Source organism: Urocampus carinirostris, chromosome 8 (genome assembly GCF_059441175.1).
Source record: "Urocampus carinirostris isolate Australia breed hairy pipefish chromosome 8, RoL_Ucar_1.0, whole genome shotgun sequence".
Classification (NCBI taxonomy): domain Eukaryota; kingdom Metazoa; phylum Chordata; class Actinopteri; order Syngnathiformes; family Syngnathidae; genus Urocampus; species Urocampus carinirostris.
Window position 1 is genome coordinate 21,082,529 of NC_142356.1, and position 121,896 is coordinate 21,204,424.

Genomic DNA, 121,896 nt, shown 5'->3' on the forward strand with positions numbered 1-121,896 from the left:
TTCCTTGCCTGATGTGTGACAATACTGATACCAGATCCTCAATTACCAGGGAAGAGCTATTTTGAGTCTACAAAACGCAATTTAAAAACAAAAACAAAACCACAAAATAACTGTATTTTTTTCAATTGTTTTGACAATAAATTCATATTATAATATATATATATATATATATATATATATATATATATATATATATATATATATACCTCCCCTAGTGGGAGGTGGCTAGAGTCAAGAACACATTCCTGATTTTATCTGGGAGATTGATACAAAAGGAGGGGGTTCCCAGCCCCCTCGCTCAACCCTACTGCTGTTTTGGGAGTCATTAGGTGACCAAACCCCCCAATTCCAACCCTTAATGTCGAGCGCCAAGCAGGGAGGTAATGAGTACCAATGTTGTAAGTCTTAGGTATGACTCGGCCGAGGCTTGAACCAGCAACCTCCCAGTCCCTGAGCGGGCGCCCTACCCCCAAGGCCACTGAGCTGCAATAAATAAATTCATAATCGAACAGTGGCCGAGGAGGGCACACCAGAAGGAGCAGCACAAAAACTGTGCAGCATCACAATCTCTTTAAAGCTTCACAATTTCTCACCTCTTCTCCAGTAACCGACAGCACGCTGCGGCTCTTCTTCATTCTGATTGGCTCGTTCTGGGCCCCAGGGCGGAGCGTTCCGGAACCCAGGCAGCAGAGCAGGTGGAGAGCCAGGACCGGAGAGGTAACGGGGGTCACTCCAAGGTTAAACCCGGGTAGACGACAGCTTTAGGGAGTTACGGGGGTGCTCCTACGTGAGCTTCAAACCGGGTCGCCTTCTACGTCCATTGAAGCTGCTCAAACTGGACCCCTCCGCACCTGTTAGGACCCTTCGTTTTTCTTTTTCTTTTGGATTGCTTTTTTTGATGGACACACAGTCCGCAGAGTTCACTCCATGTTAGAGCGAGAAAAAGAGTTTCTGGTGTGAAGATCCACGGATATGCCGTCCTGTTTTGGTCTGGTGAAGCAGCAACACCCTCCACTTAGGGTCCATGATGCCGCGGCTGGGACACTCTTGGAAAAAACATAGCCCCAAATCCGCTAATCCAACACGTAATCTTCCTTGCATAGTTCCAATTTCCCCAAAATCCGTCCTCGGTCGGCAACACAGCCCAGAAGTGTCGGGTTCTTTGTTGACCTTCCGGGTTGTTGAGCATCACCGCTTGGAAGTCATCTCGGAAGCTCAGCAGTTTCTTAAGAGTCTCTTCATTTCTTTCTGTGGGGGGAGTCGCAAACAGTGTTCAAGGTTAGCGCTTCATTTATCATCAATTTTTCAAGCTTTTGTAGCACTCACAGACACCTATGGGTATTGTAAGAGACTTGTCGAGTGTCAATGGAGATAGCTTTCAGAAGAAAGGGTAATGTTTTAGTACAGCCCTTCTCAGAGAGGGCCTCGAGTAATGTATACAAAAGGACTTATCATTATTGCAAAAAATAGAGCTTGCCAATTCTGAGTATTTAAAGGATATTTTCTAATGATTGTTGTTTATATTTTCTTTATTACAGATGAATGAATTCGTAAATTAATTGATGGTCAACAATTGTCAATAATTGTCATTATACAGAAGTACAAGGTTGGAGGGCTTCTCTCAGTGCGAAGTAAGACGAAGATAAAAAGATAAAATCTTGTAAAAAGATAAACATGTGAAAAACATCAATGAGATGTTATGTGTGAGTTCCTGAGAAGTTGTGCAAGTAGGAGAATTTATTATTATTTTCCATCTGTGAATATATGTTTTATCCATCCATCCATTATCTGCACCGCTGATCCTCAGTAGGGTCGCGGTGGTGCTGGAGCCCATCCCAGCTATCTTTGGGCAGTGGGCAGGGGACACCCTGAACTGGTTGCCAGCCATTCGCAGGGCACACAGGGACAGACAATTCGCTCGCTCATTCACACGTAGGGACAATTTGGACTGGCCAATTAACCTGACATGCATGTTTTTAGGAATGTGAGAGGAAACCGTAGTGTCCGGAGGAAACCCACGCAAGCATGGGGAGAACATGCAAACTCCACACAGGAGGTTCGATCTCATGACCTTAGTTAGAGCTGTGCCGCACAAGCGCTAACCACTGCGCCGCCGTGCTGCCCATATGTTTTTTACTGCACATATTTTAGTTTAAAATCATTTTGTTCATTATTCATTTTATTTCACATAAACCTATCTGGTATTCGAAATGTAGTGCAGTGGTTAGCACATTTGCCTGACAAGAGAAAGGTCCCCAGTTTGAGATGGATGGGTGCCACCAGGCTGTACTAGCCCAAGACGCGCCACAGAAAATGGTGTCCCTAAAACCCTAGTGGTTAAGGGATCCAACCAAACAAGAAAAATATATAATGATAACTATTGACATTATTATTATCATTACTGTTGTTGTTATTGTTACATTTATTAATTATTATTATTATTTTCATTATTGTTAATGTCTGAAAATAAATAAATAAATTGAAAATGGTGTGCTGGTTAGGAGTTACCATACTTAGATAGAAAAACAAAAAAAATACATTTTAAAGTGTGTACATAACTTAAAGGGACAGTGTGTGATATATAGCTCCTCCTAGTGGCAAAAAACATAATTCGTTAGAGAAAAATTATATTCATGAATTGTCATATCATCGGGCATTTTTTGATTCCTCGAAAGTTGAAAAATTTGACATAACATGATCCTCACTTAAAGAGAGCTGACACGATTGTCTGCTTTTTTGCTGCTACGGGTAACCGCAATAAACAAAAACCTTGTGAAAGGCTAGGCAAAAAAACGAGAAGAGATATGGTGCATTTTTGGTCGTTTTGAGTCTCTTTAGTGTGTATTCTTTCTTGTTCTTCTTGTTGCACTACAAAATAAACCGAAATCTAGTTCCAATATTACACGCTGTCTCGTTAAGAAAAATGTTCAAAACCAAATTATCACTTTTAGTAGAAGAAATCAGAATGTACTTATCTTATAACGTATTGCAATCTCAAACTTTCATGCATGGAACTGATTCAAACAATCCAGGACTGCAACAAAGAACCGTGTCTCGAGTTCTCCTCAGGCAAGGTCATGTTTACACACGAGCAAACACGCTTATCATCTGCATCATGTAGCCGGCGAAGACCTGACATCTTGCTTTGCCACAGCAAAATGATAATAAATGATCGGAGGAAGAGATAGAGAAACACGCTTGACCTTATTATCCTCAGACTGAGACAAAAGATTACATAAGCTTATGATTAGCATTTCATAAGTCCATAGGCATGTTTTTCCCTTACAGAAGGAAACTGCTTTTCTGCAAGGTTTCTTGAGGTCAAATAAAAGGTACTTATACTGTATATAATTTTTCTTTTTGTATCACACGACAAAAATATTACTAGTATTTTAAACTGCAGCAATAATGACATGACAGCTCGAGGATAGCTCAAACCACAGCCGCACTTGCCAGACATAAACCCATCTGGAGAGACAACAACATAGCAGTGATATCAAAGATCAGACTCATAGCAGGTTACTTCCATATTCCTCAATGCTTGCGAGACATGGACTCTGAATGCAAAACTTGAAAAGAAAATCCAGGCCATGGAGATGCGATGCAACAGGAAATCCCTGTCATCAGCCATGTGACAAAAAAAAAAAACGGTTCGGAACACCATCAGATTGCACATTGGACCCTACGAAAAACAGTTGTCAACTGTGCGTAGACGAAAACTTCAGTGGTATGGTCACTTCACAAGATCATCAGGACTGGCCAAAATAGTTGGTCCAAAGGGGCAGGAGAGGAAGACCGAAAAAATAACTGGGAATGGACCGGTGCCCACTTTGCTACGGCCTAACAACAGGTCAGGAACCGTCAACAGTGGAGAAAGCTGTCCAGAGTTGCGTTCTCATTGGTGCTCCGACGACCCTGGCGGTTAGGGAATCCGTGAACCATGATAATAAAGTGAATATTTGTAATCATACGCTGAAAATGGAAAGTACATTGAAAAAAAGAAGACTTTTGTGTTAAGAACGCCTAGTATTTTATAACTTCAACTTTGAGAAGAATATGATATCATTTTATTGTAATGTTCTGTTAGAATTACACATTTTCCTCAGCTTTTGTTCTGTAATATTTTTTTGATTGCATATAATACAAACCGCTTTTTGAATTGTTTTTGAGAGTTTCTTTTGATAAATAAAATCATTACTTAATTATTTCTAGTACAATAACAATGATCACCTGACGAAGTATCATCATATTGTCTCTTTAGTCTCTTAAAATTAATTGTCTTTGATGTCTTTGTTTGGGATATAACCGTTTTCATGATAAAAATGTAAATACATCTGCACAATGTCAAAACTTTGAAAAATACACTGATATCTAGTTGTATTAAGGAATAAGTGTTGTATAGGAAAATGGGTACTCATAAATTATTTATCGACTTATTTGGGAATCTTGTTGCTGCTAAGTGATATTGCAATACTTTTCATCGCACTATTATTATGATGCACTATTTTTCACTGCAATACTCCAGCCAGTCTCCAAGAACTACCTTACCTACTTATCCTGACATTCTCATTTTTCTCTCATAAGTCTTGTTTACCCTAGAGTGCCGTGCCTAATCCCATTGCAAACAATGTTCACTACATTGTGACCAATGACACGAAGACATGAAGATTCCTATCCTTAACACAATGAGAAATGGTCTGGTGCTTTCCTATGATGTCTTCAGGAAGCTATTTTTATGAGAAACGCTTCACATTCTGAGCACTTTAAAAGCACTTCATCCAAAATTCAAAGACTTGCAGGGCAGTCGCTGCACTACAAGCCATTTTTGCCTGTCACTTTCCTCCGCGGTGCCATCTGTGCTTTTTCAAGCCCACGCCAGAAATCGGATGAAAATCGCAAGAGATCTTTGGAGCAACGCGACGCTGGCGTGACATAAACACGATGTCATTGTGGTGGCCTTGCGGGAGCTCAGGCTAATTCCGAGAGCGCACTGCAACCCCGAATCTCCTCTCCCTGTTATATAATTACTCACAGCCGTCCGACGATGACCCAATTCAGTTTTTTGTTTCTTTTAGTGATCAGGAGACGCACGGCATTACGCTTTCTTATCAACACACAGAGGGTCATCTCGTCTGCATGGGAGAAGGAGGAAGATGAGGAGGAGGATGGTGACACAGTGACATACATGCAGGAGGAAGATTCAAAGATGCAGCGCGAGGGATGCCCTTTTAGTAGGCACGCGTCGGGCTGCAGAATTTCTTGAAACGACAACACACTCACCTTGATGGCGTCCAGATGAAGACGGCCCCGTCCTCCTCCTCTTGCTCTTCCCTCCTCCTCCACCACTACCACCTTCTCCTCCTCCTCCACCTCCTCCTCCTCCTGGTCGCTGTCCGTGCTGGCTGTCTGCAGACGAGCCACGCATGTGTCGCAAACGCTCTGCGTCTTCATGAATAGATGCTTCCCACCCTCCTCGGGTCTCCTCTCGCTTCCTCCTCCTCCTCTATATCCAACCAACCAGACAGACAACACACACACATGCACAGTAATCGTTCAACCCACTACCAGCAACATGGAGAAACGCCCCCATGCTTTGATTCATGTATACTTTTCAACCTCAACTGATTAAAATGTACAAAAGAGCTAAAAGCAAGTCAATTCAAGTCAAGTCATGTTTATTTGTACAGCCCTTAATCACAAAGTGTCTCAAAGGGCTGCACAGATGCACAGACCACAGATTATTACAAACCACAGACTATTATTACACCATCCCCTGATCTAAAACCTGCATGGGGGCAAGGAAAAACTGTAATGCACTACTCTCCGGTCTCCCAAAGTCCAAAATCAAGAGGCTTCAGCTGGTACAAAATGCTAAGACAAGAAAGTTTGATCCCTTTATGCGGGTTTTAGCTAACCTGCATTTAGCTTAAGATGTGATTTTAAGGTTCTGTTGGTCGAATACAAAGTCATGCATGGACTTGCTCCCTCATATCTTTCAGATTTGATTAGCTCTATGTTCCGGTCCGGAGCCTTTGCTCTGAAAACACTGGTCTACCAGAGATCCCAAGAGCCAAGAAGAGATCCGCAGGTTCGAGAGCGTTCTCCATTCGGGCCCTGGTGCTGTGGAATGCTCTTCCCCCTGAGATTCGATCTGGAACCTCAGTGGAAATGTTTAAATCTAGGCTTAAAACACACTTCTATTCTATAGCATATGAATAATCTATAAAGTCTGGTCTACTAGAGATCCCAAGAGCCAAGAAGAGATCCGCAGGTTCAAGAGCGTTGTCCATTCGGGCCAGAGTGCTGTGGAATGCTCTTCCCCCTGAGATTCAATCTGCAACCTCAGTGGAAATGTTTAAATCCAGGCTTAAAACACACTTCTATTCTATAGAATATGAATAACCTATATTTTATACTGACAATATCTGTGTATTATTTGTTATTGCAACATCCATTGCAGCCTGGTCATCCTGGAAGGGGGATGACCTCATGTGCGGTCCCTTCTCAAAGTTTCTTCATTTTCCTTATGGTGAGGTATCATGGAAATATAAAATGAAGACTATATCTATCCAGTGCTATAGATATTTTTCATTTGGCTTAACAATCTCCCTAGATTTTGACATTAACTTAATACAACTAGTATGTTATAAAGGAGGCAGCACGGCGGCACAGTGGTTAGTGCTTGTGCGGCACAGTTCATGTCATGGGAACCTGTCGTGGGTTCAAATCCAGCTCCAGACTTCCTGTGCGGAGTTTGTATGTTCTCCCCGTGCTTGCGTGGGTTTCCTCCGGGCACTTCGGTTTCCTCCCACGTTCCAAAAACATGCATTTCAGGTGAATTGGCCGGTCCAAATTGTCCATAGGTGTGAATGAGCGAATGAGTTGTCTGTCCCTGTGTGCCCTGCGATTGGCTGGCAACCAGTTCAGGGTGTCCCCTGCCCACTGCCCGGAGATGGCTGGGATGGGCTCCAGCCCCCCCGTGACCCTAATGAGGATAAGCGGTACGGCTAATGAGATGAGAGATGTTATAAAGGCAAAAGGACATTCCGATGTCTAGCAACATGTTCTTTTCCGGGACCAGACCAGAAATCTGAGAGAGTTTGTAGAGAAGCAATGAGGACATTTATCACAAAGTTTTAAAATAAAGACAAAATCAGAGTGCACTCTGGTCCAGTCGATAGGAGGCGCATCTCCCACCAAGAAATGCATCGAAATTTGTTTCGGCCCCTCTTTTATAGGAGAATGGCGTGGATTATGCAAAACGTAAAAATGAAACTCTAACAAGCTCTCCCGGGAACTCACATTACAAAATAAAAGAAAGGATCTCAATGAACAAGAGATTTTGTCATAACTGCACACAGCTGGATTTTGAAGGTTGTTTGATAAGATAAGGGTGGAGGACCATTGCTGGGAAAGTACTGGTAAGAAAGGATACAGCAAGTAAATACTTCATTAAAATATATGGTTGAACACAAGTGCATTTATTACAACTTAATGACTAATGTTATTATTGAACTAATCCTGTGATTATTAAATAATAAACTTAATATAGCTGGAAAACTCATGTTATGGTGATAACATACTCACTGACCTATTTTAATAATCCAACAGGAAATTAATACTGAGGCATGCAATTCTCTCGCCTCATGGCCGAGGGCGATAGCGAGACAAATTTGGTGCACACCTCATCCCCAAACAATAAAAATAGTGGTAGCATTAGTAAGCTAACAGTAGTTTAAGCCATCCAGGACAGTATTTTTTTTGTTCTCATTGCATGGACTTTTTGTCATAATGGAGGATTACCTAACTATTGATGCTTTTATTCAAAATGATCATCCTATAGACTTCATTTATAAGTTAAGGTAAGAGGATAAAACATATTTCTTATTGTGCTTAAGTTTATATATTGCTTTCTTGCTCTGCCAATCAAATGATGAATAAGATGTAGGCTCATTTGTTTGAAAATCCTATCAGACATGGTTCTCGCCTCACGTCACTGATAACTTAAATAAGTGTGTAAATAAAAGTCCATCCATCCATCCATTGTCTTCCGCTTATCCGAGGTCGGGTCGCGGGGGCAGCAGTGTTAAAAGGGAAGCCCAGACGTCCCTATCCCCAGCCACTTCCTCCAGCTCATCCGACGGGACCCCGAGGCGTTCCCAAGCCAGCCGAGAGACATAGTCTCTCCAACGTGTCCTGGGCCGTCCCCGGGGCCTCCTGCCGGTGGGACATGCCCGGAACACCTCCCGAGGGAGGCGTCCAGGAGGCATCCTTATTAGATGCCCGAGCCACCTCAACTGGCTCCTCTCAACGCGGAGGAGCAGTGGCTCTACTCCGAGTCCCTCCCGGATGACTGAGCTTCTCACCCTATCTCTAAGGGAGAACCCAGCCACCCTGCGGAGGAAACTCATTTCGGCCGCTTGTATCCGGGATCGAGTTCTTTCGGTCATGACCCAAAGTTCATGACCATAGGTGAGGGTAGGAACGTAGATCGACCGGTAGATCGAGAGCTTTGCCTTTCGGCTCAGCTCCCTCTTCACCACGACAGACCGGTACAGGGTCCGAATGACGGCAGACGCTGCACCGACCCGTCTGTCGATCTCCCGTTCCATCCTACCCTCACTCGTGAACAAGACCCCAAGATACTTGAACTCATCCACTTGGGGCAAGACCTCCTCCCCGACACGGAGGGAGCATACCACCCTTTTCCGACTGAGAACCATGGCCTCGGACTTGGAGGTGCTGATCCCCATCCCGGCCGCTTCACACTCGGTTGCGAATCGCTCCAGCGAGAGCTGAAGATCACGGGCTGAGGAAGCCAACAACACCACATCATCTGCAAAAAGCAGTGACGCAATGCTGAGGCCCCCAAACCGGACTCCACCCCCGCCAAGGCTGCGCCTAGAAATTCTGTCCATAAAAGTTATGAACAGAATCGGTGACAAAGGGCAGCCCTGGCGGAGCCCAACCCTCACCGGGAACGAATCCGACTTACTGCCGGCAATGCGGACCAGACTCTGGCACCGGGCATACAGGGACCGCACAGCACGGATAAGACTGTGCGGTACCCCATACTCCCGAAGCACCCCCCACAGGGCCTCCCGAGGAACACGGTCGAATGCCTTCTCCAAGTCCACAAAACACATGTAGACCGGACAGGCAAACTCCCATGCACCCTCAAAGACCCTGAAGAGTGTATAGAGCTGGTCCAGTGTTCCACGGCCAGGACGAAAACCACACTGTTCCTCCTGAATCCGAGATTCGACTTCCTGGCGGACCCTCCTCTCCAGTACCCCTGAATAGACCTTACCAGGGAGGCTGAGAAGTGTGATTCCCCTGTAGTTGGAACACACTCTCCGGTCCCCCTTCTTAAAGACGGGAACCACCACCCCAGTCTGCCAGTCCAGAGGCACTGTCCCCGATGTCCACGCGATGTTGCAGAGGCGCGTCAACCATGACACGCCCACAACATCCAGAGCCTTAATGAAGTCTGGGCGGATCTCATCGACCCCCGGGGCCCTGCCATCGAGGAGTTTTTTGACAACCTCGGTGACTTCAACCCCAGTGATACGAGAGCCCAACCCAGAGTCCTCAGGCTCTGCTTCCCCAGAGGAAGACGTGCCGGTGGAATTGAGGAGGTCTTCGAAGTACTCCGCCCACCGATTTACAACGTCCCGGGTCGAGGTCAGCAGCGCCCCATCGGCACTATACACAGTGTCGATGGCACACCGCTTCCTCCCCCTAAGACGTCGGATGGTGGACCAGAATTTCCTCGAAGCCGTTCGGAAGTCGGCTTCCATGGCCTTTCCAAACTCCTCCCACGCCCGAGTTTTTGCCTCGGCAACCGCCAAAGCCGCATTCCGCTTGGCCAGCCGATACCTGCCAGCTGCTTCCAGAGTCCCACAGGCTAGGAAGGCCCGATAAGACTCCTTCTTCAGCTTGACGGCATCCCTCACCGCCGGTGACCACCAACGGGTCTGAGGGTTGCCGCCGCGGCAGGCACCGACTACCTTGCGGCCACAGCTCCGATCAGCCGCCTCGACAATGGAGGCGCGGAACATAGTCCACTCAGACTCAATGTCCCCCGCCTCCCTCGGGACATGGGCGAAGTTCTGCCGGAGGTGTGAATTGAAACTTCTTCTAACAGGAGATTCTGCCAGCTTTTCCCAACAGACCCTCACAACACGCTTGGGTCTGCCGGGTCGGGCCGGCATCTTCCCCCACCATCGAAGCCAACTCACCACCAGGTGGTGATCAGTTGACAGCTCCGCCCCTCTCTTCACCCGAGTGTCCAGAACATGCGGCCGCAGGTCTGATGAAACGATGACAAAGTCGATCATCGAACTACGGCCTAGGGTGTCCTGGTGCCAAGTGCACATATGGACACCCTTATGTCTGAACATGGTGTTCATTATGGACAGACCGTGACGAGCACAGAAGTCCAATAACGAAACACCACTCGGGTTAAGGTCAGGGGGGCCGTTCTTCCCAATCACGCCCCTCCAGGTCTCACTGTCATTGCCCACGTGAGCGTTGAAGTCTCCCAGCAGTACGAGGGAGTCCCCAGGGGGCGCGCTCTCAAGTACACCCTCTAAGGACCCCAAGAAGGGTGGGTACTCCGAACTGCTATTTGGTGCATAAGCACAAACAACAGTCAGGACCCGTCCCCCCACCCGAAGGCGGAGGGAGGCTACCCTCTCGTCTACCGGGGTGAACCCCAACGTACAGGCGCCGAGCCGTGGAGCAATTAATATGCCCACACCGGCTCTGCGCCTCTCACCACGGGCAACTCCAGAGTGGAAGAGAGTCCAACCCCTCTCGAGAGGACTGGTACCAGAGCCCAAGCCGTGCGTAGAGGTGAGTCCGACTATATCTAGTCGGAATTTCTCAACCTCACGCACCAACTCAGGCTCCTTCCCTGCCAGAGAGGTGACGTTCCATGTCCCAAAAGCCAGTTTCTGTAGCATGGGATCGTCGCGCCAGGGACCCCTCCCTTGGCTGCTACCCAGCTCTCTGCGCACCCGACCCCTTTGGCCCCTCCTACAGGTGGTGAGCCCATGGGAAGAGGGTCCCACGTCGTCCCTTCGGGCTGTGCCCGGCCGGCCCCCGTGGGTAAGGGTCCGGCCACCAGGCGTTCGCCAGCGGACCCCACCTCCAGGCCTGGCTCCAGAAGGGGGCCCCGGTAACCCGCGTCCGGGCGAGGGAAATCGAGGACCAAAGTTTTCTCTCATCATTAGGGGTCTTCTGATCTGCGTTTTGTCTGGCCACTCACCTAGGACCTGTTTGCCATGGGTGACCCTACCAGGGGCTTAAAGCCCCCGACAACATAGCTCCTAGGATCATTGGGACACACAAACTCCTCCACCACGATAAGGTAGCAGATCAAGGAAATTCACATTTTTTAGTGGAAGTACAATGTTGGCAACCAGATTGACTCGGTATAATTGGAAATTATTTGAATGCAACACAAGCGTTTTCTTCTTTTTCCCTGTTTTTATCTTTTTTTTTAATTCCTTTAAAAAAAATCATTGTGTTCATTTTTCCTAGCTGTTAGTTTTTTCTTTTTGTTCTCTATTGACTTTTTTTCCTTTGTTTGTTACTTTTATTGTTTTCAGTTTTTTTCAGAATTTTTCCTTCTTTTTTCTCTTCCTTTTGTTTCCTTTTTTCTCAGCTTTTCACTACTTTTTCATTTTGGTATTTTTTTCTTTTTTGTTCTATTCCCCCCTTCCTTTAAGTCATTTTGTGCACAATTTTACATAATATTTGGTCGTGTAGGGATTAAAGAAGCAAAAACAACCTGAAGAGCCGTTTGGGACCCGAAAGCGCCGATTCTTTTTCGTGAGCCGAGCCGAAGAAGCCGGTTCTCGAAAAACTCTACTGACTTTACTCAACTTCGTTCTACTTCGACATTGACATCAAAACACCGCATTTAGAACACAGCGTCAGGGAAACCCGTGTATTTTTACCTTCATGCACAGTAACTTTGACATAATTCGCTTCTTAATTAGCAATTGCGAGCCCTGGTATTTGTGAGCTGGCTAGATTTTCTTGTGCGCGGAAAAGCTGTGGGTAGTGCGCAATTGCCCACACACGCAGCTTAGAGGGAACACTGGTGGTCATTTATATTTGCTATTTTTTACGATGCAGAATTTTTAGCTAACGTTTGTGAGTCTGTGGTTTTCTTTAGAAACGAAAATTCTATTAAATAATTACAATGAGATTCACTAAATGATGGGTTTAAACAAGAATAGAAGATACTCTCAGGCAACTGAAGAAAGTTATTGGCAGATAGATTGTATACAGTCACGTTTTAATCAAATACTAGCCCCAAACATATCTGCGACACCGCCATTGCTCGCCACAGAAGTCCCACTTCCGCGTTCAGAGCGACCTGCTCCCCGCGTCCAGCAATCCCCGGATCGTAGGCGCAACCCCCTCCCTTTATTCCCAATAAAACTTGTGAGAAACGTTACGTGAGTGGGTCCTGTTCCCTTTCTGTTCTTGACATTGAGAAAATGGTTGGATCGCTTTTTTCAGCCACTTTCTACCACAGAGGAGGAAGTCTTGAAGCTCATCTTCCAAAAGTAAGTTAAACTTAACTTTATCTTTATAAAGCACATTATTTTATTAAATGTTTATTTTCTAGTACAAAAAATACAGGTTACTTATATTCCATACAAAATTTAGCACTGAGGCAACTTACTAACAAATACAACTTACGCCCTTGGTGTTGGTGACGTTTGCATGTCTTAATAAACTCTCTAATAGACTATGATTGCTTTTGGTTTTGAACCCATCAAATTAATATTACTTTATAAACTGGATACACAGACTACGATCCAGACACACTTTCTGTCTGAAACCTTTATGGGGCCTTAAGCAAAATTAGATTTGGGGCCCCCAATTACTTGTTAATTTGCATACCTAATAGAACTCATTCCATGTTCTACTCCAGGGGTGGGCAACTATCTGGAGTCAGGGGCCGCATGTGACATGTTATACTTCTTTTTTAATAGATTAGTTTCATCAAATTGGTTTTGAAACAACGGTCGTGTCAGGACCAGAATGGAAACAGGACCCACTTTCGTTACGTTTCTCACAAGTTTTATTGGAGGAAAGAAAGGGCTGCGCCCACGATCCCGTGTTCGCTGGACGCAGGAAGTAAATCGCTCTTGTACTCAGATTGTGCTCCAAACGCGGAAGTGGATCTTCTGGGGCGAGCGATGGCGGTGTCAGGGACAGAAAAAGCGGGTTGGTAGCCGGGACAGGAGAGCAAAAACGTTGTCGGGGTCGGAAGCGAGTCGTAAGCCGGAACTGGAGAGTAAAATAGTCGCCTACAAAAGAGGTTGTAAGCCGGGACGGGAGAGCAGACGTGGTCAGGATCAAAACGGGAAAGGTGGGAGTCAGGGTCGAAAAAGGCTTGCCTAGTGTTCACTGAGGTTCACAGACGGACTGACAAAGGGGGACAGACAGGACTGGGTTCAAATACTGACCGGGAGCCAATCAGGACCCGCGGCAGTTGGTGCCACAGCTGAGTCACATCAGTAATTATGACAGGTCGTTGAAAAGGGGCCCCACTCCAGCCCTGGTCATGTCACTACAGATGTTACAATGACTTTCTGTGTGACGTACTTATTATTTAATTAAAGTATGACCAACATATTTGTTTCGATAACATTTCAAGATTAAATTACATCAAGTTGTTTTTAAAATATTTGGAAGTTTGAATAGTTCGTGATAATCAAGTGCAAGTCGAAGTGAGTCACGGTAAATTATAAAAGTGAATTTTACATTATGATTTCAGTATTCTCTGTATTATGTGTTAAATTTTTATTTCCGTCTTTTTTTCCCAATCGTGAAACAAACAAAAGATACAGAATTAATTGTTTTACGCAGTGATTTCTAGTTGAAATGAATATGTGTTTACGTCAATGATTTTAAAGTTAACCGAAATGTTGAATTATTTTTTTATAGACACTAAACACAGTGACGTAAATATAACTCCAATCATAAGTGTCATATTTTCTTACACTGCTGTGCGCGCCATCGCCACGTAGAGGCAGTATTGTACGATGTATAGACTGGATTACAGCACGAAAGAGCAGTAATAAATGTCCTCACAAAATGTATGCATACTTTTAACTAATCAGGTATCCCATATTTCATTTCAATTGTGTTTTTTTGTTTGTTGTTGTTGTTTTTTTTTAATTTTTTTTAATTTTTTTAGATATTTGCAGTTTTAAGCACTTTAATTGCAACTTAGATATCAGTAACAGGTAGACCTTACCAGGGCCTGTTCACATTATTTTAGCATCGACTACATTTGGCTGTTATATATATACAAATTCATAAATGCTTTCTTTATTTTCATTTACTTAACACAAAATGTGTTCCAACATTGCCTTGTGAAAATAAACAATTGTTGTGCCAATCAAATTTAAAATTAAACTTGCAAAATGTCATGTCTATCATTATCCTGACATGACAATGAAGCAATAACATTAGCATCTGAAACACACGCATATTTTATGAATATTATCTAGATCAGGGGGTCTCCAACGTGGTACCAGCGCAGCTCCTTTTGTTGCGCGTGCAAGCATGTGAAATTTTTAGACGCGGTCGAATAAACGTTTCTTTTTTTATCTTTTTGGGGTATTGTATTTGAAAAAGTCCTTTTCTTACTTTCACCATTTCAAACCTGGAATAAAAGAAAACCACAACCACGCGCATGATATCACTTTCACTCTATCATGGAGAGTATTTCATCAAATGGATACCAAAAAAAAACCCTCACTAAGTATCCATAAGATATTGTGCTGCGACAACTACTTATGAGTTCGTCTCACACTAGTTGAAGGGAAACTGTTTTTTCATCATCCGCAGGTTTAGTTTATATGAGTCGTGAGACAGCCGTAATAAAAGCTGAGATGAGTGGTTTCTCTGAAGTTTTATTACAGAATGTTCTGAGCACAAATGAGCTACAAGACCATGGCTGTATGATTCACGAGTGCACGGTCAAAACGGTAGAAAATTACTTTCATCCTGGGAGGGTGGACCTTGAGACTGATTCCTAAATAAACAAACAAAGAGAGTGAGCTGAAGTGGAAACTACCTAAAACTGTCTTTGTGGCTACAAAATAAAAGATAATGGAGGAACTGAAAAATTAGAACTAAATAAATGAATAAAACTTGAAGTTCATTAATTATGACTAATTGAATGAGTGAAATAATGAAGAAATCATACGATCGTGACTATATACATTCAGTGGCACATTTCAAAATGACAAAAATAGTCAACAATATAAAAGAAATAGATCTTTATTTCCTTTAAAAAAACGTTTTGGAAATTCATGATAAAATGGATAAAATTTCAAGGCATTGTTGTAGTATACTAAGGATGTTATAAGCCAGAGGTCTCCAACGCGGTGCCCGCGGGCACCAGCACGTCCCCTCGGAACAGCTGAGATGCCTGCGGAACTATTCTGAAATTGCTCACTAGTGCTGGATCATCGTGATTTTCTAGTAAGGTTATTTCTATAGTGGTTGACTGGGTCTATTTAACCCTGCTTTGAGTAATAAAGTAACAACATAGGTGTTTCTGTAGTGCAGTGGTTGGCACATATGCCTAACTTGCAAAAGGTCCCTGGTTCAAGACTGGATGGAAACATTTGTTGTCCTTGAGAGAGATGGACGCCACTAGGCTGTACTTGCCCAAGCCAAACCACAGGAAACGGTGCCCCTATGACCCTCGTGGTTAAGGGATTCACCCACCAATAACACGATGTAATGTTATTTTCGAAACACGTATCAAACTGGGTTATTTTTGTGCTATTTAGTAACAAAAAGTAGCTCTGAGTTTGAAAAAAGTTGGGGACCCCAGTTATAAGCTATGTGTAAAATAGAAAAGGGTGAGGTTGAGAAAGAAGATTGACAATATACGGTAAACTTTTGATACTTTTGACTGCAGATCCGAACCGATTCACATCACAGCCTCTTGTTTAATCATCTTCTTCATCCCCTTCCTCTCCTGACTCAGGCTCAGGCACCCACAGTCCAGAGTCAATACATCTCGCCAGGTGATACCTGCCCTCCTGGGGATACCAACACATCCTCATCATTATCAACATAATCATCAACAAAGATCATCCACTCACATCAGGATGCAGCTTGCCCATGACTTCTTGCAGAAGGTCAATGTCCTTCTCGTCAAAACTCCTCTGCATATCCTGACAGAGAAACAACAGCGGAACAACGTTTGAGCGCTAGAGTCTGTTTACAAAAATCGGAGTTGTGCCACAGGATCAATAAGTCGTTTCTATGTGTGCAAACGGAGTGAAACAAGAAACTCTCGGAAGAGTGTCCCTTGCAGGGTAAACAAACACTGCAGTCACACAAGCGCAACAAAAATGATTTATGGCAGGGCATGCATGTACATACGCGGCTCCATTTGAATGAAACTGAAAATTAGCAAATTGACGCTAGTATGAAAAATGTTTGAAATCATATGTTAGAGAGAAAATGTGTATTATTTGAGCGCTAGATGTCAATGGATTGTGTCGTGTATGTCATAATCTTTATTTTCTTTCTTATTGTATGTGTGTGTCTTGCTATCGGTCACCCCTCTTGAGGGATATGACCAAGATAGATAGATAGATAGGTAGATAGATAGATAGATAGATAGATAGATAGATAGATAGATAGATAGATAGATAGATAGATAGATAGATAGATAGATAGATAGATAGATAGATAGATAGATAGATAGATAGATAGATAGATAGATAGATAGATAGATAGATAGATAGATAGATAGATAGATAGATAGATAGATAGATAGATAGATAGATAGATAGATAGATAGATAGATAGATAGATAGATAGATAGATAGATAGATAGACTACTGATGTGACTCAGCTGTGCCTGCTCATTTGGCGCCAACCGCCGCGGGTTCTGATTGGCTCCCTGTCACTATTTGAACCCAGTCCTGTCTGCCCCCTGTTGTCAGTCTGTCTGCGAACTTCAGTGTATACTAGGCAAGCCTTTTCGACCCTGACTCCCACCTGTCCCGTTTTTGCTCCCGTCTCCAACTACGACCTGTTTTGCTCCTGACCACGTCTGTTCTCCGTCCCGGCTTACGGCCTCTTTTTGCCTGATCTAAAACATTCATGAGGGCCAGGAAAAACTCAATAAAAAGTCGCGGTGTTCTGTCGTGCCACCGAAAACAAGTGCTAAAGCCACAACAGAAGAAGACATAACGCAGAGACTCGAACTGACCAAAACGCACATTGTTACTTAAAAAAACAAAAAAAAGATAAATGAGAAAAGAAAAAAAGAAGAAAAAGAAATCAAAATCAAAATAATTTATGTACAAAAAACACAAAACATAATAAAAAGGAAAATAAAAATAAAAAATAAACAGAAAAAGAAAAAAAAGAAAAGAAAAAGAGAAAATGGCATTTTTTGTTTTTGTCTTTTAACTTTTTAATTCCTTTCCCTTTTAAATTATTTTTCTCCATTTCATTTTTTTGATTTCTCTTCCCCTACTTTTCTTTTTATCCCCGTATTCCTTTCTTGCCTCTATTTCTTATTTGTAAAAAAAAATGGACATTTATAGGAGAATTCATGTAGTTTTACTTTTTTTATGAATTACGTTTATTTTCCCATTAAGAGACACCAAATATCACACACTGTCCCTTCAACACGCAGAGTACATTTCTTTCGAAAAGTTAGAATACATATATCATTTCACAAGTTTTTTTTTTACCTATAGCAGCAAGATGGCAGGCAATTCTGTCACGTGAGCTTCATGTCATTTAAAACAAACACAAATTCCAAAATATTTTTTTAACTGTCCTTGAATAAATATCAAATACAACTCCACTACATTAGGGGGCAGTGACACTGTCATGAGCAGATGTGTGTGCTCTTTTATTTTCTTGCAGGTTAGAATACAATATCATGGAGAGGTGTTATTTTGGTTCTTCTTCCTCTGTGGTATGATAATAATTGAGGAGTACTCCCTGATGAACTTTATTTCATGGAAAATAAATACACGCTTCTTGACGTATAAGTATTTCAAAAATGCAAAATAGTTCAGGCAAAATGGTTCATAGGCTTTTGCTTATTGTACAAATCAACATTCTTTTTAATTTATTTTTTGATGAGTGAACCTTTTTAACTACTAGTACGCCCTAAATATGCACAATGTCCCTTTAAATTTGAACTTGATTAGCTGTACCAGATTAATATTTCGGAATTTACGGATCAATGTTTATGCATGCGTATCTGTATGCCGTCTTTACCTTAGGCAAAGACTTGTAGACCTCAATGGGATCTAGACCGCCGGGTCCTAATCTTTTCTGTTTTTCCTCCTCCTCCAGTTCTTCCCTGGCTTCCTCCATACGCATCCGAGCACAGCTACGAACGCGTTCCTTCAACGAGTCCAACTCTCGGTCCATAGCCTCCCGGTTAGACTGGTCCAGCCCCTGTGAGACAACGGGTAAAAACGTAAACCTAGCGCAGGGAAATCTGAGTTTGACCTTGAATAATAACCTTCAAACTTGAGAAGAACTGCCGGAAGCAGCCTCGCGGGTCCGTCTTTATCGCTCGGCCCAAATCCAAGATGGACTTCATGATGATGGCCTGGTGGGCTACCTGCTCCATCAGGGCGTGCTTCTGAATATTGAGTCAATGGTAATAGTTAATGGTCTGGATTTATATAGCGTGTTTCAAGTTACTGAAGACCTCCCAAAGCACTCTGCAATGTGCCTCACACTTAGCTTATTCACACACACTCCTTTCTTTTGATTAATCTGTCGTTCAGGTTATTCATGCTTCTCAGTTCCATCAAGAAGTTAAATTCTATCGGCATCGACGCTAATGCTGCACGTCGAGCCTGTCTCGTCATATTTCTGGTATAAGTTTTCATTTGAATTAGGGCTAAATACTTGTGTTACCGCCCCGTAATCAATCATAGTTTGTGGAACCACTGACATTTCCTTACGCCTTTTGAAGGCCCTGCTTGGCCATCTCGAAATCTGATTGGCTAAACCAACTGATGTTATGCCTCAGGGCCTGCAGAATCGATTGTGAAGGCTTCCAGGAAGATTTTTGGCTCTGACAACAAGTAATAGCTAAAATGTGATTGGTTAAATGCTTATGGTGTATTAGTTTTTATGTATTCGTTTTATGTAACTGTTGTAGTTGTCAACCACAGTGCCGCAAAAGATTATTTATCTTTTCCTAATTAGCTTGAAATTTGCCACCAAAGAATAAATCTTTTTTGACTTATCCATGCCAGCAACGTACTGAATCTGTAATGGCAGATTTTCAAGCAGTTGCAAAATATATAATATTATAAAATTATTATTTGTTGCAGAATAGCTCAGCCATGTGTTCAACGTGCACTCCTTATTTTCAATTAAAATCGGTATAAAATTTTGTTTCACTTTTTCTTGGCTCAAACTAATCTTAAGTGACAAATGTTAAGGCACAGCGGTCTGGTATTACAGGAAATATGAACCCCCTTTGTGTAATAGTATGCCCCAGCAGCAGTGTTGTGGTGTATGACGTCCTGTTACACACATAAAAGTGCAATACAATTTTGCCTGCGGATGCCAGTTTATATTTATTTTAATTTTTTCCCGCAAATGATTTGGTTATTGAGAAGAAAAAAAATCTAGGTGTCAATAACTTCCAATTGTGGTCAGCAATATCTTCGAATGATAAATCATTGTGCTAACACCGTCATATACTATCGTACTACATCCAAGCGTGTCACCCCCTCGTTTATGACATGCACACAAACTTTGAGTTCTTTTTTTAGATAAAAGCATTTGCGCATTACATGGTGGCAAATCACCCAAAAGAAAAAAGCTTTATAGAAGACTCGTTGCCTAAATAACTTTGGACGCTTCTTCTAACAATGATTTCAACTCATTATCAGGTCTTATATCTTCATAACAGTCATTGGTTAGTCCATAAAGAATATGTCACATAGTTTGAATTATAATACACATAGTATAGTATAGTATAGTATAGTATAGTATAGTATAGTATAGTATAGTATAGTATAGTATAGTATAGTATAGTAAAGCAGTGATTTTCAACCACTGTGCCACGGCACACTAGTGTGCCAATGTCACTTTTTAAAATTAAAAATTTCCTAAAACATTTGTGAATCATTTTCTGCAAATATTATGTCATTGTCAAGTGTCTATTCTGTAAAAACTGGGGGCAATATAAATTATATATTGTAATTAAACATACTGTTCAGTGTCATTTTACAACATTTTTGGTTAGTGGTGTGCCGCAAATTTTTTCCAATGTAAAAAATGTGCCAAGGCTCAGAAAAGGTTGAAAAACACTGTAGTATAGTATAGTATAGTATAGTATAGTATAGTATAGTATAGCATAGCATAGCATAGCATAGCATAGCATAGCATAGCATAGCATAGCATAGCATGGCATGGCATGGCATGGCATAGTATAGTATAGTATAGTATAGTATAGTATAGTATAGTATAGTATAGTATAGTATAGTATAGTATAGTATAGTATAGTATAGTATAATAAAGCAGTGATTTTCAACCACTGTGCCACGGCACACTAGTGTGCCAATGTCACTTTTTAAAATTAAAAATTTCCTAAAACATTTGTGAATCATTTTCTGCAAATATTATGTCATTGTCAAGTGTCTATTCTGTAAAAACTGGGGGCAATATAAATTATATATTGTAATTAAACATACTGTTCAGTGTCATTTTACAACATTTTTGGTTAGTGGTGTGCCGCAAATTTTTTCCAATGTAAAAAATGTGCCAAGGCTCAGAAAAGGTTGAAAAACACTGTAGTATAGTATAGTATAGTATAGTATAGTATAGTATAGTATAGCATAGCATAGCATAGCATAGCATAGCATAGCATGGCATGGCATGGCATAGTATAGTATAGTATAGTATAGTATAGTATAGTATAGTATAGTATAGTATAATAAAGCAGTGATTTTTAACCACTGTGCCACGGCACACTAGTGTGCCAATGTCACTTTTTAAAATTAAAAATTTCCTAAAACATTTGTGAATCATTTTCTGCAAATATTATGTCATTGTCAAGTGTCTATTCTGTAAAAACTGGGGGCAATATAAATTATATATTGTAATTAAACATACTGTTCAGTGTCATTTTACAACATTTTTGGTTAGTGGTGTGCCGCAAATTTTTTCTAATGTAAAAAATGTGCCAAGGCTCAGAAAAGGTTGAAAAACACTGTAGTATAGTATAGTATAGTATAGTATAGTATAGTATAGTATAGTATAGTATAGTATAGTATAGCATAGCATAGCATAGCATAGCATAGCATAGCATAGCATAGCATGGCATGGCATGGCATGGCATAGTATAGTATAGTATAGTATAGTATAGTATAGTATAGTATAGTATAGTATAGTATAGTATAGTATAGTATAGTATAGTATAGTATAGTATAGTATAATAAAGCAGTGATTTTCAACCACTGTGCCACGGCACACTAGTGTGCCAATGTCACTTTTTAAAATTAAAAATTTCCTAAAACATTTGTGAATCATTTTCTGCAAATATTATGTCATTGTCAAGTGTCTATTCTGTAAAAACTGGGGGCAATATAAATTATATATTGTAATTAAACATACTGTTCAGTGTCATTTTACAACATTTTTGGTTAGTGGTGTGCCGCAAATTTTTTCCAATGTAAAAAATGTGCCAAGGCTCAGAAAAGGTTGAAAAACACTGTAGTATAGTATAGTATAGTATAGTATAGTATAGTATAGCATAGCATAGCATAGCATAGCATAGCATAGCATAGCATGGCATGGCATGGCATGGCATAGTATAGTATAGTATAGTATAGTATAGTATAGTATAGTATAGTATAGTATAGTATAGTATAGTATAGTATAGTATAGTATAATAAAGCAGTGATTTTCAACCACTGTGCCACGGCACACTAGTGTGCCAATGTCACTTTTTAAAATTAAAAATTTCCTAAAACATTTGTGAATCATTTTCTGCAAATATTATGTCATTGTCAAGTGTCTATTCTGTAAAAACTGGGGGCAATATAAATTATATATTGTAATTAAACATACTGTTCAGTGTCATTTTACAACATTTTTGGTTAGTGGTGTGCCGCAAATTTTTTCCAATGTAAAAAATGTGCCAAGGCTCAGAAAAGGTTGAAAAACACTGTAGTATAGTATAGTATAGTATAGTATAGTATAGTATAGTATAGTATAGTATAGTATAGTATAGTATAGCATAGCATAGCATAGCATAGCATAGCATAGCATAGCATGGCATGGCATGGCATAGTATAGTATAGTATAGTATAGTATAGTATAGTATAGTATAATAAAGCAGTGATTTTCAACCACTGTGCCACGGCACACTAGTGTGCCAATGTCACTTTTTAAAATTAAAACAACATTTTTGGTTAGTGGTGTGCCGCAAATTTTTTCCAATGTAAAAAAAACGTGCCCTGGCTCAGAAAAGGTTGAAAAACACTGTAGTATAGTATAGTATAGTATAGTATAGTATAGTATAGTATAGTATAGTATAGTATAGTATAGTATAGTATAGTATAGTATAGTATAGTATAGTATAGTATTCATTCCTCTTCTTCCATTACTTTACTCCTTACACTCTAACAACAATACAGTTTGTAAAAAAAAAATTGAAAAAAATTAAGCTCAAAATGTATGGTATATAGTTTATATAAATGTATATTGTATTTGTTTATTTAAACTTTGAGTAACTGGCTATTAATCATTCTTCTCTTCTTCAGATTGATGGCAAAATGCCCGAATTTATAGCTTACAAAGAGTCAAACGTGCAATATGGCAACACCTGAGAAGAGCTGCTAACAGACTCCATATTTTCTAGGCCAGGCCCCTAAAAGGTACACATTAAATCTAACACAGGAATGAATCGACCTCATCTATCTCATAGTCGATGCAGAAGACCACGAGGCAGTTTGCCGTCTCCTCACACACAAGATGTGGATTCTCCGACAGGTACTTCTGGCTGTCGTCATAGCGCCGCAACATCCCTAGTGTAACACACCGGACAGTAGATACACAAATAAATAAATACATTTTTGGGAAGCCAGACTTCATCAGCTGATATATTTAACTCGCCGCGAGTTGTCACCTGCTTCTACTGTAATTGAGGAAGTAATACTGTTAGATATAATTCAATACAGTAGACGTGACAATACTATATTATTGCACTTTCCTGTGTCCATGTAGAGCAGGGGTCTTAAAATCGCGGCACGTGGGCCATTTGACAATAGTTTAAGAATGAGAAATGAGAGGGTTGAACAGAGAGAGAGTGGGGGAGGGTGGTAGAGAGAGAGACAGAGAGAAAAAATGAGAGGGAGGAAGAGAGAGAGAGAGAGTGGGGAAGGGTGGTAGAAAGAGAGAGACAGAGAAAAAGAATGAGAGGGTGGAAAAGAGAGTGAGAGAGAGAATGAGGGAGGTTGAGAGAAAAAATTAGGAAGAGAGAGAGAGAGAGATAATGAGAGAATGGGAGAAAGAGAATGAGAGGTGGAAAGAGAGAGAGGGAGAATGAAAGGAAGAAAGAGAGAAAGAGAGAGAGAGAATTAGGGAGGGGGGAGAGAGAGATAATGAGAGGGAAAGAGAGAATGAGAGGTAGGGAGAGGCAGAATGAGAGGGTGGGAGAGAGACAGAGAGAAAGAATGAGAGGGTGGAAAAGAGAGAGAGTGAGAGAGCGAATGAGGGAGGTAGAGAGAATTATTAGGGAGGGAGAGAGAGATAATGAGAGGGAGAGAGAGAGTGAATGAGAGGATGGGAGAGAGAGAGAAAGTGAGAGAGAGTGAATGAAAGCAAGAAAGACAGAGTGAGAGAGGTTGAGAGAGAGAGAGAGAGAATTAGGGAGGGAGGGAGAGAGAGATAATGAGAGGGAAAGAGACAGAGAGAAAGAATGAGAGGGTGGAAAAGAGAGAGCATGGGAGAGAGAATGAGGGAGGTAGAGAGAAAAATTAGGGAGGTGGGGAGAGAGAGGTAATGAGAGAGAGGGAGGGAGAGAATAGGAAGGTGGGAAAGAGAGAGAAAGAGAGAGAGAAAATGAAAGGGGAAAGGGCGAGAGAGAAAATGAAAGAAAGAAAGAGAGTGAGAGGGTGAGAGAGAGAGAGAGACAATTAGGGAGGGAGGGAGAGATAATGAGAGAGAAAGAGAGAATAAGAGGGAGGGAGGGAGAGAGAGATTGAGAGGGTCAGATAGAGACAGAGAGAAAGAATGAGAGGGTGGAAAAGAGAGAGAGTGAGAGAGAGAATGAGGGAAGTAGAGAGAAAAAAATAGGGTGGGAGGGATAGAAAGATAATGAGAGGGAGGCAGAGAGCAAATGAGAGGGTGGGAAAGAGAGGGACAGAGAGAGAAAGAGAATGAAAGGGGGAAAGAGAGAGAGAGAATGAAAGGAAGAAAGAGAGAGCGAGAGAAAGGGTGAGAGAGAGGCAGAATTAGGGAGGGAGGGAGAGAGAGATAACGAGAGAGAGAGAATGAGAGGGTGGGAGGGAGACAGAGAGAAAGAATGAGAGAATGGAAAAGAGAGAGCATGAGAGAGGGAATAAGAGAGGTAGAGAGAAAAAAAATAGGGAGGGAGGGAGAGAGAGGTAATGAGAGGGAGGGAGAGAGAGAATAGGAGGGTTGGAGAGAGGGATAAAGAGAGAGAGAGAATGAAAGGGGGAAAGAGAGAGAGGTAATATAAGGAAGAGAGAGAGAGGGTGAGAGAGTGAATTAGGGAGGGAGGGAGAGAGAGATAATGAGAGGGAAAGAGAGAATAAGAGGAAGGGAGAAGAGAGAGAATGAGTGGGTGTGAGAGAGAGAGAGAGAGAGAGAGAGAATGAAAGGGAGAAAGACATAGAGAGAGAAAGAAAGAGAGAGAAAGAGAGAGAGAGAGAGAGAGAGAGAGAGAGAGGGGGAGAGAGAGAGAGAAAAAAAGAGAGAGAGAGGGGAAATAAGAGAATGTGAGAGAGAGAGACAGATACAGAGAGAGAGAGAGAGAATGAGAGGTAGGGTGGGAGAGGGAGTGTATGAGAGGGACAGAGAGAGAGATGGAGTGAGAGAGCAGGGAGGGAAGGAAGAAAAGATAGAAATAGAGGGAGTGCAGATTGGAAGGGGTGAAGATCACATCTCCTTTCTGTTTTCTTAACCTGTCTATACAAATAAATGTCCCCCTAAAAACTAGAAATGGCGTCTATCATATTGTAAAGTATCATCTTGGAATCCTAGCAAATGCTGGGCAAATGCTGCACAAAGACAATTATATACTTTTCAATGACCTTCTATAACTACGACCTTGCCCTCCAACCCAAATGAGTTTGACACCCCTGTGTGCTCCTGTGTTATTTCAAGCTGTCTTTGAGGAAGTGAAAATGACAATTTGTAGTGAAGGTCAGCAGATATCGGTTTTACCAAAGTGTTTGATTTCCTTGTCGTACTTCTCCACAAAGCTCTTGTGCTTCTCCACTTGCTCCTCTTGTGTTTCTTCCTTCGGTTTCATGTTGACGACGCTCTTCAAGACAAACATAATGCAGGCGTATGAGTTTGACGGACGTTTCGAGATGTTTTCGTCTCACCTTGCTGAAACCCTCTTTGCTGATGGTGTCCACGTTCCAGGGAAGCTTTTTCTCGTCACGCCTGTGTTCTTCTAACATCTTTTCGAACAATCTCTTGTCCTTGCTCAGCCTGCTGACCTGCGCTCGGACCTCTATCCGTTCAGCCTCGTCTGTACTCTCCTCCATGGCTTGTAGTCTTCCTTGCTCCTCCTTCAGCAGCCTGTTGCACTCTTCGAGGTTGATCTCCAAGTCTTCTCCCCTTTGTTGAAACGCCGCCATCTTCTCCAGTCGGACCTTTTGAGCCCAGAAAAATAACAAGTCATGTTCAATGTTGCGTGTGCCGCATAAGGGAAAAGCACGACTGCCGTAGTAGATCAGGGAAATGAAAAGTCAAATGGACAAAGGGCCAAATGAAAAAATTGCCTTCGTATCGAGTGCCGGACTGATGGAATGTGTTTTTGGCGAGCGGCATTTTGGTTTTGGCGTCAGGCATGAGGGGGGCACTTTAGGGAGGAAGACAGTGTGGTGGCAATGGAGTTAAGTACCGTATTTTCCGCACTATAAGACGCACCGGGTTATAGGGCGCACCCCGAAAAAATAGTTTTTGGTCCTATTTTTGACATACATAAGACGCACCGGATTATAAGGCGCTACAATGGGAACGTCGACAAAACAGTCGGATAGTTCAGTCAAACTTATTACCCCCTTAACATTCCGAAAGCTGGCAAAGAAGCAAATACGTGTCGAGAACACGTGCGGATGCGGTGTCCGTACGATGTCACTCAAATGCATCCTTCCATCATTCGGAAGGTTAAAGTCTTGGGATTCAAGAAATGCCAAACATTCCTTAGTTTCTATTTTCTTTTTCGCTCGCAACTTTACTGTGCATATGACAATAAACACTTGGAATTGAGTTGAATTTAAAAATAGACACTCCATTCCATCCATTATCTGCACCGCTTATCACAGAATTATCGAGTTCAGTCTGAAAAAAGATACAGGGATAATATATAGCCGGAGTAGCTCACCGAAGTCGTTGTGTTCATAATAATGTGCAGCCAATGTCCTCTTATATCCCTGAGTGTAGTAAATCCAGGAGAATAAAATATTTACAAATACAGAATAGTAAAAAATGCTTTCTGTATGCCGTCAACCACGTGCTATACGCATTCATCTTTTTCGGCCAATTGCAGGCTTTGTTTTGCCGTTTAAGCCTATGCCAGCCTGTAAATGATAAAAAGGATCCGCCCCTTGACCTCCGAATAACTTTAGCCAATAGTGATCGATTCAAATGATGATTGACACATTGGTTAGCCAATGAAACGCCGGTAAATAAATCCCAGCATACACCGCGGACTACTTGGCGTTCAGGGGAAAATCTAGTCGGCGGCTGCAAGTTAGTTGGAGGACTTTGCGATTTAATATTGATCCATAAATAAGGCGCACTGTATTATAAGGCGCATGGTCAGCTTTTGAAAAAAATAAAGGCTTTTAGGTGCGCCTTATAGTGCGGAAAATACGGTAATTATCATGTTTGATCATTTGAGAACTTAGTTGCCAAAATCCTTAAGTGTGTGTGGCACATTGGAAAATGGCGAGTTTCCGTTTTCCGCAGCGCCTGCGCACTTAGTACAAAACACCAGCGTGACGGCTGGAAACGTTTGTGCTGCCCTTTCAGAGTGAAATTAATCTATACATACATTATTTATATCATAGGGAAGCACGGCGGCGCAGTGGTTAGCGCATGTGCGGCACAGTTCATGTCATGGGAACCTCCTGCGTGGGTTCAAATCCAGCTCCAGAGTTCCTGTGCGGAGTTTGTATGTTCTCCCCGTGCTTGCGTGGGTTTCTTCCGGGCACTCCGGTTTCCTCCCACATTCCAAAAAACATGCATTTCAGGTGAATTGGCCAGTCCAAATTGTCCCTAGGTGTGAATGAGCGAGTGGGTTGTCTGTCCCCGTGTGCCCTGCGATTGGCTTGCAACCTGTTCAGGGTGTCCCCTGCCCACTGCCCGATGATTGCTGGGATGGGCTCCAGCACCCCCGCGACCCTACTGAGTATAAGCGGTGCAGCTAATGAGATGAGATTTATATCATACATGACAAGAGCAAAACTAGATTTCGATGGTACTTTTTTCAATATTTATTCCACACTAAGTATATTTTTACTTTGTAAACTATAAAACAAGCATAAGTCCTCAATTTATACAACCGAATCAAACAGCAAGGGAAACACACTACAGTTCCCTCTCTGTATCATTAAAGTCATTGCCAATTTCCTTTAATTCTTAAGGAACGATGACAAACGAATGTAATTCAGTCCATTACTGTGGCAACCAACAATGACAACAACACAAAAAGACAACTTCTTACATCTGTGTTGCAGTCAGGCACTATTCTCCACAGTATGGTTGCCCTGCCACTGTCGACTAGAAATATAGGGCACCCATTTTACGCGACAGCAAAGTATTAACTATGTGATTCTTTTCGTAATCACTATCACGAGATCAAAAACATAAGGTAAAAAACTAAAGCTGAAAACGGCTTCAGGTGTGCAGGGGTACAGCGTGTCATGATTACTGATGTGAATCACCTGTGCCCGCTCCTTTTTGCGCCAACTGCCTCGGACTTTGATTGGCTTCCGATCAGTGCTTGAACCCACACCTGTCTGTCCCCTTTTGTCAGTCCATCTGGGAACCTCAGTTAACACTAGGCAAGCCTTTTTCGACCCTGACTCCCACATGTCCCGTTTTTTACTCCTGTTTGTCCTCTGGCTTTGACACATTTTTTGATCCTGACCATGTCTATTCTCCCGTCCCGGCTTTTGACCTCTTTTTGTCAACGATCACGTCTAGTCTCCTTTCCTGGCTACGACTCGTTTCCGACCCCAACCACATTTTTGCACTCCTGTCCCGGCTATTGACCCGTTTCCCGTTCCCGACACCGCCATCGCTCGCCACGGAAGAGCCACTTCCCCCTTCAGAGCGACCTGCTTCCCACATCCAGCAATCACTGGATCATGGGCGCAACCTTTTCCCTTTTTTCCAAAAAAAGTTGTGAGAAACGCAAAGCAAGTGGGTCCTGTGTCCGTTCTGGTCTTGACACAGCGGAGTTGGTGTTCTGCAGCGAAAGGCGTTGCTACAAAATCCCCAAAGCTAATGGCGTTGAGTGTGTGCAGGACTTAATTGAAAAACTAACAAATATATTCTAATATGATCAGATAAATCTAAATTTTCTTATGGCCCCATCTGTAATGTCATAAATCTCCCATAGCATGAACACTACATGCTGTCACGGTTGCCATGGCGCCCGGTTGGTCCCAGCCGGTTGGCGCCCGATTCTGTCGTGGTTGCCACGGCGCCCAATTGGCCCCACCCATGGACACCGGCTGAGACGCATTGACTGATTGCTCCTTGGCAGTACTTAAACGCCCTCCTTTGAGCCGTTAGTTGTCTGAGCGTCTGTGGTACTTCTGTGATACTTCTGTGAAACTTCTGCAAGACTCCTGTTAAATTCTGTGAAATGCCTAGTCTTTGAATTTGCCTGCGTTTGATCCTGTTTTGTTTTTTGGCTTGGTTTGGTTGATTTTTACCACGTTTTTGTCTGGATTTCAATCCACTTCTGCGACCATCGAGCCCCGGATCGAGCGTGCGCGCATTCCTCCTCTCCCCAATAAATTGTGAGTACGTTACGCGAGTGGGTTCTAAATTCTGTTTCCTGCCGCAGTCCTTGACACATGCAAAAGGTGGGTATTACTCAGTCACCATCAGTTACCTATTTTTTCTATTTTAGCAAAAGTGGGCTAATTGACATCAAAGAAAGACAGAATATTAGCAAATTTCTATTATTCACTCTACTGAAATATTCATAGAAATAAAAATCGGATAGAAATACAATAAGGCACAGTGCAAAATTCAGTAAAATAACGCTTTCTTCAAGAAACACGCTTCCTAGTTTACCATACAATATGGAGATCATCTCAAGGGCCGAAGAAACCCGAAGTGGCCCGCGAGCCTTGACTTTGACACATATGTCGTAGATAATGGAGAGAAATCTGGCGATTCCAATTGGGGTTTGGGGAAACTAACGACAATGTGTGACAGAATCTAAGCAAAACATCTACCGTATTTTCCGCACTATAAGGCGCACCTAAAAGCCTTTATTTTTTTCAAAAGCTGACCATGCGCCTTATAATACAGTGCACCTTATTTATGGATCAACATTAAGTTTTCCAACTAACTTGCAGCCGCCGACTAGATTTTCCCCCGAACGCCGAGTAGTACGCGGTGGATGCTGGGATTTATTTACCGGCGTTTCATTGGCTAACCAATGTGTCAATCATCATTTGAATTGATCTTTATTGGCTAAAGTTATTCGGAGGTCAAGAGGCGGATCCTTTTTATCATTTACAGACTGCCATTGGCTCAAACGGCAAACAAAGCCTGCAATTGGCCGAAAAAGACGTGTCAATCATCATTTGAATCGATCACTATTGGCTAAAGTTATTCGGAGGTCAAGAGGCGGATCCTTTTTATCATTTACAGACTGCCATTGGCTCAAACGGCAAACAAAGCCTGCAATTGGCAGAAAAAGACGTGTCAATCATCAGTTGAAACGATCACTATTGGCTAAAGTTATTCGGAGGTCAAGAGGCGGATCCTTTTTATCATTTACAGACTGCCATTGGCTCAAACGGCAATCAAAGCCTGCAATTGGCCGAAAAAGACGTGTCAATCATCAGTTGAAACGATCACTATTGGCTAAAGTTATTCGGAGGTCAAGAGGCGGATCCTTTTTATCATTTACAGACTGCCATTGGCTCAAACGGCAATCAAAGCCTGCAATTGGCCGAAAAAGACGTGTCAATCATCAGTTGAAACGATCACTATTGGCTAAAGTTATTCGGAGGTCAAGAGGCGGATCCTTTTTATCATTTACAGACTGCCATTGGCTCAAACGGCAATCAAAGCCTGCAATTGGCCGAAAAAGACGTGTCAATCATCAGTTGAAACGATCACTATTGGCTAAAGTTATTCGGAGGTCAAGAGGCGGATCCTTTTTATAATTTACAGGCTGCCATTGGCTTAAACAGCGAAACAAAGCCTGCAATTGGCCGAAAATACGTATGCGTATAGCATGTGGCTGACGGCATAGAGAAAGCATTTTTTTCTATTCTGTATTTGTAAATATTGTATTCTCCTGGATTTACTACCCTCACGGATATAAGAGGACATTGCCTGCACATTATTATGAACACAACGACTTCGGTGAGCTACTCCGGCTTTCTATATTATCCCTGTATCTTGTTTCAGACTGAACTCGATGTTTCTGTGATAAGCGGTGCAGATAATGGAGTGTCTATTTTTAAATTCAACTCAATTCCAAGTGTTTATTGTCATATGCACAGTAAAGTTGCGAGCGAAAAAGAAAATAGATACGAAGGAATTGTTATCATTTATTGAATCCCAAGACTTTAACCTTCCGAATGATGGAACGATGCATTTGAGTGACATCTTACGGACACCGCATCCGCACGTGTTTTCGACACGTATTTGCGTCTTTGCAAGCTTTGGGAATGTTAAGGGGGTAATAAGTTGGACTGAACTATCTGACTGTTTTGTCCACGTTCCCATTGTAGCGCCTTATAATAGAATAGAATAGAATAGAATAGAATATACCTTTATTGTCATTGTTACAAATGGGCTAACATATTGTGACAACGAAATTGGGCATGACACTCCAGTTTTACACATAGTGAGGGTATGAGCAAGAAGATAAAGGAACAGAGAAGATAATGTTATAAAAAAAGGGGAATAAGGCTATAGTTATAATCCGGTGCGTCTTATGTATGTCAAAAATAGGACCAAAAACTATTTTTTCGGGGTGCGCCCTATAACCCGGTGCGCCTTATAGTGCGGAAAATACGGTACTACGAGGTTAATCCTGACCCGGTGTCTCATCCGAAACAGGCTTGGCGTGTCCACGTATGGGTTGGTGACATCTTCATCATCTGAAACGTCGATGTGATCCCAGGCGCTGTAGTCGATTCCCGCTCCGGTCCTGCTCATTCTCCGGTCCAAACGTGTTCAGCGGCAACTAGCTAACCAACTCGGTGCGTTCCAACTGCTAGAGACAGGATAAATGACCTTCTGATCCTCTTAGCACACCACAAGCTGTTTACACAAATCCTATTCGTGGCTTTTAGTTAGCTGCCGTTGGGTTTTCCTGATGCATGATTGGTGGAGACCTGGGTTACGTAGAGGAGATGTAATTCAAGTTTTTCTTTATCTATATTGAAGGCTTTTGTATTTTATTTAATTGACTATAAGAGATTTAATATAATACAAATTCCATTTGTTGAATGCAGTGGGGATTTTTCACAGGGAAGGCTTGGGGTCAGTGTGACCTAGACAAGAATTATTTTTACAGAGAAACAACAAGAACGGGGACAGGCTGACGCGGGAAAAGGAGACAAGGGTTCTGATAAGCCTTCTTGTTGTGAGTCCTTTAGACATGGCGGCGTCTTTTGGCGAGGAGGTGGCGACTAGGTGGAGGCCACGTGAGAGTCTGCCAGAGGAGGAGGTGAAGTTGGCACCTGACCCAGCCTTTGTGATGCACCGGTCAGACGAGGTGGGGAGTTCCTGGCCCGCCCATGGGGGAGGAGCCGGTGCCCCGACGTGTCAAAAGACGGTAGACGGAAAAAGAGGGACAGGACGAGAGACAAGAGATGGGGGGCTCGACGAAGACTAATTAGACTAGTTCGGCAATAATTCCGCAAAATTCGACGGAATTCACTTAGCTAAATACTTTAAGAAAAAAAATCTGCCCCGTTTGAAAATGCCTGTCTCTTGTCAATATTTTTTTCCCTAAAATTAAAAAAAGAGCATGCATTGTTAGGAAAAGAAAGTTTGTGTTTGGTTAATGGAGTCAGATAACTAATTTGAACAATTTGGTAAACGCTACAGTTGTAATATAGTTTAATTCCTAACAATTTTCATGTGTATCTTTAAAAAGGGGCTAATTCATTCTAATTTACCTGAGGTTAGTCATTTTGGTGTTCATGAAACTGCTAGACTGAAAGGTTGTGGTCACAACCGACTTTAATCATGTTCACTTAAACTGGATTTATTTATTAACTTACTTAGCGCCTCCAAGTGGTACGAAAAACTTCCTCCATCCTTTAACACTTGAAGTTGAAGGAATTTTGTCATCCCCATAATGGCCAGCGGATAGGCAAAAGGCTGTGTTATTTAAAAGCTGGTGGGTAGCTGGGACAGGAGAGCAAAAATGTGGTCGGGTCAGAAGCGAGTCGTAAGACAGAAAAGGAGAAAAGACGTGGTCAGGGACAAAGAGAGGTCGGAAGCCGGGACGGGAGAGCAGACGTGGTCAGGATCAGAAACAGGTCGAAGCCGGTGATATACGGGAGCAAAAACAGGACAGGGGGAGTCAGGGTCGAAAAAGTCTTGCGTAGTGTTCACTGAGGTTCGCAACCGGACTGACAAAAGGGGACAGACAGGACTGGGTTCAAATACTGATCGGGAGCCAATCAGAATCCGCGGCAGTTGGCGCCAAAAGAAAGGGCACAGCTGAGTCACATCGGTAATCATGACAGAAGGATAACAAAAATACACAAATATTCAATGAAAAAGCTAAAATTTGTAGACTTTCTGATCCAAATTGTATACAAATGATTATTTAAAAAAATGGTGTGCGATAAATTGACAGATTAGTTGGCGACGAATCAATTATTTGTAAAAATACAAAGACGCTACCACATATTATATATTGGACTGTGTCATTATTTAATGTAATTACAGCAGTTATTTAATAAACTTGAGGTATATACACTAAAACAACAATAGTTTGTATTTTTACAAATGATACATATATGTTTGTACAGTGCATACAATTAAATCACAGTATTCTTCAATGATGACACAACAAGTGTGCAAGTGTTTGTTTCCAGGAAACAAAAAAAAAGACAGGGCAGTAATTCAAGGATAGGAAATACTCTTGTTTCCAGTCATGTCGTTACCATGAGAACATGTCCGCAAATAAAACAAATGAAAGATGCCGAGAGGACAGCAGCAAGTGGAGTGAAACCCTAACAATGGTCATTAATTCAGGACAATCAGTGACTTTACAACATAAGATTGTTATCTGTGATTTATTATGGAAGGTGAGCTTTGGTAGTAATGCAGATATCCTTTATTCGCGGGAGTGAGGGCCAAACAAGTTCCCTGGAAGGTGGGACTTTTGCGATAACAGGAAAGCAAAAGTACTTCCTGCAGATAGTTCCCTCTGGGATTTACTGAGCTTCCTTGTTGCTGCTACACCGCCAATATGTGTTTGAATACAATCGGAAGGGGGATTTTTGACGGTTAGGTTAGTGGATAGTTTTCAAACATCCGGCCTGTGCGCTAGTTCAGGCCCGCTGATAGATTGAATCTGGCCTGCGAGACAGGACTGAGAGAAGCTCAAGAGAAAAAAGTTGGAATATGACTGCAGCAACTGCAGTTGTGTTCTTTTCTTCTCTCCTTTTCTTTCAGTCTTTCTTTCTCACTCTCTGTTTATTCGTCAATGTTTTTTCCCCTTTCCCTCTTTGTCTATTTAACTGTGTCACTCTCTTTTTCCCTCTCTTTTTTGTTTATTCTCTCTCTCTCTCTATCTCGCTCTCTTTCTCACTCTTTCATCTCTTATTTCCCCATTTCTCTTTTTTCTTTCTCTTTCTATGTCTGTCATTCTATCTCACTGTCCCTTTATTTCCCTAATCTCTGTCTGTCTCTCTTTTTGTCTTTCCCCCTGTTCCTTCCTTTCTCTTTGTCCCTCTCTTTTTCTTTTCTCCTCTCTTTGTCTTTCTTTCTTTCCCACGCCCTCTCTCTCTCTTTCTCACTTTGCTTCTTTCTCTCTTTCTCTTTATTGTACTCATCCAGCCCCCGTGAGAGATTTTTCTACTCTGTGACCCCGGGCTAAAATGAGTTTGACACCCCTGGATTAGTGTAACATAATGATAATAAATATGGTTATCTTTAATATTACTACTACAGGATTTGTTTTTTACTTTTCGTAAATATAGCCTTATTAGTTCAGATGCGTTCGTTTTTTCCTAATTCCATGGTGAACAAAAAGTATCTTCGGAACTGTAAGGGAGGACCAGAACAGAGCAGGAGACCCCAGAGCGTTCGTACAGTTCAGGACTGAAGAGAAGATCGTAGCGTGGGACGAAAGCAGGTCGAATCGGAGGCAGGTCGGATCGGAGGCAGGCAGGCAGAATCAGGTAAACAAGAAGGCACATGTAATCGGGAGAGTCTTACGGGGTACAGAAGTAATCCTCAGACAAAGAGTTCTCCGCGTAACGCGTTTAAAAAGGGAGCATTAACCAATCAGGAAGCACATTCCAGCGCGCCACATGATTACCCCAGGTGGCTCCACTTGGGTAATCATGACAGGAACGTATTTAGCCTATTCAAACACATTTTGATGATTTCTCATCACATCAAAATCGTTTCTGATCACAAATATGCCATTTGCAGTTAAAAAAATGGTTTCAGCAGTGAATAACAGATAAATGCAAGTCTGCAAAAGCAAAATCTGTATACAAAAGTGCTTTACAAAATTACCTTAATATTTTTTGGGGGTATTTATTCAAGTCAAGTCATTTTTATTTGTATAGCCCTTAATCACAAAGAGGACTTCACAGGTTATTACACAGACTATTTTTTCAGACTATTATTACACCATCCCCTGATCTGGAACCAACATGAGGGCAAGGAAAAACTCAAAAACCTCAACATGAGGAAAATGAAGAAACCTTGAGAAGGGACCGCACATGTGGTATCCCCCTTCCAGGATTACCAGACAGCAAAGGATGTTGCAATCAAAACCAGAAAAAAAGCAAAACTCCATTAATCTACATTATGTGTATATTATAAAATTGTTAAACTTGTTTTTTTTTAGTAATGTGGTGTGATTTTCAGTACATGGCTTGGAGAGGATAAAGAATCTATGCCTCTGTGTATTCTCTCATTGCCTGTCAATGGGCAGGCATGCTCAAATATAAAGGATGTGTTGAAATGTAGATTACTTCACTGCTACTCACTGACCTATCTTTGGAATTTTACCTTTTTTGTCAACGACCAAGCACTGACCTCTTAAAATGCTTTATTTACATGCTAGGTCAGGTTTCTTTTATCTCCAGGGACAAGTGTGTGTATAATACTGTCAAAGGTTAAAGCTTAAAATACGTTTAACTAGGAGTTAAACTCGAGAGTTAAAGTTTTACTGTGACTTGAAATTTAAAGCTTCATCTCCATTATAACTTTCACGATATACATACGTACAAAACACAAAAATGCAACACTCATGCAGATACCATTCGACTCCAATCTGGACGTACATTATAAATGGCAGTCTGACTTCGGACCAAAAACACGTGAACTGTTTGTACGGACGTGAAAACCTTCATATGCATTCCATATGTTGCCCTTCACAACTCCTCTGCAGGTAGGGCGACGTGCGGCGTACGGAAACGCAACACGTCCTTCAGGTGGTACTTTCCAGTCCGGTTAAGTTTGTAGTAATGGACATAGACGACAATGATGGAAAAGAGCACCAGAGCCACCACCGCTGCTACCACGGCTAGGATTATATACGTGTAGTTGACTGCAGAACCAGAAAACACAAGAGTGACAGAGTTAGCATTGGTTTAGAAGACACCAGGCACCGAAAGAGCATCCGCCATTAAAAGATTTGTCAGCTCACCGTTTACATCCACGTTAAATTCAACGGTGACCTTTCCCATGGTGTTGTTAATAAAACACAGGTATTGTCCTTTATGCGCCGTCGTGACAGAGTCTACTGAGACCACGTCGCCTTGGAAAGACGCCACCGATGGAAGCTTCCATGTCACTGTAGGTATTGGGTTGCCCTCGGCGGAGCAGTTGAGGTGCAGGGGGTCCCCCACCGTCAAGTTAATCTGTCTGTGAGCAGGCCCAATGAATTGAGGCTTATCTGTGTGGTGATGGAGACACAAGTACGTCAGGAAGCAGGTTTGTGACCAGTGTTAGAGAGGAACTTGTTACTGGAACGCAATTTCATTTCTCTATAACGAATAGTTTAATGCATTATAAATACAATTGTTACTCCATAATCGCAGTAATGCATACCTGTCAACCTGTACGTTTTTGACCTACAAAGTACGTTTATTATGCATTTTAAGACGTGTACGACGTACAAGAAAATCTGTATGGAAAAACGCAAATTTGTCAATTATGGGTACCATCCGGTATACACCGAGGATCACGAAACGGCAAATCAATCGAGTCAAAGGAGTTTGCCGCGGTAGCCTCTATCTTGGTATCGTTTTTTTTCGTTACAAACGAAGCGAGTGGTTTGATGTAGTGAAAGGAAGTCCGTCTCCGGCTTTTTCGGCTCAACTCATTAAAGAGAGCCAGCTCTTGCTTTGCATCATATTACGAATTATTATGTTGTATCAAGAAGTTAAGAAAAAAAGGACGTATAAAAGGAGAAAATGAAAAAAGACAGGTTTGTGGTTATCCCTTTAATCAGTATATTACCAACAATAATTTAATGCAGAAAATGAATTCATAATTTGAATAAGAAAATGTATTTTTCTACTTAATTATATTTGCATGTATTTTTTCCTTCTACAGTGAACGTCCAAGCTGCTTAATTTTTGAACATTATTATAATAAACCTCATTCATGTCGAGCAACTCAGTATCTCACACCAAAATGTTAGTGAACAATATATATGATATAACGAAACACATGTACAATATAACATGTTAAACTACATAAATAAACACGTTTGAAAAAAGAATATGGTGTAAGATTATTTTGTATTTTGTAAGGGAAAATACGACATTTCGTAAGGGCACGGAGCCCTGGAGGTTGACAGGTATGGTAAAGGGGCGGCACGGCCGCTGCGTGGTAAGCACGTCTGCGGAGCAGTTCTGAGTTCATGGGCTCAAATGCAGTTTCCAGCCTTCCTGTGCATGTTCTCCCCATGCCTGCGTGGGTTCTTTCTGGGCATTTTCTCCCACATTCCAAAAACATGCATGGCAAGTTAATTGGTGACTATGTTTTCTTTTATTGATGTTCACTATGTGTTATTACCCATTACAAGATCTATCACCCTGGTCGTCCTGGAACTACTTGTGAGGCCCCTTCTTAAGGTTTCTTGTTTTCCTCGTGCTGAGGTTTTGAGTTTTTCCCTTCCCTGCATGTTGGTTTAGGATCAGGGGATGGTGTCAATGTAACCTGTGCAGTCCGTTGAGATATGATTGATGTCATGATTACTGATTTGGGTCACCTGCGGTTGCCCCGTTGGCGCCAACAGGCATGGGACCAGATTGGCTGTTGGACTCTTTTTAAACTCCTGTCTTCTGAAAGGAAGCCGTCAGACCGTCTGCGAACCTATGCTCTCAGCTAGGCAAGCTTTTGTACTCTCTGACATTATCCTGGCCTGTTTCCTTCCTGATACCTGTTGCCGACCTCTTCGACCTGTTTCCGTTTTGCTCCTCTGCCCCAGCCTTCGACCTGTTTTTCCCGCTGCCAACGACTACCCTCGCTCGACACGGAAGTGCCACTTCCGCATTCCTGCTATCTGCTACCAGTGACCGATGATCATCGGATCATGGATGCAAGCACTGTTCTCTTTCTTAATAAAAACTGAGTAAAATGAACGCTATTGGGTCCCGTCTCCGTTCCTGGTCTGTGGCTTGACTTGACTTGACTCTAAATTCATTTGTCGACTCGAGCTGGTTCGGGCTTTAAAACCTGCGGGCTGAGACAGGTCGGGCTGGATTTATTAGGCCTGATATTACCTCTTTTTGGTTGTGTGTCACACGTAGCGAATGGTAGGCAGCGTATGGGGAGGTAGTGTGGCTTATACAGGAACAAGAAACCAATGGGAAATCAGTGAAGCAAACGTGAGCACAGAATTTATGGGAAAATTGTGCTAGGTTTTTGGTCTTTTTGTTTAAAAAAAACATTTTCGCAGTACTGGGGAAAAAGGATAAACCGTCTTGGACTACCCAGAAATGGAGAAGGAGATCTTCGGGTGGTTTGAAGCCCAGAGACAAAATGGATATGGAGTGTCTCTGCTATGTGTTGGATTGCAAGCTTTTAAGATTGCACAAGGCAAGAAATATGAAGGGTAATTGCTTTGGCAAATAGATGTAATGTACACATTTTCTTCCCTTCCTTTATTATGTGGCGATTTTAAAGCAATTTTATGGGGTCGGCTTCTGAGAGTAAATATTGTAATTTGCCACTCGATAGTTATTTTTAGAGTATCGTGCTACTTTTTGGTGTTACTAATCTGAGGGTAACTGAATTACTTTTCAAATAAAGTAACCAGTAACAGTGCCTAATTACAGTTATCTAGTGACGTGCCAAGCACTCTTTGTTAAGCACTGCTGCAAAGTTGTTCTCCAGAGGTCAACCATTTATCGGGCGGGCTGATTATTGGCACCGATATCTAAGAAATTGACGGATATCGGAATCTGATTTTTTTTTTTAATTCGACGGGCCGACCACAGTAATCCCTCGGTTATTGTGGTTAATGGGACCAAAACGACCCGCAAAAAGTGAAAATCCGCGAAGTAGTGACGCCCCTTCAAGAATGCTTAAAAAAAAAAAAATTATCATTTTATTTTATTATTATTATTTTTTAGACCCGCGAAGCTCTGAACCCACGAACGTGGAACCTCGGAGTAGCGAGGTCCCACTGTATTATGTTTGTTGCAGCTGAGACACTCTGTTCCTTGCTCGTTCTCCTCCCCTCCCCTCCTCCTCCGTCCTTGCTACCCATTTAGCGCGTTCTGATTGGATAAGCGCCTGGGGGGCAGAGCCACCAAAGCAGGAACAATAAGAGAAAGCGGCAGCTTAGCTAACTCGTCCCGACATGCCTGTATCCGTTGTAGAAAAGCAGGTTGGGGATTGAGAGATTGCATGAAAAATTCAGGTGGAGACTGACATATTAGCTCTTATCATAACAGTAGTTCGTCATTTAAGCGGGTTTGCTTGTGATTGAGAGCATAAAACGCACACTAAACTGGACGTGATGAGCTCTTATCATAACATTAGTCCACTTTTATTTATTTATTGTAAAAAAACAGGGAACTATTTGTTAGTTGTGTTAAAATTGTAATGTATTTACTGTAAAAAGTTTCAAGGAGTTTTCAAAGTTTTATTTGAATTGATAACAACGGCTCTTTGTTTCTCTGTGCACTATTAAATAATGTCTTATACCAAAACAGCAATGAATTTGAGCTCCGAATATCGGTTATTGACCTCCTCCTAATACTAATAATCGGATCGGCCCTGAAAAATCCATATCGGTCGATCCCTATTATTCTCCAATGTTGATAAAAAACTGAAAGCAGTAAGATTGTTGATACACTCACAATAAACAGTAGTCTTGATAGTTTCAGACACGGAAATATATTCGCGGCTTTCAGGTCTCATGTCCAGCCGTCCGTAACACTTATATTGGGCCCCGTCGATTTCTTTGCTAGCATTGATGCTTTGCCAGAAGGTCAAATCCATTGGTTTCCTCTCTGTTTCGTCTTTAAGCCAGTGCTGGTCCAGTATCTTTTCCCCTTGTGTGATTGTCACTATGAGATTTTTGGCCGGAGCAACATTTTCCACTCGGCAGTTCAATTCGTACTGATGACCTTCTAGCAGAGGCCCGTCGTGATTTAGAATCTCCAACTTGACCGCTTCAGGAGGCTCTGCCAACACAAGGTAAGGAGTCAGTAAGATAGGCCGGGGTTCTTTAGGGGAGGGACAAGAAATTGATTCATGTATTATATAGTGATTTTATTTTTAGCAATTGTTTAAAATCAACGTTTCTCCCCTTAATCGTTTTTTTTTTGTGGTATGCAAGAGTTTCCATTGTAGAATTGTTTTTGGATTTCTTTTGTATTTTTTAAAAGTATTTTGTTAGTGTTTTGGGAATATTACTGCAGCTGTATTTAGAAGTATTTCCTTTGTATTATTTCTATGGTATTATTTTTGTATTATAGTATGATGGTGGTGGTATTTCTGTAGAAGTATTTTCATAGAGATATAATTGTAGTATTTCAGTAGTATCTTTGTATTATTTTCATCAGGAGTGGGACAAAACTTATTCATGTTTACAGTATATCTCATTTTTATTTCTGGCGATTTTTAAAATCAACATTTTTCCACTAAGCGTTTTTGTGACGTCATATCCGGTATGTAAGTATTTCCGCCAGTATTGTTTTTGTACTTCTGTTTAGTATTTGTATAGTACTTCCATAGTAGTATTTTTGTTGTATATTTTTTGTATGTTAGAAATATCATTGTAGCTGTATTTAAAAGTATTTCTTTTGTAATATTCCTGTAGTAGTAATTATGTATTAGAGTATTATAGTAGTGGTATTTTTGGTTGTATTTCTGTAGAAGTATTTTTATAGTTGTACAATTTTAGTATTCCAGTAGGATTTTGGAAGTATTATGGTACTATTAAGGGTGGGGCAATAAAAATCCATTCATGTTTATCTTTTGATTCTAGTTTTGGCGATTTTAAAAATCCACGTTTCTCCCCTTAATCGTTTTTAGTGACGTCATATCCGGTATGTAAGTATTTCCATTGTAGAAATATTTTTGTATCTCTGTTCTATTTTTTATAGTATTTATGCATATGTAGTATTGTATTTTTGTGGTATTTCTTTAGAATTTTTGGAATATTACCGTAGTATTCTGTTGTATTTTCCTCCAGTTTTGACTTTTTTTGTGAATTTGACGACATCACAACCATTTTTGATGTTCATTCTAGTTATTTGGCTATTGGGCGATTACATTAACAGATGCATTTGAAATTCTATCATGAACTTATGCAAGATCCAAAAAGAAGAAACAAGAAAAATAGTAATTTCAATCAAATCTTACTGTAAACGGTGATGGGCAGGGTGCTGCAACAGTGGGAGCCATTGCTTTTTTTGTAGTAGCACAAAGCAGACGAAGGATAGGTGTTCATTTTCTCCACTGTCCAATAAATGTTAGTCCCGTTCCGTGTCTCTTCGCCGACGGATTTCTCCAAACCGAATAATTTGTTGTGACAAGCGTATTGGCATGCAAAGCAGTTGGCGGAGGTCGACATGCCAAACTTTACCACCATTCTGGATGGACTGAATATGGGCTTGTCTGTGCAGTTGTAATCTGGGAAGCAAGACAGATTTGTGTTTCTTTATTTGGGGAATCTTGAAAAATGTTGTAAAAACAAGAATCTTTTTGAGAGGGATGGGTGTCACCGGGCTATACTTGCCCAAGACACACCACAGAAAATCATAGGCGATCATAGTGGTCAAGGGATCTTACCAACCAAACCAACCAATTATAGTCAAACACACGTTGTCATGAAGTGAAAAATCTAACCCGGGTAGAGGCCAATTTTTTGTTGTTGGAGAGTAGCCTGATTAGATTTTTTTATATCGGCTTGTACAGAGTCATGATCGGATACCTCGGCAATATATGAGGAAAAAAGATAATGTAGTAGTGTCGAAAAACGGGCCAGATCTAATAAGCTAAAAAAGTGTGGGGGCCGACCATTCAGCCTGGCATTCTTTGCACCGTCTTTCATAAATTCACCCTCCGTAAAATGTTTTCAGTGCTTGGGGACCAGCGTCGCGACCTCCTAGCTCGCCTTTGAAGCAATTTCATTTGAACTCACCGGGTCTCGTGAAAAAGCGCTGCTGTGCCGTTAAAACAGCTACGAGTTGCTTCACCTTTTCATAGCATTAATTTTAGTTAGCTTTTTGGAGTCAGCATGTTTCGTCTGGCATTGCCTCTTGATAACATATTTTTTGAAAACAGCCATAGTCTGCTACTAAATTAGGCAGACACAGTTGTTTCGAATTCCGGTGAAAATATACTCAAATTTCCAACGGTTCTGGAAGTGGCGTTCATCACAGTCAACTTTCTTTTTTTTATTTACAGTTGCCATGTTGTAAATGGGGTGGACTAAAATTCTCACAGAAAGCCATGGTCTAGGTGGCTAAAGGGCCACTGCCATCATCTGGTGAAATGGATATTTAGTTATTTTTTGTACAAATGTATTTTATACTGCGGTCATCATTACGGGTGGGCCACATATTATTAATTTCATGACAAAGGCCGCGGGCTAGTAAAAAGATTGATCACGGGCCGTAACTGGCCCCCGGGCCGGACTTTGGACATGCCTGATGTAGACATATGCATTTTTTCTCCTATTACTACTATTTCAAAAATATGCTTCTAATTGTATAGCTCTATTAAGAATGGCAGCAATAATATGCAATTATTTTTTGATATATTATTTATATATTCTCAAGTATTTTATCTGCATACTTGTCCGTCTTTTTGAAGTTTTCTGTCATGCCACTACTGAAAATGAGAGGAAGATGAAAGAAGAAAAATGTGAGGAGAAAGTGATGAACAGAAAAGTAACTTTTTTGTGTCATAGGTAAGTCTTGTTTTTGTCATACTACATTCTGTTTAAAAATGCTGAGACCTCGTTTTCATTCTTAAGATAATTCCTTGTTTTTTGACACACGGCATACTGTCAAAGGTACTCAGATTATTCTTTGCGTTTCCTTTTAAGTACCGGTAGTGCCAGCGAGTAACTTTTTTTTTCCAAGTGTGTCTGAGTCATGCAGTTTACTATTTGTATCTTGGTCCACTTCCCCTCTCTAGCCCACACTTTGGGTGGTCAAAGTTCATGATGAGTAAACATTTGGTCTTAACATTTTTTCGAACTTCCCCAAATTTTTTTTAAAGCATTGCCTGCAAAAAAAAGAAGCAAATGATGTCACTGTTTTCAATGTTTTTTCTGCAAATAGTCACAAACGCACGTAATATTTTCGTGTACTGTTATCAGATGCTCATTTTATTTGTTATTTTACCATCCATCCATTATCTGCACCGCTTATCCTCAGTAGGGTCGCGGGGGTGCTGGAGCCCATCCCAGTTATCTTCAGGAAGTGGGCAGGGGACACCCTGAACTGGTTGCCAGCCAGTCGCAGGGCACACAGGGACAGACAACTCACTCGCTCATTCACACCTAGGGACAATTTGGACCGGCCAATTAACCTGACATGCATGTTTTTGGAATGTGGGAGGAAACCGGAGTGCCCGGAGGAAACCCACGCAAGCACGGGGAGAACATGCAAACTCCACACAGGAGGTTCGATCTCATGACCTCAGAACTGTGCCGCACACGCGCTAACAACTGCGCTGCCGTGCTGCCCTATTTTACTTTCCTTTTACCTATATTTTTTTCAGTACACTATTTTCTTATCTTTTAACTGACACACATATAAAGCTCTCACTTGGTCTCGTCGGGCTCTTGTAACTCACTCTTAGTGCACGTCCGATCCCACTTTAAATTTTCACAACAAAATGCGTCAGGTATGTAATATAATGTCTCAGGTATACAATATATTGTGTAATTTATATTGATATATGGTAGCAAGGAGAAGTATGTGAAAACAAAACATTCTCAGAAACTGTAAAATTCTGAATGTATCGTGATTCAAAAATGTGATCATTGATTAACTGTTGTTATTCTTAGCTGTTTTTCATTGTTTTACTGCTGCAGCAAAATAAATTTCCCTAATGTGGGACGAATAAAGGATTATCTTATCAATGGTTGTGGGATATGAATGAATGGTCTGCATTTATTTATGAATAGGCTTTTCAAGTCAATGAAGACTTCTTAAAGCACTTTACAATGTACTTCACACTTATGCATTCACACACACTCACGTACCAATAGCAGTTATCTGCTTATCGGGGGAATTAGGGCAATTCAACATATAACACAGAGGAGACGTGAATCAAACCTGCGACATCTTGAACACAAGACGAGCGCTTTACCCCCTGAGCTACGATGCTGCATTTATATTGATTAAAGAAGTGCCCAGATTTATTTTGGGGAACGGTGTCTTATAAGGCTTCGGCTTCGATCTTGCAAACTAGTCATCCTTTTTATTTTTTATATTATACTTGAACTTTTTTACATTTTATTTTTTTTGTTTATTTATCCAACATCCATTGCAGCCTGCTCATCCTGGAAGGGGGATTACCTCATGTCTGTTCCCCTCTTAAGGTTTCTTTATTTTCTTCACGTTGACGTTTTTGAGTTTTTCCTGGCCCTCACGTAGGTTTTAGATCAGGGGATGGTGTAATAATAGTCTGTACTCTGTAATAGTCTGTGGTCTGACTTGACTTAACCTGTCACCCCTTTTTTCTTTTCAGGTGATTTGTTCAATCTGTTTTGCGATGTTTGTTGCAACATGACTGAAAAGAAAATATAAATAAAAATACAAAGCAGAATTTTGAAAAATACTATAAAAAAAATAAGAAAAAGGTAAGAAATACAAATAAAAATATATTTTTTTAATATGTTTGGTTATTTTCTTCAACAGGTTTTTTTCTTGTTCATCCGTTAGAGCAGGAGTCTCAAACATGAATTCTCGTTGCAAACAAATGTCACTACGTTGTTATCAATGACCATAAAGACGATTTTAATTTTAAATTTCTAACACAGCAAAAAAAATCCTACAAAGCAAAAAAAAAAAACATTTAAATGGGTGAAATTGTATCCCATTTTACTTGTCCTACTTGGGGTTATTTTTTCAACTGGACTTGTTAAATTGTTTGTTTAACGGACAAACATACTAATTATGCAAAATCCAGGCGTTTATACAAACATTTCTGCATTTTAGCCATGTTATGTAATTGATACACTCAAAAACTCATCTTAGCCTTCAGGGAGGCTTGCATGCTCTTAACTTACCACATTCAGCAAACACAACGAAGTCGCTCAGAAATCCAGACATCCCCAAACAAGCCCAGAATACGTAACCGCAAAACATTTTGTCCATTTGTTTCTCCGGCTTGGCTTCTAAGAAAATATGCAGTGGATTATCTTGGTGGAGTTATAAGGGACATGAAAAGTGAAAGTAAGCATCCGCTTCTCCACACCCCTTCCGAGTGAGCCAATGCTTAAACAATACCTCAGAGGGTTACTCAAGACAAAATGCACGGCAGTCCCAGAAAAGTCTGTCTTTTTGGGAAATTCTGATCCTTCCTACTGCGGGATGACTCACAGCAGAACAGGGGTCTTAGCTGAGGAATACCCTCCTCCCTTGCTTCCCAAACATACACACGATGTGCAAAGTGTCAGTCCTATTTTTACTTGGGAATTTTAAGTGACTTCACACCGGCTGGCTTGATTTCCTACAGCTTCCTTTATCGCATTCCTCCCGAAAAGCTCCCCCACAGGCTTTTACGGGAAAACAGGCACTTTCATTTAACCTCTACACATTCCCCATGATGTGGATAACCAGACATACTTTAGAAGGTGGTACTGCAAGGCACAGATTTGTAATGTTTGCCGAAGGAGTAAAACACAAATTGAGGTGAACCAAAATCTGTTTTTTCTCATTATCTAAAAAAATCTTAGATGAAATCCATTTTAAAGACATATCTTCAAATTAATACTCGTTTTAATATTTTACAAGTAGATGTGCGTCACTGAGAAAAAGATGGATGTCACTTAACTTCTTGCGCCTTAACCCTGAAAAGACCGTAATGTTAGTTATTGGTCCATCTAAATGCAGTGAATTGTTCTCAAAAACTGCTCTGAACATTGTAATATCATCCAGAGTGACTCAGTCAAAAATCTAGGTGTCACATTAGACCCCAATCTGTCCTTCCAACTAAACGTTAAGAATATTACTACAACTGCTTTTTTCCATCTTCACAACATTGCAAAAAGTCGCTCTATGCTGTCCCAGTCTAATGCGGCCTCCCGACTCGATTACTGTAATGTACTACTCTCTGGTCTCCCAAAATCCACAAACCAAAAGCCTGCAGCTGGGACCAAAATGCTGCAGCGAGGCTTTAAACTAAGACAAGAAAGTTTGATCACATTACCCCGATTTTAGCTTACCTGCATTGGCTCCCTCATACCCTTCAAAATCCATGCAAAATCATGCATGGATTTGCTCCCTCATACCTTAGAGATTTAGATTACCCCTATGTCCGGAGCCTTCGCTCTGAAAATGCTGGCCTACCAGTCATCCCAAGAGCCAAGAAGAGATCTGTAGGTTCGAGAGTATTCTCCATTCGGGCCACGGTGCTGCGGAATGCTCTGCCCTCTGAGATTCGATCTGCAAACTCAGTGGAACTGATTGAATCTAGGCTTAAAACACACTTACATTCTATAGCTTATGAATGTTTACAATGTCTGTGAATTATTTAAGGCTACATCCATTGCAACCTTTTTATTTTATTTTTTTATTATATATTTTTTGTTATTTCATATTTAATTTTAATTTTTAATGTTGGTTGATGCAACATCCATCGCAGCCTGGTCCTCCTGGAAGTGTCATTACCTCATGTGCGGTCCCTTCTCAAGGTTTCTTCATTTTCCTCATGCTGAGGTTTTTGAGTTTTTCTTCGCCTGCATGTAGGTTTTAGATCAGGGGTTGGTGTAATAATAGTCTGTGGTTTGCAATAATCTGTGGTCTCTGCAGCCCCTTGAGACTTCTTGTGATTAAGGGCTATACAAATAAACATGACTTGACGAGTGCAACCGAAAACAATTGCTACAAAACAGAAGGTTGAACACAAACTGGGTAGACTCAAGGTGACCAAAACATACTATTTTACCTTTCATGTTTATGCTTTTTGAGGTATTTGGATACCCGTGGCAGAAAGACGGCGGACAATCGTATCAGCTCCCTCTAGTCGATCCCATTTTGTTATTCAAAATAAATACAAATGTATCGATTTACGATGAGAAACAACTTTTGTTTTCATTCTTCAGAAAAACAGAAATGGTATTCATTTTCAAAAACAACAAAGAAACCAAAAAAAACGAAATCCCTGGATGACAAACACACCCTCATACACAAAAAATAAAAACTAACTATTCTTTTATAAAGTTATATATTTTATTTGTACCTTTATACAAAACAGGGTTTCCTCCAGAGCTTCATTGGCCTGGCGGGAAATCATGCTTTTCATGACGCCTTATCAAACTAAGCATTAAGCCCTTTAAAAACGTTGTTCAAAACTTATAACAAAAGCATTGAGAACAAGTCCTGGTATCAGTTTCAAAAGGCGCTACGGAGTATCCCTAATCCACACCATTAGTATTACTGGTGTTGGTAAATACAAATACTCAGTTCAGAGATAGATACTTGCACTCGTATTATTCTGAAAACTGCGGAGAAGTGGCTGTATTTTTGAGTTTTTGTTGTGGTATTGGTTTGAAAAATTGCCATAGATCATCCCTAATTCAAACTACTGGTGTTATCACTGAAATCGCAACAGTTGAGAGCTCGTATTGATAGCTGTCTGTAAAATTACTGCCATGGAATATCCATCATCCATACTAATAGTAGTATCATTGTTTGTACTGTATCACTAAATTTTTTTCATCTAAGTCTAGAGTTTCGTAACTGCTCATGATTGTTCTGGGGAAAAGTGCCTAGTGGACTACCGGTACTTGTACTAGTGGTATCGCTTAAAACTGTAGAGTTGAGAACTTGTAATGATATTAACCTGGACAAATAATGCCATTGAATATCCCTAATCCACACCATTAGTGAAATTGGTATCAGAAAATACTGAGTCTGGCGTTTCCTACTTGTAGATGAGCGTTCTGGGAAAAGTGCCTTAAAACAGACTGCTTGGTCTGTATGTAGGTCTCTATGTGTTGTGATTAAATAAAAGCGCAGAGTACTCGTCATGGTATCGGTTTAAAAAAAGTGCAATAGAACATCCCTAATCCATGGTAAATGACTATTGGGATCGCTGAAAACTCAAGAGTTAAGAACTTGCATTAATTTGTACAAAAAGTGCCAAGGAATAGCCCTACTATTGTTATCGGCAGGGTTGGGAAGGGTTACTTTAACTGGATTACTTTCAATTACTTTTGGAATACTCCAATACCATATATGCTAATAAAAGAAAAAAGAAACTAAATATGAATAAAATTACTAAATTTTGTGCAGGTTTGGGGAGTAACGGAATACATGGAACGGCAAAAATGATGTTGGCAAGCTGTTTGGATTGATTTTCATTTTGTTTCTGTCGCATTTTATGTTAGTTTTGCCGGATATCAAAGAGATCAAAGCCAGGAGAGAAAGCTTACCACGTGTTGTGAGTCATAATTTTATTCATATTTAGTTTCTTTTGTCTTTTATGAGCATATTTGGTATCGGAGTAATCCAAAAGTAATTGAAAGTAATCCAGTTAAAGTAACCCTACCCAACCCTTGTTATCGGTCTAGGTATGGGTGAAAACTGAAGTATTTAAGACTCGGGTGCTATCTTATTGAGAAAAAGTGGTATTGAAAACCCCAAGTAAAGAAAGCTCCTTCCAGCTATAGTTCAGTTCTTGTCAAACCGGAGTTGTCCTCCTATTAGCCGTACAGTTCCCAGGTAGCACGTCGTCATCTTCCTGAGGGACGTCATTGAGACCGTCCAACATCAAGTCAGCGTCTTTCAGGGCGTACAGTACGTACTCGGAAGGGAACGCAGGGGGCAAGCCCGGCACGGGGGGCGCCAGTTTGGCCCCGGACGATAGCGACGGCTCCCGCACCAGGGACGCCCTCAGGGAGTTGGGGGCCGAGTCGCCGGCCCCGCTGTGGTTGCTTCTGCTACTGTGCCTGCGGGGACGGTTGTTGTAGTAGCGGTTGCGGTAGTTGGAGGAACTCCGCGAGACGGGCGGCTTGACCAAGGACGGCCGGCCGTTGGTGCGCAGTTGCCGGTGCTTCTCGATAAAGACGTGCACGGCCAGCACGCCTACCATCTCGGCTAGGACGAACGACAGCGCGCCAAAGTAGAAGGACCAGCCGTACGAGTAGCTCTTCTTGTTGTCGCTCTGGCTGGGGTCCCCCGAGTTGGCCGATATGTACACGATGATGCCGATGATGTTGCTCAAACCTGAGGAGCCGCGTGTAGAGGGTTGATTAATAGCTCGGTAAATAAATAATTTATATTAATTCATGGTTTGCATTCATATTAGCATGTTTTAAACGTCCATCCATTATCTGCACTGCTTATCCTCAATAGGGTCGCGGGGATGCTGGAGCCCATCCCAGCAATCCTTGGGCAGTGGGCAGGGAACACCCTGAACTGGTTGCCAGACAGTCCAAGGGCACACAGGGACAGACAATTCACTTACTCATTCACACCTTGGGACAATTTGGACCGGCCAATTAACCTGACATGAATATTTTTTGGAATGTGGGAGGAAACCAGAGTGCCCAGAGGAAAACCATGCAAGCAAGGGGAGAACATGCAAACTCCGCACAGGAGGTTCAAGCTCATGACCCCAGAATTGTGTCGCACACGCGCTGACCACTGCTCCGCTGTGCTGCCCATGTTTAAAACAATTACATGCATATTGCAAACATTTTGTAAAATTATGTTTTCATGATAAAACAGGGGTGTCCACAGCTTTCCAATAGCAGGCCAGATTTGGTAAACTGATAAATGTGTGAGGGCCGACTATTCAGTATGGCATTCTTCGAACAGTTTTCAAAATATGAATCCACAAGTAAATGGTTAGGAGTGCTTAGCGATCAGCATTGCAACCTTATAGCTCGCCTTTTAGGAATTTTTGTTTGACCTGCAGGGTCTCATGAAAAAGCGCTGCTGTTAAAACAGCTTCCAGTTGCGTCACCTTTTCACAGCGTTGGTTTCCACTTAACTTTTCATAGTCAGCATGTTTTATCTGGCACAGCCACAGTCTCTTGGGAAATTAGGCAGACACTGTTGTTTTGGATTTCGGTGAAAAAATACTCAAATTTCTACTCGTCCTGGAAGCCCTTACAGTCACCTTTTTTATTTACAGTCGCCAAAGGGCTACTGACATCATCTTGTGAGATGGTGAATTTTCTTTTTTGTACAACTTATTTTTATACTGCGGTCAACATTACTGGGGGGCCAAATATTATGAATTGTATGACAGAGGCCTCGGGCTAGAAGAGATTTGACCATTGGCTGTAACTGGCCCCCAGACCAGACTTTGGTTATGGCTATGTTACATCTATACAAGTAGCCAGTCATTAGTAGCCAATGAGTACTATTACAGCACCCTCTAGTGGTGGTTGGCAGTGTAACGATGTTATCTTATCAGCAACGAGGTAATCCAACTGTTTTTTTTACCATTACAGGGCGGTTATCGTCACTGACAGTCTACTAGTTGTTTATGTAACGTCTTTTTGGATCATGACACCATTCAATATAGCGACAACCATATTGTTAGACAGCGATTACGTATATAGTATTAGCAGGGTTGGGTAGGGTTACTTTAACTTGATTACTTTCAATTACTTTTGGATTACTCCAATACCAAATATGCTAATAAAAGACAAAAGAAACTAAATGTGAATAAAATTACTCAATTTTGTGCCAGCTTGGGGAGTAACGGAATACATGGAACGGCAAAAATGATTTTGGCAAGCGGTTTGGATTCATTTTCATTTTGTTTCTGTCGCATTTTATGTTAGTTTTGCCGGAGATCAGAGAAATCAAAGCCAGGAGAGAAAGCTTACCACGTGTTGTGAGTCATAATTGTATTCATATTTAGTTTCTTTTGTCTTTTATGAGCATATTTGGTATTGGAATATTCCAAAAGTAATTGAAAGTAATCATGTTAAAGTAACCCTACCCAACCCTGAGTATTAGTAAATTTGTTAAGCATAAAAAAGGTCAAAATTGTTTAGAATTTATATATTTTTGGGCTTTATAAATATTTTAAATATTCCTGATATTCTCAGTGTTAATCCTTTTGTATAAAATGGAAAGATTATTCTTTTCTTTTGTTTCTTTTTTCCTTTTGTTGTTGTTTTTTTCTGTTGTTTCTTCTTTTTCTTATTTTTGTGTTTTTTTCTTTATTTTTTTCTCCCATTTTTGAGTCACTCGTGTCATGGTCGCCTTGGCGACCGGTCTGCCCCGCCCCCTGGGCCCAGCTGAAGCAGTTCAACTAATCGAGTGTCTGCTATTTAAGGCTGGATTGTGGGCTTTGCGGGGGCGGGCTCATTATATATATACACATTCCCCGGTCTGTTATGCCTTGTCCTGTTTAAGTTTTAAAACTTTGTCCGTTCTCTTATGCCTTGTCCTGTTTAGTTGAGTTGGAAGAATCAACTGTTTGTTTTGTCATGTCCCAGAGTTTTGGACAACTTTTATTTTTGTGAATAAAAGTTTTTGGGTCGTTACGCAATTGAGTTCTCCCTTCCTGCCTCCGTTCTGGTCCGGTCACCCCTTCCACGCCACCACGCCTCGTGACACTCGGGGCATAATAATTGGTAATGTAGGGATTTAAAGCAACAAAAACAACCTAAATTGCCGTTTCGGACCCGAAAGAGACAGTTCTTTTTAGTGAGCCGAGCCAAAATAAAAGGTTCTCTAAAAATAGTCAGAATTCCAAACCTTCCAAGTAAACTTCAGTCAAAGACGTCACGGCGGTGTTTCATATTTTGGAATTCTTTGACATTCGACTTCTATTTAAAATAACAAAAATAGTTACTCTCCTTGGTAACCAGTTACTTTTAGTAACTAACTCAGAAAAAAGTAGTGAGTAACTATAACTAATTACTTTTTTGAAGTAACGCGCCCAACATTGGTTGTTGGTTGAGCAGCTTAATTTTAGACAGGCAGGTTTTGTCCAGCAACGTTCACACGCCATGGCTCTGCTTATCAGTGAATGTAAGGTTTAGGTTTTTCCAATATTCCTAAAGGGACACTGTGTTTTGACCAGTAGATGTTTCTGTAGTGCAGTGGTTAGCACATTCGCCTAAGATGTGAAATGTCTCCGGTTTGAGACTGGGTGGAAACATATGTTAACATTGAGAGAGATAGCTATGACCAGGCTGTACTTGCCCAAGACACACTACAGGAAATGGTGCACTTACGACCCTCGTGGTTAAGCAATCCAACCAACCGGACATCACTATAATGCATAGTGCAACTGAAAACGAGTGCTATGAGGCACAAAGATTACAAACTAAGGTAACTCAAAGTGACAAGCCTTTCTTATGTTTTTGTATTTTAGCAGGAAGATGGCAGACAATCGTGTCAGCTGCCTCTAGGTGAGCCTCGGTTTATGTAAAATGAGTACAAATTATTTAAAAAAATGCACGTTTAAAAGATACTTTATGTATTTTTGCTTATTGTACAAATAACGTGTTTTTTACCATGACGAAGAGCTTGATACACAATGTCCCTTTAATTGTGCGTGCATTTGCAATTAAGTGCTTGGGTATTATCCTTAATTGGTCGTTCAGGTTAATGTTACCTGAACTATTTGACCTACGTTTTGGTGGTTGTCTCTCTAAATACAAGCATTATTTTTTTCAACCTTTTATTTAACCTTATGGCACACATTGGAAATATATATTATTTTGATATTGTTAGATCCCCACTTTAGATATCATTTCTGGTCATGTTATGAAATGATTTGAACTTCGAGGGACAATGTGTAATATTGAGTGCCTCCTAGTGGTACAAAAACTTTTATTCAGTAAAAATAATTAACATCGATTTTAATATTAGGTTAAAATAACTATCACGCCGATGTTTTTCAATTAATAAAAAAAATTGGTTTAGAAATTCGTATTTATTTTTTTCGTCCATGATTGGCCAGCAGGATTCCACCACGCCGTGCTCTGAGGCGCTGGCCATCGCTCGCACCATGCAACACAGTGCCATCTAGTGGTCAAATATTACGCATTGCTTTAATAAACAAAGGTAATACAGTAGTTGGTGGATTTTGAAGGGATAAAAATCGCATCCAATTTTTTATTTTATTTACAAAATATGTAAACCAAAAATTAACGAGTAAATGAATGATTGAATGAATGAAACTTTATTTGGAAGATGAGAAAACAAAAATATAACAAGTCAAAAAACAAAAACAATGTGAACGTAACATGTCCAAAAATGAATAGGAAGAAGCATATTCTCATTTGATCCTACCCCACTTCCTAAATTGTGTGTTATAGCTAAATATCCCAAGTATGTACATATAACAAACACCTCAAGAATATAGATTATAGATATTCACTCCGTCATTATCATCATCAATATCATCATCACCACCACCACTTTCACCGTCATCATTATTATCATTACTGTCTCCATCCATTCTCAGCATGCCATATTTTATTTTAATAACAATAATTCTAATTGCCAGAGCTTATTTCCATCACACATATCATCAATATTTATTCTTTAGTACATCAATTAATACACTAACAACAGGACTGTATTTGTCTGAAATAAATCAAGATTGAAATAAATCAATTAATACTGTTTGTATAACGTTTTGATGAAGTGTTTGTGTCACACACCTGCAGAAACAAAGAGAATCCCTGCCGTCAGGATGACGTTGTGGCGTGACTTGTAGAATTCGCTGGCAGCCACGCAAACGCCCCCGAGGAAAAGCAAGCCCACGCTGAGGATCGGGAAGAGGCTGGATGCTCGCACCGCCCCTGAAAGGACAATGAACGAATCGGCTACGACGAAGATCAACCAATAGGTGAAAAGCTCTGTCGGTTTGACCCGCCCCCTCGTTTGAATAACATTTAGTTGTTTAAAATACTGTAAGCTACAAAATACGTAAGAAATAAATGAATAAATAACGATGACAAAAACACAACAAAATACACACGAGACATACATGATAAAACACATGACACAATAAATGGCAGCATACATGACAAAAGACACGAGTCAAGCCATGTTTATTTGTATAGGCCTTAATCACAATGAGTCTCAAAGGGTTGCACAGACCACAGGTGATTGCAACCCACAGACTATTATTTCACTCGCCTGTTGTCAGTCCGTCAGCGAACCTGTGTATCTACAAGGCAAGCACTTTGACTCTGACTCCTGTCGGTCCCGGTTTTTGCACCCGTTTTCCACCCGTCCACTCCTGATTTCCCCGTATGTCTCAGGCTACGACCTGTTTTTTTGACCCCGACCACGTTTGCTCTACCGTGCCGGCTTACGACCCGTTTTTGATCCCGACCACGTTTATGCTCTCCTGTCCCGGAGTTGACCTGTTTTTTCCGTCTTCGGCACCACCATCTCTCACTCTGGAAGATCCACTTCCGTATTCGGAACACGATCCGATTCTGTGAGCGGCTTGCGTCCCGCATCCAGCAAGCATCAAATCGCGGGCGCTGCCCTTCCTCTTTCTATCAATAAACTTGTGGCTAACACTACGCATCTGGGTCCTGATTCCAGTATGGTCGTGACATTTTTACTATTTTAGCTAGCTATCTAGCTCCAATTTAGTTTTTACCGGAGTATGAACTTTACATTACAATATTGTTATCATTTATATAATCATATTTGGAATTTTGGATTCTATGTAAACCAAGTTACTAATTATTGTGTTGTTGTGCTCTGTAGAGGCCTTTGAGACTTTTGTGATAAAGGACTATACAAATACATATGACTTGACTTGACAAAATACATGACAAAAAAAGAAAAATAAATAATAATAAATACCGAAATAAACAAATGACAAAATAAATACCAGAAGAAGCATAAATATATGAATAAATCGCATTTATGGCTTACATATATATATATATATATACATATATATATATATATATATATATATATATATATATATATATATATATATATAAAAGTACTTGACTTTTTTGTGGGTTCATTTATCTATATGGCATGTATTTGTAGGTACTCATTTTTTTCTACATGTTTTTCTACACATGGCAGGATCAGTCCTCATACCAGATTGTCCCAATTCACCAGTTGCACAAAGAATCTTTTGGACCTACTGTACTGTGCATCTTCAAAACTCAGTGTCTCCCTCTGATTGTCAACTCTGTCCTTTTTTGTGTTCCTCTGGCTGTTTGAAATTGTGGCTCGTCATAGTCTGTCCTCAAGATTCTAATCTATTTTATTCATTTGAATTTTCATCTAACTTTTGAAACACCGGGATAAGATAAGATCATAGTATATACTCACGTAGCAAATACTCTGCGGCGTCCTGCTCGTAATCCGCATCCTCTGCAAAATGATCAATGTCTTTGCAAACACCTCGGAACGTTCCTGCAGAGAAATGCGAGTGTACATTTGCAAAAAGTGTTTTATAGTATACTGTAAAACCAAAGGTGGGTAGTAACGAAGTACATTTACTCCGTTACATTGACTTGAGTAAGCTTTTTTAATTTTTGTACTACTAAGAGTATTTTTGAATTCCTATACTTTTACTTTTACCTGAGTGAATTTGTGAAGAAAAAGTGGTACTTTTACTCCGCTACGTTAGGCAACATTGAAGTCGTTACTTCGTTACTTCATAAACCCCTCCACCTTAAGTACGCGTCTGTGACCAGTAGATGTTTCCGGCAGGCGCTACTATGTTTAACCAATCAAACGTAGCAGCTTTGTCACGTGACCACATTCGACTCTCGTGGGGGTAAAAACTTTACGGATGACACAGATCGAAAATGTCGCTGAGCGATACCGACCTTGAAAACATAGAAAAGGAGGAGCACTGCTAGTTTTACATCAAAAGCATTTTACCCTTAAAAAGGTGCCAAACACCAGCTAAAATATGCAATGTCTCCTTTGTTTGCCTAAACAGACGGAGTTTGTTCTGCTCGCAGAGCCTGTTAAGACAAGTATTGTGGCTTTAAATGTCCTACTGGGTGCTCCTACATGTGCTTAATTCATTTATTTGATTCATACTATTTTTATTTAATTATTCATTAAAGCACTTGAATTAGCGTCGATTATTTTAACCTACTTTTGAATTAAATATATTTTTTCTTGATTGGATGGACTTTGATAAAGTGATGATCTGATTGGTTGTTTAAAAAAATAAATAAATAGGACGTTGCTACAGTTACTCAGTACTAGAGTACTATTTTCATCAAGTACTTTTTGACTTTTACTCAAGTATTTGGATTACTATTTTTATTTCTACTTGAGTAAGATTATTCTGAAATAACAGTACTTTTACTTGAGTAAATTGTTCGGCTACTCTACCCACCTCTGTATAAAACACATTTTAAAATGTATTCTGTGTAGGACACACTTAGCAAGTGATCACAAGCTTTTTCTGACTTTGACCCAGTCCACTTAGTTTGCTCTTTCTCTTGCATAATGTTTAATGGGATGTGCATCATCTCTCATTGACTTCTGTATCGATCTCCCTGCTTTAGTGGCACCTTCAAAAACCTTTTTTTAAAGAAAAAAGAAAAAAGACTTTTCACAACAATGACACATGGTGACAAATATAGGGGACAAATACCATGCATGTGTAAACTGCTTTTTTCCGAAGCGTATACGTATTCGTTGCAGTTTTTTCCCTGCGTGAAGGGAAAATTTGGATTTAGCTTGCTAATCACAATGCTTTTTGTGTCACGTGGTGGACTTATTGACCGATATGTCCCTATGCACAGTGTCAATTGACCTCTGGTATCGATGACGTGGGTCCGTCGCCTTGGTTACCGAAACAAAACACACTGGATATACTGCAACTTGTTTAAAAAAGAGGAAAAACACTAGGGTTTTTCGTTAAATTAGATTGTATTGGAGAAACTTGTTGGACTTCCCATTTGCATGGACCATTCCAGGGGTCGGTAACCTATGGCTCACGAGCCATATATGGCCTGTTTCATGAGTACATATGGCTCGGAGACTAATAAAAAAGAAATACATTTGCTTATTTATATCTATTGTTACACCAGGAGTCAATTACCACACGTGCGAAAACAAGACAATACCAACTGTTCAAAGGGTTTATTTCAGTATATGGTGGATTAAAAAGTGGTCGGCGGCGCCCTCTGTTGGCTGCGGCTGCATCGGCTCGCTACAACGGGTCAAGGTGCAATCGACATTTCGTTCTGTGTACATTGTTACACAGAATGACAATACAAGGAAATTATTATTATTATTATTATTATCTCTTAACCACGAGGGTGGTATAGGCAAGTAGAGCTCGGTGCCACACATCCCTCTCCAGGCCAACAAATGTTTCCACCTAGTCTCGAACCTGGGACCTTTTCAGCTAAATGCAAACGTTGCACGACTGGAATAGTAGTCCAGTGTATATATAGGACACAACTTTAACTAGTTTACAGTCAGAGTGTCACACCAACAGACCCTGTTTTGACTGTCAATCACTAAATTATCCTTTATATGGAATCTTAATAAACATAATAAACAATCTATGTTCGTTGTTGAGACGCTTTATAATGAAAAGCCACATAACAAACTTTAAATTCCTAGACGCTCTTACAAAGCAACTTAATTGGGTGAGTTCCCACGAATGGGTGGAGGTATACACGGGGAGCGTGCACGTCTTCTCACCCAGTGTCATCTACACTTAAGGTAAACACGGTGGTATCCTTGTTTGCAGTATTTTTGGACAATTTTACAAAACACTTTGCTTGCACCTTGTTGAAACTATTATTTAGGAGAAAAATAACAGTCAAAATGATTGATGATGATGTTGTAATTTATTCATTTTAAAATAATGTCTTGAAAACTATCACATTGATAAACACATTATCATCGTTATAAGTGGGATTTTCAATACCAAATCTTTTCAGCTCAATTTTTGAGTAGTCATCAATACTAATAATAGTAGATACCAATGGCACTGTTATATAAAATGGCATTCCCTCTGCAAAATGTTGCAAATATTTTTGAATAAGTATCTTTCAATCCCAAAATATTATTTTCCCTCATATTGCATTCATTAAATGATGTTTATTCTATTTTTGATATTTGACACCTTTAAAGGAAATTATATTGGATGCCAGTTTGTTATTTGGACTATTATACCTCACTGGTTTTCATTGTTTGGACTATTATGCACTGTTTACATCATTGACCCTATGAGCCAAACATGTTGCTGTTCTTTGATTTCCATACCCTTTAGAGCGGATTTGCTTTTGCATCCTAAGAGATTTAATAAAGATAAGATGAAGGCTTTTAGAAAATGGTGGAATTTCTCAACTGAGACTGGGTGCTCTCCTGTTCTCCTTGCAAGTGCAAAATCCATTGATGTCTTCTCTCCTTATTTTGAGTGCATACTATTTATAAACTTATCAAAAATGGAAATGTATTATTCCTCTTATTTCTAGTTCTAATTGCTAAATTGCCACTCTAGGGAAGGCGATACTGTCACCAGTCCTTACAAAAAGCTGGTATCAACATCAATACCAGATATCTGAATTGTTGTTATTACTGTGCTACCAAATACTACAAATTTCCGTCGAATTCTACGCCAGTTGATGGCAAATACGCTTTTTAAATAAAAACTAAGAAAGTCAAAAAAAAGTCTAGTAATGCTAATGTTTGTTTTGACAATGTTCAATGTTCCTTAGTTTTTTTTACGGCACATTAGTGCCATCTTCTGCATAATTGCTGTAACAGCAGGTTATGTGTGCAGTTTTAACGTTGTTTAGGAATCACTTTCGATTTAAATATGGCGCTCTTAAATGCTGCTACAAAAAAATCTGAGATTTTGCTTTCATTCTGAAATATACTTTTCAATTTTTGGCAGCTCTGTTGTTGTTAATCTGCAAAACGTAAAAAAAAAATATCAAAACTGAATACAATTTTGCTTCATCGTTTTACTCATCACCGATTTACATTCGAGACAAATTTGTGGCATTTATAAACAAGTTTCTGGTGAAGTCATTCCACCTGAAAATTAAAACTGTGTAAGGTTGTTTGTTTTGATTCAGAATTTATACACAAGAGTTGTAATCTATTTACGTACATACATTTTTAGAAAGGAACGGTGGGTCGTAAGAAATTATTTAGGCATAAACCGACAAAGTACCTTGACATATTTCAAATGTCAACTTGTACTTCAAATTCACTACTTTGTTAACGTCGGTCCTGGGAAAAGTTAGGAAACACTGATTTACATTCCAATGAAAAATAAACATTTGATTAGGGAAAAACCTTGCGAGTGAGAGACTTTTCGTTGACCTTCAGTGCAGCAGGTCCTCCACAGGCCGGAGTGTGTGAGGACCTCCTCGTTCTTGCGGACGGTCTCGTTGTCGTTCAAGTTCTTGGAGCGACACATTCCGCGCGAGTAGAGCCAGTAGTCCGTCCCCACGGCGATGGTCATGAGGCTGAAGGCACAGAAGGCCCCCGCCGTGGTCATCAACATCATCATGCCCCGGTTACACAGCCTCATCTTCATAAAACCTAATCACCTATCACCAGTGGTATCCGCTTGCCTGAACCTCAGTCCACTTTTCCGTACGTCCTTTGCAAGTTGCCATTGTGCTCATGATGAGTCCATGATTTTCTCTGGGGGAGATGCTGCATGTCAATGTTATGCCCACGCCTGCCCTATTTGTTTGTGTGTGATTGTCCAATCAGATTTCAACCTCTACGTTGTCATGTTGATGTGATCTGACCGAGGCCTTCATAGTCATACTCCTGACTTTTTGAACTTGAATGTGTCTCCAAAGTAAGTCATGTTTATTTCTATAGCCCTTAATCACCAAGAGTCTTAAAAGGCTGCACAGAACACAGATTATTGCAAACCACAGGCTATTATGACACCATCATCTGGTCAAGAACCTACATGATGGCATCAGTGCATCTCACAGGGTTCGTACACCTTTTTCATGGCCCAATTCAAGCACTTTCAATGCTATTTTTTCATTTTTTTACAGTACCTTCAAAGGAAGAAATCAGGCGCCGATCAAGCAAACTTTTTTTAATTGACTTTAATGACTAAAATGAAGGGGGCAGCACGGTGGCGCAGTGGTTAGCGCGTGTGCGGCACAGTTCTGACGTCATGAGATCGAACCTCCTGTGTGGAGTTTGCATGTTCTCCCCGTGCTTGCGTGGGTTTCCTCTGGGCACTCCGGTTACCTCCCACATTCCAAAGACATGCATGTCAGGTTAATTGGCCGGTCCAAATTATCCCTAGGTGTGAATGAGCGAGCGAATTGTCTGTCCCTGTGTGCCCTGCGACTGGCTGGCAACCAGTTCAGGGTGTCCCCTGACCACTGCCCAATGCTAGCTGGGGTTCCAGAACCCCCGCAACCCTACTAAGGATAAGCAGTGCAGATAATGGATGGATGGATGGACTAAAATAAAGTCTCTAAAGACGGCGAGAGGACATTCTGATGTGTCGCCGCGTGTTCTTTCCTGGTACCAGAATAAGTATTCGGACTTTGAAAAATAGAGCTGGAGAGGTGCAAAACATTTGAAATATATCATATAATAATTTTATATATAAGTATTACTGTTATTGATAATATATCACTTAAAACAAATCTTAGGAGCTATTTGGGAGCCGAGCCAAAAGAGCTGGTTTTCTAAATAGAGCTGTCCTCTTGGGTGCAACCAGTAGTAGGCAGTGACACTTCGCCTGGCAACGCCATAATAACGAACCACCAGAGCAGGTGGGGCGGTGTCATTTTCGCACACTGAATTTCTTCATTTATTTCGTGGTCCATAGAGTCAGACTGCAAAGAAACATGGCAATTCAACAATTTCAAGCATTTTCAAGCACTTTAACCCAAATTCCACCATTTTCCTGACCTTGATAAAACAAAAAAAGACAGCATTTTCAAGGATTTCAAGCACCCGCACAAAGTTTTACATAACATTTCCATACACAAAAGCAATGTCTCTTTTGTTGGACAAAAGTTATTTTTTTTTGCGTTTTATTTATTCAGCTCCAACTCAAACGTTCGTGTCGTATTTTTCAAATGTCACCTGAATTGGGTGATTGTTGATAACTCAGTCCTTGTTTGTTTTTTTTTACATAAAGCCCAGCGCTAGAGATTGGGTTTTTAATTTATTGTCAAGTGTAAAAACTCAGTCCCTCAGTTATTATCAGGCTGGTTATTATCAAATTTATAAGTGCTAAATATCACGTTTATCAAGCTGATAGAAAAAAAAGAACCACTAATCAGTCCCTTGACACCATGCTATGATATTCAATGAGCCGACACTACTCGTTAGATTGTATGCATTTATAGTCATCGTGGAAAAACAACAATTACCTGTGTAATAGTAGTACCACAACTTGGTTGTGTCTTCTATTTACCTCTTCATAAAGTGTGCAAGGAATTTGGATGCTATAATCCACAGGTGTCAAACAGGCGGCCCGCGGGCCGGATCAGGCCCGCTAGGGGATTGGATCCGGCCCGCGAGACAACACTCAGAGAAGTGCAAGAGAAAGAGAGCTGTAGGTTGAAATAGGTCCACTTGATGTTGCCAAAGTCAGGTGCCTCTCACAAACGCTGCACTTGTATTTCTTTCTCTCTCTAATCTCTCTTTCTCTCTCTCCCTCCATTTTTCTCACTCTCTTGCTCTCTTTCTCTTTCACTCTCTCTGTCTCTTTTCTCTTTCTTTGTTCCTTTTTGTCTCTTTCTGTCTTTTTTACCTTCTTTTTGCTCATTCTTCATTTTTTCCTTTTCTCTTTCTCTCTCTCTCTTGCTTTCCCCTTCTGTCTTTCCCCTTTCTCTCTTTCTCCCCTTCTCTCTTCTCTCCTCTTTTTCTCTCTTTCTATTTGGATTTCATTCTTTCTCTTTCTTTCGCACTCTCTTACTATTTCTGTTTTTATCTCTTGTTTCTCACGCTCTCTCTCTGTCTCTCTTTCTCTTTTTTTGTCCCACCCTCTCTACCTTTCTCTCCCTACCTTTCTCTTATTTCTTTCTCTCTTTTTTTCTTTCTCACTAATCCGGCTTCAACGCCGCTAAACAGAGACACGAAAGCCGGGGGGAATCGGAGAGGAGGCGGACTTGATAACACGAGGTGGTGTATCCCTGGATTTTCACAAAGAAAAGTTTTCCATCTGCCGCAGGGATGTCGAATTTTTGGACTGGCGTGACGTCATCCACTTCGCTACAAGCACCCCTAGGGCATCATGTTCATCTGTTATTAAAGAACGGGGTAGACTGCTGGAAGTGTGAATTTCCCTACGGGGATGAATAAAGTATCTACCTATCTATCTATCTACTAGTCCGGCCCCCGAGAGAATGTTTGTTCTATCGTGTGGCCCCCGAGCGTAAATTAGTTTGACACCCCTGCTATAATCAGTCGTATGGGTCTGGATGTGTACAGGATGTTGTAAGTGTACGGGCTTCTGAATTCTATTAAGTGAGTACATTGAATTTTGTTTATCAAATTATGTATTTTTCAGTTTTTCAAACTCCTGTGTGTGTGATCAGGTTTGAGGTTACATACTGTAGCGATAGATCTTTTTCACATAATGACGATACATAAGCCTGAAAATTGGGTTTCCCCACCCTTTTTAGTCACTTTTGTTGGATTATGTTTGCCCCATATAGGTTTACCTAATTAACCCAAGAGTCGGGAAAATGTGCTGTTTGGTGGGCAACTAAACTGAAACTTTACTCAAGATGATTACTCTGGATGAATGAAAATAAATATAACAGTCCCTCACATATGTTCGGCATACTTTTTGTACACTCAACCGGGTCAGGAAACACAACCATATTTTATTGGGTTGCCTGTGTACAAATTTTGAAGTCGAAATCAGATTTTTTAAAAATGATGTGTTTCACCATCCAGTCAGTCTTAGACATTGCTTAGATGTTCAATAATCAGCTCATCCCCCAAAATAATTTAATGGGTCAAAGTTACCCAACCCAATAGCCCAACCTTGGATAAGGTGCTTAAAACCTAGTTACACAACAAACATTTGTGCGTAATAAAAAGGACGCTGCATTCAAATTAAAATGTAAAACGCTATTATGTATAGCCCAGGAGTCAGAAACCTTTTTGACCTAAAGAGCCATGAAAGCAAAAATATTTTGATTTGTTTTAGAGAGCCACACCATATATTTTAAGACAAAATTCTACAAAATTGCCACACCCGCTTTCCAAACAAAAGCTAATTCTGCAGCACATTTTTGTGGACTGTGTGATGTTTAATGATTTGGTAAAATCTATGAAAGAATAATAATGCCAGAGCCTGTGTCCCATATCAACATAAATGTAACACTTAAAATGTGTTTCCTTCGTTCAGTTGAAGCTCATTTTTGTCCTAATGGTTTCAAAACAAGGTTTCTTTAGAAAAATGTCAGAGAATACTGCAGCCGAGGATTCCATCGTATTTACCTTCATTGCAGACAGTGCTGAGTGAGGAGTGTGCGCACCCTGTTTTGTGTATTGCACCACCCATTCCTACAGCTCACCCAATCAAATTGCTTTTGGTGCTTTGATAGAGCTTTTACGTGTTTAACATTTGTTCTGTGGCTTTTCATCATAAAATGCCTTAACAATGAACATAGACTGTTCAGTAAGCTTCAACATAATGGATTATTAGCGATTTACAGCCAAAACGGTGTCTGTTGGTGTGACACTTTATCTGAAAATTGTAGTTGAAATTGTGTCCTATATATACTGGATCGAACTGATGAAACAGTCATTATTGTCTTGAACTCGCACGTGCAACAATCGGTTGTACATGTAACAATACATTCAAAAATTGCGCTAATTCTGTTTTATCTCCGAGCCATATGTGCTCATGAAACAGCCATATATGGCTCGCGATACCAAATGTACTTATGAAAACGGTCAAATATGGCTCGCGATACCACATGTACTCAGGAAGAGCCATATATGGCTTGTGATACCGTATGTACTCAAGAAAAGAGCCATGAATGGCTCCCGATGCCATATGTACACATGAAAAGAGCCATATATGGCTTGTGATACCGTATGTACTCAAGAAAAGAGCCATATATGGCTCACGAGCTATATTTACTCATGAAAAGAGCAATTTAGGGCTCCCGTTATCATATGTACTCATGTAAAGAGAAATATATGGCTGCCGATAACATATGTCCTCATAAAAAGAGCCATATATGGCTCACGAAATATATTTACTCATAAAAAAAGCCATTTATGGCTCACGAGCCTAGTGTACTCATGAAAAGAACAACACATGTATATGGCTCCAGATAACACATGTACTCATGAAAAGAGCCATATATGGCTCGCGAGCTGCATGTGATCTGCATTTCTATATGCATTTATGGCTCGTGAGCCTAAAGTACTCATGAAAAGAGACATTTATGCCTCGCAAGCCGCATGTACTCATGAAAAGAGCCATGTATGTCATATATGGCTCATGAGCCATATGTACTAATGAAAAGAGTCAAAGATGGCTCGCGAGTCACATGTACTCTTGAAAAGAGCCATATATGGCTCGCGAGCCATTTGTTCCCAACTCTTGGTATAGCCCGAGATTATAAATAGCTTAGTATTTAGAGCAGTCTCTTTTAGACTCTGAATTTACAAGGACAATAATTGAAGCAAAAATCAACAACAATGTATGGCCAAGAGACAAGAATCTGAGCCAGTCAACTATTCGTACTTTAATGTCGATATCTCACGCGCAGGTAATGACAGCGCATGCATCATGAGAGTAGTAGTTGTTACACATACTTTATAGAAAAGTCATCCATTTCTTACACTTCTTTTTCTTGCCTTTTGCATAGTAGACATCTCAACGTTACCCTTTGTGTTCCTCTGCCACAAACCATTTGTAAGATTATGAAATCAATTCCAACTGCAAGCGGTAAATATTTGACATGCTGATCAAAATTTGGGACCATGTCATGGATTGTTTTTATGTGTATGCTGACTATCTAATTTGGTCCCTTAATACTCATTTTATCATTTTTTAGGAATGAATCACCTGATTTATCGGTAATGAGAATTTGAACCTGTTCTAAAATTGCATTTGACGTTAAACTCACAAAAAATATCACCCATACATCAGTCGGCATTTATATATAAAAAAAAAATATTACCCTTTCAAATTTAGAAATTCAAAAGGACTACTAGGTGCTCCGATTCACACCCTAAATAAACAGGAGTTAGTGTATTGTGTTAATGAAACCAGTCACAATGGTATAAATGTCTCCAAGAAAAACCTCCCGCTGGAATGCATTCCTATGTACACACACACATCGAAACATACAGAGTAATAAGCGAGAATACTTGTAATACCTTCATTGCACATCATCTCATGAACTCCCTGTTACTTTCTTCACTTTGTTGTGATCAAAATGTAAAAAATAACCTGCAACAAATACAGGATGGCATGCATAGGAGGAGCTCCACAACAAAGACAGTATAGAAGTATAGGTGAGCGCATACAGGGCACCAAAAAGGACAGAAAAGATGGCATTACATTAAAACATATTTGGGAAGAGTCGCTTTTGCATTTGTAAGCCCTTTTCGCATGAAATCGTTACATAATTTCCGCTCTCACACAAAGGCCAATTTGGCTCACAAAAGCTCATTTGAAGCTAAATCAGTGCATGTTTACTTTTACTCCGATTTCCCGGTAAGTGACTTTTATTCCAAAACAAGCATTTCAATAAAAGGACTGAATAGTTCACCTGAAGTAGTTCCAATACCTTTGATATGTGACAATGCATATCGAGTAATAATAGTAAGTTTTCCACTACAAACCATATGATTTAATTATTTTATCCAGGATTATTTTAATCATTTCTTTGCAATTAATTTAACTTATAATTATACATTTGAATGACGTACTATATTCACTAGATTTTGTGTTCACCTGACTCATTCGGTCGTTATACAGCCTCTACATTGTTCCAAATGATTTGGTCCTCTGATGAGGCAGGTTTGAGTCGTGCCAGTCCACCAATTTCCAGCAAAGTCAGACTTAACTGAACTTAGCTGAGGATTTAAGTTTTAGGGATTCTCCAATTATTCAGACAATTGTTTTTTTCACATCATGCCCATTACCTAAACGGTATTCTCTCTCTATAGGGCGGTTTACCTTTCACAGCCTCACTGCTTCAGAGATTTTCCTCTTACATTGTGTTCTGCATTCTGAATTGCTAACTGTCCCAAAACAAGTGTTGGTAAAAATGAATACATATATGTATTCAGGTACAGTATACAGTACTTTTTATTTGTTAAACAATTTATTTAACTTTTTTATGTTTTCAATATAGATAATTGATTTTAGGGCTGCACGATTTTGGGAGAAAACCCAATTGCGATTTTTCAGACCAGTATTGCAATTTCGATGCGATTTTTTATTTTAAAAAGGAAAGTGTTTTTTCTGTGCTCATTTTTTTTTTTATCGAGTACTGTATAATTGGAGGCACGACCTACCGGATCATACACTCTTCCAAATAGCCACGTATGAACACGCTAAGACATACCCTTAAAAAAATGTGCAAAATATAAATGTTTATTTTTCCAGATTGTGATCAAATTTGACCTGGGACCAGATAAGGCTTCATGCATTTGTCCTAGCTGTTCTCCGGCTAGGATGCCCATGCTACATTAATCTTGCACATGTGAGAATAAAAGCCGACCATTTCTGTGTGTTCCAACTTTAAAAGCTAATGATAGTAGCACTTGCAGTGATTATTTCAGTTTGGGACAAAACTTCAGAGTTTTACCTTTCAAAAGAGACCAAAACTGTAAATTCTCCAAACGGTTCAACAACAGCATTCATTTTACTTTGGGTAGGTCTCGGATTGAGATTAAAAGGTCAATTTATGTAAACAGCGCCCTCTTCTGAGGGGCTTTGTTAGGGTTTCCTGTCTATAAATGCTTGAAAAAAAATCGCAGTGTTATGCGATTACACAATAGCACTACGTCACATCGCAATGTCGATTTGATTTCGGTCAATCATGTAGCCCGATTTGATTTGTGGAGTAGTTGTAAATATAAAAAAAAAAACCAAGATTCGTATTTCATGGATTAATGCAACCCATGCGAGATACGAAGTTTCACAGTCCAAACAAGAGTTAGCCATTTGTGTCTGTATTCACAAGCTTTGAATATATTCCGTTGGAATTGCTTCGGCTACAGCGTTTTTTCCTCTTCTAGTCTCACAACCTGGATATTGATTAGAAAATATCGAGACAAGCTCTACTCCACTGGCCACACAATTGTCTTAGCTTGAGTTGCAATGATCAATCAGTGTATCAGTTATTCATAATTGTTGATAAATGATAATTAATCGCGAATGATCGTTTGTTTAAATTGTAATTAGGATTATTATTTTCCTCTCTCCATTTTATTAAGCCATATTGGGGGAAAGAAACAAAAAATGAGCACATTGGAGAAGTCAAAGTTGGACTGGGATTCTTTTAAATATGAAGAGGGTATCACTGAGGAGCTGGCAATCCACAACAGGGGTAGAGATGGGTATGTAGACCGAAAGAACAGTAAACATATTTTTTTTTCCAAATGTTTTCAGTCATCCATTATTAGTAACCTTGTGATTAAAACTATTTTAATTGTAGTACTTTGCTTGCATTTCTCTGATTGGGAATATCTGTTTAGGGCCATACCATCCTGAGAACACCCGATTTAGAATAGTTAAGCAGGGTTGGGCCTGGTTAGTTCTCGAATGGGAGACTGCCTGCTGAATACCAGGTGCTGTAAATCGGTCATCTTGCGCGCACTCTGTTGCAACAGCACTGACATTGCCCACTGGTACAGTTGGTGGAAATGAATTTCCCTAAGTGTACCAAATGAACTGAATTATATTTATATTTATAGTTACAAACAGGTAAATATAGCCAATCATACAAGTTGAATAATTAAGTGTTTCTGGATGTGCCTTATTTGGTGTGAGAGCCCAAGCAGTTCAATTTCATGGCGAAAAAATGAGCTCATTTGGAAGACAAAACGTGCTACTTCAGGACAAAATCCAGACGACCCCATTCTCGTCACAACCGCTACCACAGTCCGCAACATGCATGAGCACACATGACAGCATGTGTGTGTGAGCACGTATGTACATGACTTATTGATCATGGAATGTTCATGACCCAACTTTGACGAAAAGGAAACAAACATGGATGCTGTCTGATGATCAATTGACACGAGGCGACATTCGTTTATTGCCGCCCTCAGCATTGACAGGCTGACACGGAGTTCCTGGGAACAGTTTGTCTTTACCGTAAATTCTGGACTACAAGTCGCTACTCTTTTTGTATATTTTAAACACCGCGGCTTACAATATCAGGCGGCTTATTGTTAATGCCTGATTTCTCTATCATGTTGTCATGTGTGCAAAGGATGGGAGAGCTTAAGATCAGTCGCATGTCGTGTTTTACGGCCTCTGAGTTTTAGTCAGTACAAATATTGAGTTTGGTTTCATAAAAGTTTTTGTAACACACCTTTGTATATAATAATGCCAATTTAATTAATTTGACTGCTAAGGACAAAGTCCACAAATGAGTAAACATTTCTGTACTAGACATTTCCCCTGCAATTAATTTTTAAAATGTAAGAAAACTCAGTGAGAAATAAAGTTGAGCAACCTCCCTAAATTTGGTCATGGGGCTTTCAATCAGCTGCACTCTGTAGTTCAGAATTTACGGTCCGTACCTCTTTTTTAAATCACCACTTTGCACAACAATGTTATTCTGATAGACATAAGATTGTTTATATAGACCATGAGTGAATTTCAAAGTGTTTGACCATAAAGGATTATTCTGTGTGAATCGGGTTACTGGCACGGGCAAAAAACATTTTGAATTTGATAAATCTGAATCAGAGTGACTAAGTCCAAGACTCAAAAACAGTTGCTTTGAAAATAGCTCAATTTTGACTTATAGGTTCAATGTGCTTTTTTTAGTCAGACAGCCATGATTTGTGGCAATGTCTTGTATTTTTACTCTTAATCAGAAACAGGGAATAGGCTCAAGTGTAATGAAAACCAACATAACTATGATTTACAGTGATGCCTCTACATACAATGTTAATTCCTTCCCTGGATATACTCCCACTTAGAATTTTTTGCATCTCGAGCAAATTTTCCTAATACAGAATAATTGAAAACCAATGAATTTGATCTCAGTCTAACAGAATCATACAAGTTAACCCTAAATAGCTATAAAACACATCACCTGATCACTAATAAACACATTCAAATAGTATTTGAAAATAAAATAGCAATAAAAAGATAAATTGATAATAAAATTGTTGTAACTTGGATTTTATCGCTTATGTCCAGGCAAGATTTTTGCTCGAAAGACATCTCAAATCTCGAATTTCACTTATCTCATATGTAGAGGGGCCACTGTATTTTCTTCTTTCACATTTGTAGATGTTTACGGGTGTCCAGGTTTTGCTAAGTGATGTTTGTGTTACCAGTATTGTGTCAAAATGAGCAGCTGGAGGCAGCACTCACTTCGCCGCCGTGTGTAGTCTAGTTGAAAAGACGATGTGACAATTGATGGAAAGACACTGCAGGTCTGTTCAGGTTTTGGTGTTGTTCTCTCCCCATTTTCACACTTGTATAACAAACTCCGGGTTAGTGAAGGAGAAGCCTTGAAATTCGTTCTGGTCCAGATTCATGATGAAAAGTTTGTCAGTCGGAGTCAGCTCTACCGCCATCTTGGTAAACTCCTTGTCGAAGTTGCCCACGTCGCGGCGGGATTTCTGACAGAGAAACAGTTTTAAGGAAAAGTCACCAAAAGATATAAAACTTGGGGTAGAACAAGACAGAACAGGAAGCCGGAGGAAGTTCCATTAAAGCACAGTGATGAGGGATAAAAAAGGGGAAGGCCATTTCATCAACACAGACGTTTTGATTGACGGTATGCACGAAATGTCATCTATCAATCTTCGGTTCGTTCAATAAAAACCCATTTAATGTTCTATGCATTAAGTTCAAGAACTTATTCGTTGATTGAGAGATACTTGAGTCACATTGAGGGTCTATCTCAGTATTTTCAATTTAGCCAGAAATTGTGACAAAGACCGTTATGTTCAAATAAGTATGCTTTGCTCAGTTTGCATTTGTTAGCAATGTTGCACTTTGAAGCACGGCTGTCAAGGCTAGGCAGATTTGATTACAGCCGCCTATGTTAAACCTTGAAGCAGTAAAATCGACCAATTGTTATAGCAGAGGACAGCCATTTTGCTGAGTCCAAGTATCAAGATGACAAGAAATCAACATAAACCGTAGCTTTGGGGAACAAGACGTTTTATCGTGTCAACTTTAACTAAAGTCTACGTGTGGCTACTTTTGAATGAATGCATTAATTGATAATTGAATAATGGAGGATTACCTAAGTCCATGCAACGAGAAAAATATAACTGGGTGGCTTGACTTGCTGTTAGCTTGCTAATTCTATCACAAAATCTATTGTTTGAGGCTGTGGTGTGCGCCAAATAAGTATTGGTCTTACTATATAGCCCTGTGCCATGAGGCAAAAGAGCTGCATACCTCACTCTACAGACACTCAGCACAGTAAATACGTCACATACTAATTGTATTATTTACACATCCAAAATGTGAAAATTCCGCCATTTTGAAAAAGAACATCACAGGATTGTGAAGATAAATGAGAAAGACCTTTAACCTGGCATAAATAACTATGTATTTTTAATATTATATATCCATGATGACAAGTGAGGCTGTTCCTCACTTGCCTCCCCTGACTGCCATCACTGCTTTTCAGTTACTGTATCAATATTATATATTTGGAACTGAAAATCCACTTTTCTTTTACCAAAACAGATTGTACCAGATTTGAAAGGTTCCGACTTATTTCTATCGAATTAATACCAATTCTAAATAATGTTCTTGAAATGTAAGAGTTTTTGTTGAGATTTGAAAGACAAGGTGACAAAAAACAGAAGCTCACAGTGCAAACAAACCTGGAAACACGACAAAAGAACAAACGACCTGCTGACTTAACAGTGCGGACCTGCTACAAAGACCCGCGCACCAGAGAGAAAACATTCCCGTACAGACGAAGAACCCATAAAACACATTCCACATCGGGAAAGGAGGTGAAGCTGTGAGTGGAGCACACGGAAGAATAATGTTGATGTTGATGTTGCCTACCTCCTTTTGTTTCATTTCTTGGCGGCCGTCTGAACTGAAGAAGCGAGATTGGTTTTCATACCCACCACTTGTGCCTCACTTACTATACAGTGGTTCACAAACCGTGGCTGTCTGGTACTGTTGGTGGTACATTGGGTCCCTGTAATGGTTGGCTGAAGAATGTCTCAAATGTTCTTAAAGCTGTACAACAGGGGTCGGGAACCTTTTTGACCCAAAGAGTAGAGCAATTTTTTTTTATGTTTTTTGTTTGTTTATAAGGAGCCATACCATATATTTTAAGACAAATTTCAGCTAAACCGCCAAACCTACTCTCCAGACCAAAAGTCATTTTTCGCACATTTCATTTCACTGAGGGACTTTAGACGATTCGCTAATATTTATCAAAAAATAATAATGCCAGAGCCTGTGGCCCATATCAACAAATATCCCGCTTTAAACTCGTCTCCGTACCGCAATCATTTAGGATTATTGAAACTCGTTTTGACTTTTTTTTATAACGGTTTCAGAACCAGGTGCAAGCAGAGTTTTTTGTATAAATGTTACAAAATACGGCAAACTAGGATAGCTTGAGGTAAGATCTTGGGCCTAGAGGAAGATCAATCGAAGTCGGGCCGGGCTTCTCTCTCTCGCCATTTTTAAACTTATTTTTTCATGGAGGATCTGCACAGCATGTACTTACTTTTGTGGTAATCTGAGTGGTTGCCTTGATTGGCAATAATGCACAAGGACAATTGTACAGTTTTGCTTCTTTACTTAGTTTTGTTGGTAACATCCATTCATTTATTTATTTGCAGGTGGAAACTTCTTACATGAAAACAATAACAGTTACGTCAATCTAACAGGCGGGTTGCAAAATCCCTCGGACTTATGTCCCAGGCCCAAACCTAGTGTTAATCAAGTGAGCACTTTGAGACCAAAGTGTGCACTTCGGTGACACTCGTACCTCAGCCGAAGTACACGAGGCGCTAAAATTCAGCTCAGGGTTTACTTCGGGCCTGTCCCTCAAATCAGACAGGCGAGAGCCCGTTCGGCCTTTTATAACCGCAGCCCGGGACGTATTTTTTAAGCCTGATCTTACCCCTAATACTGACCTATTTAACTTCAGGGCAGACAGCGCTGAGTAGAGAAGAGCGCTGTGTGTATAGCTCCGCCCACCCCTGCTGCATACCCACTCAAATTGCTCCGGGTGCTTGGCTGGCATTTCTGGTCGTTTACAGTTTTTCTGGGGGTTTTCATCATGAAGTGTCTCAACAGTGAGCCTAAAATTGTTTGATGATCTTCCATAAAAAGGATATCTAAGCTACGTACAGCCAAATCTGCGTCTCTTGGTGTAACACCTATACATTAAACTTTAAATCTTTATATTGTTCATATTCTTAGCGGTTATTCATTATTCACCGTCTTACTGCTGTAACAAAAGAAATTTCCCTATTGCGGGACGAATAAAGGATTATCTTATCTGATCTTATAGTGGGATGGATGCTCTTTATATACTGGACCGAACCAGTCTAACAATCAGTGCTATGACAGCTGTACGCGCACTAGATTTGACCCTGTGCTTTATTGGATTAAAACGCTGAAGATGAGAAAACCAAATGTATAATTTTATCTCAGAGCTAGCCATAGGTTCCCGAGCCCTGCCGTAAAAGGTTACAGCACCAATTACTTGGATCTTAAAGTGCCCTTTGTGTATGCATTGTCAGGGTTTTATGCAGATTGTGAAATAACAAATATACTTTTTCTCCCCAGATATTTTTATTAGCAGTCAATCCCTTTTAGTATATATACACCGTATTTTCCAGACTATAAGCCCCACCAAAAAAAAACAAAAAACAAAAAACAATTGGCCAGATATTTGAAGGTGCGCCTTTTATACCGAAAACTACAGTGGACACAATTGGAAATGCAGTTAGGATCAAAGTATACTGCATATGGCAACTGTTCTGCATTTGAGAAACAAACTGGTGTTTGGGTGCTCTTTTGTGGATAAAAAAGAAAAACATAAGTGCAGAACTTCTACGGCAGCTCAGATGCCACCATTTTAAAAATTGAAACTTATTGTGATTACTTGAAATGACAATTTTTGTTTATGGTAACGTTTTGTAGAAAATTACGTACACTTGTTTGAATTGTTGTTAGCACGCCTTAGTTGAGCTCAGAATGTATCTATATAGTTAGCAAGCTAATGGAACGTACTTTGGACTTTCACTTTTGCGCTTTTAATTTCAGGCGACTTTATAAGGGTAATGCTTTAGGCCGGGCACGGTCCAAAAAAACAGCAACTAAAAGAAAATAAGCCTAGTCATTTGGGACGTAGATCACGAGCTGACTAGCTCGTGATGAAGGAAATACTTTAGATTGAGGACAGCACAGTAACCATTTATGAATGAATTATCTTTAGTGGTGAAACCAGATGTCATAATGTGAATTGATGTTCTAGAAAACAAATTTTAACTAATGAGTATTTTTTATGCAACCCTACCTCTTTTTGTAGTTTTAATTCCCATGTGCCTTATAGTCCAGTGCCCCTTATATACGAAAATTATATTACAAAATACTATTCATTTGGGTGTGCGCCTTATAATCCGCTGTGCCATATAGGGCAGCAAAAATATCACAAGGCTATTTTTCGGGTGAGCCTTATAAAGCAGAAAATACAGTACATAAGAAAATGGTGCAAAGATGCAACTGGCTCTCCAGCTAATTAACTTTAAACTTAGATCTTGTAAATATTTTTGGGCTATTTATTTTTCATCTAAGTCTTTATTAAAAGAAAAAAAATTGTAATATAGATTTGTTTTATTAAATTTCAATTGTTCCTAAAAACAAATTATTTGTTATGAACATAATAATAGCTATTGTATCTACATGTTTTATTATAAATGCTAACCCAAAGGTGGAGTCAGTTAACATCGAAAATGTTCTACTTGCCGACGCCACATTATGGCTGAACTCATCAGCAGCTCCTTTTGTTGCAAAATTCTTTGACGCGCTAGAATGAAGTCTTCCTTTTTCATCTTTTTGGGGGTTAGGTTGGCATTTGGAATGTATTTGAAAGTCCTTTTCTTACTTTCACCATTTCCATTCTACAATTTCAAAAAACCACGACCACGTGCATGATATTCTGTCCACCCCCCCAAAATTGTGAAAATATTATCAAATTTTGTATTTAATAAGGGAAATCCTTTAGTACTTTATTTCTAAACTGTTGAAAACCAGTTTGATTAAATGGATTATTTACAAACAACTATAAATATACTGTATATAGTAATTATAAATTCCTGCATGTTTATTCAGAAATGCATATCGCTGCTATCTAAAGAGACTTTTTTTATTCTTGCCTGAATGGAATGTGCAAAAAAACGCCAAATTATATTTTTTTAAAAAGCCCCAAAAATGAATACTTTTTGCAATGGCAGCAATAATAAGAAAAATGTTAACATGATCTATAGCCAAGGAATCAAATCGAGGAATCAGTAGATACGAAAAATACAATACTTTGTTTCCTCCAGGCTCTTTTGCCAAATTTTTAAATCCAAGCAGCCCGCAACTTAAAAAAATACCCCCAAATGAATGAATCCATGTTTCCCACGTTCTAGTTGCCAGTGATGACGACCAGCAGTAAGAATTCAGACGCAGAACAAGTGTCCTGGTAGGCACCAGTGAGTATATTATTACTTTCCAGTCATACAGAAACAACAATACAATCCATAGAATCTTCTTTCTTTCACCCACATCGAGTACATTTGATATATTCACGACGTTTTTTTTTTTGTCTTACGTAGTCCATCGAGTTGTCGTGGTCATTTGCGTTCAACTGTTTTCGAAGGACAAAACGAAAAAAGCTGTCTCGTGACCAAGCGAATTGGCCGACACAAAGAAAACTCATGGGAGGTCATCATGTCGTTTGTTCTTATGCACATTGTAATACGGGCGACTGTAACTAAGATGGTATGGGGGACCAATCCTGACATGTGTTGAAATAAACGTATAAATAGATAAATACCTACAAATACAGTATAAGCCATGTAAATGAACAAATACGTATATAAGTCAAACAATATCTAAATATACAATTTAAATGCAATTAGTCATTATTGTCGGGAACTTAGTGGTCAAACTTTGGCAAGAACTTCGTCGGGAAATTTATTGAGGACTTAATAGTGTATTTTTCGGGGGTGTTTTGTCAGGAATTTTTTTCCCCGTATTTTGACACAACAAAATGTTATTCAAATGAGGGGGTGGGTAAAACTGGCTGAGCTTTTCACCTATTTCTTCATCACTGATCAAACAATAGATGAAAAGCTCAGGCAACTGAATCTTGTTTTCACAAAATACACAACAATAAATAATCAAATAAATGTCAAAAATTGCATGTATTTCATATTTAGGTATTACGTGATTTATTCATGTCTTTATTCATATGGCATACATTTGTATGTATTTATTTTGGTTACTCATACACATGGCAGTATCTGTCCTCCATAGAATGGCACTCACTACTATATTTTGGGAGGAAAGGGTGTATTAGAGGGGCATCACTTGACGACACTCTGGTGATTTTCACTTGGCACTTTGACAGCCTACAAAACTCAATATTTATTTACTAAGATGTTTATGCCAACAATTGTTGTGCAAACTTTGACCGTAACTTATTCTATATCCTCTTTTTAAGCTGAACCTAATATTCTAATGTAAGGGACACCAGTCAGGGTGAAATTTTCACACATAAAAGGAAATAAATGTGCTCATTGATAGCACTGTCGTGGCATGAATTTAAGGAGACATGCGAGTTTAACATGTGGTGGCATTTCGCAAGCGATTTTCACAGTGATATTTTATCACATGCTTATTTCTTTCAGAATTTTAAATGTCAAACGTCCGTTTATTACGCATCCTGGATATGCACATAATGGTGACTCCTGTTTCACTATTGCACTGGTGCACATATCGTATGTATGTGTGTGTGTGTGTGTGGCACGGTCATTGAGAAGCGAGAGGGTACTCTGGGTTCACGAATGTGAAGCCGAGGAACTCTTCCTGGTCCAGGTTGGCTATAAGCTCCTTATCTGGGGGGGTCAGCTCTGGGGGGTGTCGTGTGAAAAAGCGGTCAAAGTTCTCAGCGTCCCGCCCGCACTGCCGTGGGAAAAGGGGAAAGAAAAGGGAGAGAAAATGGGAGGATGGGGGTGAGCGTGATGAGTGATGCAACCAAAGGTTATTATAGTTAAGTGAAACAACAAAAATGATGGAAACTAAAAATGGGAAATATTTGTTGAGTGTACAAATAACCCACCCCCCAAAAACAACAGCAACTAAGGATGCGTCTAACAAAGCTAAAAACAGTAAAAAAAAAAAAAAACTGTAGTCTCAAATAAATGAACGTCTGGAGATTAGGGCTGCAACAATAAGTCGACGTTGCCGACCAAAAAAAAAAAGATAATAGAAATGGTTGACAATTAATTCCATTTTTCCAAAAGAGTTAGGCATTATAATCGCTGCTTAGTCACTCGAGCGCAATAGCGTCTGTCTCTAGCAGTAACAAACAGAAATAACGGCGTCAACATCAAATAAGCATACCAAAATGTCTAAGCGTTTCAGAGCATTTTAACCTCGTACGGTAAATAAAAAAACTACTTGCAAAGCAGAAATTGAGTAAGTCAGTAGTTTGGTTATGCATGAATACAACAGTCGGACGGTTGAACGAAACGGAGTCATATTCAAGTGACGTTCGCGCCAATCCAGTTCTGATTACATAATGCTACATTTTATACGCATATATTTCGTTATAAAAAAAGAGCTTAAAAGTTTATGCTACACGGTGCCTGACAAACATATGAAAATAAATGCGAGCAGTTTGAATAACAAGCGCGGGTTTTTAGAACGTTAGATACGAAAAACATCAGTTGTTAAAACCGTTTGATTTCAAACAGTTGAAATCATTAAGATCTTTTGTCAAACTTTGCAGTTGACCACTGAATGAACTTCACAAAACGCATATATTTTTTATTTACCATTCTACTGCTGCTAATGAGCCTGTTCTTAGTTTACAGGGATATACATTTTGTACTTATTTTTTAATTACCTGTCCAGAACAATGGGCAGAGGTTTATTTATGGTTATAAGTCTACTCACTGAGCACTGTGCCCATTTGGTTTTAGATAGGGAATATATATTGAATTTTGGTACAGATCCGCATTATATTCAACAAAAGTTGTATTTTAGATTACACTCATTTATCTTGTGTTTATTATAATTTACCACATAATTAAATCAACTTATTCAAAATTAATTATCCAATTATTCAACTAACCTCTTTAATAGTCGCTGAATAGTTAACCATTTGATAGTTTTTAGTTGCAGCCCTACTTGAAATATATTTTTACCCGTTTTGCACAAATCAAATATGAATATAAAAGCAAAACCACAAACGAGAGTAAAAAATCCAAAACTATTATAACCCTGGATATGATTAAAAAAACAAAACAAAAACAAAAAAACATCATGACAATAAACCAATAAAATCACACAGTCTGCGTACTGTAGATTTGCATTGGTCTATACTGGTGAGTAGTCAGCAGGGTGATGGTTGGCGTAGGGAGTGCACCCACTTACCTCCACCTTAATAACCTCTTATTTGCTAAGTGTCAATTATTTCCTTCACGGTAAAGGGAAAAGAGTGCCATACGCAAGAAATACTTACGGATTTGGGCTTGAAAGGGGGCTGGACCTCTTTGTTTTCCAGTTTTTCCCAGTCGATGTAGCGGAAGAAGGCGTGCTCCTTGATGTCCCTCTCGCCCTCGGGACCGCAGCCCAGGCGTTTGCCAGGGTGCTTGGTCATGAGCTGTGCACAAATCAGACAGAAAGCTATGTTTGGTTTGGAAGAAAACATTTTTTCCCCCCCCCGAAAATATCGGATACCCTTTGAGCAAAGTCTTCTGAATTCCCCTCCAACTATGTTCAAAATAATGTCAGCAACACTAAATCCTGTTTTGTTCTCTAAATGCCCGCTTTCTCTTCCTGGGGTGCATTGCACAAAAGTGCAATAACAAAAAACAAAAACAAAAAATCAAGGCTAACTGAATAAGCGCAGCTTGATTAAGCCTGGCTGGCATATCCTGGCTTAGTCAGTTGCACGTTTGCTGAGCCAGAATGAATAGGCGCAGCTATATCAAGCCAGGTGTAAATATTTGGGATGAACGTACGTTCAGGACATCCTCAAATAGAACCCCCCCTAGGATCAATCACAGAAGTTCAGGGTTCAAGTCTAGCTAACGCAACCTCCCCGTGTGGCGTTTGCATGTTCTCTCTGCGGGTTTCCTCCGGGCACTCCAGTTTTCTCCCACATTCCAAAAACATGCATGTCAGATTAATTGTCCCTAGGTGTAAATGAGCAAGTGAGTTGTCTGTCCCTGTGTGCCCTACGACTGGCAGGCAACCAGTTTAGGGTGTCCCCTGCCCACTGCCCGAAGATAGCTGGGATGGGCTCCAGCGCCCCCAGCGACCCTACTGAGGATAAGCGGTGCAAATGGCTGGATGGATGGCATTAATGGACTGCAATAAGAGTCACTGTTTCAGTGGCATAATTCTTGCTTGCTAAGCGAGAGTCTCAGGTTCAATTCCATGCCAATGCAATAAAATCAGAGACAAACAATTCATATTTTTATTTTGTTTCATTTAATTAATCATTCATAAAGAACAAACAATTTTTAGACCTATTTATATACTGTATTACCCTTGTCAAAGTCTTCCTTGATACCACCTATGCAAGAATCTCAAAAACAGTAATAATATACATATTCATCAAAACTCTGATGGGAAATTGACAGCTTTCTTAATTGGCATAGCAATAAAGCACATGGCTAGGGGAAAAATACACTGACCACATGAATGACTGTCAAATTACTTTGGTAATTATTCAGTCAACAGTTTATGGAACGATAAAATTGCCTGGAAATGTGATACAATATTGATAGAAGTACCAAATGTATCTGTGTGGATAGGCTTAGAGCCCGTTTGTTAGTCTGGTCTAGAGCAGACGGGCAGCACAGAAAAATCCATAGTAATTGAGCCAAGCTCAATTTAAACTGCTTTCATGCAACCTGCTAAATTCAGCCAAAATAAAAATATATCCCGGTGTAATCAGTTATCCTAGTTTCGAGGATTATCTCCCTGGTATTGTCACATTTGTTGCTAGACATGTCCTCACTCAGTCTCAAAGACAAGCTTTGAGAGCATTTAAATATGCCTTTAGATGAGCCTTTTAAGATGGGATGAATGCCAACAAATGGCACTTCCATTTGTTGGCCTCCATGCCCTTTTTTGATATAGGAGCAAATGTTTATGATGACACATAAGGTCAGAGGACATTATGCACACATTCGCTCACAAATCAAGATGTTTTAACACCAGGGCAAATAATTTGTATCGATTAAATGGTTAGTCAAAAATGTGACATTGGTCCAATTTTTGTATTCACTTCCTTAGCATTAGTACTGTATTTAATACAAACAGTCCTTCGAATAGGTTTAAAATGAATTCCCAGCACTAGTTTCATGTGAGTTTTTTTAAAGCTTAAATTATCGTCTTGCCTTCATTGACAGTATTAAGCTTTTATTATTATTTCTAGTCAATGTGGCTCAAAGGGTAATACGGGTTTTTCATTTGGGATCAAAATGTTGCTCTCATTGGAGATTTTACTCTAAAGTAAACCTGTTTTAATATGTCTTAATTTGCCCGTGGATAATTTTTTTTACCATCTTTTTTCAAAGAAGTGTAAAAATAAATATAATTTGAAAATTAGGAGCAAGATTTTTACTTTATTTGATTCATGCTCTTAATAATTGCAGTGCAAGCTTAAAGGGACAGTGCTATATTTCACCACTATGTCGCTGTACCGTGTCATGCAAATGAAAACGAGTGATAAAAAGCACACTGAAGAATACAAACTACAGATACTCAAAGTGACCAAAGTGCATTTTTTTCTCCAAAAAAATTTGACCAGCTTTTTGCAAGACTTTTTTTTTTCTTGCATCCCGTAGCAGCAAGATGGCCGACAATTATGTCAGCTTCTTCTAAGTGGGGCTCATATTATGTAAAATAAATAAAAATTTCCTGACGCAACCTTGACAGGGTTTCACAGAAATTTATAAGTGCCGTATAGAAGTCTTTTGATGCAAACGTGGCCTCACCCCCTTGCAGATGGCGACTGCCTCTTTGGACATGGATTTCGGGTACGAGACATGATGCTCCATGATCGACTGGAACAATTCGTCTTCATCCTCCCCGTCAAAAGGTGGCTGCGGTGTCCAAGCGTTGACATAAGTGAGAATTCTATTGTATGCAGTTTGATAAAACACAAAGGAGCAAACACAATACGAACCTGCCCTGCAAGCATTTCATATAGCAGCACACCGAAGGCCCACCAGTCTACAGACTTGCCATAAGGTTGGTAGGCTATGATCTGGTATACAAAAACAAAGCGGTGAGTCTCATTTAAAGCAGGTTTATGAAAAAAAGGAAGAAAAAAAAACAGACCTCAGGGGCTATGTAATCAGGCGTTCCGCAAAACGTCTTGGTGGTCACGCCGTCCGACATGTTTTCTTTGCACATGCCGAAATCTGCGATCTTTATGTGACCTTCAGAATCGAGCATCACGTTGTCCAGCTTCAGGTCCCTACGGAAACACTTGCAGGTGATAAGTAAATACTACGGTTCTAGGAGGACTGTGAAGGAGCACACCGTTGTTTGTTTGCAAACACTCACCGATACACAATGCCTTTGGAGTGCAGGAAGAACAGGCCTGTGGCAATCTCGGCTGCATAAAACCTGAAATCCGTATACATGTTTAGCCACAATGTTTTGAGATCACTGTGTACGCAGTCTGTGACGCATGTTTACTGTCAGACAGGGTGTATTAAATGATCCTCTGCAAAACACTCACCCCCCCAAAAAAAACATGAAAAAACAAACCTACAGATATTTTTTTTTCTCTGATCATAAAAATGTAATTCACAAAAATGTATGAAGAAAAATATTGCAAAGGCCAAAGATACAAATGGATTTTTTTTTGAAAATTTCAAGCAAAGGCTGGACCATCATGCGTACAGTTGCATATCGTTTTATTTAAATCAGAGATTGGCATCAGCTCTTTTCGCGTGTCACAACCTAGGCTTCGATGTGAAATTAGTGTTTGAGTATGTGCTTACACTGCATGAGGCTCCTTAAATTTCCCGACTTGTTGGATTTGATACATTAGATCCCCTCCATTTATATACTCCATCACAAAATACAATCGATCCTGGAGTTAGAAAAAGATTTGTTATCCACGATCAACAACTGTGCCCTTACGACTGACTTTGTGTCCTACCATAGTTTGAAAACAGGAATGCAGTTGAGTAAGGAAGGGCGGCTTTCCGGACAGAGCGAGGACCCGCTTCTCAACCATGGTGCACTCCACGTCATCATCCTGGATCACTACGTCTTTCTTCAGGATTTTCACAGCATACAGCTCTTCAGTACCTTTCCTCTCTGCTAGCATCACCTGCAGCAAGATTGTGAGGAAATGAGGAAATTCTTTCCTTCGGCTTTCCGGACATCATCGCCGAGTACCTTGCCGAAGCTGCCCTTTCCCAGAACCATAATGAAGTTGAAGTCTGAGAGTTTAATACGGTCCTGGTTGCCGTTGCTGTCGTACTTGCTGACGGACGATGAAGAAGATGAGTCGGAGGGCTTGCCTGGACCCACTTTTGCCCTCTGTGAAAGAAATCGAATTTTAGTATGTTGGGTCCTCATTAACGCCATGACAGGACTGCATTAACTGAAATTAGGTAGCAAGACTAGTTTTGTTTATTCAATATGTGGGAATAACTAACGGTGCAACTAGACAAATGCAAAGACCCAAGCTAGTGGACATGAAGAGGAAGTAGAACATGATGTCAAGCTGCAAAACAAAAAATGTATTTGTGATTCATCACATTTTTCTCCTGAAAGAAACGTCAAGTTATTCATTTGTCAAGATAGTTTTCTTGAAAAAAAAATTGCCCCCTGATTTTTATCAACCGTTTTTGTCTTCGGTGGATGAACCAGTAGTTATAATCATACAAGTAAAAATGGGGGGGAGTTACACCCTCCATTGTTAAATCCTCCATTGTTAAATCTGGAGGCACACGGTTTGTCAAAAGTATTTAAAAATGAATTCACAGGTTTTTTTTTTGTTTTTTTTTATAGCTTAAACTTTGATGTTGCCTTATTTGATAGTGGTCACTGTGGCTCAGGAGGTAATCATTTTGACGTAATTTGGATTTGACAAAATTTATCATGTGACTACTTTCTCATGTTGTTTTTCTAGAAAAATAATAAAAATACAGACGCTCCCCTACTTACGAACACTCGACTTTCAACACAGTTGATATGAATTTTTTGGGGGATGTCGAAAAATACTTGGACATTGTGGAAGTTAGTTTTGTATTGTGTACACCTTTTTCCGAGTACAGGACAGTACTGGTTCTTTCCACTACTACCAGCGTGTGGCGCTGTAAGGGCTCACCCAGCATCCACCCAGAAGAGGAAATTCGGCTTCCTCTTCCTAATTCGTGTGTAAACATAGTATACTCCAGCGCGCTAAGAACTTTTGACATTTTTATTGTTTGATATCTTGTGCATCCATTCAATATGGTTGGTGTAAAGTGTAAAGAGGAGGCGAGTCATTTCATTTAAAATGAAAGTGGAATAAGGAAGCTTGATGCGGTTGAGAAAATGGTTGGATCGCTTTTTTCGGCCACTTTCTACCACAGAGGAAGAAGTCACCTAACTCTTGAAGCTCATCTTCCAAAAGTAAATTAAACTTCACTTTATTTATTATTATAGAGCATATTAGTCCATTAAAATTTGATTTTTCTTAGTGCAAAATAATACACGTTACTTACACAAGCCTTAAACATACTTATATGAACCTTAAACATATATTTCACTCAAAATATAGCACTGAAGCAAACAAACAAGTTTAACTTATAAACGATTGTCCGGAACGTATCTCGTTCGCAAGTAGGGCAGCGTTTGTAATACTTCTGTTTCAATGTATATCTAATTCTATAATAATGACTACAAAAATAAAGGTTTCTACTCTATGGAGGAAAAATTATAATCTGCTGCCACCTACTGATATGAATGAATGCTACAATTACTTGGCTGTTCATTGGAAGAAAGCAAGGGGCCTGAACAATGGCACGCTATTTTGCAAAGATAAAATTGGTCAATTTCCTGCACACTAGTTGAGAAATACTGTTTTAATATACGTACATTATTGTCAGCAATAATTAGCAAAAAATTGAAATGCTACAACTTTTTAATATTTCAATTATAAATATTTAATGCAATAATACAATTATTTTCCACCAAAAGACCAAAACTCCTCATGAAATTCTTAACTCACTTCAAACTTTTGTCGAAGCTCCTCATTGCCATCTTCGCCGTCAGGCTGGACGGGTACATTAAAATACTCTCCTTCCTCCTGGGACAGAAGCTTAAACCTTGCGCCAAAGTCAAATACTTCTCAGTAGAGCTCTGATGGAATTTGGCAACATTGTCTCATTCTGACATCTTACCATCCATCAATCCCTTGTTTTTGTAGCTCCGAAATCCCGAAGGACAGAGAACCCATGAAGTCGTTCCTGCTGGTCAGATCCCAATCCCAAATTTCTACAGACAGACGCCGGTCCTTGTCGCTTTCTTTCAGGTTACTTAGGGAGGCGAAGACACGGAATACGTGGTGAGGAACATACAAAATTCTTTACAAAGTAGACAAAAAAATTCTCACAAAGTGAAGGTCTCGTTCCATGTGGGGTTTAGGCAGCATTTCATGGTCTTGGTCTTCTGCTTGCTCTCGCTCTTGGGGTCAGGGATCAATTTGAGCTTGACGTAAGGGTCCGAAAGGCCATTGGGATCCATTGGGACCAAGTTCTTGGCCTCTTTGACTGTGAGAGAAAGATTCGGAGACACAGGAAGTAGTTAACTCATTCAGTACTAAAGACATATTCAAAATGTTATGGGTCCTAAGTGCAATTTCATTTGGAGCAATCTAAGAAAATACTGTACACAATAAAATGAGATGTGATCCCTGATGAGGTCGAAAGGATTGGGCAGGGCATTATCGCTATATTACTGTTAAGGAGTGTAATTGACCCTCTGTTTTTTTCCTCTTCTGAGCATTATTTTTCCAAGGCAAAAGCCTGGAACACAGTGAAAACGGGTCTGCGACCCAATTTTAAGTCGGAACCCACCAATTGATAAGACCTGGTTTATAACAACTTAAGAAAATGTTTTCTTGTATAAAATAATTGTTTAAAAAAAAGTGTGTTATTTTATTGAAAAAACTAACAACGGTCATATTTAAAAAAATAAATGAACTTAAAACAAAGTTTACATGTTTATAGGACATTATGTATTATTTGACCACTATATAACTCGCTGTATTGAGCAGTGCAAGTAAAAATGAAGGAAGAATAAAAACTATGGTGCCTTAAAGTTACCAAACCACATCGCTTTTTGTCTCATATTTGAAGGTTTTTGGTTTGATGGGCACCTGTAGCAGTGAGATAGTGGACAATTAAGTAAGCTCACCCTAGAAGAAGTTAGAAGTTAGGTATAATAAATGCAAATTTGTAAACCTACGAGTATTTTAAAAAATGCATGTTTATATAATAGTTCAGGTTTTTTGCTTATTTCTTAAATGAAAATTTTTTTAATGAATGTTTTTGCCACTAAATAATACAGTGTCCTCCTAATACTCCCAAAAAATCGTGTGCATTGTTTGAACCAACTTATAATAAATGGTTAAAATAATTGTTTGAAGAAATTTTCATTTTAATCCCCCACACAATCTCTCTTACACCCCCAAGATATTGGGTCGGATTAAAAAATATCCCCCAACCCCGAAAAGGTTATTCTTAATAAAAAGCACCAGAAAATTAGTTTTTAAATTGCAGAATAAATAAATAAGAACATGTTTTTAACAACCCTCCATTCCCCAAAAATGTTTTCGGGTTGTACTTGTAATAGCCTTAATATAATTTCCTGATTACATTCAACAAGCCCCAGGTCCTTTTGTATATGTTCACATTTTTTCCAAGTGTGTGACCAAATGAGTTCAAAGTGCAACATTCTACACGACATTATTTGAGACGGTCACTATAAATAGTAGAATGTAGAACCCGAAGTGCTCGCATCTATAACCGCAGAGGCACTACTCTGCCTTCCCTAAATATCCCTGGCTGCATCCAACATCACTTAACGACAGTTTAGCTTGCGCTAAATAATCAATGCGGCGCTGTCTGCGAGAGACAAAGATGGCACATGGACAAAAGTCTGACAGGCCATGTGGGCCAATCGTTACAAACATTGATCAGCTAATGGCCTTTCCAATTTTGGAGTCTACCGAATAAAGGCTTTCTCTTTTTAAGCAGAGTAAGTTTTTTTTCTGCCTGTCAGTCTTTCTAGCCACCTAATTATTGTCAACTCACTGGTGACGGTCAGCGTGTCTTCTGTGATCTGAGCAGAGATTTGGATGCGACCTCTCCTCTCGGTGTGATCCGTTCCGCACAGGCTTGGGACATTGGCCACGCAGCGCTTGTGGATGTTCATCATGCAGTCTAAGAGGCAATAAACACACAACACACTTAGCACACATGTATCCAGGGGATCACAATTAGAGACCTTAAAATTGAATATTTCTGGAAAAAGCCATATTCACTGCTTAACGGTTTAAGGACATTTTGTTGTGTCTATGTGATACTACAACTGTTTTTCACAAAATGGATAAGGCATTTCAACAACAAAAAACTGTATTTTACAAAAAATGCAGTGATTAGAATTTTCAAGAATATTGTATCTTTAAAAAACTACGAACTTGTTCAAGTCAACCAAGAAGGCTGGTTGTCCACAAAAGAGAAATGCAAGAGAGGACAGGTCTCTGCGAAAATGTCAATGCATAATCATTTCCATACTGCAGCTGGAATTGCTCGCCAGTTCAGTGTTATAGTAATATGGTAAGGATTTGTCTCACTGTTTATGAGCATTTGGACTGAAAGCCCACACAGCAGTGACCTAACATCTCATTAACAGAAAAAAAAGTAAGACTGAGCTTATCTGAGGAGCATGTTGTGTGGACAGAGGAGAACTGGTCTAGAATTCATTTCTGTGATAAAAGCAAATTTAATTTATTTGGGTCTGATGGGAAGCATTATGTTGGGCAACACAATGGAGAAAGACTAAACCCAATGTGTGTAAAAAAGTCAGTGAAAGGCGAAGGAGGAAGTGTCATGGTTTGGGGCATGTTTTCTGCAGCAAGAGTTGGGCAAAGTGAATACAAATGTGTATCAGAACCAACTTTAAAACATGGGTTCCTTACTTGCGTTCATCACCCAATCAGCCTGCAGTCTTTACGCAGCAAAAGTGGAAGACAATTTCCTCAAAGGTTAAAACATTGAATTAATAGCCCGGCCTGCCCGGAGCCCTGATCTCAACCCAATAAAGAACCATAAAAATTCCTTGGTGACACAGTTATGGTTAAGAAACCCAATACACTCATCAAACTGTGGAGGAGGCTGGAAGAAGAACGAACCAAAAATTACACCAGAGCAGTGTAAGAGACAAATGCTATCCTGTGGCTGCAGATGTCCCGAAGACACTCAAAGAAGAATCCTGTACATCTCTCACTAATTGCTGACTGTTGTAGCTTTCAGAATTTATTTTGCCATGTCAAAGTCATTGTTGTTTTCTAATTTTGATCAGCATGTCCTCTAGTTTTGATCAGTGTGTTTCTGAAAAATATTTGTGAAATGTCTCCTCATTTTGAGTAAAAAATGTTGTAGTGCCATGTTTTTATAATTTTGATCTTCATTGCACAGTATGACCATATGGTAGGACTTTATATTAACACCAACAATGTAACATGGTGCACAAAATGAATTTAAAAACATGTATTTTTCGACTAGATTATAAAAGCCTTTCTTACTCTACAGTGAACTTTTAACTCATTTGAACGTGAACCCTTGCTATACTTAGCAACTTTACATTTCAAGCACCTCAGAATCTCTGAAAATTATACCAAAAAAAAAATGGCATTTGAAAATGTTTACGGCAACAACTAATAAAATATCAAATACAAGAACAACTTTAACTTATTATACAAACACATTAACACTAAGAAACACATGAAACAAATTAAAACATTTATAAATCTACAAAAAAATGAGAAAAATGGAAAACAATTTTAACCTTCCTATACTCAACAAATTAAAAGTCAACAACCCCAGAATCCCTGGAAAAAAAAATGTATATTGATGAATGAACTGAAGATAAAAAGAGTCTCGAAGGTAACCGGCTCTTGATTGGCTGGGAGCTGGCTCCTGTCATTCACTTCCAAGACCTGGTTTCTGGAGCCAGTTTGTTGTGTCGTCATCCACCAATGACAACAGCACTGGCGCTGTTGAATATGGGGCTTACAGTTTTCACGACGTGGTTCTTATTCATTTTTTCTTTTGGCGCATTCTTGAAAACTGTATTGGTAATCGCTATCTAACAGATCTGAAAATATGTGGCGTAAACGACTTAGAGGAGAGAAAAAAAAACGTGCAGCTGAAAACGGCGCCGAGCGTGCGGGGGCACGCTTCCATTGGCATTCTGCAGCCAAAGATATTGACGCCGAATTTCCGCGGGGTTGGCTGCAGGTGAAGGCGGGGCTTCCAGGATCTATATACAGAGACCCCTCGCTACTTTGCGCTTTGGTTATTGCTGGTTCACTCCTTCACAGATTTATAATTTAGTCATCTTATTGTCATTGTGATAGGCCTGTGTATGCTGTGAGTCAAACACTGGGTGGGCGTTCAACTCATTGTCTCAAAACCAAAACAAGCTGGGAAGCATAGCGCCAGCTTTAAGCGGCTCGTTAATAATAAATTCATCAATTAAATTGGACTCTGAGGAAAGTCAGAAGAGTGCAAATAAATGGCTATACACCATTGGGTGCTCCATAGATTGTTTTCAGGTTTGGGAATAGACTGAGGCGGCCTCGGGAGAGAAAACAATAGCGAGACTACAGCTAAGCTAATAACCCTCACAAGCTGCGGAGCCTTTATTACAGCAATGGCAGATCAATTAACCATGAAATAAATGACCTGGAGCTACGACTCGTGGGAAACCGCTTCATTCGGGACTCTTATTTTAACGCAGAGACTTGGCTCGAATTGAGGACACCCAATGCTAGTGCGCATCTTGCCAGCCATTCTCTATATTACTTTTGTACACTGATAGGAGAACCCCTCTAATTTTGTATAATGACAATAAAACCATCCATTCCTCATTATTATGTGCTGTGCATTATCATGTGTAGATTTATAGTTGTTATCTTGTTACAGTTGTAAACTTGAAGTCAGTAATGACGTCATCTCGAGATAAGTTTAACACTTTGGGGGCTTTTAGGAAGGTGCGATGCTACTTGCAATGCTATATACTTCCGACGTTTGACCTAAACCTGTACAGTATTTGATGACGAGTTAACTCAAATGCCTCTTAAAGTTTTGCGAGGTCAATGGCCAATGTCAACTTGAAAGAACATTTAAGCATGACCTCCAGCCAAGTCAAAAGCTTTAACTCAGTCAGATTAAATCTGCTTTCAGACAAGTTCCACTTTATTGTTTGCTTCCAACTCACCTGTACAGTATGAGTTCATTTTATACACCTTAAAGAGACACTGTAATATTTGACCACTTCATGGCGCTGTAAGGGCAGCACGGCGGAGCAGTGGTTAGCGCGTATGCGGCACAGTTCTGAGGTCGTGAGATCAAACCTCCTGTGTGTAGTTTGCATGTTCTCCTCGTGCTTGCGTGGGTTTCTTCCCACTTTCCAAAAACATGCATGTCAAATTAATTGGCCGGTCCAAATTGTCCCTAGGTGTGAATGAGCGAGCGAGTTGTCTGTCATTGTGTGCCCTGCAACCAGTTCTGGGTGTTCCCTGCCCACTGCCCGAAGATGGCTGGGATGGGCTCCAACAGTGAACATACATAGTTTAATGAGCTTCCATTTATGGGTTTCGTTAGCGACCTACTGCCAAAACGGAGTATGTTGGTGTAACACCCTGACTACCTAACTAAGCAAAAGTCCTTTTTTGAATTATTCTGGGGCAATAATTTTTTTAACTTATATTTTCATTGTTTTTGATGGAACATTTCCAATTTATCAAAAGGGTAAACATAGTTTTTTATGTAAACTGTTGTCAAACTAAAAACAAGTGTTGTCCTGGATCAAATTAAGTCAAGTCATATTTATTTGTAAAGCCCTTATCGCAAAAAGTCTCAAAAGGCTGCACAGAGCACAATAACAACATAGTTTTTAAGCTCCAAAGATTTCACAAGAAATAAACAGTGAAGATAAAGAGAGATACATATCAATAAAGATAAATACTGATAAAGAGAATACCTCTTTTTTAATTGAAGTCCAAAAAATCTTCTCAAAATTATTCAACTTTATCGAAATGGACCTGCATACCGGTAAACAATGACAACATAGCTCATATGGGACTTGAATGTGTATATTTTACTGAATGGAATTCCACACTTGAGCTCGTGTTGCTATGCAGGTGTGATATTACATGGTGTCCACTAGATGTCAGAGCATTCTGACATTGAAGCAATGATAGCATGTTTTGTCCCTCAAGTGACATTCTACACTAATGTACATTACAAGTACCCCATTTGGCTAATTGCTAAGAAGCACTTTATAAATGGACAAAGAGGTCCTGAAACATGACAAGGGACTGCATGCTCCCAGGATAGAGGTGGGCAAACTGCGGACCTCGGGCCACATGAAACCTGTCAGGCTTTTTGAATCGGCAAACCAGTAATTGGTAGTAAAACAAAATACGATTATATTTCTCAGGAAGAATTCATTCAGCATTTAATTAGCTTGCTACATTTCTCTCTACTCACATTTTTTTCTATAATCATATATTTAATTTATAAACATATTTACGGAATTTAATGCTAGAAAATAAAACCCTCTTAGCAACTCCATAGCACTTTGTCCTTCTTAATGCATATCATTAAATTTAGTGCTTAAAAACATGGACCTAATATATTAGTTTGCTTTAATTCTCGGACTTTCAAAACCACTTTATTGTAAATAATCTATAAACAAATACAAAATGAAATTCAACATGTACATGTAAATATCTGCATCTAAATATATTCATAGATGCAAATAAGAAGAATTGGATAAGTCTACATAAAGTAGATCTGAATCTGAATCTGAATCTGAATTATCTTTTTTGTTTGTGGCCTTTTGTGCAGCCCTTGGAGACTCCTTGTGATTAATGGCTACACAAAAAAACATGACTTGATTATTTGGGCATAGCACATAAAAACAACAAGCACTAAATAACAAGAGGAAACAACCAAATATTTGCACAATATTAGCTCTATTATTGTCCCTAGGTGTGACTGAGCGAGTGAGTTGTCTGTCCCCGTGTGCCCTGCGATTGGCTGGCAACCAGTTCAGGGTGTCCCCTGCCCACTCCCCGATGATTGCTGGGATGGGCTCCAGCACCCCCGCGACCCTACTGAGGATAAGCGGTGCAGCTGATGAGATGAGATGAGATGAATACAATAGTATATGAAATGAAATGAAATGATCTGCATTTATACAGCGCTTTTCAAGTCTATGACTTCCCAAAGCGCTTTACAATGTGCTTCACATTTCCCAATAGCGGCCTTGCAGCCATGTAAGGCGCTAACCTGGTTATTGGGGGTATTAGGGGTTCAGTGTCCTACCCAAGGACACTTCGACATGTAACACGGATGAGCCGGGATTCGAACTGGGATCCCTTGATCCCAAGACGAGCGCTCTACCTCCTGAGCTACTGCCGCCCCAAACTAATATAAATATAAAATAAAATATAAAACTAAATGAAAACTACTCCGGGGCAGCACGGCGGCGCAGTGGTTAGCGCGTGTGCGGCACAGTTCTAAGGTCTTGGGAACCTCCTGTGTGGGTTGAAATCCAGCTACCGGACTTACTGTGCGGAGTTTGTATGTTCTCCCCGTGCTTGCGTGGGTTTCCTCCGGGCACTCCGGTTTCCTCCCACATTCCAAAGACATGCATTTCAGGTGGATTGGCCGGTCCCAAATTGTCCCTAGGTGTGAATGAGAGAGCAAGTTGTCTGTCCCTGTGTGCCCTGCGACTGGCTGGCAACCAGTTCAGGGTGTCCCCTGCCCACTGCCTGATGATTGCTGGGATGGGCTCCAGCACCCCCGCTACCCTACTGAGGATAAGCGGTGCAGCTTATGAGATGAGATGAGAAAACTACTCCACCCATCGAAACTATCTAAAATAAATACATTGCTTTATGAATCCCGATGTGTGCGTGTGTGTTTGTATGTGACATAGGCTCAGAAACAGCTAAACAGATTTCTGTGAAAATTTACATAGTTGTAATTCGCGCTTCCGTGAGTATATTTAGCAAGGTTCTGTTTCAAGGAACCCCAAATACAGTAAATACCAACAAATCGATAAACATTTACTTTTGTGGGCACACGAACGTCATCTGGCGGCCAAATTGGGTACTGCAGCTTCTGGCCACCGACCACTCTAAGCAACGGAAACCGATCTTCTGGCAGAACAAACACCTTGATTGATGCAATTGTTTCCTATGCACACGTTTCAACAAACCACGGCCTGCGACACCAGGCCGTTCTACTTGAAATACATAAACATGTGCCCACTGAGAGTAGGCAGAAGCTTACTTATGTTTTGTCAATGTATCAGATCTGAGACTATTGGCAGTTACAAAAAAAAAATCAAGTCAATTTTTTTTCCCTTTCCGGCCTGCCCCCTCTGCCAAGTATTTTAACCAGGTGCGAACCATAACTGAAAATGTTTGCCAACCCCTGTCCTAAGAGGCACAATAATCAAAAAAAATTCTTACCATAATAAAACAATCAGTAATACGCCGTATCAAAATGTCTTCCTCCTTGGAGAGTTTTAGCACATGTTATCACGTGACGGGCAGAAGGTTTTGTTCACGTTTCCCAAATATTAAACAGAAGTCTCAAAATTTTGCTGAGCTAACAAAGAATCAAAACAATCTCTAAATATAATCCTGGCACTTTATCGTTGGCAGGCATTTTATGTAGCCTGTGCGGCTAAAACAATCAAAGTAGACTCTACAAACCTATGAAATGAGAAGAACTCAAACTTTGTGGCTAACCACACACAGCGAGAAATTATGTGCAGTTGTACGTACGGTCACATTTCATCCCCTGGTGTATAAGGCCGTAGAGGAGGGAGCCACAGTGGTCACAGAAGGTCGGACTGGAGTAGGTGTGCACCTTAAATTTGTGTTTACTGCGAGGATCCTGCGGAGACACAGAACAGAAGCACTTTCAAACGGGTTGCCTTGGCCGGATGCGTGACTCGAGCACTTGAGCTATCGGCCCATTAACTCGAGGCGGCCAGGCGGCACGTTTTCCCTTTTAACTGTGCGTCTAAATGTGATTTGGAGTCAACAAGTTGACAGGAAATAGGCAGGGCGGTTTGTGCACCGGGTCTAGAGCAAGGGCTGGCGCGGCTAATTGCATAAATAATCTTTAATTTGATCTCTCACTCAGGTCACTAATGTGAAGTTGTGAACATTTCATTTGAAGGCATCAATTCAGATTTGAATCTTGACGTCCATGGAGAATCTTTTAACCATCTGCAAATGTTGTTGTCTGTTTTAGACATGTTATTTCTAATACAGAAGCAATAACACGGAATAAGGAAAATATAGAAAAACTAATTACAGGCATCACCATATATTTGAAGTTTTAAAATAAATATTGGATGTAGTTCCAAAGAATTAGATTTTCATGATTCAAGGTTAAATAAGCGAAGTAGTACTTTAAATGACCTGCTATCATTTTAGGCATTCTTATTTTACTATATTTTCTATAGAGGAAAATATTACAAGAAGAAAAATAGTCGAGAAATTCAAGCGGTATCAACCATCAGTTGCATGGCTGACACCTATTAAAAATTTTAATGAGAAAAAAAGCAAACATTTTGGACAGTTGGCGGATAATTTCAGTGTAAATGATGGTGTCAAAAGGTTGCAAGAGGTCCAAAAAAACTTTCATTCAGGGAAAAAAAACAATTAATTTTTAAACTAAGCAAAAATACATCAACTATCATACCAATGTTTACTTTTTAATGAAAAAATATAGGTCTAGAAATTTGAATTCCTCTTCCACAGTCGAATTTGCAACTTAGGACCCTGCCGTGTTTGTCCGCCATCCTGCCGCCATGCTATGTCGTATATCACTGGCCCTCGCTCGCACCCGACAATGCAGTGCCATCTAGTGGACGAGTACACATTGGGGCTTTAAATGCTACAAAAAACAATAAAAAAGAAAAATAATAAAACACATCACAAAGAATAATGGGATATAAAAGAGACAAAATATACAAGGTCCAAGATGTAAATGTAAGCATAAAATTAATTAATTATTTACCTATACAATTCATTAAATAGTAAGAATAATTTTAACGTAAATAAAAAAATACTAAATGCAGACTAAAGCAAAGTTTTGGTGACTTAAAAAAATCAAAATGTATGTCAAACAATCAGTTTACACTCTTCAAAATTGTAGAATCTACTAGAACTTTAGCTTTTTTAAGCAAATTGCTAACTATAGCTAACAAATAAATTCAAATTACTAGCGAGATACGTAACGAAAATATATTTTCCATGGATGCCCTTATTTAGGAAGTAATACATTTTAACTTAAACTCCCATAAGGACATTTGCAGACAAATTCACCGATAGTTCTACGAATTACATGATTTATGGAGCTGGCTAGCTCGCAAGCTAGCTGGTGCCTCTGGTCACGGAAGGAAAACTGCCAGAACGACAACAAAATAATAGGGGCCATTTTATCGTTTTAATTCTGGGTAACCCCTTAAATCTGAAACTCCGGAAATACATTTAAAACACTAAACAGAAGGTGTTTACATTTTTAATTGGTTGATTGGTTGGATCCCTTAACCACTAGGGTTGTAGGGGCACCATTTCCTGTGGTGTGTCGTGGGGAAAAAATTACATATACATGATTAAGTACTATATAGTGCGCTTCCCTTTTTTTCTTTAAATCCGACTCAGTGACATGCAGTCAGGGGAGGCAGTTGAAACAAGTGACTTGTCATTATGGAAATATAAAAATAAATATATGATAAATGGTTCTATTTATTTTAGTGTTTATATTTTTACTCATGTGACTTCACAATTTGGGGATTTTCTTTTTCAAAGGTTAGCGCGTGTGCGGCACAGTTCTAAGGTCTTGGGAACCTCCTGTGTGCGTTCAAATCCAGCTACCGGACTTCCTGTGCAGAGTTTGTATGTTCTCCCCATGCTTGCGTGGGTTTCCTCCGGGCACTCCGGTTTCCTCCCACATTCCAAAGACATGTATTTCAGGTGGATTGGCCGGTCCAAATTGTCCCTAGGTGTGAATGAGCGAGCTAGTTGTCTGTCCCTGTGTGCCCTACGATTGGCCGGCAACCAGTTCAGGGTGTCCCCTGCCCACTGCCCGATGATTCTTGGGATCGGCTCCAGCACCCCCGTGACCCTACTGAGGATAAGCGGTGCAGCTAATGAGATGAGATGAGAAGTTAGGACTGTTAAGTTTTTTTTTCTATGCTACAGTTTATGTATTATTTTTTTGATCTGCTAAATGAGGAAATAATATGTACAGTACAGTATTGGCCTACCCAAAGAATTTTTTGACATATTCTCATATTTCAAGATTCAAACTTAAAGATTCAAAATATTTTCTAAGAATCAGCTATATTTGGATGAAAGTATAGAGGGAAGGCCAGCTCTTGGTAGGTTTGCAGTCGATTTCATTGCCCGTACAGTGCGCCGGGAGCTGCGTGAATGTTTTGAACTCTTTGTATCCTATTCCTGCTTTGAACGTATACACAACTTTATCCCAGATGTGCCTGGTGTGTTCTTTTGGTTTTTGTGCTGTTTTCAACTTCCACAGACCTCTGCGTCGATCACAGGGCAGGCGCATTTCAACATTGGATGGTTCAGAAGTCAGGGTACTTCTGGAGTGAGTTGGCTAACCTAAGAGGACAGGGGGTCAACACCTACTTATCAGTTTTTCTTGGTGAATTTGATCTAAAATGTTGAAAAAAAATGCTTCCACTTCACAATTATGTCCAACATTGTGTTGATTCTTGGAAAATATTCAGTTTTTCAATTTGCCACTTGTAATGTGGCAAAAGGACATGGTTTTTGTTTCTACCTAGGGGATAGTGGCTGAATTTTTTGGTAGGCTCTGTACATTTGTAAATTTGACTGTGCCTCACCGAACACAAACCTCACAGCATGTCACTGATCTCACTATAGTTGGAATCTCCCTGAGATGAAAACCACAAAATAAAACCTAATAAATGAAATAAATAAAACGCTTAGCATTTTAACCATCAAATGAGCATCCATTTTACTTTACGGAGATGTACCAGTTGCTCTGAGCTATCCACAGCTACCTTGATTTGATGTGACATAACAGGTCAAGAGGAAAAGGTCTCGGGCAGGAAACGAGCATATCGCCACCTAGCGTTACAGAGGTGGATGTGGTTGACAACACTGAGATGAATATAGAAAAATGTGTATCTAATATTCATTTCCAAGCAGCTTTACTGTGAATTGGATTGACTTACATCAGAGGCGGGGCCCTTGTCAGCACCCGGGCAGGAAAAGGTGACAAATTCATGACATCGCTTGTGGACGACAAAACAGCACACTGCAAATGAAGAAAGAAGGAGGAAAAAAACCATTATTTGCAATTCAATATTTAGCAAAAAAAGAAAATCAATATGTCAATTATGCGCCATTAGTCATGCCGCAATGGCCCGCTCGTTTCATGGCCGTTCCGGCTCGCCCTCCCGCTGATCTCTTTTTTTAAAGTTATAATTGTATTCAATCGCATTACAGGGGAACAAGACAAAATCATGCTAGCAACAATAAAAGCTGCAGTGGGAAACGACAGACTACCACACAAGCAGGGTACCTGTTGATTTGATTTGATGAGGGAAACGAGAGCGGGATTCATCCCCGATATGGAACTCACATGCAAACACATGGTTGATCAATTGCAAAAAAATCCCAATAATGAGCATTTAGACCAGGTATGTAAAAAAAGAATGTCTTTAGGACATTTATATCAATAGTTATGATCTTTTTAAATAAATACAAACCAAATGCTCTCTACGGCCGCTAAAAAGTAGTTTGTTCAGGTGCAAAAACTACATCCACTCAACTGTTAAACTAGTAAACGCATTGACTGCCAAACAAGAAAATCTTTTTCCCCAATGTTTGTAAATAAATGTGTTGTGTTTAGAAAAGATCCCTCGCATCAATGACTAGGTTACTCGTGCAGGCTGAATGATAAAGCATAATACTGAAATACAAAGCTAAAAATTGGAGTTGACATTCTTTTACCGATCTGGCCTGCCTGAATTAAAGCGCCCTCTGCCAGACCAAAGTGCTACTACAACAGTATATTTAAATGCAATCTCTAATTTGCATTTAAATAAGGTGCATGAGTAATAACATTGTTAAAGAACCATTGTGCACTTAAAAATGGTGCTCCTAAATACTACAACAAAAACATTTTAAAAATCTGAAAATTCACTTTTTATCCATTTTGAAATTTGATTCTCAACAATAGGCAGCTTTGCATACAAATTGTGACCAGCTAAAGTTCCTGGTCATGTTTTGTTACACAGCAAGGATGCTGAAGTAATTTTTTTCTCTGTGCAAATCAATAAGAAGAAGTTGATTTCAGTAATCAGTTCATCAACTCTTGCAAGCATAATTCCTTTTTTTTCCCTCTTCAGTACTTTCAGCCAACAGAACAGAAAGGAATAGAATGCTCCTTCTGTCATTGAATAACAAACGGTGCATAGGCAGTGCAGAAAACATTTGGGCACAAAGTGTAAAACGAATAAATCAAGCTGTAAAAACTAAGAATACAAGCAAAAATCAAATAAATGGTGAGTTCTAATATGCAAATCAAAAATCTGCTGTCCTCAATCTGCTCTATTATGTCAGGTTAGATTTTCAACGAGCTCTGCACAAAATGAGCTTTGAAAAAATGTGTCAACCGCCACAAAGACATCACACGCAGGGTGACTTTATACTCTGCTTTAATCTTTGATTAATCCCACAGTTACCTTTTCATGAGGTAAAGCGGCAGCAGTTTTACAATTTACGGCCAGTAATCAACACAGCGTAGCATCCGAGGTTATTTCTACAATTGCATCGGCCAGGATGCAGACTTTTCCAAATCAAAGGAGGTTCTAATACCTCTGACCCCTACCATAGAGTCTACTCTAAGTGATTAATAAAAAGCCAGCTTTAAATACAGTTTATTCCGGCCATTTGCAGTCAAGTCAATTGCACAATAACCACTCATGCAGCTATAAAGAGGAAGCACTGTACAAATTAAAATGTCATTCAACGGCCACGTCAGGGGGCCTAATGGCAAACCAATAAGAAAGGATTTTCACTAACTCGACAAATGTCAAAGCAGCAAGCTTAAAAAAACAGGAACTCGTATTTTGGTATTGTCCAAGCAATCACATTCTTGACAGCCATCGAATGAAAATTGTTTTTGTTAAGTGAAAGTATTCAATTGTCAATATACTTATGAACCCTTTTTTTTGGGTGCACTAGTACAGTGGTTCTTAACTGGTCTGACTTGAGGACCCAGCATTCCACCCTAAAGACAAGCTGTGACCAAAATTCAGAAAATCCACTTCTTGAAGGTATCCAATTAAAGGATTGCACTGTTTGAAACAGAGATAGTAGAATGTATCAACATTTTAAAAACAAAACAAACAAAAACAAATGCTTCTCGTACCACATATACGTCATTGCATATAAGCCTACACCGCATATAAGTGACTCCCTAAAACTGCTTTGAAATACCAGAGTACTAGAAAAAATTGAAAATATTAATAAAGTGTGTACCTAAACCTTTATAATTATTTAATTATGTAGTTAACAACAACTTTATACACTGGTTAAAAGCTAAAAAATATCACATTATTAAACCATGCACTGTACCTTTCAGCAGCGCTTCAATGGCTAACACTAAAAACACCATTTTTATATTTTGCAGTCATTTCCTTCTTCGACCCGATTGTTGTAGTCACCGTTTTCCACTTTTTCTTCCCCTTGTAACTGACTTTCTTAGGATCCATTGTTATGGGAAGAAAAAGGGAATACAACCAATAAAATCACAATACAATGTGATGTGGTCCCTCTCAAACGCGCTGGTCGACTGAACAGAAAGAAAAGAATGAAAAGGGCATTTTTGCCATCTACTGTTAGGTAATGTAATTAACCCCCCGTTTTTTCTTCTTCTTAGGATTATGTTCCAATGGCAAAGGCCCAAGGACCAACTGAAAACAGGTCCGCAACACACTATTGGGTCCTGACCCAACAGTTGAGACACACTGGTCTGTACAGTGGTCAGCAACCTTTTCTGTATAAAGGACTAGTTCAATATATGATATTATTATCGCTGTCCGGCTCTCCAATAATTGTAGAAATAACAATACCAAAAAATTAATCATCAATCCATCCATTTCCTGTGCAGCTTATCCCCATTGGGGTCACGGGGTTTCTGGAGCCCATCCCAGCCATCTTCAGGCAATGAGCAGGGGACACGTTAAACTGGATGCCAGTCAGTCGTTAATTGTTGTACAAGAGTTGTTTTGGCTGAATTCACTCCCATAATGATCCATTACAGTGCCACGTTGTAATAAAGCATTATAGAAATGAATTCAGCCAAAACAACTGTTGTAAAACCTTTAACCAATCATGTATGCCTACAAAATAGAAAAGGCAAGACAACGCGGGGACTAAGTAAAACAGTGTGATGATGATAAACTTGATGCCTTTGCCTATATCAACGATGCTCTCATTGCTGTGATTAGGCTAGAATCTAATGTTGAGCATGTGTGATCAACGGCATACGTCAGTGAATTAAATATGCCCATGTACAATAATTTATCAGAAGTATACCTCACAAATTAAGGTTTAATACTAAAAAGCCTTTCATTTTAAAAATATAACAACAATTCTACTGGGCAATTTCTATTGGGACTAACAGATGCTGACTTTTAATAAATAAAAGACAAAGATTCAGATTTAATTTTGTATATTTCCGGAGTAATAAGTCAATAAAAATGATTAAAATTGTGGTTAGAGGTGCAAAAACTACAACATTAATAAAAAACAAATCGATTATTAAGTTAATCTTTTATTATAACTGATAATGTGCTTGGATAGCTTCAGGATTACTTGTTGATCGATTATGCCAGCCATTTTGCTCATGTTGGATCTCAGTAGGTCAGAGTTTGGTCACTTATTTTCTTTAATTCCTTAATGATGGTCAAACCACATATATGGATGTTTTACGAATTATTGACCACTTGGGGGTTTCACTATAAATAAATAAATATAATAAATAAATAAAGTATCTATCTATCTATCTCTATCAATACTGCAAGTTATTAATTTGTATGAAGAAGGTTTCAGCCAGACGCAAGCAATGATTTTATTTAGAAAATAATTATTAATGAACAGCATTTACATTTATGATTTTTGGCAGGGTATTGGCCAAACAAATGATTTAATTATCCTTATTTTCAAACCATGGTCATTTCAAATAAATGTCCTGAAGGATGGCCAAGAAAATGTTTTTTTGTGTATTGGATTCAACAGTGAATCGACAAATTAACCCGATAATTAAAAAGGCATGAGTTGCAGCCGAAGTTTTAATAGGTTGTGTTGAAAAAAAGAACTTGACTTCCGAAAAACTGCACAAAACAGCCAGTTTTGCAAAAAAAAAAGCACTTTTCGGCCGATTTATTGGTTTCACCCTAAACCTGACATTAACATCACGTTAAGCAACTGCGAAAATTGCATTAGTGACAACAATTGGTTTTTGGGGAATAAAACACTAAAACGGTTACATTTTAAAAACAACAGTTGTGCTTAACTATTTTTTTAGATTACCAAGGAAATGATATTGATACCCCGTAATAAGTTTGTGGAAACAATAGCTATTTAGTGAATAATTATTAAAACATTAAGGCAAAAATATTGGATTTCAAGATTATATTGGTTGCAATAATGGCCTTAGTGTACGTCAGTATGGTCATTATCGCATACTAGCCATGCAAGTAAGTAGTTAAAGTCATCATCTAATGCCAACAGTTTAATAATGTAATTTTAAAAGTTAATACAATTTTGAATAATAATGCATTTAAAAAAACAACATTCAGTAGTGCAATGTTTTCTGCCTGCTGACTAGCACTAGCAGTATTAAGCATAGACAACAGGCACTCTCCAAGCTGCACTGGTAGACTTTCATTTGTCTGACTAAATCATGTTTTCACAACATATTTTCTGAGCGGCGCCGTTTTTTATTTTTATTTTATGGTCCACATTTGTTAGTGCGCATAAGTCCTTCCAACCACACGCATTAAAATTAGCTTATCAGACCCTCGTTTTCCTGTTAAAAGATAAATGAGACGAGTATTCCAAATATCCAAATAGTAGAACCGAAAGCCTCAAGTGTTTGTCAAACAGTGCTAATATGTGTCCATCTGCATTGTCACACAAAGCAAACACAGAGAATGAATGAAAAAGGGAAGCGTGGCAGGCGGGTGAGAGAACAAGAGAAGGGTGGAGGAGTACAAGTTATAAAGCGAAAACAAGCAATGCGTGTTTATGTGTTGCTGTGGACAGGAAGAGATAGGGGCACAGCTGGGTTTGCAGGCACTTTGCGGGGGTGGAGAATTCACTCGTGTGTTAGCGGCATGTCAAAAAAAGCAGAAAAAAGAGAAGCAACGCGCCGGCAAACAGTGCAGCTTCGAGTCGCACTCCAGCCTTCTGCTCATAAATCTTCACAGTTGCACACATGCAGCTACAACGCAACACACAAGGCACGCAACAGAAAGCGTAGACAGGCCGAGTGACCCGCCGTGGAGGTCTTTGCTCTGTTGCCTAGCAACCAAACCGAGCCTGACTGTTGAGCCTGACGGTCGGGCCTACCGTCGCCTCCCCTTTTACAGTGACTGGCAGCGTTAACGGCAAATCAAAGCGCTCGGAAAATACATTCCTGCAGACATCTGCCAGCAGGAAGCCGGAGGGCCCGACACTTCACAGTCCTCAACCCACCCAGACACTTAGCACTCACACTCCAGCCAGATTTACACGGAATGATCTGCAGCAAGAAGGCATGATGCTGCTAAAGAGGCTCGCGTTGCATTTGAGATGTTTTTTATTTTTTCAGAAAACGACAAGGCCGAGGGAAACCTGTTGAAGTTGAGCTACTTGAGAGTATGACTGCAACAATAAGTCTACATCGTCAACAAAAACGAATAATAGAAATACAGTAGTCGAGAATAAATTCCATTGTAGACTATTGTCGCCAGACACAATTTTCCAACAAAAAAGAACAATCTCCACATGAATATAATCTCTGCTGAGAGTCGCTCATGCGCAATAGTGTCTTGAGCGGTGACATAGAGAAATGGCGGCGTCAACATCAAGTACGCGTACCAAAGCATTTTAGCCTGGATACGGCAGATAAAAAGACAACTTGCAAAGTGAGTAAAGCAGACCAACCATGGCGGTAGCTCGGTGATGCATGAACATTTGAGGAGTTTGTTGGACAGTTGAACAAAACAGAGTCAGCCTCTGTAAGATTCTAGAAATAGTCAAGCCAATACGGTTTTGGTGACATGCATTTTATACGCGTAAGCGTCGCTATAAAAGAGAGCTTGAGCGTTATCCCAAACTGTGCCCGACAAAGGTATATAAAGTTAAATGCATGTGGTCTGAAGAAAAAACCTAACTCAATTATTAAGGATCGACCAATATGGTTTTTGAGGGCCGATACCGGTAATAAGTATTAAAAGGAGGCCGATAACAGATATTTGTAGCAGATTCATTTGCTGCAAAAATTTAAAAATTGTGACACAAAATATTTCTTATAAATTCAAATAAAACAATGATGCTTTAAAAGCTTTTAAGGGTATATACATTTCAACACAACTATCATGACTAATAAGTGTGGGGATTACTCTGTAGTTTCCCAAAGCCACATAACACAATATTTTTGAAGTGAGTCTTACTTTGCAGTTGATAGACCAGATTTTAAATTTTATTCAAACATCTGTTTATACTGGGAAATCCAATAAAAACAGGTTCTCATTTGCAACGGTTTTCTGGTTACAGTGAACAACTACAAACAATAAGCATGATTTACAACAAGGCTACTATAGCACACACATAAACATACATGTCCTAAGGTACTACTTGTGTACAACTAGTCGTGGTTGTAAATGTTCTAGCGTTTAGCTTCATTGGGTCGCCTTCAGTGTTGGTGATGTTTATAGGAGTATGTTTTAATATACTCATTAAATAGACAACGATCAATTTTTGGTTTTAATCACGTTAAACAATATGTTTTAATAAAAGTATTATACTGACTACGATCGTGACACTTGTTCTATTGGAAGAGCAGTGTTAAGAAGGATAGCAAAATTTGTGATCACGTTCATGTAACCGGTGTTGTGTTCTTCTGTGTGTGTGTGTGTGCGTGTGTGTCGCTGCACGTTGACGAAATTTAGCGTCCGAGACAAGGCAGGGAACAAAGAGAAAAGTTCGGCTCTGTTGTTGCCTAGTGTTGTGCTTAATAATCGGCTTAAGAGTATGCCAAAACCGATATTCGTCAAATTCCCAAAAATAGGTGCAGATAATTTGTCGACCTATAGTTGTTATAATCCATCCATTATCTGCACCGCTTCTCCTCAGTAGGGTAGCGGGGGTGCCGGAGCCCATCTCAGCTGTCTTCGCGCAGTGGGCAGGAGACACCCTGAACTGGTTGCCAGCCAGTCGCAGGGCACACATGGACAATTTGCTCGCTCATTCACACCTAGGGACAATTTGGACCGGCTAATTAACCTGACATGCATGTTTTTGGAACGTGGGCGGAAGCCCGAGTGCCCGAAGGAAAACAACAAAAGCACGGGGAGAACATGCAAACTCCACACAGGAGGTTCGATTTCATGACCTCAGAACTGTTCCGCACACGCGCTAACCACTGCACCGTCGTGCTGCCCTAGTTGTTATCAATGGCAATTAAAACTACTCTAATGCGAAATCTAATGATACTAGTTTTCTAGGAAATTCACAGTAATCCAGACAAAAATATCAATTTTGGCGCACATATTAGCCCTTGAGCAGACGAAGGTGCCGACCCCTACCGGAGCGCTAATTAAAGTGACTGAGTGTCTTTCAGTCGCGATCTGTCGCTGCTCCAGGGTCATATAGCTCCAGGGACATTAGCAAGCTGTAAAAAATGTCAAGGACGTCTTTACGAGACGTTACCACCTCAATAACAAGCTACTGACATAGGATGACAAAATGCAGGCCATCATGAAGCGGACCTTGTGAACTATTGCCCCGTTAGAGTAGAAAGAATGAAATGTCGTGTGGAAGCATGTAGACTCTCCGGTGCTAAACTAGCAAGACAAGTCTACAAAAGGCACAGCTGCCGATCAATGACTTGAACCAACAGTCGCTTGTTGTCATTCAATTGAATAAAACGATACCGTGATAAACATTGGTCGCTTAATGATCACAAATGAAGTCAAACTAATTTCCGATCAATAACATTTCCAAACCAAGGTCTTTTTTTTTAACAGTGTCCACTAGGGATGAAAATGACACATATGGTGTCCTTTTTGTGAAGAATATTCAGTGGTCAACTGCAAAGTCTGTAACAGAAGTAGAAAATGTACGATGCATTTCATCAAAACCGTATTGGCTTGAACGTTACTTGAATCTTACAGAGGCAAGTCAGACTGATTTTCTTTTTTAAACCCTCTGATATGCTCTGAAAATGTTCATGCGTCACAGAACTACCGTCAGGATACACAATATCTGCTTTGCAAATTTTGTAAGTAGTCTCTTTACTGGTTCTATCCAGGTTAAAATGCAAATGTTTTGGTACGGGTACTTGATGTTGACGCTGCCATTTCGCTAAATTCATGTTGGCTATTGCACATGTCCGACTCTCAGCAGATTATGTTGAGATGTCTCAGTCAGCATTCCTTTTTTAATGGCCAAATTCAAGCATTTTTTAAATGGACTTTCAAAGCCAATTTTCCAATTTCTCCAGTACAATTGAAAGAAAAAAATCCAGTGTGAATCTTGTATTTTGTGGAGCCACAACCATGTATATTTTAAATTATATATACAAATATATATATTTTTTTTTACTAGTGTGTGCATTTATCAAGACACGATTTTTAGATTTTGAGTAAATAGCAGATATCTCAAGGTGTTAGGTAAAAAGGACAGTAATATAAGGCTTACACTTTCAGTTGCAGGAAGTTCAAACCATTACAACTTACCACTGGGAAACGTTACCTTAATTTTTTGCTGGCCCATAATAAATGTCCAGAATTGATATGTAATCCACTAATACATATTTTATAATGCCCTGTTAAGGTATAGCATACGCCTCTTGGGCGTGACTCATAGGGAGCAATGACGTCATTGAAGCCCTAGTGACCGCTGATGACATCTTTAAGAGATACTGTATTCACATTCTACAAATGAGCTCCAGGTTTCTCAACCATATTTGCTTACCACCACAAACAAAATAAAAAAAACTTTAGAAAATTAATTTACACCAGCAGAGTTACAAGTGGCAGGGCGAGAGTGACAATCATTGGTTCTCAAGTAAACTTTCTTGTATTGATGGGGACACAATTATTATGGATGAGATTCAGCTCTTCGCAAGATTCCCTCATTACTGACAAAGCCGGCTGCGAATGTGATGCGGGTGCAACTGATTATCGATTCAAAAAATCTTGCTTGCTTATGAACGCATATCCTTGGTGGTGGTAATTAAGGAGATGCACTTGTACTGACATGAATTATTGTCGATAAACATTTCAACAAAGTCATTTCTGGTCGGCTTGGAAGGAGAAATATGTCTCATAGGGTAGACTCTTCTCAAGGACTACATTTGGACAGCGTCAATTCTATTAGGTGGCCACGGCTTCAAGGTTGCACATTCGTCAATAGGAATGCTGGCCGTGAGACTTTTTAGACGGGTGATAAATGAATCATCCTGCAAGCAGACCAGGAACTTATTCAGGATGCACCAAATTTTGGGCACAGAGACTTTCTTCTTAATGCAACCAAAAGTGCTTTTTTCGGTTTTGGCCAAAAAAGAAAAGCAAAACCAAAGGAAAACTTCAGAAAGAATGATTAAATCACATCAAAAGGCGAGGCAAGCCGTGCATTGCTGGCTTTCACTATGAGAGAGTTGTGCCCATCAGTTTCCTATGATTTTGCACACGAGAGGGAGATGAAGGACACCGTCAAAACAGGAGCACTGCCAAAGTTTTACCAATAAGACATTTTCTGAAAAGTTTGTGTCTCCCTTTTATTTAAAATTTGTGTTAGCCGCTCCCCAGACTTTGGCTAATGTATACCTGCGAACACTACAGAGCTATCCATCAGTTTTAATTCAGTCCATTCACCCGCGAAGTCAATTGGCTGGTGCTAAGCTATGTGAAAGGAGAATTTGATCTACTCTTGTTAATATTTTACTACCCCGAATATGCGGTGGTGACCCTGTTGAATTTGACTGCACCATCATCATGATAATTTCTCAATTTCTCCATTTTTTGTCACTGTACACTGTGCTGTCCATTAGAAGGGAAAATGCCCAAAAAGATATGAGCGGCCAATCCCTTTTTTCATCCTAACCATCCACTACACTAAAGTAGAATGAACTTGCTTCTGTCATCTGCATTTTAGATCTTACAGCGCTTCCACTTTGTCCATTGCACATTGTTATCCGAAGGGAATTTTATTATAAAGCGCTTCAATGCCTTTTTTGTTTTAAGAAAACGTTTTAAAGTATTCAAATTCATCGGTTAAACATATGCCAGTTATTTATCATTTAATTCACGTGTTGTTGTTTCGTTATTTTTGGCCAAGGGTTAATAAGTTCAGTTTTGGAGCATCCCTAGCAAATACCGATCAAGTTTTCCAATTCAGAATACAGAAGAACAACAGTGGTCCTCAACTGTTAATTATGTTGAATCTGAGCATTTTATTTTTTTCGACTATTCAGCAAAGGCCACATTAACTAATTCCTTTGTATGAAATTTGTTTTGTGTGAGGTTAAGAGTGATACGTTGACTCATCCCAATGGAAGCTTCTCACGATGAAACTGTTTTTCTTTGTAGACTCAGTTTGGCTAGAATTTAATGTGTTTTGTTCAGTAGGTAGAATAATGGTAATTCTTGTACTTTCAGATTCTGCAATCAGCAAAGCCTTGTCTTGACAGGTGCTTCATGCTAAACCAGGAAGCTAATTTTTAAGACATTCTGTTAGTTTGTTTCTGGCAAGATGCAATAAACAAAAGACAACACTGCACCTATTTGATTCCCCTGTATTTTCCTGGTCAGAGCCTTAGTGATTCCAAGAGCCAGGATGAAATCCGCAGATTTGAGATCAGGGGAGGCTCATCTGTACAGCCCTTTGAGACTTCTTGTGATTAAGGACTACACATACATACACAACTACTTAAAATTCTTAATACTTTTTTTTTTTAGTTGGTAAATACTTTTATTGCATTTAATAGTATCACCAAAAAGCTCTAGGTCTAAATATTCGAAATGTTTTGGGGGAAAAAGAATAATCAATATCAAATTACCTCTAGCTCACATTTACTGATATTCATTCATTAAACATAATTTTAATAAGTTAATGTAGAAATTTAAAGCGATTGGCTGGCAACCAGTTCAGGGTGTCCCCTGCCCACTGCCCGGAGATGGCTGGGATGGGCTCCAGCCCCCCCGCGACCCTAAAAAGGATAAGCGGTACAGCTGATGAGATGAGAGATGAGAGAAAATGTAAAAATTGGATAAGAATTTATTTTGGGATTTTTGAATTGCTTTTTAAGTCAATTACAGAATGTTTGCCATTTATATTGATTCTAAATAATTTAAATATTATAGTAATCTTACTTAACAAAATTACCTAATTTTAGTACCTCGAACTAATGAGTTTTTGAAACCCGTCTTATTAATAAATGAATGTACTTGATGAGACTGGCTGGCCATCAATTTAGGGGATCCCCTGCCTGCAGATAACATCGTAGAGCCTGTCAAGAGCTTTGTATATCTGGGGTCCATGGTGACAGACAATGGGGACCTAAAACCAGAGATTCTCCGCAGAAGAGCCCTGGCAGCATCTGCTCTGCAGTCTCTCTGGAAACCACTCTGGCGGCACCAGACCATCGCACGCAAGACGAAGCTCCGCATTTACAACCTCGCCGTACTCCCTATCCTGCTTTATGGCTCAGAAACATGGCCCCTGAACGACACCCTGGCCACAAGAATCGATGGTTTTGATAGCAGGGCTCTCAGAACCATCGAGAACATCAGGTGGCCCCAGCGAGTCTCCAATAAAGAGCTCAGAGCCCGCACGTGCCAGCCCCAAGCACCTTCCTTGGTCGCACAACGCCGCACCCGCTGGTTTGGCCATGTCCTTCGTCTACCACCAGACCATCCGACACGAGCCATTCTCCAGTTTGACCCAAAGGCCGCAGGCTGGAGACGACCACGAGGGAAACCCCGCACTCGATGGCTCGACGTCGTTGCGGGCGACCTCCAACAACACGGAGTTGCCGTAGAGGATGCAGAACAGCTGGCACAAGACCGCCAGCATTGGAAAAACCTGGTTCATCTGGTCGGCTCAACGCACAGGGACGGGACCCCCCGACCTTCGCTGGAGCAATAACTAACTGCCTGCAGATAGCTGGGATGAGCTCCAGTGCCCCCGAGACCCTGGTGTGGATAAGCGCCAACATTGGCTGCCTTGTTATACTTTATTGTATCTACTTTGCTGCATTACTCAGTTTTCATCACCACCCTCAATGTAAATGCTAGTTTATAAGACTCATTTTTGTTAATACTTGTTAGTAGGGTAATGCAGAGTTTCTAAACCTTTTATTAACCCAGGGCACACTTTTTTCATTAAACAGTCTCAAAGCACAAAAATCCCTTGCTCCAGTTTTTTTTTAAGGTTTAAATAATCATATTGCCGTCATTTTTATCATTTGTGGTCACTGTGGTAAAACCGGTTATTCATTTTGGTGAATAATTTAGCTGTACTTTGGAATTTTATTTTACATAGTTTTTTTAAGGGAAGAAAAACAAAAAGAATATTTAAAATGATGGGGAAAAAGGATTTGCTAGAGGAACAAAAATATTTCACTACATTGCATATCATTTTTTTTTAGTAAATAAGTAAAATCAGCAAAACTATGTGCAAGATTTTTACTTTATTTTATTTATATTTTTGCAGGGCAATCTCAAACAGCGTTGTCAAACAAAGGAGTTATTAAATATAGTTCCCTGTAGTAATTCGTGAGCAGATAATTAGAATCTAAAATGTAGAATAAAATGACAATCAGCTGCCAATTACTGAAATGGATGATCACTGAGAGAAAGCAAAGACACCATAATTGTGCAATTTCCTGTGGCACACTAAAGGGCCTAAAAAAAATCCAGCGGGACCCGACCTGACCCGCGGGTTAAGGCCAACAGCCCGGGCCGGACCAATTAACTCGATTTGCAGGACAGAGACAGAAAAAGTCAAGTCAAGTCATATTTATTTGTACAGCCATTACCACACCAAGTCTCAAAGAGCTGTACAGACTATAACAGACTACAGATTAGTATTCCCCCATCCCCTGATCTAAAACCTCCATGAGCACAAAAAGCATTCGACAGCACCGGGGCGAGTGTAGTGACTTCTATTTATCTGTATACCTATAAATATACTGGTATATACCTGTATAAATCCTATGACTAGCAGTGTTTCACATAAACATTTCTGAGACCCAAGATGGTGGACAATCTTATGGTGGACTTTATTTTTCCCCTCCCTTTAACAAGCACAAATCTAACAGCAAACACAGCATTAACTAGATAAAAGACGGACTAAAGAAGAGGATTATCACCCGCAAAACAGGTACGGAAAAACACCCAGAATGCACAGGAGCCACCTTTGTCACACGAGAGTCCACACAGGTAAGAACAAGTCCACACCACATGTCTAACATTCCTGCCGGGTTGGGGCTCCTCCCATCGCAATAGCACAGTGCACACTTCTCCTTCAAAAGCTCCTTGCTACTATGCTTCACTGTTTCAACGGGTTCAAACAGTGGTTCTCAAAGATTGAAGTGGGCCCTCTGTCAAGGGGGTGATTTTGACCTCAAGGAAGTAAAGTCAAGTCATGTTTATTTGTTTGTTTTGGACTGCACAGATAATGAAATCCACATAAAAAAATGTTTTTTTTTAAACTGTCCTAGAATAAAGTGCAATTGCACCTCCACTCCAATGCAGCCTTTACAAAGACGACCAGACTTGGTTTTTACTGGCGCTGTCCAAGAGGTGTTCAGTTGCATTATTAATAACGTTAATAATGTGATGGCAGTAAAGTCGATTACACTCTTTAGCCAAACCTCTTACGCAACAGTTTACAGAGCTCAACACATGGGGTGGGTAGACTTTTTGAGTCAAGGGCCCGGTCCCAGCTATCCATCCAATTTTCTCTTTATGAATAAGTATACATGCAGACATCTACACATTTTATTGGTTGGTATGATTGTTTTTGATTTGAAACGATCCTAAATAAAGAAAAATATGATGTTATATTTAGTGCCTGTTGTAGGCACTTAATTTAATATTTTAAATAGTTTAATTTTGGTCGTGTTTCTGTTGTAGATTTTGGTAGTATCTCTGTCGTTGTATTTTGGCAGTAATTATGTAGACTGATTTCTTTTGTAATAATTATGTTGCATCTCCTTAGTATTTTTTTTCTTTTCAGAATGAGAACAAAATAATATATTAGGTCCCTGCTCTAAGAACTTAATTTGATATTTAGGTTTGTAGTATTACTGTATCTGTATTTTTGTAGTAGGATGTAGGTATTACTGCCGTTGTATTTTTTTTTTTTTTTTTGCATTTCTGTAATATAATTTCCGTAGTAGTATTTACTGTACCATTTTTTTTCTGAATAAAAGCAAAATAATATAAGGTCTCAGTCTTTGGCACCTAATGATTTTGTTTTGTGGTTTTACCGTAGTGGGATTTCTGTTGTATTTTTGAAGTATTTCTGTAGTTTTATTTTTATGGTATGTCCGTGGTAGGATTTTGTAGAGTTTCTGTACTAATATATTACTGTAGTATATTTTTGTAGTACGTCGGTAGTATTTTTTTCTTTTCGAAATAAAACTTTTAAGCACTAAATATGATATTTACTTTTGTCGTATTTTTGTAGTAGTCCCACAAAGGGAAAATGGGGACACCCCAAAAAAACCCAAACATTTTATAGTAGTTATTTTTATACATATATAAAATACAGTATATATTGTCATATTGTCATTATATTTTTACCATATTAGTTTATACCAACTTCTCCACTGGTGGCACTGTTGCACATTGTTGTTGGTGGGTTGTTGGCAAATTTCAAATACTGGATTTAAGACAAATTGTAGAGGGTAACCTAATACACCTCCATAGTGTGACCTCATGTTTTTTTATGTGAATGCACAATAAACCTGTCGATTTTCAGGTAAATTGGTCGGAGTCATATTTAAGGATTTTACAAGCTTTAAAGGAAAAGTGTGTATTGTTTGCAGCACTCAGAATGATAGTTTGAGGTACCCGCCTTAATATGAAAGTGAAAGGAAAAGTGTGCATTATTTGACCATTAGATGTTGCTGGATTGTTTAGTGCCACAGAAAATGAGGGCTAAACAGCAAAGGGAAAAATACAAACTTCGGAGATTCAATGAGACTAAACTGGACCATTTTCCTTCTTTTTTTGCCCAGCCTTTTGGGAGATGTTTGGATTTTGTGTTCCTGTAGCAGCATGATTGCCGAAAATTATGTCAGCTCCCTCTGAGACTAACGTTATGATGCAGTAAATGCAGATTCCTCAACTGCCGAAAATTTTGAAAAATGCATATTTATAATAACATATTTCTGCTCATTATCTTTTTTTTTAATCAGTAAGAGGCACTAAATAATATAAGTGACAATTTTCTATAATGTGCCTCCAAAAATACCCAGTCTTATTTTCAAGAGAGCGCAAGACAGTAAATTCAATTTATTTTGACTTTTACTTCTTTACAATTGCTTCATTAGACTAGCCTATCTTTTGTCCATCAATGACGAGGCTGATCAATGGATTGGTGAAGGGACGAACACAGAAGATGATCAATAATAGCATGGATGAAGGTGCATTTAGGATACTACCCTAGGTACTTATGCAAGTCACACCAATAATTAGGTAGTTTTATATTTTCCCACAAGCATAATATTTGTCGGTACGCCAGTTATCAGTTATCTGTGACTAGTGAAAAAGGCAGCACTAAAATATATTTAATTCCGTTTTGCTTATTAAGATGCGTTTTTAATGACATATGTACTATGTTATATGCCCCTTTTGAATGGCCGAATTTAAGCACTTTTCAGGATTTTCAAAGTAAGGGTGGGACCAAAAGAGGTTTATATATACATCGTAATTTTATCTTTTGCGATTGTTGCAATCAACGTTTCTCCCCGGAAATCGAATTTTGTGACGTCATATCCGGGGTACGTAAAAACGCAGGAAAAAAAATAAAATAGGGCTTTACTGTCACGAATATGACATTCGTCTGATCGCGAATATTTTTCACATTTGCTATTACAGTCTTTTATTCTTTCCCCCTCCTTTTATGGTCACCCAAGACTAAAATGTCTAGGAAATTACGTCAATGCGTGAAGACGCACCCACGGACGCAAACAACATTGGCTATCTGTTATGGCAGCGCATCTTTCAGATTCAAAACCAAGTACCACCTAGTTTTTTGGACACAATGTGGGTTTATTTAGAGTGTCAGCAGTAAGCCCTGAATTACCAAAGAAGCGCTCTGCAAACTTTGTTTCAAGTAGGGACGAGTGAAAGGAGCTAACACACGTTAACAGATTGTATCACACGTTACATTGCTACGTACGACGCTAAAGAATCCTTTATATAAAAGCTCACTATATAATCTGTTTTCAGTGTTCGGATACTTTTTGATGAAACCACGGAACAAATTGTAAATATGCGAAAACACCGGAAGAGAACTTAGTTCAACATCGCAGTTGAAGTACCGCACAGATGAGTCAAGTTTGAGACTAAATATCTCGAGTCACAGAGCGCAAGGAATATTTTGCAACAAGCTTGCACACTGCACAATACACAAAGAGGTAAGTATTTCAGGAGCGAGCAGCAGCAAGTCAACTGCAGGAGAGAGAGTGGGAAAGGTGAGAGGAGAGAGAGTGGGAAAGGTGAGATGGCACAACATTCATTTGGACAGGTAACTTAAAATTAGTTTTACCTGGTTATATCAGTATCAGAAATTATTTTCCCCCCATTTTATTAACACTCCACTTATTGAAACATGAATTGTTTGTACATGATTCAATTGTTTGTTTGTTTGTACATGATTCAAATTGAATCTTTTCTTCCGGCGCCGTCACGAATGGCAGCCACTCCAGCAGCTCCCGTGTTATTTTCGATTGTTCTCGATTGTTCTCAGCTCAGGGATGCTGTTGGAAATGTGAATTTCCCTTCGGGGATGAACAAAGTATCTATCTATCTATCTATCTATCTATCTATCTACTGAAATGCTGCCAAGTTTGATAAAAGCTGTACAACCCACCAGGCTAAACTCTAAGTTAACATGTTCATATTCAAGTTTACGTCAAGTTAAAATAGCTTAAGCTATGTGTGCAATTGTTTTTTCTAATAGTTTCCAATAGAAACTATTTTTACTTGGTTACATAACTCCTTTTACTATTTACCAGTTTTTGTTTTCAAAGCCTAAGAACTTCAAGAAAAGAGACATTTGTCTGCTGCTATTGGCTACACCCAGTTTTAAAGTCTTAAAATCTTCTACCTTGAAGAGAAGCAAAGAGACATTTATCTGCTCTGCTGTATTTTTTATTATCCGTGCACCTCATTTTTGCACTTACAGAAAAGTTGAGTCAAATACCTTGCGACATGTTACAATTACTTGTTCTTGGTAGAGGACACAGAAAATATGACACTAATTCAGTTCATTGCACGTTGCATTGTTTAGTGTTTAAATATATTTTGCGTATAAGGGTTGTGTAACAAACACTACATAATGCGAGCTTTTTAACAATCAATGGAGTTCCCCATCTTGCTCAGTATTGGCTGTCAAATAGCTGACTTAAAGCCTGCGATTATTTTTATTATTTGTATTAGAGTGGCAATAGATAATGTAAAGATATTTTCAAGGTTCTTAAGTTTCCAGGATAAAATAAAGCAATAGCCTTAATTAATCATCCATTCCTTGTGAAAGGGACTAAATATATGACCACTAGACGTCGCTGTATGGTGTGGCGCAGGCATGTCCAAAGTCCGACCGGGGGGCCAGTTCCGGCCCGAGATCAATTTCTTACTGGCCCGCAGCCTCTGTTATAATACGAATCATAAGTGAACTGCCAGCAATGTTGACCGCGTTATAAAATACAATTGTATCAAAAAAGGTTAGTTTACCAGATGATTTCAGTAGAGCTTTGGCCACCTTGCCCTTGGCTTTCTGTAAGAATTTTAGCCCACTCTATTTCCGACAAGGCGACACTAAACAAAAAAAGGAAAGTTGACTGTGATGGCTGCTGCTTACAGGACAAGTGGAAATTGGAGTATTTTTTTTTTTTAACCTAATTTCGAAACAACAGCGTCTGCCTCATTTGCCAAGAGACTGTGGCTGTCTTCAAAGAACATAATATCAAGAAGCAATTCCAGACAAATCATTCGGACTACAAAAAGCTGACTGGAAACGAACGCTGTGGAAAAGGGAAGAAACTCGAAGCTGTTTGAACAGCACAAGAACCTGCGAGTCAAATGAAAATGCTACAAACTCGAGCTACAAGGTCGCGAAGCTGATCGCCAAGCACCGCAAACCTTTCAGGGAGGTTGAATTTATGAAAGACTTTTCAAAGAATGCCAGGCTGAAAAGACGAACCTCAAAACATTTCAGCTTACCAAATCAAGCCTGCTTTCTGAAGTGTGGACACCCCTGGTGTTGCGCAACCAAAAATAAGTGCTACAAAGCACAAGCAAGAATACAAAACACGGAGACGCAATGTGACCAAACTGCACCAATTTTCTTCTCGTTTATTTTGCTCAGCTTATCACTAAGTTTTTGGGGGTACTCGCAGAGGCAATATGGCAGACAATGACGTCAGCTCTCTCTTAGTGAGCCTCATGTTATGTAGAATACAAATTAATTTCTTGACCCAAAAGTATTCAAACAAATGCATGTTTATATGATGGTTTGTGTATTTTTGCTTATTAATCAAATCAATATTGATTTTTTTCTTAATGAATGGTGTTTTTTTCACCACAAGGAGGCGGTACAGTAAGTAATACACAATGTCCGTTTTGAAAAGATGTGTACTGTAAGCGTTATTCTCTTAATGTATAGAAATTACAAGACGGTCTAATGGCAACACTTGATGCAACAAAAAAGAAAAATATACAATAAAGAGAAAAAGCCTACAGACACATCTGCACCGTCTCTGAAGGTGTCAAATAAATAATGCAATCACCATCACAAGTTATGATATAAATATAAGAACGTAAAAAAACTACACTAATCTACTTTATAAATTCAAGGCTTGCCAAAACACAATTTATATAGGTGCGTCATAATAAATATCGCAATAGTTTTTCACAATGCACGATAAATAAAGTATCTGAAGCATCCAAAATAAATTTCAGCAGCCAAGTCATGCCCATGCAAGGTGCATTTCAGGTGATACAAATACTCCTTTCACTGATGATTAATGACTGTTTGTTTTTCACTAAAATGGAGACAGTACTGTAGAGATAGCAAGGGCTATTGGAAGGGGTTCAAAAGCAGTGTTTCCCAGTAAAAAGTGTTTGCATTTCAAATTTAAACTCAATGAACAAGTGCATTCTTAGAGCAAAATTAAGAAGCACGATCTGTAATGAGGGCAGCACGGCGGCGCAGTGGTTAGCGCTTGTGCGGCACAGTTCATGTCATGGGAACCTGTTGTGGGTTCAAATCCAGCTCCAGACTTCCTGTGCGGAGTTTGTATGTTCTCCCCGTGCTTGCGTGGGTTTCCTCCGGGCACTCCGGTTTCCTCCCACGTTCCAAAAACATGCATTTCAGGTGAATTGGCCGGTCCAAATTGTCCCTAGGTGTGAATGAGCGAATGAGTTGTCTGTCCCTGTGTGCCCTGCGATTGGCTGGCAACCAGTTCAGGGTGTCCCCTGCCCACTGCCCGGAGATGGCTGGGATGGGCTCCAGCCCCCCCGCGACCCTGATGAGGATAAGCGTTACGGCTGATGAGATGAGATCTGTAATGAATGTGTGCTCTTGTAAACTAATCGTAAATACACAAGTTATGCAAGGCAATTAAACAGGAAATAAGTCACACCTACAAAGCATGGTAAACGAGACAGAAGTTTTTACGCAAAAAAGGTGATAGTCAGCTATCCATCCATCCATTATCTGCAACGTTTATTCTCAGTAGGGTCGCGGGGGTGCTGGAGCCCATCCCAGCCATCTTCGGGCAGCCATCTAATCTCAGTGAATGTGGGACAAACGCCTGAGTGTGTGCTGACTGACAGAGAAATGTAGCACAAATACACTTAATGCGATCATACATATGGTGAGAACTCTCAAAGTTATTTTAATTAACTTCGCATCTACATAGATTTTAAAATATTATATTTTTTAACAATACAAAATTATAAAACCCTGGCGGGACCAATTAAAACCTGGCGGCCCACCAGAATCTTTCTATGGAATGGGAAACACTGAAATAGACTAACATGAGTCTACCCTTTGTGTTGACATACTGATGTTGACGCGCATGATTGAGTGGGGAAGCGGAATTGACAAAGCCAACGCGGCAACATTTACAAAGTGATCTTAACTCTGTGGTTAACTTCAACGCCGCCGGGCCCTACGGGGAAACAGACACCCACCCATCGACCAGCCAGCGCTAAACATCAACACAAGTTTTAAGAATGGGGGCGGAACGGAATGAGACTTCCTGGTCTGTTTTTCAATGCAATACGGCCGCGTGTTCATCTCAGTGTGTAAACACATGCCAACGCCAGCAGGGTAAAAGCCCTGCCACGGTCTTGGTGACACAAAGCAGACCTGAGGTCTGGTCTAAGCAATGATTTCCACAATCTCAGACCCCTTCCTGCAAGCATTAAATGAGTTTTCTTACCTTGACACTGGAATCCTTGCTTTCCGAAACCCCTGTGGACAAGAGAGAAAAATCATTAAGATTTGGAAAACGCAATTTAGCAGTAGAACACAAAGTTGCAGAACTGAATTGAAATGTAGGAAATAGAAAACATGGGCACAGCCAGAATTAAAATCATGCACCGTTCATCATGCATCTTTTTAGAGTGGAAAAAAAAGTAAGTTGTATACCTGCCTACTAGTCCAAACGTGACTGCGTTCATTATCGTGTTTGGGCATTTTAATCGAGGATGAAAATCCACTTGTTTAATAAATCTCAGTGGGTGGCCAATTTGCTACTTGCTGTTCACTTAAACAGTACCATATTTTAAAGACTATAAGGCGTATCCTGGAAACAAAAAATTTAAATAAATTTGCAGGTGTGTCTTATAGATAAATATCTTTCACAAAATACTTTTTTTGAAGGTGCATCTTTCAACACTAATATTTCAGGAAATATAGTAGTTCAAAAAGCAGCTGAATAGTGATTTGTCATCGTCTGAGGCCGGCGCAACTTCAATGTCATTGTAAGCAACTAGCAAAAGAGACTCCCTGAAACAGTTAAACAAATAGGCCTATTTTGTTTCTTAATTCATATTCTACAAACACAATTACATTAAAATAATCTCTCTTGGGGAAAAAAACTAACCTTGCTCTGATGTTCAGATGTCATTTTTCATAATATGACAGTCCAATAAAATGCGCACAGAGAGCCGCAAATGGCCACCGTGCTGTAGTGTGGACAAAAACTTGCCTGTAGGGTCAGGATTTTGAGATTTTGATTTTTTGAGATATTTGCATACCTTGGGGAAAAATACCCTATGAAAAACATATTGAAAATGTGATACAAAATCGGTAAATGAAAAAAAACAATGCATTAATTTTTTGGAATTTGTATGGTAAAGAGACTAAATCGATTGGAGTTGTAATTATTAGAATTGGTTCGGATTAGGGTTACAAGTGAGCATTTTGTTAATGGATTACTCTGTCAAATAATTTCTCATTTAATCAAACAAATGCATTTTTTTGATCTGTGCCTTTATTTTTGAACAGAGAGACTTGCCAAATAATCTAGAAAAAAAAAAGTCAATAATTTGTAAATTGAATACCCGCATGTGTGGGTTTACAGATATTGGGTCATGTTGGGGGCATGGGGGAACGAGAAATTGACTGTTTTTGGACAACACATTTTTTTGACATTGAAAGAAGCAAAATGTTTGTTTTCAATTAACACGATGATAATTGGACTTCCCCGCGACCCCTTTGAGGATAAGCGGCACTGAAGATGAATGAACTTCTTTCATGAAATACATGTGGACACGTTTTGTTGTTAAAATGAAATTTGGAGTTTAGAAGATTCATGGTTGATTTGATTATTGATTAATTGCCTATTAATGGGTACAAATCCAGCTACCATACAGTTGAGAAGCACGGGTTTAGGTCAGCATTGAATTTTGTGACTAAAAGGGACAATTTCTAATAGTTAGGGCTTCCAAGTGGTAAGAAAAATTCATTTGTTATGTAACAAATATTGATTTGACTAATAACCAATAAACTTTCATACAAACAACAAGCATTTTTAAATACTCATAGTTCAAGGAATTAGCATTTATTTCACATGAAATAACTTAAGGGGAGCTGACATGATTGCCACCATCTTGCTTCAACAAGAACCCCCCAAAAAATAAAAATCTTGTGAAAGGCGGGGCAAAAAATTAGAATAAAAATTGAGTGCCTTGGTCACTTAGAGCACATGTGTCAAACTCATAGCCCACCCAAGAGTGGCCATATAATATTAAGTGGCCTTCGAGAAAATGCTGAGAAAAGCACAAGAGAAAAATGAGCCAATGATTTGCCGTTTTAAATAAGTCCACTGGATAATGCCAAAGTATGGCGCCACTTGCAAAGCATCCCCTGTAACTGTATTTGTTTCATACCACAAATCAACCCAAAAAAAACAGAAAACCCATTCATCTCAGTGTTATTTCACTTAAAATAATAATCATAGACACGCTGTTCAATGCAATACAAAAAATACAAAGTATAAAAAAATAGCACATAGGTGTCTTTGCAAAAGTTTTAAGAAGCGTATGCGCCTTTCTATAATTGATATGAAATCTAACAGCTAAGTTCACATATTCCGGTGAACATTTTCATTAAAAACATAAAAACCAAAAATACTTTTAAATCATTGAATAAACGATTTCAACTAAGTGTTTGTACTCTTTTGTCCCTTTTCAGTCTAAATGAGTTTCCCCGAGTTAAATAAACTGTAATGGAAAAAAATTGGGGTGTCGTTGTGCTTTTATTTCCAGATGTACAGGCACCACCAGGCTGTTCTTGCCCATGAGACACCACAGAAAAGGGTGCCCACCACAATTGAAAAACACTAAGAGATGAAATCGAAGTGAAGTAAAACATTATTGAACAAAAATACCCTCAGTAATTGTTTTATGGTCAAACCTTACATGCCTATATCATACTTGAATTGTGAGCCTCCAAAAGACCCCCAGCCCTCCATGTAACAATCTTTTTAAGCAATTCATTTACTGAGAATGTTTTTTTTTTCTCAATATGGCCCCTGAGCTAAAACGAGTTGGACCTCTCCATATTTTGTAGCACTACTGAGGTACATCAACATATAGTAGTCAAATAATACAAAATGTCCCTATGGGAAAAACAATTAAAAACATAAAACTGAAACTGGTGCCAGGTGTGCTTTGAGATTTCTTGAGATGTCTTGGCTCAAAAATGGTAGGAACACACAGGTCTAGGTCAGCATTGAATTTTAAGACCCAACATCAGAATATCAGAATGATTTTCGTCGTATAGAAACAAGGGTTTAAAGAATGTCCAAAATTCGAAAAAACAAAAGAATTTCGATCGTCATGACTATTCCTAATTATCCTCCTGAGCGAGTGTGGCTTTCTCGTGACGCATTCGACGACACACATGGGCATGCAGCAGGCCCCCGCGTGCCTGCGGATGGAGCTGCGTGGCGATGCGGCAAAGGAGAAAAAAAATAGGAGAACCGAGCCAAGGTTGGGCTTTCGGGGACTTCCACGGTGCAACAGTCGCCATTGTCGTTTCGGAGTAGCACTGCGGTCGGCGGCATCAAGTGAATCACCTGTGCCCGTCCCCGCGCGCGCACCGCGGACTCACCAGATGAAGTCGGTACAGTGGCTGCAGAAGGTGGGCTGCTTGAAGAAGCGCGCGATGAACTTGTGGTTCTTCACTTCGTGGACATTTTTTTGACGGAGGGCGCCCTGGCGAGCGAAGCCGCGCGCGCCCTCCGCCACCTCGCCGTCGCTGCCGGGGTCAGCCATCTTAACGAGGAAGCGGCGGAGGCGGCGGTCCGAGGCAGAGGAATGAGCCGGGGCTCGCGGAAGGAGGCGCGGCGGAGAGAGAGAGGGAGAGTCACAGTGCAGGTGTTTCTTCCTCGTCTTGTCCTCTCCCGCCCCTCGTCGTCTTCTCCTCCTCCCCCTCCGTCGACGAGAGGATTCGGTCGAGTTCTGGGTTCGTCTCTGCTTCTTCCGGCGTGTTTTCGACGTCGACTCGCTCGGTTGCTTCCCTGTCGACTGTCACTCTTCGTTTGCTCACTCGCTCTTCCTTTTTTTGGGTCTGTAAGACGGTCTCGACATGCGACGTTTTTACGACACGATGCTCGTAACACGAAACAATTTTCCCTTTGAAATGAATGAAAATCCATTCATCCATTCCGAGGCATTCACGCCACACTTTTGTATACCTGGCAACCTCCAGGGCTCCATGCCCTTGCAAACTGTCGTATTTTCCCTAACAAAATACAAAAAAATCTTACTCCATATTTTTTTTATTATGTAGTTTAACATGTTATATTGTACATGTGTATCGTTATATCATATATATCGTTAATCAACATTTTGTTGTGAGATACTGAGTTGCTTGACATGAATGAGATTTATTATAAAAAAAAGTTCAAAAATGAAGTACGGTAACTTGGACGTTCACTGTAGAAGGAAAAAATACATGCAAATATAATTAAGTAGAACAATACATTTCTTATTCAAATTATGAATTCATTTTCTGCATTCAATTATTGTTGGTAATATACTGATTCAAGGGATAACCACAAACATGTCTTTTTTCCTTTTATACTTCCTTTTTTTCTTAACTTCTTTATACAACATAATAGTTCGTAATATAATGCATCAAAGCAAGTGAGCCGTTTGAAAGCCGGCTCTCTTTAATGAGTTGAGCCGAAAAAGCCGGAGACGGACTTCCTTTAACTACATCAAACCGCTCGCTTCGTTTGCAACAAAAAAAACGATACCGAGATAGAGGCAACCGCGGCAAACTCGTTTGACTTGATTGATTTGCCGTTTCGTGATAGTCGGTGTTTACCGGATGGTACCCATAACTGACAAATTTGCATTTTTCCGTACAGATTTTCTTGAACGTCGTACACGTCTTAAAATGCATAATAAACATACTTTGTACGGCAAAAACGTGCAGGTTGACAGGTATGGACCATTTGATGTTTTGTCACCACGCAAGTTTAACAACTAAAAGAAAGTGTAATTTTCTTGTCTTGGTGTTATAGTAAATGTTAAATACTTACTGAGAAGAAAATAATTGGCAGTGGTAACTGGGAATCTGTAACATAATCATAACTTTTTACTTGATGATCTGGTTAGTGTGGTAGTCTTTTTTGATTTTCTCCTTTTATACTTCCTTTTTTGAACTTCTTTATACAACATAATAATTCGTAATATAATGCATCAAAGGAAGTGAGCCGTTTGAGAGCCGGCGCTCTATAATGAGTTTAGCCGAAAAAGCCCGTTCTCTGAAAAGAGATGGACTTCCTTTCACTACACAACTACCACGGAATG

The 121,896-nt window shown here is 39.8% G+C and overlaps 5 protein-coding genes and 1 long non-coding RNA gene across 12 annotated transcripts in view; 1 reads left to right on the top strand and 5 right to left on the bottom strand.

Moving 5' to 3' along the window:
• Window positions 1-5,364, bottom strand: part of LOC148361212 (3',5'-cyclic-AMP phosphodiesterase 4C-like) — a 28,290-nt gene extending 22,926 nt beyond the window's left edge. Inside the window, exons 1-2 of the mRNA XM_088341950.1 lie at window positions 5,281-5,364; window positions 594-1,248 (exon numbers count right to left, since the gene is read on the bottom strand). Of these exons, the coding sequence (XP_088198076.1) occupies window positions 594-635 (42 nt within the window). The 5' untranslated portion in view covers window positions 636-1,248; window positions 5,281-5,364. The remainder of the gene's footprint in view (window positions 1-593; window positions 1,249-5,280) is intronic.
• Window positions 5,365-14,928: 9,564 nt separating this feature from the next.
• Window positions 14,929-31,756, bottom strand: LOC148361213 (hsp90 co-chaperone Cdc37-like). Its single transcript, XM_088341953.1, has 8 exons — window positions 31,561-31,756; window positions 25,635-25,907; window positions 25,471-25,570; window positions 22,972-23,087; window positions 18,554-18,676; window positions 18,304-18,486; window positions 16,155-16,226; window positions 14,929-16,091 (listed from the first exon to the last, which is right to left on the bottom strand). Exons 1-8 carry the CDS (start codon window positions 31,678-31,680, stop codon window positions 15,999-16,001), a joined length of 1,080 nt encoding a protein of 359 aa, XP_088198079.1. The 5' UTR covers window positions 31,681-31,756; the 3' UTR covers window positions 14,929-15,998.
• LOC148361214 (uncharacterized) lies at window positions 29,903-33,413 on the top strand. Its single transcript, XR_015851119.1, has 3 exons — window positions 29,903-30,879; window positions 31,582-31,724; window positions 32,124-33,413. It is a non-coding gene; the product is annotated as an uncharacterized LOC148361214 (long non-coding RNA).
• Window positions 33,414-33,423: 10 nt separating this feature from the next.
• On the bottom strand, window positions 33,424-45,817 carry LOC148361215 (cell adhesion molecule 3-like). 2 transcript variants are annotated; one of them, XM_088341952.1, is made up of 6 exons: window positions 45,660-45,817; window positions 45,440-45,547; window positions 41,554-41,823; window positions 40,044-40,370; window positions 36,374-36,622; window positions 33,424-36,274 (listed from the first exon to the last, which is right to left on the bottom strand). In XM_088341952.1, the coding sequence occupies exons 2-6, from the start codon at window positions 45,525-45,527 to the stop codon at window positions 36,099-36,101; spliced, it is 1,110 nt and encodes a 369-aa protein (XP_088198078.1). In that variant the 5' UTR covers window positions 45,528-45,547; window positions 45,660-45,817; the 3' UTR covers window positions 33,424-36,098. The 2 variants fall into 2 exon arrangements, with proteins under 2 accessions (XP_088198078.1, XP_088198077.1); XM_088341951.1 differs by having other exon boundaries at window positions 45,440-45,817.
• A 1,772-nt stretch (window positions 45,818-47,589) lies between these two features.
• Window positions 47,590-60,121, bottom strand: cacng3a (calcium voltage-gated channel auxiliary subunit gamma 3a). 2 transcript variants are annotated; one of them, XM_088343095.1, is made up of 4 exons: window positions 59,628-60,121; window positions 55,671-55,754; window positions 54,017-54,157; window positions 47,590-49,601 (listed from the first exon to the last, which is right to left on the bottom strand). In XM_088343095.1, exons 1-4 carry the CDS (start codon window positions 59,869-59,871, stop codon window positions 49,057-49,059), a joined length of 1,014 nt encoding a protein of 337 aa, XP_088199221.1. In that variant the 5' UTR covers window positions 59,872-60,121; the 3' UTR covers window positions 47,590-49,056. The 2 variants fall into 2 exon arrangements, with proteins under 2 accessions (XP_088199221.1, XP_088199222.1); XM_088343096.1 differs by having other exon boundaries at window positions 59,655-60,119.
• Window positions 60,122-65,016: 4,895 nt separating this feature from the next.
• Window positions 65,017-120,619, bottom strand: LOC148361217 (protein kinase C beta type). Of its 5 annotated transcripts, none has more exons than XM_088341958.1 (17): window positions 120,188-120,619; window positions 117,009-117,040; window positions 96,280-96,362; window positions 92,825-92,936; window positions 86,049-86,177; window positions 84,347-84,503; window positions 84,135-84,269; window positions 83,963-84,059; window positions 82,141-82,284; window positions 81,899-82,072; window positions 81,738-81,829; window positions 81,295-81,357; window positions 81,067-81,205; window positions 80,912-80,992; window positions 80,721-80,828; window positions 78,233-78,373; window positions 75,681-76,668 (listed from the first exon to the last, which is right to left on the bottom strand). In XM_088341958.1, the coding sequence occupies exons 1-17, from the start codon at window positions 120,349-120,351 to the stop codon at window positions 76,516-76,518; spliced, it is 2,004 nt and encodes a 667-aa protein (XP_088198084.1). In that variant the 5' UTR covers window positions 120,352-120,619; the 3' UTR covers window positions 75,681-76,515. The 5 variants fall into 5 exon arrangements, with proteins under 5 accessions (XP_088198081.1, XP_088198084.1, XP_088198082.1 ...); XM_088341956.1 differs by lacking the exons at window positions 117,009-117,040; window positions 120,188-120,619 and adding exons at window positions 96,106-96,172; window positions 105,077-105,150; XM_088341957.1 differs by lacking the exons at window positions 117,009-117,040; window positions 120,188-120,619 and adding an exon at window positions 105,077-105,158.
• Between the last annotated feature and the right edge of the window lie 1,277 nt (window positions 120,620-121,896).

What these genes read in the sequence shown, in the direction of transcription:
- LOC148361215 (XM_088341952.1), bottom strand. Translation starts at nt 45,527, where the DNA reads ATGGACAAAATGTTTTGCGGTTACGTATTCTGGGCTTGTTTGGGGATG. An exon ending in CGTTGTGTTTGCTGAATGTG is followed by an intron (nt 41,824 to 45,439) that starts GTAAGTTAAGAG and finishes CTTGCTTCCCAG; the next exon opens with ATTACAACTGCACAGACAAG. An exon ending in CCTGCCCATCACCGTTTACA is followed by an intron (nt 40,371 to 41,553) that starts GTAAGATTTGAT and finishes TTGTGTTGGCAG; the next exon opens with AGCCTCCTGAAGCGGTCAAG.
- cacng3a (XM_088343095.1), bottom strand. Translation starts at nt 59,871, where the DNA reads ATGAAGATGAGGCTGTGTAACCGGGGCATGATGATGTTGATGACCACG. An exon ending in AAAAGTCTCTCACTCGCAAG is followed by an intron (nt 55,755 to 59,627) that starts GTTTTTCCCTAA and finishes ATTTCTCTGCAG; the next exon opens with GAACGTTCCGAGGTGTTTGC. An exon ending in CGCCGCAGAGTATTTGCTAC is followed by an intron (nt 54,158 to 55,670) that starts GTGAGTATATAC and finishes TTGTCCTTTCAG; the next exon opens with GGGCGGTGCGAGCATCCAGC.
- LOC148361213 (XM_088341953.1), bottom strand. Translation starts at nt 31,680, where the DNA reads ATGAGCAGGACCGGAGCGGGAATCGACTACAGCGCCTGGGATCACATC. An exon ending in GCAAAGAGGGTTTCAGCAAG is followed by an intron (nt 25,571 to 25,634) that starts GTGAGACGAAAA and finishes TTTGTCTTGAAG; the next exon opens with AGCGTCGTCAACATGAAACC. An exon ending in AGTTCTTCTCAAGTTTGAAG is followed by an intron (nt 18,487 to 18,553) that starts GTTATTATTCAA and finishes GTTGTCTCACAG; the next exon opens with GGGCTGGACCAGTCTAACCG.
- LOC148361217 (XM_088341958.1), bottom strand. Translation starts at nt 120,351, where the DNA reads ATGGCTGACCCCGGCAGCGACGGCGAGGTGGCGGAGGGCGCGCGCGGC. An exon ending in GCAAGGATTCCAGTGTCAAG is followed by an intron (nt 96,363 to 117,008) that starts GTAAGAAAACTC and finishes CTTCATTTGCAG; the next exon opens with TGTGCTGTTTTGTCGTCCAC. An exon ending in TGGAACGAGACCTTCACTTT is followed by an intron (nt 84,270 to 84,346) that starts GTGAGAATTTTT and finishes CGCCTCCCTAAG; the next exon opens with TAACCTGAAAGAAAGCGACA.